Raw genomic sequence first — 142,636 nt, 5'->3', positions numbered from 1 at the left:
TGTTTAAATACCAAACATGCTCTCACTAACACAAAATATCAAAGAGTAAAAGACAGAGTCCTATTCATGAATGAATCTTTTAAGAGCTGAACTAATTCAGAAGAAAAACACAAATGAATCTCACTGTTGGTGGTTCAGGTGGTTGAGGAGGTTCACAGCCTTAAAATAAAACACAGACACAGAGTGATTCATTACAGCAGAAACCATGAGGAACATTTTCATCTCACAGTGAAAAAGACACAAAGACAGATGAAAGTGAAGAGTAAAACCTCTCGATCCGTTCTCCTGCAGATCTTTAGTTGCATGAAGCACCAGATTCGCCATCTCAACTGGCAGAGAAGACGTAGTCTGGACCAACCTCTTCAAACTGAAGAAGAAACACAGAACTGTACATTTCAATTCAATTCAATTTATAAAGCGCTTTTCACAATGTGCATTGTTCCATAGCACATTCCTCCATCAGGGAACTGAGTTTACGTACGTAACCAAGACGTTCCCTTTCTGTCTGTCTCTCGACGTTGTTTCGAACTGACAGAATGGGCTTCCTATACGAAACGCCATGGCGCTGCGCCGCGTCATGACTTCCAGCGGAGCGACACTGACTCGTCTGGGCGAGTCACAAGATAGCGTAACCGCAAATTGTAACCTTCCACTGGTGTAGTAAGGCATCAATTGTAAGAATCACGATGATAGGCTCTTAATACCGGCTGTACAGGCTGTGGCCTTTGCTACTCTAGGGGTGAGATAATCACCTTGCACCATAAGGAACACTGGGAAGCACTAGCCGCTCGCCTGAGGGGGGAACACTGCCGAGACCACATCTGCTGCAGGGAGATATTATGTGGAATACCAACACAGTCACACAAGTGGGAAGATCTCATGGGAATAGTAGTGCAGGGCTCCAATCAGGGGTGTTGAAAGAATGTAAACTTCTTATGTCCCCTTGTCTAACAATATTCTACGGTTGCAGAGTCTAGTCGACGGAACACACAGAGTTTCAGGCCTGGAGACAAAGTTTGACACAGACACAAGTGCTTGTTCAATCAGAGTCCAATGTTTATTGTTTTCGGACTAATATTTATATGTTTGAAAAGGAGGTGTCATATAAAACCACCAAAACAGTGGAAAATCACCAGACTTTCTGTTTAGTCTTTCCTCCTGAACAATCAGATATGATTACATATTCAATATTACAATAACAGAACAATTGTCCATAGGCATCATTAGGAACCTTGATATGGAGAACAACAGATACTTATATCAACATAAGACAGCATGACATGATAGAACTTTCAACGAGGTTAAACAACAAGAATGAAAGGCACATCTAATATGAATAGAAGCTAATATTAATAGGAATGAATACGAATGAATACATATGATACATGAACTTTGTATTAAACACAGATGCAATATTTGTAGAGGACAGGACGAAATCCAGATTCTCACAGGTGTACAGAAGCGGTGGAGTCCAATGAGGGGAGGTCTCAGATTAACCAACAGGGGAACCAAGAGTGAGGAAATGTCAGACGGAACTGCCCAAGGATGTGGAGTCACTACATGTGGAACACTAGCTCAGTTGTAGGGGGTCACCTCGTGAGGGAAACTCACCTTGTCTGGGCTTGGAATACAAGCAGCTCCCCCCTGCTCTTACACTCGAAAGTGCTTAGTGATGGATGTAATGCTTATACTTAATCCAGTGGAAGAAGTAGGGATTTTAGAAGCGATTGTATTGGGTGTATCCCAACCCTCAGCTCTGCAGATGTCTGCCCCCCTTAGCAAGTGCCCAGGAAAAGGCTACACCCAGGCGGAGTGAGCTCTTACTGCCTGTGGGCATGGGAGATCTTGGGATCGGTACGCCAAGGCGATGGCGTCCACAATTCCTGTGAGCAAATCTCTGTTCAGAGCCTCTGAAGTTCTGCGTGCGGGCCAAGTAGAGTCACAGGGTGCATACTGGACACAGCAAATAAGTAGTTGGGTCTTCCTCCCCAAGGGGGAGCGCCTGCAAGTTCACCACCTGGTCCCTGAAGGGTGTGGTGGAAACTTTGGGCACGTAGGCATGCCGGGGTGTCAGCACCATGTGGTCACCCGACTCTAACTCTATGCACTCGTATGACGCAGACAGTGAATGCAGATCCCCTAGCCTCTTGAGGGAAGCGAGCGCCACTAGGAGAATCGTCTTCATCGTGAGATGAGGTAGAGCGGCTTCCCCTAGGGGCTAAAAACGGGGCCCCTAGGCCTACAAGGACCAAATTCAGGTCCCAAGAGGGTACGGAGCACGGTCGGGGAGGATTCACCCTCCTTGCCCCCCTCAGGACTCTGATGACAGGTCACTCAGGATCTCCTCGTCCAGGAGCAAGAGGTGGAGTTTCCAGAGGTCTGGCTTCAGGTGCCAGACCGTGCACTTTCCCGTGGAGAATGAAGGTTCTTCGTCAGGGGAATTGCCTAGGATGGAGTTGCCGTCAGAAGCATTAGCTCTGAGAACCATGTCTGCTTAGGCCGATAGGGCGCAACCCAACAGAACTTGATGCCCCTCTTCCCTGACCTTGCACAGGACCGTACTTCCGCTTGTCCTGCGGCCAGCTGTGCGCAAAGGCATCCGTGCCAAGCGGAGTACCAAAGCGGACAATTTAAGGTGTCCAGAGGAGGCAAACAGGTCCACATTTGCCTGCCCAAACTGCTCCTAAATGAGCTGGATGGCGCTGGGATGGAGTCTCCATTCTTCATTGAGCTTGACCTGCCAAGAGAGCGCATCAGCTGTCTGTTTGAGGTTGCCTGGGATATGAGTGGCCCGCAGGGATTCCCCCAGCTGCTGACTCAAGAGGAGTTGCAACATCTGCCCTGATCAAATGCCACCCTGGTGGTTGACATACGCCAAGGCAGCTGGAGAAGGGGGTGCCGGAGTCGGGCAGTAGGTGTGGGGCTGCTACGGAGCAGACGCCGTCCGGGGCCTCACACCCTGAAGGGGGCTGGGTCACAGCAGCGAAGTTCTGATATATATAGATGGTGGTTTAGTGGGTTAAACCACTGAACTGGTAAATCAAAGGTTTCTGGATCAATCCCAGCAGCCACCAACAGTGTGTCCTTGAGCAAGACACTTTATTCCATGCTGCTCCAGGGGAATGTCCCTGTAATAAGTGGACTGTAAGTCGCATTGGATAAAAGCGTCTGCCAAATGACTAAATGTAAATGTAAATGTCTGCTTCTTCACCGACGAAAACTGAAAAAATCTCCAAAAGTGTCACCAAACAGTCCACCTTGAATTCTCGACCTGGGGTACATCGACCTATCAAAGGCAAATCTATTTACTACGAAATATGTCATGCCACTTGGCAAGGTCATTGGTCTTTTAAAAGTACGATCATAGATGATATGTTCTCAAGATCAAAGCCCATTCAGTCGGTTGGACAACATCGAGAGACCGACAGAAAGGGAACAAAGCACAGTGCATGGTGTTTCTATAACACAGAACATAATTCTAGTAAATAATATCTAAAGCAGTCTCTCTGTGAGCAAGTCAATTCAAGAATAGGGAGAGCTTATTAGTTGCGATTTAGAAAATGTAATTTGTTGAAACTGTTGAGGTCTAATTTGGTCTTATTTTGTGATGGATATCAGACAACAGAGGATTGATTTAAGCAGGGGAAATAATAATGGCATAATGTAACCGAGTGCAGATATGACTTCAAAATAACATTTCATCAGAGTCGACACAGCAGAGATGAAATAAAGAGATGTCAGAAAACACTTACATGAGTGTGTAGGAGCTGCAGGGAATAAACGTCTGTAAAAACACAAACATGTTTCAGTACCACTATCAGATATGACATTTCATTCATCAGTTTCATCCGGTTACGGCTCCACTGACAGCGGTCACAAAAACCACAAGATCTCGACTAACATTTATACAGATGTTTCCACCAGAATGTAAAGTGAAAGTTAAAAAATACATCATTTACCAATTTTATTGACAGTTTAAGGAATCGTTCTCATGTCCCTTTAGCTGACATTTTAGGTTTTGGATGTGCCACTAAGATGTTAAAGAAGTAAAAGTCTGTCATTAAGCATTCAGAATGAGTTTTACCGTCCGTAAGCGTACGAGGAGGTACTCAAGAACTTCAGGAAGACGTCGCTCCACAGGAGACTCAAGCAGATGATCAAACACTTTATTGATGATCTCATTTTTCTCTGGAAGACCAGGAAGATCATCCACCATTAAATCAACCTTCTGCACTCGAGAGAGATACACCAGCGTCTCCAACTAAACACACAAAAGACAGACACACAGAAGAAGAAGAGCGATGAAATGAGCTTCACGTTGGGCTGTTTGTGTTTGAATGAAATGATGTGAAGACATACGGGATCAAAGAGTGGATGGATGAAGAACAGATCTCTGAGAGACACCAACTCAACAAACTGGCCAAAGTTCTTCAGTATCCACTCGGTGTTGTTGCTAGAAGTGAACGTACAGCTTCCATCTGAAACACAGCGTGAGTTACATCACCTCCATCAGCTCTGAAACCATCTGTCTGAATGATGTGTGAATGACAAAGGTCTTGATCTTACTTGTGGTGTTCCTTCTGAGGAAGGGTAAGATGAAGACGTCCACCAACGTTCTTCTCTGCGTCTCATTCATCATATGAAGCTGAAGATTGAACTGCTGCACACTGGGAAAGGATTCAGAATCAGAAGATGAGTGAAGCATCTTGTCAACACTCTAGTGAACCTTGAGGAATGGTTTTCTTACAGTTGCTGGAAGGTTTGACAGCTGAGGTTTTTGCCGCTGACGCAGCTCAGTAGAGTTGAAGATGCGTACGGTAAAAAGAGCTTCAGATTCTGACCGAACTTCATGCCGATGAAATCCACATCGCTCCACTGGTCGTCACTCCACCGCTCCAGCGTCAGCTCAGCGATCACATCCAGCAGCAGTGATAGAGACTGGCTTCTGATTGGCTGAGACTGATGATGTCATGAAACAGAATTAGTATTCTCCTGAAGAGTCAAACGAAGGAGAGGTGATAAACGACTCTTTACCAGATTCTGTGCGCTGCTGGAGAACATGATGAGCGCTTGATCTAGACTCTCATTTGTTTTGGTGAAGAGAAGTTTCCAGATTTCTTTTGAGAAAGTGCTGCTGTTGCTGGAGAGATGACACGTCAGAAGATTCGCCAGTTTCTCAGAAGTGAAGCCGCTCAACTATCGACACAGTAAACATCATCAGTGTTCAGCAGATCGTTCACAAACGCACCTCAAGTGTCAACTGATGATGATGATCTTACTGGAGAACAAGCGTACTGCTCCACATTGATATCACATGAGACGCTGTCGGAGATGTTGAAGCTGGTGACTCCTTCACACACTCTAGTGGCTGTTCAATGGAACAGAATGAATGGATTACATTCCAAACTTCAACACAAACGTGAGAAATTGAAACGCAAATGAAACAATCTTATGTCTGTGACACCAATGACGACAGATCTGTGAGTGCAGCATCATCATCCTCCTGAAGTTCGAAATAACATTCATCTCTTTCTGAATCAAACAACAACACAAAGGGCCAGTTTCCCAGACAGGGCCGACGCCTAGTCGCCTATATCTTAAAGAATGTCAGCGATTGTTTTCTCTCCAGATGCACACCAGAAGCGGAGTCATTGGTGATTCTGTTTCAGAACCATTTCCCATAATGAGACAGTCAAGAAACTGAATGATTCACATCAGCAGGAGATCCACTTACCATTGACTGACGTGAATAAGCACTAAAACAAACAAACAAACAAACATGTTTAAATACCAAACATTCTCTCACTAACACAAAATATCAAAGAGTAAAAGACAGAGTCCTATTCATGAATGAATCTTTTAAGAGCTGAACTAATTCAGAAGAAAAACACAAATGAATCTCACTGTTGGTGGTTCAGGTGGTTGAGGAGGTTCACAGCCTTAAAATAAAACACAGACACCGAGTGATTCATTACAGCAGAAACCATGAGGAACATTTTCATCTCACAGTGAAAAAGACACAAAGACAGATGAAAGTGAAGAGTAAAACCTCTCGATCCGTTCTCCTGCAGATCTTTAGTTGCATGAAGCACCAGATTCGCCATCTCAACTGGCAGAGAAGACGTAGTCTGGACCAACCTCTTCAAACTGAAGAAGAAACACAGAACTGTACATTTCAATTCAATTCAATTTATAAAGCGCTTTTCACAATGTGCATTGTTCCATAGCACATTCCTCCATCAGGGAACTGAGTTTACGTACGTAACCAAGACGTTCCCTTTCTGTCTGTCTCTCGACGTTGTTTCGAACTGACAGAATGGGCTTCCTATACGAAACGCCATGGCGCTGCGCCGCGTCATGACTTCCAGCGGAGCGACACTGACTCGTCTGGGCGAGTCACAAGATAGCGTAACCGCAAATTGTAACCTTCCACTGGTGTAGTAAGGCATCAATTGTAAGAATCACGATGATAGGCTCTTAATACCGGCTGTACAGGCTGTGGCCTTTGCTACTCTAGGGGTGAGATAATCACCTTGCACCATAAGGAACACTGGGAAGCACTAGCCGCTCGCCTGAGGGGGGAACACTGCCGAGACCACATCTGCTGCAGGGAGATATTATGTGGAATACCAACACAGTCACACAAGTGGGAAGATCTCATGGGAATAGTAGTGCAGGGCTCCAATCAGGGGTGTTGAAAGAATGTAAACTTCTTATGTCCCCTTGTCTAACAATATTCTACGGTTGCAGAGTCTAGTCGACGGAACACACAGAGTTTCAGGCCTGGAGACAAAGTTTGACACAGACACAAGTGCTTGTTCAATCAGAGTCCAATGTTTATTGTTTTCGGACTAATATTTATATGTTTGAAAAGGAGGTGTTATATAAAACCACCAAAACAGTGGAAAATCACCAGACTTTCTGTTTAGTCTTTCCTCCTGAACAATCAGATATGATTACATATTCAATATTACAATAACAGAACAATCGTCCATAGGCATCATTAGGAACCTTGATATGGAGAACAACAGATACTTATATCAACATAAGACAGCATGACATGATAGAACTTTCAACGAGGTTAAACAACAAGAATGAAAGGCACATCTAATATGAATAGAAGCTAATATTAATAGGAATGAATACGAATGAATACATATGATACATGAACTTTGTATTAAACACAGATGCAATATTTGTAGAGGACAGGACGAAATCCAGATTCTCACAGGTGTACAGAAGCGGTGGAGTCCAATGAGGGGAGGTCTCAGATTAACCAACAGGGGAACCAAGAGTGAGGAAATGTCAGACGGAACTGCCCAAGGATGTGGAGTCACTACATGTGGAACACTAGCTCAGTTGTAGGGGGTCACCTCGTGAGGGAAACTCACCTTGTCTGGGCTTGGAATACAAGCAGCTCCCCCCTGCTCTTACACTCGAAAGTGCTTAGTGATGGATGTAATGCTTATACTTAATCCAGTGGAAGAAGTAGGGATTTTAGAAGCGATTGTATTGGGTGTATCCCAACCCTCAGCTCTGCAGATGTCTGCCCCCCTTAGCAAGTGCCCAGGAAAAGGCTACACCCAGGCGGAGTGAGCTCTTACTGCCTGTGGGCATGGGAGATCTTGGGATCGGTACGCCAAGGCGATGGCGTCCACAATTCCTGTGAGCAAATCTCTGTTCAGAGCCTCTGAAGTTCTGCATGCGGGCCAAGTAGAGTCACAGGGTGCATACTGGACACAGCAAATAAGTAGTTGGGTCTTCCTCCCCAAGGGGGAGCGCCTGCAAGTTCACCACCTGGTCCCTGAAGGGTGTGGTGGAAACTTTGGGCACGTAGGCATGCCGGGGTGTCAGCACCATGTGGTCACCCGACTCTAACTCTATGCACTCGTATGACGCAGACAGTGAATGCAGATCCCCTAGCCTCTTGAGGGAAGCGAGCGCCACTAGGAGAATCGTCTTCATCGTGAGATGAGGTAGAGCGGCTTCCCCTAGGGGCTAAAAACGGGGCCCCTAGGCCTACAAGGACCAAATTTAGGTCCCAAGAGGGTACGGAGCACGGTCGGGGAGGATTCACCCTCCTTGCCCCCCTCAGGACTCTGATGACAGGTCACTCAGGATCTCCTCGTCCAGGAGCAAGAGGTGGAGTTTCCAGAGGTCTGGCTTCAGGTGCCAGACCGTGCACTTTCCCGTGGAGAATGAAGGTTCTTCGTCAGGGGAATTGCCTAGGATGGAGTTGCCGTCAGAAGCATTAGCTCTGAGAACCATGTCCGCTTAGGCCGATAGGGCGCAACCCAACAGAACTTGATGCCCCTCTTCCCTGACCTTGCACAGGACCGTACTTCCGCTTGTCCTGCGGCCAGCTGTGCGCAAAGGCATCCGTGCCAAGCGGAGTACCAAAGCGGACAATTTAAGGTGTCCAGAGGAGGCAAACAGGTCCACATTTGCCTGCCCAAACTGCTCCTAAATGAGCTGGATGGCGCTGGGATGGAGTCTCCATTCTTCATTGAGCTTGACCTGCCAAGAGAGCGCATCAGCTGTCTGTTTGAGGTTGCCTGGGATATGAGTGGCCCGCAGGGATTCCCCCAGCTGCTGACTCCAGAGGAGTTGCAACATCTGCCCTGATCAAATGCCACCCTGGTGGTTGACATACGCCAAGGCAGCTGGAGAAGGGGGTGCCGGAGTCGGGCAGTAGGTGTGGGGCTGCTACGGAGCAGACGCCGTCCGGGGCCTCACACCCTGAAGGGGGCTGGGTCACAGCAGCGAAGGTCTGATATATATAGATGGTGGTCTAGTGGGTTAAACCACTGAACTGGTAAATCAAAGGTTTCTGGATCAATCCCAGCAGCCACCAACAGTGTGTCCTTGAGCAAGACACTTTACTCCATGCTGCTCCAGGGGAATGTCCCTGTAATAAGTGGACTGTAAGTCGCATTGGATAAAAGCGTCTGCCAAATGACTAAATGTAAATGTAAATGTCTGCTTCTTCACCGACGAAAACTGAAAAAATCTCCAAAAGTGTCACCAAACAGTCCACCTTGCATTCTCGACCTGGGGTACATCGACCTATCAAAGGCAAATCTATTTACTACGAAATATGTCATGCCACTTGGCAAGGTCATTGGTCTTTTAAAAGTACGATCATAGATGATATGTTCTCAAGATCAAAGCCCATTCAGTCGGTTGGACAACATCGAGAGACCGACAGAAAGGGAACAAAGCACAGTGCATGGTGTTTCTATAACACAGAACATAATTCTAGTAAATAATATCTAAAGCAGTCTCTCTGTGAGCAAGTCAATTCAAGAATAGGGAGAGCTTATTAGTTGCGATTTAGAAAATGTAATTTGTTGAAACTGTTGAGGTCTAATTTGGTCTTATTTTGTGATGGATATCAGACAACAGAGGATTGATTTAAGCAGGGGAAATAATAATGGCATAATGTAACCGAGTGCAGATATGACTTCAAAATAACATTTCATCAGAGTCGACACAGCAGAGATGAAATAAAGAGATGTCAGAAAACACTTACATGAGTGTGTAGGAGCTGCAGGGAATAAACGTCTGTAAAAACACAAACATGTTTCAGTACCACTATCAGATATGACATTTCATTCATCAGTTTCATCCGGTTACGGCTCCACTGACAGCGGTCACAAAAACCACAAGATCTCGACTAACATTTATACAGATGTTTCCACCAGAATGTAAAGTGAAAGTTAAAAAATACATCATTTACCAATTTTATTGACAGTTTAAGGAATCGTTCTCATGTCCCTTTAGCTGACATTTTAGGTTTTGGATGTGCCACTAAGATGTTAAAGAAGTAAAAGTCTGTCATTAAGCATTCAGAATGAGTTTTACCGTCCGTAAGCGTACGAGGAGGTACTCAAGAACTTCAGGAAGACGTCGCTCCACAGGAGACTCAAGCAGATGATCAAACACTTTATTGATGATCTCATTTTTCTCTGGAAGACCAGGAAGATCATCCACCATTAAATCAACCTTCTGCACTCGAGAGAGATACACCAGCGTCTCCAACTAAACACACAAAAGACAGACACACAGAAGAAGAAGAGCGATGAAATGAGCTTCACGTTGGGCTGTTTGTGTTTGAATGAAATGATGTGAAGACATACGGGATCAAAGAGTGGATGGATGAAGAACAGATCTCTGAGAGACACCAACTCAACAAACTGGCCAAAGTTCTTCAGTATCCACTCGGTGTTGTTGCTAGAAGTGAACGTACAGCTTCCATCTGAAACACAGCGTGAGTTACATCACCTCCATCAGCTCTGAAACCATCTGTCTGAATGATGTGTGAATGACAAAGGTCTTGATCTTACTTGTGGTGTTCCTTCTGAGGAAGGGTAAGATGAAGACGTCCACCAACGTTCTTCTCTGCGTCTCATTCATCATATGAAGCTGAAGATTGAACTGCTGCACACTGGGAAAGGATTCAGAATCAGAAGATGAGTGAAGAATCTTGTCAACACTCTAGTGAACCTTGAGGAATGGTTTTCTTACAGTTGCTGGAAGGTTTGACAGCTGAGGTTTTTGCCGCTGACGCAGCTCAGTAGAGTTGAAGATGCGTACGGTAAAAAGAGCTTCAGATTCTGACCGAACTTCATGCCGATGAAATCCACATCGCTCCACTGGTCGTCACTCCACCGCTCCAGCGTCAGCTCAGCGATCACATCCAGCAGCAGTGATAGAGACTGGCTTCTGATTGGCTGAGACTGATGATGTCATGAAACAGAATTAGTATTCTCCTGAAGAGTCAAACGAAGGAGAGGTGATAAACGACTCTTTACCAGATTCTGTGCGCTGCTGGAGAACATGATGAGCGCTTGATCTAGACTCTCATTTGTTTTGGTGAAGAGAAGTTTCCAGATTTCTTTTGAGAAGTGCTGCTGTTGCTGGAGAGATGACACGTCAGAAGATTCGCCAGTTTCTCAGAAGTGAAGCCGCTCAACTATCGACACAGTAAACATCATCAGTGTTCAGCAGATCGTTCACAAACGCACCTCAAGTGTCAACTGATGATGATGATCTTACTGGAGAACAAGCGTACTGCTCCACATTGATATCACACGAGATGTTCATGATGACACCAGATGACATCAGATCATCCACCTCAGATCTGTGGAAGAGAAAAGGGTTCTTTTGAACTTTCTGCAGCTGAAATGAATCAAATTTTCATTTATTGATGACCTCATAATACCTGTCGACTCCAAAACAAACTGAGGTTTCTGTAGAAGCAAAAGAAATAAAACAATACATAAGAATTTGGAATTTATTTTAATTTATGATGATTATCATCGCATATAATATCAGACTTACCATTGACTGGAGTTGAAATACACTATAAACAAAACAAGCATACATCAAAAACACATTAACGACTAATAATTATTTTGGGCTCTCCATCAAAAAGACCTTTGAGATGTTTGGTTGAATAAAATTCACAACATATCGGATTAAATGTGAAGGTTTCTTACCGTAGGAGGCGGAGCAAAACAGTCTGTGAGAAAGAAGGTCATCACAACGTCAGTATTATAGTTTGTGTGTGTTTGTGTCTAATCTAGACTTGCTTTGAAAATCACATGTATCAGAAATAAGTGTTTTAAAACTAAGCATGTTCTTTCATGTTAAATGTTTCAGTAACTTTGTTTGGTAATGTTTGTTATTAGAATAAGTCTTATTTGAAAACAACATAAGTTTGTGTGTTTGTTTACCAAAGGGTGCCATGTCTTTCATCTTCTCAATTTTTTCTTGGATCCGCTCCATCATGTGTTGAGGAAGCATAGACTCCTGCAGCCTATGAACACTGAGAGTAGAGAGATTGAGCATGATTCCCTCTGACCTCTGTGCAGATCTCAATGTGTTCTCTCAGAAACGTGTTGAGGAGCATCACTTACATTTGTTGGTATGATGAACACTCCAGACCCCTCTGACGCACACACAGAGAGAGAGAGAGAGAGAGAGAGAGAAAGAGAGAGAGAGAGAAAGAGGGAGAGAATTAAATGATCATGAATAATCCTACAGTCACACACATACTTTACTCTGTGTTTACCTGTCCAGCGAGCATGATGAGGTGTTCCAGCATCTCAAGCAGACCACGCTCTTCAGGAGAAATCAGAATATTACTGAAAACAACATTTATTATTTCGCTTTTCTCGGGGAGACCAGGCAGATCTTCTACTATCAGTTCAGCCGTCTGACGGGGGGACAAAATTGCCAGGGCATCAATCTGAAATACATAAACCCAAACCACCGGCAGATGCCATGAGTTATCGACACAAATCAGATGAATGAAAAAAGATCAGGTTAATAAAAGAAACACATTAGTAAAGACAGAACAGAACTCACAGCGTTGAAGTCTGGGTTAAGGTGGTAAATATCTATCAATGTGGCAAACTGTGAAAATTCTGCAAGGTTTTGAGTCGTCCAGATGATGCTACTTTCAGCGGGACAGCCGCCTGAAAACACACACATATTCCTCTACAGCTCTCTGTATGAACATACAGAAGACATACACAAAGACAGACACACAGACATAAGTACCAGAAGCATTCTTTTGGCTCAGGAATGAGAAGATAAAATACTGATAAACACTCTGTGGTCCTTCTGATGACATCAGGAACATGTTATTGCTAAGTTCTGACACACTGAAAACACAAAAGAGCAGAGGTCAAAGGTTAGGTAGACATCAGGTGAGTTCTGAGGACAGAAGAGGAGGGGTTAGAGGTCAGAGGTGAGAGGTGAGAGCGTGTGCAGTGGACATACAGTAGCTGGAAGGTTTGGCAGCTGAACTCTTTGTAACTGAGACACGTGAGATATTCTGGAGACAGCGTGGAGAGAAGAGGCTTCAGTTTGACCTGGAACCACAATCTGACGAAAGCCTCGTCCTGCAGACTCTGAGGCTTGAAGGCATCATCAGCTATCTGACTCAGGATGTCACTTAAGGCAGGGTTCTGGGAACTAAAATTCTGGGACAGTTGAACGAGAAAATAAATGTCTTAGATATTTCAAGAAAAATCTTGGATGTGAAACCGGATCACAGTCATGTTCTTACAGTCATGGAGAGCTGCTGCAGTAGTGCATTGAGATTCTGAGAGAGATGCAGAAGAACCTCCAGGAGCGTCTCCTCTGTGAGCGTCAGGTTTGAGCTGCCAGCACAGTGCAGAATAGTGGACACATGTTCCACCAAATCAGTCAGCTAAAACATACAATACATCATGTCAGAGAATGTCAAACATTTGAAATGACATGTCTCCAGTGTGATTTACACTTACTGCACATGTTCTGTCATCAACACTGACGCTACAGACGTGTTGACTGTCATTCTGAACTCCAGATGCCATTCCTGTCTCAATATAACTAAATAAACAGCCAGAGTCAGAGACCACACGTTTGTTGGCTGAAGGATAACAGGGACCAGTAAAATAAACTCACAACTGGTTATGGAAGACTGCCGTGAGGTTGTTAGGGATATCCATCTGATCGGCGGGAAGGAATCGTCTGAGTATGGGAGAAACCACATGAGTGAACCAGTCGTGAACATCGGTTGGGTCAAACACGTCCTGGTGCTCTCCTGTCAAATTGTGTTTAAAAGGAGCAGCGATCTCGGCAAGCGTGAGGTTTATCATGGCCTGCATTAGCGTGGCGCTCCGCATACCGCTCAGGTTTTCCTGGAAGAGGTGAACGAATACAGATATCACAAGATATCACACTTCATCACACTTAGGGAATTAAAACGTGTGTTTGTGTGTGTTGTGTTACCTGCTGAGTTAGGGACACAAAGTTATGGACAAAACTCCCGACAGGTCTAAACGCCGTCATGAATCCATTCAGTGCCTGCAGACAAAAGTTCCAGAACACATATTTTAACATAACATCTGAACCGAATTCAAAACTCTCATGAACAGTTATGGTCACTTTATGTTCAAGTAGGAGCTTGCTGCTTCTTATCTTGCCTGTTTGAGGGGGTCCTGTATTGAGGCAGATGGATTGCTGCTCATGTAAAACAATGTGCTGTTATCTGATGGCTTCTCTGAGGGCATCAGAGAGGAGAGTAAACTTTGGAAGACCAGACTAAGAGAACCGTTGCTCAAACCCACAACCTCCGGATGAAGGAGAAGCTCTGCCTTCTGCTCCGGACTCAGGAGGTGCAAAACCTCCAACTGATGAGACAGAAGAGAATCAGCAGAACATCAGGAGAGAATCAGCAGAACGTAAGAAGAGAATCAGCAGAAAGTCAGAAGTGAATCAACAGAACGTCAGGAGAGAATCAGCAGAAGGTCAGAAGAGAATCAGCAGAACATCAGGAGAGAATCAGCAGAACGTCAGAAGAGAATCAGCAGAACAGAAGGAGAGAATCAGCAGAACGTCAGAAGAGAATCAGCAGAACATCAGGAGAGAATCAGCAGAACCTCAGAAGAGAATCAGCAGAACGTCAGAAGAGAATCAGCAGAACATCAGGAGAGAATCAGCAGAACGTCAGAAGAGAATCAGCAGAACGTCAGAAGAGAATCAGCAGAACGTCAGAAGAGAATCAGCAGAACGTCAGAAGAGAATCAGCAGAACGTCAGAAGAGAATCAGCAGAACGTCAGAAGAGAATCAGCAGAACGTCAGAGAGAATCAGCAGAACGTCAGAAGAGAATCAGCAGAACGTCAGAAGAGAATCAGCAGGTGATGTTCTTACTCCACTGAACAGCATGTTGATGGAGCTGAAGTCTCTCACTTGAGCCATGACTGAGAAGGAGCCGAAGTTCTTCAAAAGCCAATCCTCACTGCTGATCTCTGAATCTACACAACCTACAAGCCCAGAACACAATCACATCAATCCACACAAATCTGAACACAACACAAGAGCGGTCACAGTTATTGTATGATCTAACCATATTAACTGCACTCTCTTACATTCAGACACTGTGCAAGTGTTGTGCGGACCTGAGAGTGTGTCGTCGTATGTACTTCATGATGCTTGTTGTGTGTGCACCTGAAAATGTACATAAGGTACCTGTGTGTTGTGTACCTGAGGTTGTGTTTCTCGAGAGAAACGGGTACATGAAGAAGGAGTAAATCCACTTCTGTCTGAATGGATCCAGACCGGAGAAATGCTGACTCAACTCTCTCACACTGCACACACACGAAACCACAAAAATGAGCACACAACACAAATAAAACACAAGGTGACATGCATGATGCGTTATCATGAGGGGTGTTGTCGTACACAGTCTGGTAGGCGCTGCAGCTGAAGTTTCTGTTGCTGAGACACGTGAGGAAGTTTCTGGAGATGGACGACAGCAGAGGGGTGAGTCTGACGTCCAGCCACGCCCTGATCACATGACCTTCATCCACACCCACACCTGCCGACACGTCCACGAGCGGGACACCCGATGCGCTGGAGCGCTACACACACACAGTGTTAGGACAGAAGAGCCACAGTGAGGCTAATGTTGTGTGTGTGTTTGTGTCGTACCATGAATGTGTAGATATCGAGAGCAGCACTGATGAGTCCTTTCAGATTCAGCACATGATCCGCTTCAAGCTGTGATGGGACGCCAGCACACGACAAAAACTTCTGGGTTGAATTTGACATCTGCACTCAGAGAAAAAAATCCACGAACCTCTGCTTACAACACAAGTGTGTTTGTGTGTGTTTATGTGTGTGTGTGTTATTCACATCTCTATAGAAATGATGTGTGTGTCAAGTTTCTTCTTGTGTTTCTTTCTGCAATTTGGGACCTTGATATCATAAGGTTCCATTAGTGTCAAAAGGAGTTATTCACATATTCAACTTAATGTGTGTACATTATGTGATGTTTAATCTTTACATTGTGTACATTTCAAGACTCTTTTTAAAAGAAAACAAAAAGGTTTTGAAACTATGAAATGCAAAAACTTGAATCTAAAACATGGCTCAGGACGCCGACAGAACCTTATAATTCCAAGGTGAGGAATGAATTCTTCAATGGTGAGATGTGTTGTGTTGTGTGTATGACTCACATCGGTGCATTGTTTAGTACAGGTTGCACTGGTTTGACTGTAAAGAATTGAATGAGAGGGGGGGTAAATGAAAGGTTACATGTGACTTCAGCATTCCTTCTGTAAAGTGTTTCTTAAGTTTATATAATGAGCTGATGTAATTCACCCACTTTTGGACTGTTGAATGCACACGCCCTGAAAACACAAAGACACACATCACTTTATTCTTTATTGTGTTACATCTCTTGACTTTATTGTGTCACTTCACTTTATTTTATTGTGTCACTTCGCTTTACTTTATCGTTCTCAAACGTCGATTGTTATGCACACAGCAGTATAGACAGTGCCACTCAAAGGTTTGGAAACATTCTTTAGAATATAAATCAGTGTTGTGACTAAACATATATCTAAAATAAATCACAAACGTGTTCTGTTTCAGCATCTTGAAAGTTGTCTGGGCTGTTCAGGGCTCTTATTGGCTGCTGCTTCTTCAGTATTTGGTGTGGTTTATTTATTTCAAGGCAAGGCAAGTTTATTTATATAGCACATTTCATACACAAGGGCTATTCGAAGTGCTTTACATAAAATCATTGACAGAGAGAAATAAGACGTATCTTTAAAATGCAAATGATTTAAGATCACAAATACAACGATTTTAAGAAACAATAAAACGGCAATAAAATGGATTAAAAATGTGAATGTATTTATAAAAAGAATAAGAATAAAATAAGAATAAATTATAAATTATAAATAGAAGTGCAGTTGATGTTAACCAGCACAGTGCTCTGGTTGTGAATGCACAGCTAAACAAGTGTGTTTTTAATCTGGATTTAAAAGAAGCTTCTGTTGGTGAACGTCTGATGTCTTCTGGAAGCAGATTCCAGCTACGGGTGGCGTAATGACTAAACGCTGACTCGCCCTGTTTTGAGTGAACCCTTGTTATCTCTAACTGACTTGATCCTGATGATCTGACAAGTCTGTTTGGTTTCAATTCAATGAGCATATCTGAGATGTATTTAGGTCCTAGACCATTAAGTGATTTATAGACAATTAATAATACTTTGAAGTTGATTCTAAAAGTAACTGGTAACCACTCTAAGGACCTGAGGATTGGAGTGATATGCTTACCCTAACCCTTGCTACCAAAAACAATGACCTCAGTTTTAACACATCCAGTTGTTAATTTCATCAATGCAATGGCAAAGAGTGAGTCAATAGGCCTATAGTCACTTCTTGGCTGTGGTAGGCAATTAGGTACTTTTTCATTATTTGGCCAAGTTGGAGCAAATAGAAATTGAAGAGAAGCGGGGCAAGAATCGAGCCCTGTGGAACTCCACAAGTCATTGGTGTCCTGTCAGATTTGTGGTTCACATAGTAGCCTCTACCTTTAAGGTATGACCCAAACCATTTAGGTACCAACCTAGAAAGCCCTACCTAGTTTTCAGCCTTTGTAGGAGTATGGTGTGATCTACCATGTCAAATGCAGCACTGAGATCTAGTAAAACCAGAACTGATCATTCGCTAGAATCAGAATTAAATTGAATATCATTTATTTTCTTTATTAGCACTGTCTCTGTGCTATGATGCTGACGGAAACCAGACTGATAATTGTCCAGTTAGATTAGATTAGATTAGATTAGATTCAACTTTATTGTCATTACACATATACAGGTACAGTGTAACGAAATGTAGTTTAGGTCTAACCAGCCGTTTGAGTTGAAGAATTTGGTCAGCTGATTGAAGACAACCTTTTCAATGATCTTGCCTATCTGTAGTTAGACAATAAGGTTTTATCTAGATTGCTCTTTTTTAGTAGAGGTTTAACAACTGCATTTTTTAGGAACTCTGGGAAAGTTCCTGAGAGCAGTGAGGTATTAACTGTTTTTAGGAGATCTGCTTCCAAACAGTTAAACACTCTTTTGAAAAAGGATGTGGGAAGTGTGTCAAGGCTGCAAGTTGACTCCTTAAGATGCTGTACTGTTTCCTCCAGGGTTTTGAGATCAATTGTCTGAAATCAGACAAAGTAACTAATTTCTGATGTACTTAGGTCAGACTGACCTGACTGCTGCATGGAGCTTTGGCGATTTCCATTCTGATATTACTGATCTTTTGAAGAAAAAAGTTGCAAACTCATTGCATTTGTCATCAGACCAAATTTCCCTGGGAACTTGACTCGGGGGATTTGTTAGTCTCTCTATATGTAGAAGTTTATAATGTTAGAGAGAAAGTTCTGTCTAGCTTTGCCTAAGTCAACATTGAAGGCATGCAGACTGTCTTTATAGATGTTATAGTGAACTTCAAGTTTGTTTTTTTGCCACATACGTTCAGATTTTCTGCATGTTCTTTTCATGCTTTGTACTTCTGGTGTGTTTCTCCAGGGTGCTTTACGCCTGCCAGTTATCGCCTTGACCTTTACTGGAGCAATGGCATTGATAGCATTTTTAACTTTTGCATTAAAGCTGTCGAGGAGAACATCCATAGAGTCTGCAGATATACTCGGTGACAAAGACATCGCATTCATAAATAGCTCACTGGTGTTCTCATTTATGAATCTCTTTTTTATAGAGACGGGTCTATTTTCAGTGGCAGGACTGATTGATATATCAAAGAAAATACAGAAATGATCAGACAGTGCCACATCTCTAATAATAGTGGATGAAATGTTTAGTCCAGAGTGTGTCCACGATTGTGTTTGGGACCGTGCACATGCTGGATCAGATCAAAAGTGTTTAAAACATTTAAAAGTTCATTTGCAGTGTTGCTTTCTGTCTTGTCTACATGAATATTAAAATCTCCAGCAATAACAAAGCAGGCAAATTCTGAGGAAATAGCCGATAGCAATTCTGAAAAATCATCAACAAGGACTGGGGAGTATTTGGGAGGTCTGTAAATAATTGTAAGCAGAATGCGTGGTGCACCTTTTAAAGCAATACTCAAGTATTCAAAGGACAGGTAGTCACCAAGTAAAACTAGTTTTGCACTAAAAGAGATCTTAAATATAGCAGCTATTCCTCCACCTTTCCTAACAGCTCTGCAAACATTTATAAAGGTAAAGTTTGGGGGGGCAGATTCATTGAGGATTGTAGCACTACAACTATCATCTAACCAAGTTTCATTTAGAAACATGAAGTCCAGTTTGTTACTGGTGATGAGGTCATTGACCAAAAAGGATTTGTTTTTTAGTGAACGGATGTTTAAAAGTGCTAATTGAATAGTGTCATTACGTCTAGGCAGTAGATTAGATAGCTTTGCCATACGACTGGAAAGGGCCTTAGTTTTTCGTCCACTTATCAGGACAGATATAGGGAAAACTAAAGGAACACTGGGTTCCTACTTGTTCTGTAAATATTTGAGATTGTTGCTGATATCATAGCAGGGAGCCAGTTCATATCAGTTACCAGTGCTCCTTGCAGTCTTTTTTAGGCCATCTCCAGCAGAGAGGTCCGCTGATGAATGATTAAACTTTTAGCTTTCCAAGCATTTCAAAGAGTTCAATAAAATCCCTTTTTAGGAGCTCTGACTGCTCTTTTCGAATATCATTTTTCCCCACATGTATGACAATCGATCTGCAGACTTATCTTGTGTCAGGAAGTTGGACAGTTCCTTGCTTACATCAGCAATCATTGCTTGAGGGAAATAGTATGTAAGTAATGACCTACGAAGGTGTATTGGTCTCGGCTGCTTTCTGAGCAGACTGCGGTTGCCTGTTTGACACAGACCGTCTGCCAGCTGCATTGTCCACTTTTGATTTTTTCCTGACCACATTTGGAGATTCTTCAACCAGATTCATTAGTGCCATTAGTATTTTCAAGATGTACAGGGGGTGGCAGAGTACCAACATTGTCTAGTCAAGTCTTAGATGAAGCTAATGCAGCAACTTCTGAAACTCTTGACAGTTTGATATAACGAGCACCTTTAGGTCTTGCGACCTGTTTCTGCCAACGGTTTGTGTCCTCAGTTACCTTTGTTTGCATCTGTACAGGTTTGTCTAAGCTCACTATAGTTTGTTGAGAAGTACTGGGTTCACAGAACTCACCGTCTGTATGCTGAGGGGGTCCACTGTGAGTCTCTGCAGGGACGGCTGTATTGCGAGTAACTTTGTTTCGAGAACTGCAATCTTTTGTAGAAGTTTTTGGCAGTTTGAGCAGCTGGTGGATGTTGACCCAAAAGAAGGCACTTTCACACCAGTTTGAGTGTGGGCAGCTGAGTTTAGAGTTTCAATTGTCGGCAGTATGAGCATTCCAAAAGTTTTGAAGTATTTCCCAGGTTTTAGTGACAATTGTTTAGTCTAAGGACTGTACTGAACTGATGGTGTTTAAAAAAGATAAAGCAGAAGCGCAAAGCACGGAGACCTAGTAAATGCATCTGAACAGTAGAAAAGGCAGAAGCAGATATTTCACAAATATGTTTCTAATAAGATCTCTGTTTTCCAACTAAAGAAATGATATTAACAATTATATTCTGTCTACAACGTCATTTCAAATATGACTAGACCTTGAGGTGGAAGATTTGAAACATTTTAGTCAAGTTTTCCCAAACTTTTGATGGGCACTGTGTATACACACAAACACGCCCACACACACAATAACACACAATATTTACAAGTCATTAAGAAACACAGTAACATGAGAAACAAAAGACTTCTGTCTTTTGAAAGTCTTTTAAATGTGTGACCCTTAATATGTTTCGATAGCATGAGCACAGCTGGGTCTTCAAAAAGTCATGAGTTTTTTGCAATACTGTTAGTTCATATTGACAATATCACAGTTAGAGAGAGAGAGAGAGAGTTAGAGAGAGAGAGAGAGAGAGAGAGACCGGGAAACAGAGACAGAGAGAGAGTTGTTAGAGAGAGAGAGATAGAGAAAGAGACCGAGAGAGAGAGAGAGAGAGAGAGAGAGAGAGAGAGAGAGAGAAAGAGACCGAGAAAGAGAGAGAGAGAGAGAGAGAGAGAGAAATAGAGAAAGAGACTGAGAGAGAGAGAGAGAGAGAGAGAGAGAGAGAGAGAGAGAGAGAGAGAGAGAGAGAGAGAGAGAGAGATAGAGAAAGAGACCGAGAAAGAGAGAGAGAGATAGAGAAAGAGACCGAGAAAGAGAGAGAGAGAGAGATAGAGAAAGAGACCGAGAAAGAGAGAGAGAGATAGAGAAAGAGACCGAGAAAGAGAGCGAGAGAGAGAGAGCGAGAGAGAGATAGATAGAGAAAGAGACCGAGAAAGAGAGAGAGAGAGAGAGAGAGATAGAGAAAGAGACCGAGAAAGAGAGAGAGAGAGAGAGAGAGAGAGAGATAGAGAAAGAGACAGAGAAAGAGAGAGATTCATGTCTTATAAGAGTCTCATGTAATGCACAGTCATGCAGAAGATGAAAGCTGACAGGTTGATGGACTGCATTCCAGGTGAATAAGTGACACAAATATATCATGAGATTGACTTCACACATCATCAGATAAAACAAACCAAACTGATAACACAGACGTGATAGACATTCACTCACCCGAGTGCATGAGTCCTGCGAAGATGAGCAGGACTAGATGAGACGATCCCATGAGGAGAATTTACAGGCAGACGATCATCAGATATATTCTGTATATTCACCTGACAGACATATGAACAACAATCATCACTCAACACCAAGGTTACACAATTTCATCCAGTGATTGACTGCATTGCATTACATTTCATTTAAAGGAAAAATAGCCTAAACGCGCTAACAAAAGAACAAAAAATGTCGTCTGATAGAGGGAAGCAGTGTGAGATCTCAGATGAAGAATAATTGAAATGTTCTGTTTCAACAAGCTGAAGGCCAACATACAGGTTTGTGTATGCCAGGAACTTTTCTTGACTCCTGCGTCATAAGAGTTTGCTGAGCTCGTGTTACGGGTGGGTCACATTTACTTCTAAAATTTCTCCTAAAATTCTGGAGTCTGGAGGTGTAAATGAATGTAATATAATGTGAGAAAACACATGAGTTAATAAAATAGAACTAGAAAACAAACAAATTCAGAAACATGAAGTGAACATTTTGTGTTCCCTATAACTGCTGAAACACATGTTCTTTAGTATGACAACTGATGATAAATAAAAAAGTAGTCTGATTATGAATAATGTATTATAATCAGAAGACGAGGTGTGAAGATAAAGATTCACAGCTTTACTTTTAATCTGAGTGTTTATTCACATGTGTTATTTATGGTGGTCATTAGGTGGTACTTGGAACAAGTCATTTTATTAAAGGTGGTCTTTGATCTGAAAAGTTTGAGATCCAGTGATCTCAAGCAATCCATTCATGTTGATAATTCTACACACTATCACTGATAAGATGAGTCTTCTCTCTTTTATTTACACAGTCTTGATCATATGATATTGTGCTGGTTGTTGTGTGTTTTCTCAGCATGTGTTTCACGTGTCTGGAGCTCAACTCTACAGAAGTGATTTCTGCTTTTGACCTTTAGGATTCGCTCAAGGCATCTTCACACAGAAAAATGATTTCTCTACAACATGTCGTGTTGCGAGAAAAATAAAACTATGTCTCTAAAATGACCCTATGGAAAAAACAAGAACATTCTTGGGTGGTGCTTTTTTAAATTGTGAAATATTCACATCAGACAGAACAGTAAATAGTCCAAATTGTGATTCTGACTCATAGTGATCCTGCCAGCCAATAAGAAAATAACTTTCTTAATAGAGAACGATGTCATGTACTATAAAGAATGTGTTATAATAATTGTATAATAATACTTTTAGCAAGTCATGCTTCAGCAGAATAAAGTAAGTAGACTAGAGTTGAAAAGCTGTGAATATGAATGTGTTTATGACACTTTGTTTAAGCTCGTAGGCGACGATGTGTCATGTGGGAATTTCAAGACAAAGACAAACACATATCTGAAATACCACAGCATAACACAACATAATACAATACCACACAATAGAGCCGCTGGAAAGTGTGTCAAACCGGTTGTGTGAGATGATTCAGTGTGTGGTTATCTGAAACTCGATCTGTCCTCAAGCAAATAATAAATCTGGTTACACTTCCCTTGAAGTATGTATGTATAATGTATTATAAAAGTACTTTTAAAGCATTATTATGTCTTATAAATAACTGTTTTTACAGGCAATGCATTATAACACCACACATTTTAAATTGGTTATAATTCTTGACAACTACGTATAATGCATTACAATACACATTATGAAGAATTATAATGCACTTGACCCTGTAATAACCCATTATACATACATGATAAATCTCTATCCAGAGAAAATCACTTAACAATAACACCAAAGAGCTGACCGCAGACCACCAGCAGACGTGTCAAATTTTCAGTATATGGGATCCGATTTTTGTGGGTGTTCACAACTCCCAAACTCATGATAAACACACAACAGCACCCGTCCACCACCAACCTGATCATCACAAACACAAACATCTTCGTCACAAAACTAACCCTTACGATGACTTTCAACTACACTAGAGAATTTGGACCGAACAACAAAGTAAATCAGTCAATGAGAGTTAAGAACAGACATTTACAATATTGCTCAAAACCATCTCACGATGAACCCGGTTTTCATTCATTTGGACGTTACTGCCACTACGTGATTTCCAAAGTTACTGAAAGTTAAAGCGACTCAACATCAAAGCAAACACAGTCCAGAATAACACAAATGTTGAGCGTTAGATAACAACATCAACACAGAAACAGAGACACTTTACCTGTCAGGTGCGTTTCTCTCAAACACAAGAATTACTGTGAATCTGTCTCACACGTCCTGACAGTCCCCCACAGGCCCCGCCCGCCCACTGTCAGTCACACACACAGGCCCCGCCCACAGCCAGCGTGAGGTAGGTCACTGGTTACAGCAGGTGTGATGGTTTATTGATTGTCATGTTATAAGTGTTTGTCTGTCTGCCTTTGTGCTAAAGTGACCCGAGATCATCTACACAATGACAAAAAGCATCATCACCACCAGCACAAAGAACACAACACGACAGGTCTTTTATCAGTCTGTAGTGAGAGTAAGACGCACAGGTTTAATCTAGCCGGGTTTAAGCCGTTAGTCCCAGACTGATTTAAAATGTTAGAGGAAAACGGCTCTCCTGTTTAAGCGAGGTGGTTGATATCCTTAGGACAACATCATGTTGACTCTGGGACAACATTTAAATCAACCAATCAGATTTCAAAAATAAGTATACAGTTTATTTACATTTACATTTAGGCATTTGGCAGACGCTTCTTTCCAAAGCGACTTACATTGCTTTTATCCTATACATTTATACATAGGTGCCATGGTTCCACTACCATGTCATGTTTTATTCCTTTCTCAAGTGGAGCCATGGCATTGCCTGATGGTTTTATGTGGGAAACACATGTTTCTTTCTCGTGTCTTGTCATTGTTCCCTACATCTCGTTCCTCGTCAGCCTCTCCTTAGTGCTAATCCCCAATGATCCTGTGTTTGTTCCCTATAAAGAGTCCTCATGTTTCATTGTCCTGTGGTCATGCATTTTATGCTATACCTATTCATGTAGCTGTACTTGTACCTGTTCAATAATAGCTCGTTGTCAGTATTTCATGCCGTCGTCTTACCTTGTTCCTGTTCCCTGTGTCTAGTAAGTGTTAGTTTAGTGTTTGTTTCCAGTGTTTGTTTTATAGTCTAGGTAGTCAGTTTTCTTGTCCTTGTTAAAGTTTATATTTTTATCCTGTCCTGTTTTCCCCCTCGTGGGTTTTTGTTTTGCCTGTTTGTATAGTCTTGTTATTTGTATAATAAACACCTTTGTTACCCCTACCATCTGTGTCTGCCTGCAATTGGGTTCCCATGCCATGTCTCCTCCCGAGAATCATGACACATAGGCATTTGCAATCCCCTGGGATCGAAACCCACAACCTTGCGTTGTTAACGCTATGCTCTTACCACTGAGCTACAGGAAAGATTTTAAGTTTAATCTTCCAACCAGGATTAGGTGCTTCTAGTTCATTGTTTTTCACTTCTCATTTTTCTCTGATTTCAGAAGTAAGTTATGGTCAGGGTTGAACTTTGGTGTGTTTAGGTTTTATTTATAAAAATGTTGTCCTTAAGTCAACAAAATATGTTGTCCTGAGGACATACACCATTAGGCAAAATCAGGACGAGCAAGGACAACAAGTTCTGCCAGAAGGACTTGGGAGTCAAGATGACGTTGAAATGACATTTATTTAGCAGCTGACCAGCTAATGAAAGCAAAAGATAAGATGATAAAGTTCTTTGGTGTAGCTCCAATCCACAGGGTCGTAGATTCTTTCTCTTCCTGTCTGAGAAAAGGGATGGAGCCTACCCCTTTTGATGTATAGACAGACTGACCTTGTGGTGGTGGGGAGGAGGAGGATGAATGTCAGTATCTGCAAAGGCACACGGTCTGTAAGTACGGATCTTCTATACTCTAAGGGGTGGTTTCCCGGACTGGGATTAGTTTAAATCAGGACTAGGTCTTTGTTAAATTAGAACATTTAAATTGTTTTTAAAATGTAGTTTACAAAAAATATTACTGATGTGCCTGATCTGATAGTTTTAAGAAATGTCAATGTAAGTTGTCATGATTCCACTATCATGTCATGTTTATTCTTGTTGTTTGAGTGGAGTCATGGCATAACCTATGGTTTTGTGTGAGATTGAGTGATCTTTCTCGTGTCTCGTCATTGTTCCCTACATCTCGTCCCTCGTCAGCTTTCCCTGAGTGCTAATCCCCAGCACCTGTTGCTCGTTTCGATCCTCTGTTGTTTCCCCTATAAAGAGTCCTCATGTTTCTTTGTCTCGTTGCTCGTGCATTACTTGCTGTACATGTTCCTGTCTCTGTACATGTGATTTGCTGTTCCTGAATGTTCTTGTTGTCGTGTCAAAAGTAAGTGTTAGTTTAGTGTTGTTACCAGTGTTTGTTTTATAGTTTAGTTAGTCAGCGTTCTTGTCCTTGTTATAGTTATATATATTCCTGTCTTGTTTTACCCCACCGTGGGTCTTTGTTTTGCATTTCTTGTTTAGTGTTTATTTGTTAAATAAATATCTGTTCCATCACTACCGTCTGTCTGCCTGCACTTGGGTTCTCACGCCATGTCTCAATCCGAGATTCATGAGTAAGTTGTTTTTGATCAAGAAACTTCTGAAAGTTTTCTAGTCTGGACCAAGACTTCAGCCCTATCTGGGAAACTGTGCCCCAGTGTAAATGTTAATACATTCAGTTGAATGACAACTTACACATATAAACATGATCATGTGCAACTGTTAAATAAACCTGACCACAAACTCTTTTGCCTACTGCACCACAAATATACAATATATGAAGAATATACTGTAGACACACACGGACGCACACGAGCATTTAGACATTGAGCAGAACCTTAATCCAAAGCGATTTACAGATGAGGGAAAAATGGAAGCAATTGAATTTTTTAGGATAGAAAGCAGGGCCGGAGTGGGACTTATTTTTAGCCATGGGGTTTCATGCCTTAGACCGGCCCACTTTAGACTGTCTATATTAAAACTTTAAAATTTCCTGTAGCTCAGTGGTAAGAGCATTGTGTTATCAACGTAAGGTTGTGGGTTTGATCTCAAGGGATTACAAATACCTATGTGTAAAATGTATAGGATAAAGCAAAGTAAGTCACTTTGGATAAAAGCGTCTGCCAAATACAAAAATGTAAATGTAAATGTAAAACAATGTCATTAAAAGTGCAGTATATAATAGTGCAGTGTTCTCTAAAGCCTGTAGTTCATCGTGTTTGTAAAAAAATAGCCTCCATTAATCCATCGGCACCAGATCTCGTACTTGAGCTGACCTCCTGTCCACACTAACCCATCGATGGAGACGGGTCTTGGTTAGAGCAGGGACCAAGAAGCTGATGATCATTCTGGTTGAGCTCCATGATCATATATGGAGATGGATGGAACTTACAGAAGGACAAACATCATCTGGGTTTATGGCCGAGTGGCCAGACTCAAGCCTTTGCTCAGTGAAGACACATTAAAACTTGAAACTTTCAATGCATCTTTCAAACTGTCAGAACAAGATTCTTGGGTCTCATGAATCTCAGTTTCATGCATCATGTCTTGAGAAAACCAAGTAAATGCCATCTCAACAGTAAAGTATTGTGGAAACCACATCATGAGGGACTGGGGCATTTGTCTGAGAAGAAATAAAGCTCAACAACACAAAATACAGAGATATGATAATAATGATGAAAACCTAGTCTAGAACATTCAGAACCTCGCACAGGACAGATGGATGTTTCTCCAACATGACAATGATCTAAGCACACAGCTAAAACAATGCAAGAGTGGCTTATGGACAACTCCGTCTATATCCTTGAGTGGTCCAGATAATGCTTTAGGTTGAACCCAAGTGAACATCAGTGTAAACACCTGAAAGAGTCTGTCTACTGATGATCTCCACCCAACCTTACAGAGTTTGAGAGGATCTGAGGAGAAGAATGGCAGATGTGTAAAGCTTGTCACATCATACCCAAAAAGATTTGAGTCTGTACATGTGCTTTTACTAACTACTGAGTAAAGGGGATGAATACTTATGCAATGTCAACATTTTTTTTACCAAGTCACAAATCTGATTTATGTTTTGCCCCACAGGGGTGAGTGCTTCCATCTCACGCTCTGCCACAGCAGACATAAGTCAGCATCACTGCAGCGATTTCCCTCTGCCCCCATTGGGGTCGGCATTTCTACACTTTACTGCTCTCTAGGCTCCATTTCAACAGGACCTTTGCCCCAGCAGGGACCCACATCTCCATCAACACAGCCTCTTCCGCTCCAGCAAGAGCACACCCCACCTCTCTCCGTTGCCGCAGCAACAACGCCACAGGGTCTTTATTCCATGGCCTGCGCCAAACTGCAAACGCAGGCCACCACCTCAGCATCTAGACTTGTTTTTGGATGGTATGCGCTGCCCGGCTGCTCTCCTGATTATACTGCATCTTTTGGGGTGTGGTCTGGGTTCGGACTGGTTACGAGCACAGTGTACCCGCCTCAACGGGGGGAGTGCTCCGGGTTTGATAGAACCAAATATGCATATGAAGATTCTTTGTTCTTATAAGATATGATATTTGTCAAATCCAGTTCATGGGTGAGCTTTGAATTGCTCTGAGTTCAGTTGGAGAGAGATGAGAGGGGGGGGGAAGAGAACAGATGTAAAGGTGTGAGTTGGTAATCATCATTCATTGTTATAAGCTGTCTGAGATGGAGATGCAAACTCTGCGGGGAGTTCATTGTATTGGATGAAGTTCTGTGTTTCCCGGGATATGGTGCCCTTTTGGTGCGGACACCTTGGCACCAGCCTTACAAAACTAATTATACTAAGGTCCTGACTCAAACTAATCCCTGTCTGGGAAACCGCCCCTAAGTGTCGGTGTCCCTGCGCGAGACTTCAACACGTGACACTGCGAAAGTAAACAAAGCAACGTTTCCTAGCAACAACACAGCGTTAAACTCAATAAGACGAGAATCAACACACTTACGCGCTTCTGTTGGGGTCTGCTGGTAGACTGCTTCTCCCACTGATGGACCGAGTGCACAGTTTAAATACTCGACCTGCCTCACAACATCCCACAATAATCAAGACATATCGAGACACCAGCACTAGACTACACAAGAACGCACGCGACTACAACACGTGACACGAAACAACGTTTCCTAGCAACGACACTGCGTTACATCAATAAGACAAGAACGACCAAGTTGTGTTGACTTCTGCTGGTAAACTGTCCAGAATCACAAAATATCTTCCCGTTTGTCTTCTGATGTCTAACTATATAAGATCCAAGTTCACAAGTGTTTGTCTGGCATTGTTCTGTCTCTGTGTTTGTGTCTCTCTGTGTTTGTGTCTCTGTGTTTGTGTCACTGTATTTGTGTCTCTCTGTCTCTGTGTTTGTGTCTCTCTGTCTCTGTGTTTGTGTCTCTGTGTTTGTGTCTCTCTGTCACTGTGTTTGTGTCTCTCTGTCTCTGTGTTTGTGTCTCTGTGTTTGTATCAATGTGTTTGTGTCTCTGTTTTTGTGTCTCTCTGTCTCTGTGTTTGTGTCACTGTGTTTGTGTCTCTCTGTCTCTGTGTTTGTGTCTCTGTGTTTGTATCAATGTTTTTGTGTCTCTGTGTTTGTGTCTCTCTGTCTTTGTGTTTGTGTCACTGTGTTTGTGTCTCTCTGTCTCTGTGTTTGTGTCACTGTGTTTGTGTCTCTCTGTCTCTGTGTATGTATCACTATTTTTTTGTCTCTGTTTTTGTGTCTCTGTTTTTGTGTCTCTGTGTTTGTGTCTCTCTGTGTTTGTGTCACTGTGTTTGTGTCTCTTTGTCTTTGTGTGTGTTTGTCTCACTGTGTTTGTTTCTCTGTGTTTGTGTCTTTTTGTTTGTGTCTCTGTGTGTGTGTGTTTGTCTCACTGTGTTTGTTTCTCTGTGTTTGTGTCTATTTGTTTGTGTCTCTGTGTGTGTGTGTTTGTGTTTGTCTCACTGTGTTTGTTTCTCTGTGTTTGTGTCTATTTGTTTGTGTCTGTGTGTGTGTGGGTGTGTGTGTGTAGCGAGAATATAAAAACTTTCTGTGATGATACGAAGTGTTTGGTAAGTTGCTCTGAAAAGTAATTAATCACTAATTACTGACGACATATTCAATAGTGTAATTATATTACTGCACAAATGATTCTCTCTGAAAAGTATTTCATTACTTATTATTTTGTATCTTACATCAGCCTTGATTAGTTCAGTGACTCAATGATAGACATGAAACGACTCTTCATTTATTCAAATAAATAATATTAAACAACATTAATTATAGGGGGGCACGGTGGCTTAGTGGTTAGCACGTTCGCCTCACACCTCCAGGGTTGGGGGTTCGATTCCCGCTTCCGACTTGTGTGTGTGGAGTTTGCATGTTCTCCCCGTGCCTCGGGGGTTTCCTCCGGGTACTCCGGTTTCCTCCTCTGGTCCAAAGACATGCATGGTAGGTTGATTGGCATCTCTGGATAAATTGTCCGAAGGGTGTGAGTGCGTGAGCGATGAGTGAATGAGTGAGTGAGTGTGTGTGCCCTGCGATGGGTTGGCACTCCATCCAGGGTGTATCCTGCCTTGATGCCCGATGACTCCTGAGATAGGCACAGGCTCCCCGTGACCCGAGGTAGTTCGGATAAACGGTAGAAAATGGACTGGAATGGAACATTAATTATTCTTATTAAATGGCTTAAGTATACAAATATGAGAATGATACATTAAAGCACACATTTTAAAGTTAGATTTATAATTTTGATGTCTTTCCACTATGGAATATGTGTGATATTACAAAGTATCTAGTATGTATTAAAAAATGAGTGATCCCTTACTTTACTTTTTCAAGGGAAAGGTAATTAAATTACAGAAACGTATTACAGTGACACCCAACACTGATGACGTACATCTGTGAGCTGGAAATGATATAGTTCAGTTATTCACATATTCTCATTCCCATTCGGTGATGTTTCTTTCATTATGTCGTATACATTTTGAACTTTTTTGAACAAAAACTTCACCACAGTCAAGGAATGACATGACTTCGAGGATTTCAAAACTGTTGTGAACTAAAGGGCCGTTCAGCCCAAAATAAAAATTCAGTCATCATTTATTCCTCCTTGTGTGTTTGTAAACCCCTTTCTTTAGTGAAATGCAAAAAAAACACAAATCTCACAATTGTTTTTACTCCTCTAGTCAGAAAAATGTTTTGGACGAGGCTCTTGTAATTTACCAATACATACAGCATATGTTCTTTAATATCATAGAAATATTAAAATGGCTTGTTTCTTTTTTATGAGACACATGTAACTTTTAAATAACATAATGCTGGTTTACCACATTAACGCTAAATAACTGGTTCGGTTGTTATTTATTGGTTAAATGTAGCCTAAATTGTATATGAATGACTTTCTGTTGTGGTATGCGATCGTTCTTTTTATAGTGAATGGGCTTTTTTGCATTTTGGATTTGTTTTGTTTAGAGATACTGATGTGTTAGGATCTAAAGGACCCCATTGAAAACGAGATGCTGCATCTCAAGGATTTTTTCCAATAAATACATTTGAACATTGCTGACAAAATACAGGCGAGAGAAAGATCGCGTGTGATGACGTCACCAGCAGAGCCACAGCGCCCTCCAAACTAATAACGTCTCTCTCTCTTCTCTCTCTCTCTCTCTCTCTCTCTCTCTCTCTCTCTCTCTTCTCTCTCTCTCTCTCTCTCTCTCTCTCCTCTCTCTCTTCAAATTCAAATGAGCTTTATTGGCATGTCTGTGAACAAACACAAATATTGCCAAAGCATTGAGTAATAATAAGACATACAGTATGAACATTAAAAAAGAAAGCAAAAAAATAAATGATAATAATACATTGCAACAATAAAAATAAATAAATACATGTACAAGGACCCAAACTAACAGTTAGTTTTTCTACAGAACAAGTATTGTGCAGACAGATCAATACATTCCACCATTTCTCCCAAAAGATATGATAGTTTTTCTATATCATTCAATCTATGGAATTCAGGATAAACATTTCCTATTAAAGTAAAGTACTTCTGTCTGATGGACTGATATTTACTACATTTAGTGAGAAAGTGAAGTTCATCCTCCACAACAGCATCAGTGCAGTTTGAACACAATCTATGATCTCTGGATGTCCAGTTCTGTCTGTGTCGACCGGTCTCTATACACAGACTGTGATCACTGAGGCGATATTTGGACACAAGCTTTCTCTGCCTGTAATCTTTCAGTTTTATTAGGTATGGTGCCAATTTGTAATCGGTTCTTATTTTCTGGAAGCAAGTTAATTTGTTTACGTCATTGATCTTATTTTGCCAGTAAAGAAGATATTCTTCTTGAGTCGTGTTTAAAATGTGTCTGAGTTTAGACTGTCTGAACTGATCTGATGAGTTCAGCTGATGTTTGTTCAGGAGGTGTAGGAAAGGATCGCTCTCTGGATGTGATGTATTATGTCTGAAAGCACTATGATGGTAGTTGTCTGGTGAACTCTCAGATAAGTGAAACCAGAACTTAGATGCCCTCTTCTGGATTTCAGACAGGAGCGGGAACATTCAAAGTTCTGCTCTACATCCCAAATTTGAGGTATTTCTGTGAGTTCCCAGGATGTTTTTGCAAAACTCATGTTGGAAAATTTCCACTGGACATTTGTCCCAGGATTCATAGTTAATTTGGAATTTGGGGCCCCAAATTTCACTACCATATAGAAGAATGGGTTTGATGACCCCCTCAAAGATTTTCAGCCACAGTCTAATGGGAAAAAGTGTTCCCTTTCTGTCGGTCTCTCGACGTTGTGTCGAGAACGACAGATGGGGTTCGCCCTTGAGAACTAATCAACTCTGACTACTATAGAAAAGGACAATGAAATTTGGCGAATGAAATTTGCATGCCGGGCTCCGCCCCCGGATATCCGGTATAAAAGGAAGCCGGCGTGCATCATTCACTTACCTTTTGTTCTTCAGAGCCTTTGCTCATGACTACGAACAGAACGAATTCAATGAATTCTTCTTCTTCTGCCGGATCTACGACGTAGAGCAGCGGATCGTCCCTACCTGCAGCGACCTTCCCCTGGGCGTCTCGGCGGTTCCGGAGGTGTTAGAGATTTTTTTCTAAAAAGGTCCTTTTCAGGACTGACTGAGCATTCTCCAGCGCGGCATGTCCCGCTGTTCTCTTGGGTGCGGCACCCTCATCGAGGAGGGGGACGGACACGATCGCTGCGTTAGGTGTCTGGGCGTCCAGCACACTGAAGCAGCGTTCGTTGACACATCTTGCCCGCACTGCAGGCAGATTGTCATTCAGGAGTTGCGGTCTCGGGTGACTGTCTTCCTACGGGAACCAGCCACCATTTCGTCTGCTACCTGGGCTGTGACATTGGTGGCTACGGCCCCAAAGTCCGCGACATCGGGGCTACGGCCTCGAAGTCCGCCTGTATTAGCAGCGTTAGTGATTTGGGGACCTCTGCGAACGTAAACCCGCCAGCCAAGTGCTCAAGGGCCGATCGCACCCCGATTCGCTCTTCTGAACGTTCCCCAACCGGCGGTGGCATACCGTCCGGATCCTCAGCCACGCACTCGGAAACGATGCGTGACGTAGATGAGATGTCGCTCGCAGCATCGGAGGGAGACTGGCATCAGACTCTGACGAATCCGAGCTCCACCCCCAGCGGTCCAGCTCAGGAGAAAGCAGAGGTGATGTCAACCGTGCTAATCCGGGGATATGTGGTTCCTGAGGTCGGAGCGTGGTGCAAACCGCGTCCACCCCGGGTCCCATATTTTTCCCGGAGCTGCATGACGAGCTGTGTTAAACTTTGAGCGCCCCGTTCACGGCCCGCTCCAGTGAAACCAGCTCCGGCTCCCTTACTTCCCTCGTTAGTGGGGCAGCCAAAGGCTACATCGACATCCCCCGGCTGGACAGTGCGCCTACGGTACACCTGTGCCGCGGGCGGCTGCCACCTGGGGGGATTGGCCACGCCTACCGTACAAAGCGTGTAGGACTTCGGCATCACTGATGTCGAAGCCTTGCACTGCCGCGGGCCAGGCTGCCCCTCTTTCTACGCCATGGCCATCCTGCAGGTCCGCCAGGCCAGGGCGTTGAGAGAGCTCAACGAGGGTAAGGCCGACCCGGGTATAATGCAGGATCTCCGTGCCGCCACTGACAGCGCTCTACGGGCGACTAAGGTGGCGGCGCGGGCCCTGGGTCGGACGATGTCCATGGTTGTGGTCCCAGCGAGACACCCCCGCTGAACCTTGCGTAGATGAATGACACAGAGAAAGTCCGCTTTCTTGATGCATCCGTCTCGCAGGGTGGGTTGTTGGTAACACCGTCGAGGACTGCGCTCAGCAGTTTTTGACGGTGAAAAAGCAGACAGTGGCGACTAGTCACATTTTACCGTGCTGCGACGCGGCCGCCAGAGGCCTCCGAGATCTCGCGTGATGTCTGCTTCCCAGCAGCCAAGGACCCCTTCGACTTCGGCTCCGGTTCCTGTGCCCCCACAGGCGGCACCCCGGAAGCGGAAGTCGGGGGGGAAACCTCCACCCCGTCAGCAACCTTCTCGCGAGAAGGGACACTGATGGGAATATCCCCAGGGAGAACAACATCGGGCCAGAAACTTCACAGCTACGGCTCTGATCGGTCGGTACGGGATGGCTCTCGCCTCGTCACCAAAGCCGGACCCTTTTCAGGGCCTGGCGCCCACTTACTCACAGAGTTTTTCGGTTCTCCCCGGGTGTAATAGCAGCCGATCACACACTCCACTGGACTGTGCCCGGCAAACCCGACCTCACGCCCTGGCGAGGCGTAGGGTCGTACACACAAGACAGCTGCTACCACTCTCAAATCGACAGTGCGTACAGCTGTCCCGACAGGCAGGTAAGTGAGCAGAGCCAACCTTCCCTCCGGGGCCCCTTCGGGGTTCCCCCGTGACATGGTTAGCTCTGCCAGCCATCGAACCACCCTCCGTGGGAATGGTGAAGCAGACCGTCCCCTTGGTCCCCCTGTCACAGTCCCTGGGAGCTCGAGAGCTGCCCACACTGTCTCGGTGGCTAATGAGGACGGTCCGTCTTGGTTACTCGATCCAGTTTGCCAGAGACTCTCCCAAGTTTTGGGGCATCATCTCTCCCTCTGTCAGAGGCAGGGACGCCTACATACTTCCGGTAGATGTCACCACCCTTCTGACAAAACAGGTATCGAGTTCGTCCCTAAAAAACCAAGATGTTCAGTGGGTTCTTACCCGCACTTCATCGTTCCCAAGATGGTGGGTTGCGCCATAGGTCTGCGTACCTTGAACAAAGCACCTTCATAAGCTGCCGTTCAAGATGCTCACGCAGAGGCGTCTCCTGACATCTATCAGGTGTCAGGATTAGTTCATGGCAATCGACCTGAAGGATCCTCCCTTTCGGTCTCTCCCTGTCTCCACGGTCTTCACAAAGATTGTGGAAGCCCCCTTTCTCCCTGAGGGGAGGAAGGTGTGCGGGTACCAAACTATCTCAACGACTGGCCTACCTTGGCACACTCGCGAGATCTGTTATGTACACAAAGGGACCTGGTGCTCTGGCACCTAGACTGATTTGGACTCCAGGTCAACTGAGAGAAGGGCAAGCTCTCCCCAGTGCAGAGCATCCTCTTTCTCGGTATGGAACTCAACTCTGTCACCATATCGGCGCAACTGTCCACAGTTCGCGGCCAGCCAGTGTTGAACTGCCTGCAACATTCCAGGCATACAGCGGTCCCCCTGAAACAATTCAGAGGCCCCTGGGCACATGGCATCCTCGCCGGGTAATACCCCTCGGGTTGATGCACATGAGACCGCTCCAAAACCGGCTTCAGAGTCAAGTTCCGAGGAGAGCGTAGCACACCGGCAGCAGGCGCATGGTGATGACGCCCTGCTTCCGACGCACCATAACCCCTGGTCTTACGTGACTTTTCGACGGACTCAGGTCCCTCTGGGCAGGTTATGAGGCAGGTCGTGGTGACGACTGACGTCTCCTTGCAGGGGTACGGTGCAGTGTGCAACGGGCACGCAGGCGGGGCGTTGGACGAACCCCCGCCTGCGCTGGCATATCAATTGCCAAGAGTTGTGGGCTGTGCTACTTGCACTGAGCAAGCTACGGCCTCTCGTTCGAGACAAGCACGTGCTGGTCCGAGGAAAGCACTATAGCTGTAGCGTACACAGATCGTCAGGGTGGCGTTCGCTCACAGCAGCTAACACAACTTGCTCGACGCCTCCTCTGGTGGAGTCAACAGGTGACCCATTCTCTGCGGGCCACACACACACCCCGGGCAAACTGAACTAGACAGCCGACGTAATTTCTCGCCAGTCTATGCCTCGTGAAGAGTGACGACTCCACCCCCGCGACAGCTGACCGCGGGACGGGCGGAAGCACACCTTCCGCCCCCCAGGAGCCTCCTTGCACAGACACTGGTCAGGGAGAAGGAGCACAAAGTGTTATTGGATACACCACACCGGTCTAACCGCACTTGGCTTCAGAGCTGATGCTCTGGACAGCGACTCCCCCTGAACCATTCCCCTGACAGAGGACCTGCTCTATCAGGGGAAGGACACGTTCTGGCATCCCAGATCAGACCTCTGGCACACCCATGTCTGGTCTCTAGATGGGACGAGAAGATCCTGAGATGGCTACTCCCCCTCTATGGCAGAGACCATCACCCAGGCTAGGGCCCCATCTACTAGGCGGTTACTCGCCTCTAGACGGCGCCTCTTCTCGTCCTGGTGTCTCTTTCAACGAGTGACCCACCGAGGTGTTTGATCAGGATTGTGTTGCCCTTCTTACGAGACTGGAGACTATCATCTCCCCTCCAGACTGAATGTGTATGTAGTCGCTATCGCAACTCATCACGACTCAGTTGATGGAAAGTTTCTAGGATGACATAACCTGGTCACCAGGTTCTTAAGCGGCACGAGAGGGCGGAATCCGCCTCATCCCTGCTCCATTCCCTCTTGGGACCCTAAAGTGGTCCTGGGGGGCCTCTGGGCCCCCAAGAGCCCCTCGGAGGTTCCGATCTTCCTCACCCGAGTAAGACGGCCCTCCTGATGGCGCTCACTTCCTTCAAGAGGGTAGAGGACCCCTGAGCATCCTCCATGTCCCCGGATTGCCTTGAATTCGGCCCTGGAAACTCTCACGTTACCTTGAGACCCAGGCCCGGATGCGTGCCCAAAAAGTTCCCACTACTCCCTTCCGGGGCGAGGTGGTGAACTTGCAGGCGCTCCCCATCGGGGAGGAAGACCCATCCCGATTCGTGTTGTATCCAGCGCATTGCGCCTCTACCCGGACCGCACGCAGAGCTCAAAAAGCTCTGATCAGCTCGGTGTCTGTATTGGAGGACACCAGAAGGGGAAGGCTGTCTCCAAGCCGAGGCTGGCGCACTGGGTCGTGGATGCCGTTACGACGGCATTCCAATCTCAGAATCTCCCATGCCCATTGGCAGTGAGGGCTCACTCCGCATGGGATATAGCCACCTCCTGGGCAGGCCAGAAGCGCCTCCCTAGCAGACATCTGTTGAGTTGTGGGTTGGGCTGCGCCCAAACACCTTCGCAAGGGTTAACAACCTGCGCGTAAACCCGGTGTCAGCCCACGTCCTACTTGGCGACATGTAGGACTGGCATCCGGGGGGGCGTATGCCTGCGAAAGCACTTTTCCACCCTCCACTAGGTTGGGTCAGTGTGCTATCTACCTCTCTTCTTACCCAAACATATGGCTAAGAATAGGTATCTCACCAACCTCCCTTCTTACCCAAATACTGGTTAAGAACAGGTATTCCATCCATCACTAAACGAGCATACCCTGGGGGCTTGCTGGGCAGAGCAGCCTTCACCCTTAGGCCGGGATACCATGTGAGCTATCACAGATAGCTCTAACCGGACCTAGTGCTACCGGACGTCTGTAACACCCCCTCCGTGGGCTGTTCCGTCTGATGTATCCTCATGAGAATGGTTGCCACTCCTGGTAACGCATGAACTTCCCCGGGTGGACCTCCACCCCGCGGTTAACTACCCAGTCTGCACGTTCCATGCGTTCCCCTCCAAGGACGAGACCATACCTATATCCACCATATTCCTCCCCACGGGTAGGAGGTGGCCTCTGCAGCGCTTCTCTGATTAAGAGTTGCGCTCACCTGGTGTAAACCCGAGCCGGACGGCCTCTCGCCTGTAGAGAGCTAAGGCCCCGTCCGTGAAAGGTTACCGGTCAGGGCTGTACCCATCTTTCTCCAAGAAAGCTTTGGAACCCCCCGAGCACCACACTGGAAGGTTACAGTTTTGCGAAAGCAACGAGCTGACACGCCCAGGCTTGTTACCGTCGCTTCGCTAGAGATTGTGACGCGATACAGCGTTGTGGCGTTTTCCATAGGCAACCCCATCTGTCATTCTCGACACAACGTCGAGAGACTGACAGAAAGGGAACGTCTTGGTTACGTATGTAACCTCAGTTCCCTGATAGAGGGAACGAAACATTGTGTCCCTTATGCCACAAACACGTATCGTATTCTGCTGCAGTCGTGAGAGGCTCCCAGGCTCTTCAGAACAAGAGGTAAGTGAATGATGCACGCCGGCTTCATTTTATACCGGATATCCGGGGGCGGAGCCCGACATGCAAATTTCATTCGCCAAATTTCATTGGCCTTTTTTTTTTAAGAGTACAGAAGAAAATAGAGTCAGAACTGATCAGTCAGATGTTGACAGAAGAGATGTGTTTTCAGGTGTTTCTTAAAGATGGACACAGAATCTGCAGATCTTGTAGCAGCGGGCAGATCATTCCACATAGGTGGAACAGATCCGGAGAAGGTGCGCGAGAGAGATTGATTACCTTTATGGGATGGCACCACAAGACGCTGTTCGTTTGCAGAGCGTAGGGATCTGGCGGGTACATATGTCTGCATTAGGGAGTGAAGATAAGATATCTGATATGAATATTGAATAAAGTCGAGCTTAGAGAACATCCTTGGCGAACTCCTTTAGTCTGTCTAAAATAGTCAGTTCTTTCGTTGTTGATTTTGATGAAACACTTGTTGTCCTTATACATGTTCTTAATTACATCATAAACTTTTCCCCCTATTCCACTCTGGATGAGTTTTAGAAAGAGCCCGTTGTGCCAAACCGAATCAAAGGCCTTTTTAAAATCTATAAAACAACCAAATATTTTTCCTTGTTTTGTTTGATGAACATGTTTCTTTATAAGTGCATGTAATGTGTATATATGATCAGTGGTCCTTTGTTTGGGCAAAAATCCAATTTGACAGTTATTTAGAATTTTGTTGTCATGGAGAAACTGCACTAATCGCTCATTAATAATGGAGCAGAATAGTTTGCCGTGGTTACTGCTTACAGTGATACCTCTGCAGTTATCAGGGTCACATTTGTCCCCTTTTTTGAAGATTGGTGTTATTTGACTTTCTTTCCATTCGTCAGGAAAGTGTCCTGATCGCAACATCAAATTAAATAATTGGAGAATGGCATCTCTTAATTTAGGGCTGCTATATTTCAACATCTCATTTTTTATTCCGTCTGGGCCACAAGATTTTTTATTTTTCAGAGATTTTATTTTTTCTGTCAATTCATTTAATGAAATAGGACTGTCTAATTGGTTCATTTGGTCTTTGATAGTGTGTTCTAGTTCATGTAGTTGGGAGGTCAGGTGTTCTTGGGAGGGGTTTGGATCATTTTGTGTGTAAAGGTTACCAAAATGTTCGGTCCAAATATGTGGATCATCGATGGGAATGTGTTTTTCTTTTTTAGACTTATTTAAATGATTCCAAAAGTCCCTAAATGAATTTTGGTTTACTGCTTCTTCAATCATGTTAAACTTAGTTGTCATATGTTCAACTTTTCTTCACTTTAACAGTGACTTGTATGTTTTAAGGGTTTGTTGATAAAGAGCACGTGTCTGATGGTCTGAAGGATCTCTGTGTTTTTTATTTGATAACATTCGTAGTTCTCTTCTAGACATTTGACATTCTTTATCAAACCTGTCATCTTTGTCTATCTCTTTCTTACCATGGTTCAATTTGATTATGTTCAAAGATTTGTTGGCCACATTCCAAAAAATATGATGTAATTGTTTTGTTGCCAGATTGACACTTTTCTCATCTTCTTTAAACATGGAGAGAAGAAATGTTTCTATCATGTTTTCAGATTGAGTGTTGCTGAGCTCTGCTTCATATTGTTCACGACTGGATCTCCTCCAGTAAAATCTTCTCGGCAGAGGAAACAGTTGGTGTTTGTGATGTGAAGCTGGTAAAGGATGGAGGGATTTTTTTAAACTAATGACTATGTGGCAGTGGTCTGATAAAGGTAACTGTGGCATGACTGTGAAATAATTGATCTTGTTTTGCTGTAAATCTGTGATGACATAGTCAACGGTGCTGCTGCCCAGACGTGAGCTGTATGTAAACTGACCCATAGAATCACCTTTTGTTCGCCCATTAACTATATATAGACCCAGACTTTTGCACATCTGTATGACTTGTTTGCCATTTTTGTTTATAGTGTCATCATAGTTCTGACGGGGTTTAGTCTTAACTTTGTTTGGCTGTACATTTGAAATCTTGATATATTTATCTCCAGTAGAACTAATGATGTCCAGTTCTTTCCCAGTTCTTGCATTGAAGTCCCCCATTAACAGAACTGATACTAAAGACTGGAACTGAATGATCTCCGACTGTAATGTTGGGAAAATGTCTTCATCATAATATGGAGACTCGTGTGGAGGGATGTATGCGGCACACATGTATGTGTCCTCATCTGAACACATGAGTTCTCTTTTCATTTTTAGCCAGATATGTGTTTTCCCTTGTTTAACAGGCTGAATGTAATGCTGTAGTTGTTCTTTAAACCACACAATTATTCCTCAAGAATCCCGTCCAACTTTCACATAAGCCCACATGGAAATAACCTATATGAGGATATGCACATATATGAAACCTATATGCAGTATATATGCACATATATACTCATATATATGCCACATATAGGCAAAATTGAGGTGCATATACAGGCTATATAGGTCTCCTGTATTGCTTCTTCATATCCACATATAAGCCCTATATGTACATACAACATATGTCTCCTATATAGCTCATGGCAGGATCTGGTGATTTTGTAGCTGTCCCACACGAAAAAAAAAAATTAAAACATATATAAACCTATATGTTTTAATATAGGTTTTGATATAAGTTTTTAATATATGTGACATAGTACATACATGCACATATATGCGTATATATGCCACATATAGGCAAAATAGAGGTGCATATATGCATACAGGCCATATAGGTCTCCTGTATTGCTTCTTTATATCCACCTAGAAGCCCTATATGTACATACAAGATACGTCTCTTAAATAGCTCATGGCAGGATCTGGTGATTTTGTAGCTCATATCTCACTTTCGCAACTGTCATGCATGATGCCTAGCTCATATTTTCAAAAATCAAGGCAATAACTAATAAAAAAAAAAAATGTGAAACACGTATGTATGTGCGAACATGTGAAATTGGTATCACATGCAATTGGCATGTTATGGAATTTAACTATGGAAAATAAGAGAGAGGAGATGGAAAGCTAGGTCTACACGTTTTCCTGAAACATTTAAGGTCAATTCTTTCATGAATAAAGATAACGGAAAGGAAGGAAATGTACAACAAAATGGTTTGCCGTTTTTTATTTTGTTAATCAAGCCTTTTTTCCAATTTCAAGTCACTTCCAGATTCACATTACAGCTCATACACATCCACACATTCACCGTTACATCCAACAAATGCGATGCAAAATGCTATGTTTTCTAGTTTGTGACGTCATCCGCATGCGGCGAAAGATACTGGCTGGGAGAAAAAATGGCGATATCAACATCCGCTATGTCTTACTTGAATGGAATGAGGGTGAGGATAGAGGGGCCTATAATATTTTGGCCCTCGACTGTGTCACAAATATTTTATTTAAAGACTTTCTTGAAAGGACTGATAAAAACCGAGAAGCTGGTGGAATGGCGAAAAGGCCGCAAACCCTGGCTGGTGCACCGAGCCAGAATTTTTGACGTGGCAAGTATGTTACACCCTAACTTTAGCTGACGTTATGTAGTTACTGTTAAACATGATTAGACAGACGTTTACAGTAACATTTGAATTTTATTGCAACAGAATTTGAAAAAACTCTCCAATTTAAACTGTGTGCAATCGAGATGGAGAAGGAGGACACACAAGGGCAAACAAAACGTCCTCACATCCCCAAATCAAAGTACAGTGAGCAGCAGGGGCAGACTGGGAAGGCTTCAAAGAAAAGGTAACTGACTGCACCAATTGGTGCTTTACTTTAAAGTGATCTCCCCCCCTCTCTTGTTACTTAATGTGTAGGCATGTGTTTAGGTTTGTTATTGTGTCATCTATGATGATTTTATGTGCTTTGTTGACAAGATGTATGTGCAAGGTGGTGTAACTTAAGTTAATAAGAGTTGGGCTAAAAGTCAGTCTGTCTCTCTCTGTCTCTCAAGATTGACAATAAAAAGGGAGGGGCTTCCAAATATAAGCACCTGGAGGGTGAGAAGCAGGAGGAGGGTCATGACAGACTTTCAAAGAACAAGGTACACTACCAGTCTGCATCCTGTGTGTGTGGTGTTACACTTCATTCATGATGAGTACGATTTTTATGAGGGATAAGGGAATCTTATTTGTATAGCTCTTTTCACAAGACACACAAGTCACACCCAAAGCGCTTCATCCTGCAGGCTGTTCTCAGTACATCTGACAGAGCTTTGGTGACGTCTGTTCTTCTTCCGGTGAGGTTGTTGGTTCCAGTGTGGAGTATGATGTGTGTTGGTGCAACCAGCACATGTTCTCTCAGTAGATTCAGTGCAGACTGGGAGGTGGGACACCAAACTTCTTCGTTCCTGGAAACAGTCGTCTCTGATGGAGGTGATGACCGTTGGAGTCACACAGGATGACGATGTTCTCTTTTCTCATCTCTTCTCTGTTGGTGCTGTTGGGTGATGTTGTTGTCAGTGGATTGCTCTGTCTGACGCTGCTCTTCTTCCTCCTGTTGTCTTGTGAATTAAATGTTTGTGTGATTGTAGCAGAAGAGATGCTCTTTCTTTGTGTGCCGATGTTCTGTCCATGCTGTGTTGTGTTTGTGCTGTTCCTCTCAGTAGATGTGCTCTGTGTTGATGGGACGATGTCTTGCAGATGTTGTGTCTCCTCAGCAGAAGAGATGCTCTGTGTTAGTGTGTTGACTTCAGGCTGATGTTGTGCTGTGTTCTCAGTGGATGAAGTGTTGTGTTTGTTGTGTTGTATGAGTGTGTGTAACTGTCTCATAATCTCGTCCGTCTGTCTCTCATGATGATAATGTAGTTTTGTTCTCTTGTGACCAGCTCCTGTCTCACTCTCCTCAGCTCCTGTCGCAGCTCCTCATTGTCCTCCTCCAGCTGTCTGACAGTGGTGTGTAGTTGTTTCATGTGTTGTGTGTTGGGATGGTTGATCAGACTCTGGAGTTGGTGAAGACTGTTGCTGGTTTCCTCTTTAAACAGACAGTAGTCCTGCCCCAGTTCTGACAGGTTGTCTCTCAGGATCTTTATTTTAGGTGAGGTTGGAGTGCTGATGTCTCTGTATGTTGGAGCAGAATATGATCTTTGATCAGTGTTGTTGTCTGCTGTGGTGCACGTCTCATCTGGTGTGATGTTCTTCACTTCATGATCTTTATTTTTTGAACCTCCATTTTCAAGTTTTTGAAGTTCCTTTGAAATTCCTCTAGACTGGACACTGGTCCCTGAACCATGACTGTCCCATTGTGATACAGATTTACAATAATCTTGAAGTCATTTTCTCCCTCCAGTGTGAGCTGTCTACCTTTACTGATTCCTCCTCTTCTGCAGCACGTCATGTTAGATGAGAGGACTGTGTGCCAGACTGAAGGGTGTTCGGTGAAGAACAGCAGGTTACAGCGAACTCTGTTCTCTTCTGCTCCAGTATAGTCTGACAACAGCATCTCTGGGTTTTCTTTTAGGATTATTTCTTTTATCTTCCACACTCTCTCTCTCGCACAAACAAAAAAAGAGTCTTCAGTTATTAATAGCTGCTTATTACTTTATTTGATGTAAATGACTAAAAACAAAAATAATAGTGAATACATAAATAATTTATTGATCTAACAAGTGTGATTTACTTAAATTTCTTCAAACAAATGTAAACAATTAGACGATTCTTATCTTTATTTCTTAAATTAATTCAGTTTAAAATAACCACCCATAAATAAGACTTCATTCTGAGCTGATGATAAAGAATATCACTGCCATCAGCTTTATTATATTTGGAATTTTGTGATTTCTAAAATGAATCGAGATTATTACTGTTCGGATGTTTGATCTGTAACATTGTCTGACATTGATATTAGTGGTGATTGATAATGACACGCTTGGTTTCAGATCTGAACTTGTGACATTGAACTGATGGATTTGTGATATTGATTATGTATCACATGAATTCAGAAACCAGACGCAGGACGCGATGAACCAAACTCCCGACGTGACCTTCAGCGCTGAGGCAGAACCTGAAAAACAGAGGGTTTGAATACTCTTCATTATATCCTTTATATTCTTCATGATGTTTGTTAGCAGGCAGTAATTGTCATCGGTTGTGGTGTTTTAGCGCATCAAAGTCAGTGGGTGTGTCTCACCGTGCGGCGTGCTTGACGATGATTGACTCGTGGACTGTGTGATGCCGTCGGGTGGGCTGTTGGTGGGTTTGAAGCTGATGGGTTTGGTTGTTGGCGAGTCGGCCAGGCCGCCCTGCAGGTTCAGATTCAGCACATCTAACTGAGACTGACGCTGTGAGGTGATCCACGCCTGAACCACGCTGTCGTTTTCAAACAGCTTCAGATCAGCTACGGCCACGCCCATCAGAGCTCTCGCATCAGCCACATTCAGACTCTACACAAACACACACAAACACACACATCATGAAGTCAAATGACAGGCACTCATTCTGAGGTACATGAAGAGGAATCTGTCTGTATGTAACCTTGACGACGGGTATGGCTAGGCTCCTGAAGGTGTTGATGTCAATGGTGATGTTTTCAGACGCCAGAGCTTTAATGTCCTGAGCTGAAGCTCCACCTACACAAACAAAAACACAGCAATAATGCACATGCGACAACAGTTGTGTGCGTGAGTATATGGAGAGGTGTGTGTAATGTTGAGGTGTGTGTGTTACCCAGGAAAGGGCTGATGAGGTGCGAGTACGCAGGCTGGTTGACCCGTTTAGTGCTGAAGGAAGATCTCGCTGTGGTGTACACAACTGATTTCTGCTCAAATGTACACGAGGAAAGATCCGGAACATTGGCGTTCCTGCACACGTAGAGAAGAGAAAGAAGCGATTGAATGAATGAGAGTTCATGAGTGAGGAGTGAAGTGATATTGTGTTGTGTGTGTGTGGTACCTCAGGCTGTCTGCAGTAATGCTCTGAAGTGTGGACACGTCCAGTGTGCAGATGTTTGACAGAACGGCGTTCAGTTCATTGGTGCCTAACGTATGACTGTCCACACTCAGATATCTCAATATCACCTCTTTACTCTACAAAACACCACAAAAAAATCAACACACAAACCAATTACATATGCAATTATAAAACAGCCAGTCCTGGCCGAAAGAATGAGAAGTGACATAAATGTTGTGATGATGAAGCTGTTTTGGTGTTTAAAGATTCTATGCAGATTGATCTCATGCATTTTAAATCATTGCAAAAAAAAACAACTCCTCAGAGTCGGTCCCATACAGAGGACATGCGGTCGATCCTCAAAAAGTGAGTGTACGAACAGAAGCCCACAAATTGTGATCACCTTAGAGCGCTAGTATGTTCAGCATCAATCAGGATTAAGCCCAGAAGCTGATATCCAGCGTGCCAATCACAGATCAATCAATCACAGAGGTAATGAATCACAGAGGTTATGAATCAATCACAGAGGTTATGAATCAATCCCAGAGGTTATGAATCAATCACAGATGTTATGAATCAATCACAGAGGTTATGAATCACACAGAGGTTACGAATCACACAGAGGTTACGAATCACACATGTTATGCATCACACAGAGGTTATGAATCAATCACAGAGGTTATGAATCAAACAGAGGTTATGAATCAATCACAGAGGTTATGAATCAATCACAGAGGTTATGAATCACACAGAGGTTATGAATCACACAAAGGGTTATGAATCACACAGAGGTTATGAATCACAGAGGTTATGAATCACACAGAGGTTATGAATCACACAGAGGTTATGAATCACACAGAGGATATTAATCACACTGTTATGAATAAGCAGAGGTTATGAATCACACAGAGGTTATGAATCACACAGAGGTTATGATCAGCACAGAGGTTATGAATCAATCACAGAGTATGATTTATGAATCAATCACAGAGGTTATGAATCACACAGAGGTTATGAATCAATCACAGAGGTTACGAATCACACATGTTATGAATCACACAGAGGTTATGCATCACACAGAGGTTATGCATCAATCACAGAGGTTATGAATCAATCACAGAGGTTATGAATCAATCACAGAGGTTATGAATCACACAGAGGTTATGAATCACACAAAGGGTTATGAATCACACAGAGGTTATGAATCACCGATACAGAGGTTATGAATCACACAAAGGGTTATGAATCACACAGAGGTTATGAATCACACAGAGGTTATGAATCACACAGAGGTTATGAATCACACAGAGGTTATGAATCACACAGAGGTTATGAATCACACAGAGGATATTAATCACACAGAGGTTATGAATCACACAGAGGTTATGAATCACACAGAGGTTATGAATCACACAGAGGTTATGGATCACAGAGGTTATGAAAGACTAGGCTCAACACTGTTCATATTGACTGTTTTGCTGATAAAAGCCTTTAAAACTTAAGATATCCTGTATACCACAGAAACACACTGGCAAAATCATCTACAATAATAGAAACAGAAAACTTTTCAAAACACTTAATGTCAATACTTTTGCCCACAACTGTACAGAGATTTTTGATTTCACCCCTGTGAATCAGGGTGAATCATATAAGGAGACAAACCAAACTTCATTTTTCAAATCGTTCGTAAAATTTAGGGCCAGATTACTAAACAGAGCAAACTAGCACAAGAGCGTAATCCCAAAAACAAGGCACACATTAAAAAGTGGTTTTACACCAAAAGAGGCTTAAAATCTGTCACATGCAAGCGCGCACACAGACACACACACACACACACACACACACACACACACACACAGACACACACACACACACACACACACACACACACACAGACACACACAGACACACACAGACACACACACACACACACACACACACAGACACACCTTCTCTCTGTCCCATTCTCCGTATCTTCGGTCCATCAGAGCGGTCAGGGTGTCGATCTTGGTGATGTTCCACGATCTGATTTCATCCACCGTGGCCTGACGGGAGACAGCCGCTAGAACCGTCAGCACGCTGTCGTCCAGACCCTCAGGGTACACCTGAAACACACACATTACAGTTACACACATACAACAGCCTTGAGTCACAACACACAGCGTCACGTACAATCACCTGCTTGAGTTTGTTCAGGATGATTCTTTGGAAGTCACTGTCATCAACTTTGTCGGTGACGGCGGCCAGGTTACTTTTGAGGATTGTGAAGTCAAGACACGCGTCAAACTGAGCGGCGGTGTAGCCGAATGGGAAGGAGGCGTCAGCAATGATGGCCTCGGTGACGTTACCCAAAGAGCAGTCTTCCATCAACACACAATAACACAAAGAATCAAACAAACAACGCACCATCACATTCTTTATTCATCTAGAACCAGCCGATCTGTTCCTACCTGCAGAACGTATCATTCGGCTCCGAGTCTCTAGCTCAGCGTTACAATTCTTGAAGAGTTTCTTCAGTTTGTGTTTCTCAGTGTTTCTGTCCTTCAGCAGTGGCATGAAGACCTTCAGATATCTCCTCTTCACAGTCTAGAACATACACACACACACAATAGACACGTCACAGAATGAAGGAAGAGAAGAGGGTCAGACATGAGAAGAGATGTTCATACCGCACTGAAACGCCTCCAGAATGAATCGCTGAAGTACAGAGGCAGAACCCCCAGATGATCCAGCGTCTGCTGATCCCATGAAGATGACTCTCTGAAATCAAAACACTCGTCACATTCATCTACTTCTCATGACACGTCAAGCACAACACGGATCACAATGAAGCTCTTTTCTCATGTGGATCTTTGCAGTGCCTTATCTAACAACAACATCATATTAACTTCAATAACTGCACTAACTCATCTACTGCACTGTAACCTTAATAACTTCATTTATACTGCACCGTACCTTTAATAACTTTATTACCCAATGTCTATTATTAATGCACACTTAAGTCACTTGCACTATTGTATAGTCTATATTGTTATCTGTTCATAACCACCTGTACATTAATGTTCACAGTATATTCCCTTCTGTATATATTGTCCATAGTACATACCGACTGTCATATTGTCATAGAACATTCCCTCTGTAAAGTATTTTATAGTACATGCCCATTGTATAGTATTTTCCTAATATTGTATTCTGTATTTATTCACACTGTATATCCTGCACTTGTTAATTGCACTTCTGGTTAGACCTAAACTACATTTCATTACACTGTACTTGTATATGTGTAATGACAATAAAGTTGAATCTAATCTTATCTAATCTAATATACTTACGTTGGGTAAATATACAAGAAGTAACATTAATATGATATAGTCTTTAATGAATGATGTTTAAATCATGATTTCAAGCAATTCTTCTGGCAGGCCGTTTATGGACGCCTATAGAGATCTACACATGTCATTTTGATTGTAGTGTTCCTCACCCGTATGTTGTGTTTCCAAAGAGCAGCAGTGTTTCCACAGCACTGATCTGAGCGTCTGACAGATCGCTGCAGGTCTTCAAACTCTCGATGATGATTGGATGAGAGTTCTGGATGTACTCGGGCTCCAGCGTGCAGGTCAGGTTACCCAGAAGCTCCACATGCTCTCCGCTCAGACTCTGACCTGATATATCCTACAACACACACACACACACACATCATCACCTGGGGCCGGATTCACAAAACTGTTCTTCCGTCTGGTTATTAAGTTCAATTATAGGAAGTTGGCTAGAATGTTCGTGAGAGCAATTTTCAAACATTTCTTAAAACCTTCTCAAATATTTTCCTAAAAACATCTTCATTTTTGTCTTAAGAATAAAATTATATGACTACACTCGCTTGCTCATGTGGTAACTCTAGATGTTTATCTATAAACTTTATGTATGTAACAACAAGCACATCACATACTTATATAGCATATATACATATACTGTATTAGCATATGTAAGCTAATATGTTAGCAAGTGTTATATACGTATTAGAATACATATTTAAAAAGTTGTGTTACCACGTCATAACACTTGTGACCCTCTCCGTTTCCAGTCACTTTATCCGAGACCTTATCATTATTACATCGAAATAAATATTCCTCAAGTAAACGTGATGATGACTTATGATTCTGGCTCAAAACAATACACGTCACATGTGATACAATCAAATACATGTGATAAACATCTTATCTTTTGAGATTTAAGACAACTGTGAGTCTTCATTTTAAGATGATATTTACCACCACTATTGTTTGTTTCGAGAATTTGGATTCTTCTTCATTTTTTCCTTAGATCAATCTTGAGTCTTAAAAAGGTTTTTTCAGGAATATGTAACATTCCTAACTTTTTTAATTTTCTTCTCAAGAATGTTCTGTGAATCCAGCCCAGGTGTCTATGAAGTGCGTGTGTGTGAATGTTACTGACCAGACAACTGCGTGCGTTGTTGAAGAGAGTTGTCTTTTTGTTGAGGATGCTGGAGGGAATAGTGAAGTCTGCCTTGCCCATAGCGCGAAAGAATGACCTGCAGTTTGTCTTCTCCACCTTCTCATAACTGACGTACAAACACAACACACAGGTGAAGAAACAAACGTGTAAGATCGTGTTAAAATGTGTGTGTGTGTGACTCACCTATAGTACAGCAGCATGTCCGGCGGCAGATCTGTGAAGGTCGGTGACACCTCCTTTTTCAGGTGATTATACATGCACGTCAACTACAGGCCATAGCAATAAAGAGTTACAGAAAACCCTGAAGATAAAAGAACGCTCTGATGTTTGAAGCGCGCGTGTACCTGACTCTCTCTCAGCTGAATCTTCTGACGTCCAGGTCGATGTCTGCACGCTTTTACCAGCTGCTTCACCTTCTGCTCGCTCAGGGTCTGCGCTGAAGTGCAGGTGAAACCCTGCAGCAGAGACTCCGACAGCCTACAGAGGGCGACACACACAAACACATCACACACTACTCCACACACAACCAAACCACAAACACAACCTCAGAATAACTTACTCCTCTGTATTCTCACTGACTTCAGCCACAGAACCAAACAGCATCACCGCCTAAGCCGCAAACAAAGAGAATTGAATCCTGACACACAAACAAACACAACTGTCTGGATGTATGATCAATTCTTTTACAATGAAATTTACTAGATGAATTTCACATTAACGTGCGCTGTCGTCATCAAAGGCATACCAAACAAAAGACAACATCGCACCTGATCGTGTGTCCAGTGCTTCTTGTTGATGAGCGTGAGATTCACCGAACTTTGAGACACTAAAAATACTCTTGGGATCGAGCTGGCCAACATATCCGGAACGTTCTGAACAACTTTCGTTTCATCGATGGACACAAGCTGGGGAGGAGAACATGCTTTATTAAAGGAGTCCAAGACAAATGAGTCCGTCCGGCGGTTTCGACGCTCCCTCGTACCTTCATGACGTAAACGTCCTGCACGATGGACGGCGCCGCGATGATGTTTGTGATGAACGTGGGATTGGTGGATACGGTCAGAAGCTCGGCTGATGAAATGCTGGAGATGACGTCCGACTGAACACCTTTGACCAGCGTCCCAAGAGACAGCAGCGAGGAACCCGAGCTGATCTGAAAAACATTCACGAAGCATTGGATGAAGTTGTCAAGAACACAAGGGTATGATGTCACTTAACCCCAAACCCTCTCAGACTTCCATTTTCTCTTTTGTCTGCATGTATTGTGTCGAACGCAGAGTGTTTGGAAGGAGACTCACTGAAAATCCAGACTCGGTAAGAGTTTGCACGATGGCATTAGCTTGACCCTGATTCCAGCCGGTGACGGTGCTTAGAGTCGGCAGCGCAGATTTGATGGCTTGAGGAGGGGCGGAGATGATCTGAGCCTCGCTCAGGCCGACGCTCTGACTGCCGAGCAACTGGATGGAGGCCGATGTGATGGACGGCAGATTGGCGGTGAGAGCCGCTGTGATCTGAAACATGATGGGCCATGAGTCAGTACTGCACTGTAACAGATGGATTCATGAATAGATTTGTTCAATACCTCCAGATTTTCACTTCCGTTGCAGACCATGTTGATGCTCTGTATGAGTGTCATAGAGTCTCTCTCTCCTAGATTCTCAAAGGCGCTTGAAGGGACATCGCACAAGAAGCGTTTGGGCAGCCTGCGCACACACATGAAACACCAACCACGTGTTAATACCTCTTGTATTATAAGGATTCTTCACTTTTTTCATTCACGTTTTTTGTCTTGATAGCCTTTTGACCAATATGCTTCTGTATTCATTTCTTACTTGATGGGATTGAAGTATGGGCTCATTGTGTACAATTGGGTGGTGTAGTACTCTATGATGTCCTGTTTGATCTCTGCCGTCCTGTTGAACAGCTGAAGGTTCTCCTGGTTTTCTAAGAACACTCCGATCTAGAGAATGAACGAAGCAGACAGAAGAGCGTTACTAATGGAGATATTCAAATGGACTCTTCTAAGGTGAACGTCTGCTACCTGGTTAGACGACACAAAGGAGTTGAGGTCAGTGAGGGTGAGATAGCTGACGAAGGTGCCGATGGAGCGGACAAACCAGTTTGTGGAGTTCAGCTGAGGATCTGAAGGGTCGAAGCACCGCGGAGAGCCGCCTGTACACAAACACACACAATGTTAGCTCAACTTTTCTGCGGTTCAAACGTCCCAGTCAGTACAGAATTATTGAGCCTGAAAACTGGCTCACCATACATGTTTCTAATGTCATTCAGTATTTTAATCTTTACCGTTTGTCAGATAGTTCTTTATTGAGCTGTAAACGTCCGCAGGGGTGAAATCTGTGCTGTTGAAATTAAAGTTGTTTCCTAGAACAGAAACACTGAGCACACACACACGTAGCATTAAGCCAGACATTCATATTATTGTGGTTTGTAAGCACACTAGGTGGAAGTATGGTCGCATGCGTACAGTTTTGTGTAGGACAGACAGCTGGCACCACTGAACTGCGTCGGGAAGATGAACTGCGCGGTGAGGAAGGGCAGGTAGCGAACAAGTCGCTGATCAAACCACTGATCCACCTCCGAACGGTTCTCCACCCTCAGAACCTGAGACCACACGCAGGACAACACCTGCCGGCCTAAAACCTCCGACCCCACTGGCTCCTGCGGGACACAAAAGATGATAAAGAAAAGGACTCTTTAATGTGACGTCCCAATCAGTGACTGAAGGTTTTTTAGTCATTTGGCAGACGCTTTTATCCAAAGCGACTCACAGTGCACTTATTACAGGGACAATCCCCCTGGAGCAACGTGGAGTAAAGTGTCTTGCTCAAGGACACACTGGTGGTGGCTGCTGGGATCGAACCAGCAACCGTTGATTTACCAGTTCAGTGTTTAACCAGCTAGACCACCATCTCCACGTAATATGGCTACTGGAGAGAATACAGGAGTGTTTTCTCTTGTGATCTTTTGTGGGTTGGACTGCTGACATATGTCATGTATTACTTACACTTACATGTCTACACACTGTTAAACTTTCAACAGATTCTTTACACAACATAACTATCTTTTTCTTGAGCGAAATTCAAATAAGCAGCAGTTGTGTGTGGTGTTTCCATTCAAAGTCTCAGAAAGAGAAGCGTAACATTGAAAGACTTGACTTGAAATGCGTATAACTTTGCTATTGTCAACAGTATGTTAGAGGCTGTGATTGTGATTTTTAAAATGCTCTCATACCGCTGTGTTTAATTAAGCAATGCCCAGCATTTGAATGAATATAACAGACATGGCAACATCTAGTGGAGAACACAAGTACTAAAACTCAGATTCATCTGATCGTGTGTTCAAAGATTGTGAAAATGATTTCCAGACTGATTCATCGCTTTAAGAACCATCAGTACATCTGTGATTCCTAAACAATAACATACGTAGGCCCTGGACGGACCACACTGAGTCTTACCGTCTCCATGTAAAGTGTGGTCTGGTTGTACTGCTGGAGCAGATCACAGAGTCCAGATCCGTTTATGAGAGTTGGGGTTGAGTTCAGAAACTCCCTCAGCTCCACCGTGGAGACAGAACTTAACACCTGCGGAAAGAGAAGCCATCAGAACGGCGCTGAGGACAGGAGGACTAGGAGGAGGAACACAACGGCTGGAAATATGGCTGCAGTACCTGATACCGTCTTCCCACGGGGATGAGGGAAAGAAAACCATTCACGTCTGGAAATCCAAAGTGAAGGAAGGTATTCTTGAGGAAGACGTAGAAACTCCTGCCGTCGTAACAGCGTAGAGGCGGTGCGTCTACAGCAATAAACATGTGTTTACAATGTTGAAATCTATTCCACAAACTTTCACTGTATTCAGGAGAAGGTGGTTGTGTTTGTATGTGTGTGTGTGTGTGTGTGTGTGTGTGTGTGTGTGTGTGTGTGTGTAATTGAGCATGTTTACCTTTAAGTGACAGTTGGATGTTGTCATATATCTGACGCTTTATGTCTTCATTCAGATTTGATCTCTGGGCGTCCAGAACGTTCACTCTGTTTACACAATGAAACACAGCGTGAGTTTGAAGAAACGCTCTCTCACACCAGTAAAAACACAGAGCTGAAAGTGAATCTCTTACGCCTCCTGAACACAGCTGCAGCTTCGACTTCTGATGATGTCAAAGTACATGTTAACGTTTGCTGAGGTCAGAACGGAGAGCAATGGTCTCAGTCGAACTGTCAGCCATATCAACACCTCTGAATCAGTGAGAGACGGGGAGGACAGGTCAGCTCTGTCTAACCCAACCTGAAGAAATGCTTGTTTCACCTCCTGTGAGTAGTTCTGCTCATTCTTCTGCACACAAGACAACACATCACTGGACCACACAAAGCAAAGCAGAAAATGATCATTTGCAAACACATGAAGAAATAATATCCAGCTACTACAGTTGCAACATACTTGGATGTTTAGAGAAAGAACATTAAAAAAGTTTGACAGCTGCTCCGGTTTAACAGCCCTCATCACAGTTTGAACGTCCTGCGCTCCGTGAAGTTGTGAGGGAGAGGAGCACAACTCAACCAGCTGGGACACAGTCAGAACCTCTGCTGCTTCAACCTGAAAAAGAAAGAGAGACACACGAGAGTGAGAGAGAGAGAGACATAAAGGTATTAAAACAGAGTGAAAGAGGAGGGAGAAGAAGAGGAAGAGAGAGAGAGAGAGACAGGTTTTGAAACAGAAGCACATATATATATTTATATTTCTCTATTCACCCCATTAAAGTCTTTATTGAAGGTGATGAAGTCAGTAAAGGTGGCGAATGTGCTGAACTGTCCGAAATTCTTTTGCACCCAGTCAGAATCATTGTTCACACTCAGCACACACGACTGTCCTGGAATATCAGAGAAACATATAAAGTGTTACACACATACACCATAACCCTAAACTTGGCTATCACATAAATCTTTCTACATTTTAACATTTTCAAATAAGCTGGTTTCCTGATGTGGACAATAAAAAAATGCCCCCACAAGGCCACAATTTCTGGAACTTTGGTGGGAACATTTATGTTTATTTCTTATACTGCACATTTCTTCTCCCACAGGGACAGCCCAAAGTGCTGTACAATTTATCCAATGACCATAAAACAAGAAATATAACAAAAAAAGAAATGAAAGCACATTACACAGTTCCGCTTAGAACCAAAGACATAATAACATAAAAAAATATTACGAGTGATATATCTCTCTTAAACATACTCAATCATTTGGGCCCCACACAGATAGAGAGACACATACCTTGGCTGGTCTGGTGGGAGAGATAGTTCTTTATGAAACTGTAGACGTCTTCTGACTGAAGCAGTGTGAGACTGCTGAAAACATTATCGCAGCCTTTCACTCTACAAAAACAGAAATAATATATGAATTTATCCTCGACACTAATGAGTGAGAGTAAAAACGTTCTGGATGTCTCACAAGAAAAGACATGATGATGTCATAATGTTTGATAAACCAGAAAAAGCCTGGATTTACTTTTAGAGTGGCACTTTTGATATATATTCAATGCATTTGATAAAGATAAACACAGAAATGCACAATATCAGATGACAGATCACAAACATTAAATTATGAATAAATTGTAACAAACCAACAGCAAGCCAACATTCTCCTAAACTCTTTACAGGTCAAACTGTGTGTCCACAGGAGATTTGCTCACATTTCTCTGTAGGAGTCACAACTGATGGTTCGGGGGATGACAGAAAGGCTTTCTGCGTTCATTCCAGGCAGGAAGAGGTGTAAGTAGGTCTGGAACCACAGAGTAAAGTTCTGCCGGCTAAAGGTTTCAAATCTGATCTCCAGAGCAGTTAAGGTCATGTTGAGAACAATGCTTCTCAAAACAGAGTTCAGGCTTGACACGTTTCTCTTAAAAATAAAATAAACACAATGATAAAATGTCACCTAACTATCACTGTGTTGTAAAATTTGAAACAAAAGAAAAACAACAGTATTTCAAAGATAAATGTCAATAACAGTGGATTTTTACGTTTTTTCACATCAGCATGGGATCGTTTAAAGTTACAATATTGTGAAAAGTTCTAAAGTAATTAAAAACTAAACACTTAAAACACAAACATACTACAACAATAAGATGGACCGAGACAGCAGAGCAGAAACTTTTAGATACTCCTCTGTAAAATACTTAATATTAAGAAATTGAAAAAGCTAAAAAAGATGGAATGTAATCATAAACATACATTACAATTACAACTACACAACACATTTAACCAGACAAAACCAGATACAAAAAAAAACACACCTCCTTGGTGACTTCCACAAACACTTCAAAGAACTTTTTGAGCTGCGTTTCGTCGGTGGATTCCAGGATGATGCCTAGCACCTCCTCCACCACGGCCTCATTTTCCAGGGCACCCGTGGACGGATCCAACAGCAGCTCCGCTTTCTGGCCAAGTGAGAGGGACTCCAGAGATGCCAGCTAAAGTGAACACAACCCCACCACCAAAGACGCAGTACATGACTTTGGGTGCTCTGCTCCCCGGCACTCGGTGAGCTCGGGTTGCAGTGCAGCCCAAGGGCAGGAGACTATAGCACAACAGCAATGTAAAAAAGGATGTGCGCATTTTACCACTGTGACGTTCAAGTCCTTAAGGTCAGAGTAACTGGCCGCCGTCGAGAAACGACCCAGGTTGATGTTCAGCCATTGGGCATCCCTTTGAGCGTTCTGTCCGCAAGCTGTTTTCAAAGAAAGGTCAGGAGGCAGGTTATGATACCGGACACACAGCTACTTGCAAATGACGCATGCTGTTCCTGCGACGGAGAAGCACGGGAACAACAGTTACCTGGCGTGTTGAATTGGGTGGCAAAATCCTTGAGGTACTCCACCAGAACCTGGGTTATTTCATGGATCCTGAGAGCCGTCATTTCTGACAACACCATGCCCAGTCCTTTGACGCTGCAACAGAAAGGCAGAGAGGGTTATGAGGGTCACGTGTTGGCAGAGTTCTGCGCCCTCCCTGAATCCAAGGCGGCAGAGGCACTCACATCACGCGGTAGTTGGTGCAGTTTATGTCAGCTGTGACTGTAACTAGCATGTCCGCGGTGAAACTGGAGAGGATTGGGGTGAGCTTCAGGGTGAACCACACGACCCAGTCTTCGGGCACAAACTCCTGGAATAGCGGTCGGACGATACCATAGGTCCGGTTCATCATCACGTCTCTCACAGCAGTGGGGATAGCGGAGGACACCTGCGGAGACACAACCCGAAGAGCTTGAAAGGCACTTCAATCACACCAGGTACGTGGGGCTGACCTGCGTGGCTTCGGCACGGCCAGGCATCTAAACAATCCATGGACTTGCCTCAGGAGCTGCAGCCAGCGTCGTCAGGAACTCGTCCACGTTCTGGAAAGCGTGACCAACCTCCAGCCGGTCGAACACGGCGTTGATCTGATCCGTGTTGTTCAGAGCGCCCGAGCTCCGTGTGAGTTCAGCTACTTGGGTGGGAGTCAGCAGATCCAAAGATCCAAACTGAAAGACAGCAATCAGCGAGGTTATCACCGATGAACATCAAACCAGCGACTGCTCGATTGACCACCCGAACGGGCAGCTGAGGCAAGTTACTCACGCTGGAGAAATTTCCATTTAGAGTCCGCAGATCCTCCAAGGTGGCATATTTGGAGAATTTGCCAAAGTTCTGCTCAAGCCAGTCGGCGCTGCTTGCGGTTTGGGAAAGACAGCCAGCATCTAGGTTGCGCACACAGCATCAAGGAAACTCATCAGAACCCAACTGAATTGTGAGCCAGCTGAAATAGCTGGGACCAGCCCAGTTGCTAAAGCATGCCTAAAGCAGATGTCCGTTCAAGACAGTGGTGCGACTTCACATACCTGCTAGGTCACCCCTGGAGAGGAAGGGAACGATGAATTTGTTGACGACCGCCTTCCTCAGCTCCACTCCCATGAGCAATGATTGCGCGCCGAGAGCATCCACCCTAAATCAAGCAAGATCAGCGAGCGTTAGGGATTGCCACACTTTACACGGCCAAACACCCTCTCCTGTTTCTCACGGCACTCGGTGCACTTACACGACTTGGTAGGTGTCACAAGTGAAGTTCTTGGAGCTAAGGCAGGAAAGAAGGTCCCCAGAGATTGCTGGCAGGAGCGGCCGGAGCTTTTCCGTGAACCAGCCGTCAACGAAGTCTGCGTCTGACAGCTGCGCGACGTCAAAGTCGTAGACCATCACCTCTCCGATGGCGTCCAGAGCGTGAGTCGCAGACTGCGTTATGGCGAAGGTCTGTTACGGGAGTGGGACATGCCATTAGAAAGTTGCAATGCAGCGCTTTATTAGCTGTTCCAGAAAATGGGCGTGTGGCCTACCTTGTTGGAGTTCGTGGACAGAGCGTCTCCAAGCACTCCTTTAGATTTCTTGAAGAAAAGTTTCCACATCTCCACCGGGTAGTGCTTGCTACCCACCAGCTCGCAGGACAACAGCGTGGCAAGGTCGGCGGAGGACAGCGTCATAGCCTTGAAAGGAGAGGACACATTTGGCCAGTTAGAGGAATAAAATGTCTGACTGGGAATCACGTGTCACGGCAAATAGAGAACTTTGGCGTGCAAATTAACACTTACCGAGGAACAGGCATACTTAGGGATAGGCAATGCACAGGGATCACCTCCAGACACAGTTGGACCGCTGCAAATTGCAAAAGCACATTCTTTCATTTCAAAAGCCAGTTCTGTAGCCAACCTCTGTTTCCGTTTAACACTAAATACAATACTCACCCTTGCAACCCTTTACACAGACTCTCTTCTGCAAAACAAGGAAAAACAATGAGACACACAACCTATAGCTAGCTGAAATGTTTTGAAAACTTCATAAGATTCCGTTCATCCATAGTTTTAGCTTCGCAAGTTCCGACTCACCGTTGGCTACCGTTTCTTTGCACTAATGAGACAGAGAGAGAGAGAGAGAGAGAGAGACAGCGAGAAAGAAGTTAAAGCAGTTATAAGAGAGACGTCAATGACAAGCAGCTCAAAATGGGCTTCCATTCAGCTCAAAATGCATTTCCAACAAACTAGCACTTACAACAGGGACTGGATCAGGTGGCGAGCAGCCTGAAGTGAAGCAGAGACAAAAGAGAAATCTGTCAGGGGAAGGCCACTCATACACTGCATAGGTTCACATGGATTTTTCTTTTATTGCTTTTGCCCTTTCGGTTAAAAAATAAAACTGACAGGGCTTTTTTAATTCCCCATCTTCGAATATCAGAGAACTTTCGCTCATGCCATACCGTCTGGTGGTGATTCCCGAAGAATGTCTATGCTGGATTTCAGCTCCTCCTGTAGTCCGGAGGGGAGTAGCGCCAAAGCAATCTCTAGGCCTTGGAGTCTGTTTAAACAAGCCAAAGAATTTCAATTGTCAAGCCCCTTTTCACAGACTGCAGGAAAGCGTAACAAGCAAACGGGAATCGAATCACTCACACTGCATCGTAAGAGTCACAGCTGATGTTGGTGGGGATCACCACAAGAAGCGAAGGCTGGAAGCTGGCCAGCAGCACCACGAGATTGACTTGGAACCACAGCTTATAGTCGCTGGTTTGGAAGGTGGAGAACTCGGAAGCCAGAGCCGTCAACGTCATATTCAGCATTGTGTCTCGGACAGCTGTGCTTTTGATGTAGGTGACGTTTTCCTGGTGGCGAGGGGAACAGAGATGCTTTAGAACCACACAAGGAAGTTCCGGCATAGCTTGCTCGTTCAAAAATATTTACTGGCACACTAAAGCGGAAGACTAAAAACAACGCACCTCCTTGGTGACTTCCACGAACGCCTCAAAGAACTGTTTGAGCTGCGTGTCGTCGGTGGTTTCAAGGATGCTGCCTAGCACCTCCTTCACCACGGCCTCATTTTCCAGGGCACCCGTGGACGGATCCAACAGCAGCTCCGCTTTCTGGCCAAGTGAGAGGGACTCCAGAGATGCCAGCTAAAGTGAACACAAACCCCACCACCAAAGACGCAGTACATGACTTTGGGTGCTCTGCTCCCCGGCACTCGGTGAGCTCGGGTTGCAGTGCAGCCCAAGGGCAGGAGACTATAGCACAACAGCAATGTAAAAAAGGATGTGCGCATTTTACCACTGTGACGTTCAAGTCCTTAAGGTCAGAGTAACTGGCCGCCGTCGAGAAACGACCCAGGTTGATGTTCAGCCATTGGGCATCCCTTTGAGCGTTCTGTCCGCAAGCTGTTTTCAAAGAAAGGTCAGGAGGCAGGTTATGATACCGGACACACAGCTACTTGCAAATGACGCATGCTGTTCCTGCGACGGAGAAGCACGGGAACAACAGTTACCTGGCGTGTTGAATTGGGTGGCAAAATCCTTGAGGTACTCCACCAGAACCTGGGTTATTTCATGGATCCTGAGAGCCGTCATTTCTGACAACACCATGCCCAGTCCTTTGACGCTGCAACAGAAAGGCAGAGAGGGTGATGAGGGTCACGTGTTGGCAGAGTTCTGCGCCCTCCCTGAATCCAAGGCGGCAGAGGCACTCACATCACGCGGTAGTTGGTGCAGTTTATGTCAGCTGTGACTGTAACTAGCATGTCCGCGGTGAAACTGGAGAGGATTGGGGTGAGCTTCAGGGTGAACCACACGACCCAGTCTTCGGTCACAAACTCCTGGAATAGCGGTCGGACGATACCATAGGTCCGGTTCATCATCACGTCTCTCACAGCAGTGGGGATAGCGGAGGACACCTGCGGAGACACAACCCGAGGAGCGTGAAAGGCACTTCAATCACACCAGGTACGTGGGGCTGACCTGCGTGGCTTCCGCACAGCCAGGCATCTAAACAATCCATGGACTTGCCTCAGGAGCTGCAGCCAGCGTCGTCAGGAACTCGTCCACGTTCTGGAAAGCGTGACCAACCTCCAGCCGGTCGAACACGGCGTTGATCTGATCCGTGTTGTTCAGAGCGCCCGAGCTCCGTGTGAGTTCAGCTACTTGGGTGGGAGTCAGCAGATCCAAAGATCCAAACTGAAAGACAGCAATCAGCGAGGTTATCACCGATGAACATCAAACCAGCGACTGCTCGATTGACCACCCGCACGGGCAGCTGAGGCAAGTTACTCACGCTGGAGAAATTTCCATTTAGAGTCCGCAGATCCTCCAAGGTGGCATATTTGGAGAATTTGCCAAAGTTCTGCTCAAGCCAGTCGGCGCTGCTTGCGGTTTGGGAAAGACAGCCAGCATCTAGGTTGCGCACACAGCATCAAGGAAACTCATCAGAACCCAACTGAATTGTGAGCCAGCTGAAATAGCTGGGACCAGCCCAGTTGCTAAAGCATGCCTAAAGCAGATGTCCGTTCAAGACAGTGGTGCGACTTCACATACCTGCTAGGTCACCCCTGGAGAGGAAGGGAACGATGAATTTGTTGACGACCGCCTTCCTCAGCTCCACTCCCATGAGCAAGGATTGCGCGCCGAGAGCATCCACCCTAAATCAAGCAAGATCAGCGAGCGTTAGGGATTGCCACACTTTACACGGCCAAACACCCTCTCCTGTTTCTCACGGCACTCGGTGCACTTACACGACTTGGTAGGTGTCACAAGTGAAGTTCTTGGAGCTAAGGCAGGAAAGAAGGTCCCCAGAGATTGCTGGCAGGAGCGGCCGGAGCTTTTCCGTGAACCAGCCGTCAACGAAGTCTGCGTCTGACAGCTGCGCGACGTCAAAGTCGTAGACCATCACCTCTCCGATGGCGTCCAGAGCGTGAGTCGCAGACTGCGTTATGGCGAAGGTCTGTTACGGGAGTGGGACATGCCATTAGAAAGTTGCAATGCAGCGCTTTATTAGCTGTTCCAGAAAATGGGCGTGTGGCCTACCTTGTTGGAGTTCGTGGACAGAGCGTCTCCAAGCACTCCTTTAGATTTCTTGAAGAAAAGTTTCCACATCTCCACCGGGTAGTGCTTGCTACCCACCAGCTCGCAGGACAACAGCGTGGCAAGGTCGGCGGAGGACAGCGTCATAGCCTTGAAAGGAGAGGACACATTTGGCCAGTTAGAGGAATAAAATGTCTGACTGGGAATCACGTGTCACGGCAAATAGAGAACTTTGGCGTGCAAATTAACACTTACCGAGGAACAGGCATACTTAGGGATAGGCAATGCACAGGGATCACCTCCAGACACAGTTGGACCGCTGCAAATTGCAAAAGCACATTCTTTCATTTCAAAAGCCAGTTCTGTAGCCAACCTCTGTTTCCGTTTAACACTAAATACAATACTCACCCTTGCAACCCTTTACACAGACTCTCTTCTGCAAAACAAGGAAAAACAATGAGACACACAACCTATAGCTAGCTGAAATGTTTTGAAAACTTCATAAGATTCCGTTCATCCATAGTTTTAGCTTCGCAAGTTCCGACTCACCGTTGGCTACCGTTTCTTTGCACTAATGAGACAGAGAGAGAGAGAGAGAGAGAGAGAGACAGCGAGAACGAAGTTAAAGCAGTTATAAGAGAGACGTCAATGACAAGCAGCTCAAAATGGGCTTCCATTCAGCTCAAAATGCATTTCCAACAAACTAGCACTTACAACAGGGACAAGATCAGGTGGCGAGCAGCCTGAAGTGAAGCAGAGACAAAAGAGAAATCTGTCAGGGGAAGGCCACTCATACACTGCATAGGTTCACATGGATTTTTCTTTTATTGCTTTTGCCCTTTCGGTTAAAAAATAAAACTGACAGGGCTTTTTTAATTCCCCATCTTCGAATATCAGAGAACTTTCGCTCATGCCATACCGTCTGGTGGTGATTCCCGAAGAATGTCTATGCTGGATTTCAGCTCCTCCTGTAGTCCGGAGGGGAGTAGCGCCAAAGCAATCTCTAGGCCTTGGAGTCTGTTTAAACAAGCCAAAGAATTTCAATTGTCAAGCCCCTTTTCACAGACTGCAGGAAAGCGTAACAAGCAAACGGGAATCGAATCACTCACACTGCATCGTAAGAGTCACAGCTGATGTTGGTGGGGATCACCACAAGAAGCGAAGGCTGGAAGCTGGCCAGCAGCACCACGAGATTGACTTGGAACCACAGCTTATAGTCGCTGGTTTGGAAGGTGGAGAACTCGGAAGCCAGAGCCGTCAACGTCATATTCAGCATTGTGTCTCGGACAGCTGTGCTTTTGATGTAGGTGACGTTTTCCTGGTGGCGAGGGGAACAGAGATGCTTTAGAACCACACAAGGAAGTTCCGGCATAGCTTGCTCGTTCAAAAATATTTACTGGCACACTAAAGCGGAAGACTAAAAACAACGCACCTCCTTGGTGACTTCCACGAACGCCTCAAAGAACTGTTTGAGCTGCGTGTCGTCGGTGGTTTCAAGGATGCTGCCTAGCACCTCCTTCACCACGGCCTCATTTTCCAGGGCACCCGTGGACGGATCCAACAGCAGCTCCGCTTTCTGGCCAAGTGAGAGGGACTCCAGAGATGCCAGCTAAAGTGAACACAAACCCCACCACCAAAGACGCAGTACATGACTTTGGGTGCTCTGCTCCCCGGCACTCGGTGAGCTCGGGTTGCAGTGCAGCCCAAGGGCAGGAGACTATAGCACAACAGCAATGTAAAAAAGGATGTGCGCATTTTACCACTGTGACGTTCAAGTCCTTAAGGTCAGAGTAACTGGCCGCCGTCGAGAAACGACCCAGGTTGATGTTCAGCCATTGGGCATCCCTTTGAGCGTTCTGTCCGCAAGCTGTTTTCAAAGAAAGGTCAGGAGGCAGGTTATGATACCGGACACACAGCTACTTGCAAATGACGCATGCTGTTCCTGCGACGGAGAAGCACGGGAACAACAGTTACCTGGCGTGTTGAATTGGGTGGCAAAATCCTTGAGGTACTCCACCAGAACCTGGGTTATTTCATGGATCCTGAGAGCCGTCATTTCTGACAACACCATGCCCAGTCCTTTGACGCTGCAACAGAAAGGCAGAGAGGGTGATGAGGGTCACGTGTTGGCAGAGTTCTGCGCCCTCCCTGAATCCAAGGCGGCAGAGGCACTCACATCACGCGGTAGTTGGTGCAGTTTATGTCAGCTGTGACTGTAACTAGCATGTCCGCGGTGAAACTGGAGAGGATTGGGGTGAGCTTCAGGGTGAACCACACGACCCAGTCTTCGGTCACAAACTCCTGGAATAGCGGTCGGACGATACCATAGGTCCGGTTCATCATCACGTCTCTCACAGCAGTGGGGATAGCGGAGGACACCTGCGGAGACACAACCCGAGGAGCGTGAAAGGCACTTCAATCACACCAGGTACGTGGGGCTGACCTGCGTGGCTTCCGCACGGCCAGGCATCTACACAATCCATGGACTTGCCTCAGTAGCTGCAGCCAGCGTCGTCAGGAACTCGTCCACGTTCTGGAAAGCGTGACCAACCTCCAGCCGGTCGAACACGGCGTTGATCTGATCCGTGTTGTTCAGAGCGCCCGAGCTCCGTGTGAGTTCAGCTACTTGGGTGGGAGTCAGCAGATCCAAAGATCCAAACTGAAAGACAGCAATCAGCGAGGTTATCACCGATGAACATCAAACCAGCGACTGCTCGATTGACCACCCGCACGGGCAGCTGAGGCAAGTTACTCACGCTGGAGAAATTTCCATTTAGAGTCCGCAGATCCTCCAAGGTGGCATATTTGGAGAATTTGCCAAAGTTCTGCTCAAGCCAGTCGGCGCTGCTTGCGGTTTGGGAAAGACAGCCAGCATCTAGGTTGCGCACACAGCATCAAGGAAACTCATCAGAACCCAACTGAATTGCGAGCCAGCTGAAATAGCTGGGACCAGCCCAGTTGCTAAAGCATGCCTAAAGCAGATGTCCGTTCAAGACAGTGGTGCGACTTCACATACCTGCTAGGTCACCCCTGGAGAGGAAGGGAACGATGAATTTGTTGACGACCGCCTTCCTCAGCTCCACTCCCATGAGCAATGATTGCGCGCCGAGAGCATCCACCCTAAATCAAGCAAGATCAGCGAGCGTTAGGGATTGCCACACTTTACACGGCCAAACACCCTCTCCTGTTTCTCACGGCACTCGGTGCACTTACACGACTTGGTAGGTGTCACAAGTGAAGTTCTTGGAGCTAAGGCAGGAAAGAAGGTCCCCAGAGATTGCTGGCAGGAGCGGCCGGAGCTTTTCCGTGAACCAGCCGTCAACGAAGTCTGCGTCTGACAGCTGCGCGACGTCAAAGTCGTAGACCATCACCTCTCCGATGGCGTCCAGAGCGTGAGTCGCAGACTGCGTTATGGCGAAGGTCTGTTACGGGAGTGGGACATGCCATTAGAAAGTTGCAATGCAGCGCTTTATTAGCTGTTCCAGAAAATGGGCGTGTGGCCTACCTTGTTGGAGTTCGTGGACAGAGCGTCTCCAAGCACTCCTTTAGATTTCTTGAAGAAAAGTTTCCACATCTCCACCGGGTAGTGCTTGCTACCCACCAGCTCGCAGGACAACAGCGTGGCAAGGTCGGCGGAGGACAGCGTCATAGCCTTGAAAGGAGAGGACACATTTGGCCAGTTAGAGGAATAAAATGTCTGACTGGGAATCACGTGTCACGGCAAATAGAGAACTTTGGCGTGCAAATTAACACTTACCGAGGAACAGGCATACTTAGGGATAGGCAATGCACAGGGATCACCTCCAGACACAGTTGGACCGCTGCAAATTGCAAAAGCACATTCTTTCATTTCAAAAGCCAGTTCTGTAGCCAACCTCTGTTTCCGTTTAACACTAAATACAATACTCACCCTTGCAACCCTTTACACAGACTCTCTTCTGCAAAACAAGGAAAAACAATGAGACACACAACCTATAGCTAGCTGAAATGTTTTGAAAACTTCATAAGATTCCGTTCATCCATAGTTTTAGCTTCGCAAGTTCCGACTCACCGTTGGCTACCGTTTCTTTGCACTAATGAGACAGAGAGAGAGAGAGAGAGAGAGACAGCGAGAAAGAAGTTAAAGCAGTTATAAGAGAGACGTCAATGACAAGCAGCTCAAAATGGGCTTCCATTCAGCTCAAAATGCATTTCCAACAAACTAGCACTTACAACAGGGACTGGATCAGGTGGCGAGCAGCCTGAAGTGAAGCAGAGACAAAAGAGAAATCTGTCAGGGGAAGGCCACTCATACACTGCATAGGTTCACATGGATTTTTCTTTTATTGCTTTTGCCCTTTCGGTTAAAAAATAAAACTGACAGGGCTTTTTTAATTCCCCATCTTCGAATATCAGAGAACTTTCGCTCATGCCATACCGTCTGGTGGTGATTCCCGAAGAATGTCTATGCTGGATTTCAGCTCCTCCTGTAGTCCGGAGGGGAGTAGCGCCAAAGCAATCTCTAGGCCTTGGAGTCTGTTTAAACAAGCCAAAGAATTTCAATTGTCAAGCCCCTTTTCACAGACTGCAGGAAAGCGTAACAAGCAAACGGGAATCGAATCACTCACACTGCATCGTAAGAGTCACAGCTGATGTTGGTGGGGATCACCACAAGAAGCGAAGGCTGGAAGCTGGCCAGCAGCACCACGAGATTGACTTGGAACCACAGCTTATAGTCGCTGGTTTGGAAGGTGGAGAACTCGGAAGCCAGAGCCGTCAACGTCATATTCAGCATTGTGTCTCGGACAGCTGTGCTTTTGATGTAGGTGACGTTTTCCTGGTGGCGAGGGGAACAGAGATGCTTTAGAACCACACAAGGAAGTTCCGGCATAGCTTGCTCGTTCAAAAATATTTACTGGCACACTAAAGCGGAAGACTAAAAACAACGCACCTCCTTGGTGACTTCCACGAACGCCTCAAAGAACTGTTTGAGCTGCGTGTCGTCGGTGGTTTCAAGGATGCTGCCTAGCACCTCCTTCACCACGGCCTCATTTTCCAGGGCACCCGTGGACGGATCCAACAGCAGCTCCGCTTTCTGGCCAAGTGAGAGGGACTCCAGAGATGCCAGCTAAAGTGAACACAAACCCCACCACCAAAGACGCAGTACATGACTTTGGGTGCTCTGCTCCCCGGCACTCGGTGAGCTCGGGTTGCAGTGCAGCCCAAGGGCAGGAGACTATAGCACAACAGCAATGTAAAAAAGGATGTGCGCATTTTACCACTGTGACGTTCAAGTCCTTAAGGTCAGAGTAACTGGCCGCCGTCGAGAAACGACCCAGGTTGATGTTCAGCCATTGGGCATCCCTTTGAGCGTTCTGTCCGCAAGCTGTTTTCAAAGAAAGGTCAGGAGGCAGGTTATGATACCGGACACACAGCTACTTGCAAATGACGCATGCTGTTCCTGCGACGGAGAAGCACGGGAACAACAGTTACCTGGCGTGTTGAATTGGGTGGCAAAATCCTTGAGGTACTCCACCAGAACCTGGGTTATTTCATGGATCCTGAGAGCCGTCATTTCTGACAACACCATGCCCAGTCCTTTGACGCTGCAACAGAAAGGCAGAGAGGGTGATGAGGGTCACGTGTTGGCAGAGTTCTGCGCCCTCCCTGAATCCAAGGCGGCAGAGGCACTCACATCACGCGGTAGTTGGTGCAGTTTATGTCAGCTGTGACTGTAACTAGCATGTCCGCGGTGAAACTGGAGAGGATTGGGGTGAGCTTCAGGGTGAACCACACGACCCAGTCTTCGGTCACAAACTCCTGGAATAGCGGTCGGACGATACCATAGGTCCGGTTCATCATCACGTCTCTCACAGCAGTGGGGATAGCGGAGGACACCTGCGGAGACACAACCCGAGGAGCGTGAAAGGCACTTCAATCACACCAGGTACGTGGGGCTGACCTGCGTGGCTTCCGCACGGCCAGGCATCTAAACAATCCATGGACTTGCCTCAGGAGCTGCAGCCAGCGTCGTCAGGAACTCGTCCACGTTCTGGAAAGCGTGACCAACCTCCAGCCGGTCGAACACGGCGTTGATCTGATCCGTGTTGTTCAGAGCGCCCGAGCTCCGTGTGAGTTCAGCTACTTGGGTGGGAGTCAGCAGATCCAAAGATCCAAACTGAAAGACAGCAATCAGCGAGGTTATCACCGATGAACATCAAACCAGCGACTGCTCGATTGACCACCCGCACGGGCAGCTGAGGCAAGTTACTCACGCTGGAGAAATTTCCATTTAGAGTCCGCAGATCCTCCAAGGTGGCATATTTGGAGAATTTGCCAAAGTTCTGCTCAAGCCAGTCGGCGCTGCTTGCGGTTTGGGAAAGACAGCCAGCATCTAGGTTGCGCACACAGCATCAAGGAAACTCATCAGAACCCAACTGAATTGCGAGCCAGCTGAAATAGCTGGGACCAGCCCAGTTGCTAAAGCATGCCTAAAGCAGATGTCCGTTCAAGACAGTGGTGCGACTTCACATACCTGCTAGGTCACCCCTGGAGAGGAAGGGAACGATGAATTTGTTGACGACCGCCTTCCTCAGCTCCACTCCCATGAGCAATGATTGCGCGCCGAGAGCATCCACCCTAAATCAAGCAAGATCAGCGAGCGTTAGGGATTGCCACACTTTACACGGCCAAACACCCTCTCCTGTTTCTCACGGCACTCGGTGCACTTACACGACTTGGTAGGTGTCACAAGTGAAGTTCTTGGAGCTAAGGCAGGAAAGAAGGTCCCCAGAGATTGCTGGCAGGAGCGGCCGGAGCTTTTCCGTGAACCAGCCGTCAACGAAGTCTGCGTCTGACAGCTGCGCGACGTCAAAGTCGTAGACCATCACCTCTCCGATGGCGTCCAGAGCGTGAGTCGCAGACTGCGTTATGGCGAAGGTCTGTTACGGGAGTGGGACATGCCATTAGAAAGTTGCAATGCAGCGCTTTATTAGCTGTTCCAGAAAATGGGCGTGTGGCCTACCTTGTTGGAGTTCGTGGACAGAGCGTCTCCAAGCACTCCTTTAGATTTCTTGAAGAAAAGTTTCCACATCTCCACCGGGTAGTGCTTGCTACCCACCAGCTCGCAGGACAACAGCGTGGCAAGGTCGGCGGAGGACAGCGTCATAGCCTTGAAAGGAGAGGACACATTTGGCCAGTTAGAGGAATAAAATGTCTGACTGGGAATCACGTGTCACGGCAAATAGAGAACTTTGGCGTGCAAATTAACACTTACCGAGGAACAGGCATACTTAGGGATAGGCAATGCACAGGGATCACCTCCAGACACAGTTGGACCGCTGCAAATTGCAAAAGCACATTCTTTCATTTCAAAAGCCAGTTCTGTAGCCAACCTCTGTTTCCGTTTAACACTAAATACAATACTCACCCTTGCAACCCTTTACACAGACTCTCTTCTGCAAAACAAGGAAAAACAATGAGACACACAACCTATAGCTAGCTGAAATGTTTTGAAAACTTCATAAGATTCCGTTCATCCATAGTTTTAGCTTCGCAAGTTCCGACTCACCGTTGGCTACCGTTTCTTTGCACTAATGAGACAGAGAGAGAGAGAGAGAGAGAGAGACAGCGAGAAAGAAGTTAAAGCAGTTATAAGAGAGACGTCAATGACAAGCAGCTCAAAATGGGCTTCCATTCAGCTCAAAATGCATTTCCAACAAACTAGCACTTACAACAGGGACTGGATCAGGTGGCGAGCAGCCTGAAGTGAAGCAGAGACAAAAGAGAAATCTGTCAGGGGAAGGCCACTCATACACTGCATAGGTTCACATGGATTTTTCTTTTATTGCTTTTGCCCTTTCGGTTAAAAAATAAAACTGACAGGGCTTTTTTAATTCCCCATCTTCGAATATCAGAGAACTTTCGCTCATGCCATACCGTCTGGTGGTGATTCCCGAAGAATGTCTATGCTGGATTTCAGCTCCTCCTGTAGTCCGGAGGGGAGTAGCGCCAAAGCAATCTCTAGGCCTTGGAGTCTGTTTAAACAAGCCAAAGAATTTCAATTGTCAAGCCCCTTTTCACAGACTGCAGGAAAGCGTAACAAGCAAACGGGAATCGAATCACTCACACTGCATCGTAAGAGTCACAGCTGATGTTGGTGGGGATCACCACAAGAAGCGAAGGCTGGAAGCTGGCCAGCAGCACCACGAGATTGACTTGGAACCACAGCTTATAGTCGCTGGTTTGGAAGGTGGAGAACTCGGAAGCCAGAGCCGTCAACGTCATATTCAGCATTGTGTCTCGGACAGCTGTGCTTTTGATGTAGGTGACGTTTTCCTGGTGGCGAGGGGAACAGAGATGCTTTAGAACCACACAAGGAAGTTCCGGCATAGCTTGCTCGTTCAAAAATATTTACTGGCACACTAAAGCGGAAGACTAAAAACAACGCACCTCCTTGGTGACTTCCACGAACGCCTCAAAGAACTGTTTGAGCTGCGTGTCGTCGGTGGTTTCAAGGATGCTGCCTAGCACCTCCTTCACCACGGCCTCATTTTCCAGGGCACCCGTGGACGGATCCAACAGCAGCTCCGCTTTCTGGCCAAGTGAGAGGGACTCCAGAGATGCCAGCTAAAGTGAACACAAACCCCACCACCAAAGACGCAGTACATGACTTTGGGTGCTCTGCTCCCCGGCACTCGGTGAGCTCGGGTTGCAGTGCAGCCCAAGGGCAGGAGACTATAGCACAACAGCAATGTAAAAAAGGATGTGCGCATTTTACCACTGTGACGTTCAAGTCCTTAAGGTCAGAGTAACTGGCCGCCGTCGAGAAACGACCCAGGTTGATGTTCAGCCATTGGGCATCCCTTTGAGCGTTCTGTCCGCAAGCTGTTTTCAAAGAAAGGTCAGGAGGCAGGTTATGATACCGGACACACAGCTACTTGCAAATGACGCATGCTGTTCCTGCGACGGAGAAGCACGGGAACAACAGTTACCTGGCGTGTTGAATTGGGTGGCAAAATCCTTGAGGTACTCCACCAGAACCTGGGTTATTTCATGGATCCTGAGAGCCGTCATTTCTGACAACACCATGCCCAGTCCTTTGACGCTGCAACAGAAAGGCAGAGAGGGTGATGAGGGTCACGTGTTGGCAGAGTTCTGCGCCCTCCCTGAATCCAAGGCGGCAGAGGCACTCACATCACGCGGTAGTTGGTGCAGTTTATGTCAGCTGTGACTGTAACTAGCATGTCCGCGGTGAAACTGGAGAGGATTGGGGTGAGCTTCAGGGTGAACCACACGACCCAGTCTTCGGTCACAAACTCCTGGAATAGCGGTCGGACGATACCATAGGTCCGGTTCATCATCACGTCTCTCACAGCAGTGGGGATAGCGGAGGACACCTGCGGAGACACAACCCGAGGAGCGTGAAAGGCACTTCAATCACACCAGGTACGTGGGGCTGACCTGCGTGGCTTCCGCACGGCCAGGCATCTAAACAATCCATGGACTTGCCTCAGGAGCTGCAGCCAGCGTCGTCAGGAACTCGTCCACGTTCTGGAAAGCGTGACCAACCTCCAGCCGGTCGAACACGGCGTTGATCTGATCCGTGTTGTTCAGAGCGCCCGAGCTCCGTGTGAGTTCAGCTACTTGGGTGGGAGTCAGCAGATCCAAAGATCCAAACTGAAAGACAGCAATCAGCGAGGTTATCACCGATGAACATCAAACCAGCGACTGCTCGATTGACCACCCGCACGGGCAGCTGAGGCAAGTTACTCACGCTGGAGAAATTTCCATTTAGAGTCCGCAGATCCTCCAAGGTGGCATATTTGGAGAATTTGCCAAAGTTCTGCTCAAGCCAGTCGGCGCTGCTTGCGGTTTGGGAAAGACAGCCAGCATCTAGGTTGCGCACACAGCATCAAGGAAACTCATCAGAACCCAACTGAATTGCGAGCCAGCTGAAATAGCTGGGACCAGCCCAGTTGCTAAAGCATGCCTAAAGCAGATGTCCGTTCAAGACAGTGGTGCGACTTCACATACCTGCTAGGTCACCCCTGGAGAGGAAGGGAACGATGAATTTGTTGACGACCGCCTTCCTCAGCTCCACTCCCATGAGCAATGATTGCGCGCCGAGAGCATCCACCCTAAATCAAGCAAGATCAGCGAGCGTTAGGGATTGCCACACTTTACACGGCCAAACACCCTCTCCTGTTTCTCACGGCACTCGGTGCACTTACACGACTTGGTAGGTGTCACAAGTGAAGTTCTTGGAGCTAAGGCAGGAAAGAAGGTCCCCAGAGATTGCTGGCAGGAGCGGCCGGAGCTTTTCCGTGAACCAGCCGTCAACGAAGTCTGCGTCTGACAGCTGCGCGACGTCAAAGTCGTAGACCATCACCTCTCCGATGGCGTCCAGAGCGTGAGTCGCAGACTGCGTTATGGCGAAGGTCTGTTACGGGAGTGGGACATGCCATTAGAAAGTTGCAATGCAGCGCTTTATTAGCTGTTCCAGAAAATGGGCGTGTGGCCTACCTTGTTGGAGTTCGTGGACAGAGCGTCTCCAAGCACTCCTTTAGATTTCTTGAAGAAAAGTTTCCACATCTCCACCGGGTAGTGCTTGCTACCCACCAGCTCGCAGGACAACAGCGTGGCAAGGTCGGCGGAGGACAGCGTCATAGCCTTGAAAGGAGAGGACACATTTGGCCAGTTAGAGGAATAAAATGTCTGACTGGGAATCACGTGTCACGGCAAATAGAGAACTTTGGCGTGCAAATTAACACTTACCGAGGAACAGGCATACTTAGGGATAGGCAATGCACAGGGATCACCTCCAGACACAGTTGGACCGCTGCAAATTGCAAAAGCACATTCTTTCATTTCAAAAGCCAGTTCTGTAGCCAACCTCTGTTTCCGTTTAACACTAAATACAATACTCACCCTTGCAACCCTTTACACAGACTCTCTTCTGCAAAACAAGGAAAAACAATGAGACACACAACCTATAGCTAGCTGAAATGTTTTGAAAACTTCATAAGATTCCGTTCATCCATAGTTTTAGCTTCGCAAGTTCCGACTCACCGTTGGCTACCGTTTCTTTGCACTAATGAGACAGAGAGAGAGAGAGAGAGAGAGACAGCGAGAAAGAAGTTAAAGCAGTTATAAGAGAGACGTCAATGACAAGCAGCTCAAAATGGGCTTCCATTCAGCTCAAAATGCATTTCCAACAAACTAGCACTTACAACAGGGACTGGATCAGGTGGCGAGCAGCCTGAAGTGAAGCAGAGACAAAAGAGAAATCTGTCAGGGGAAGGCCACTCATACACTGCATAGGTTCACATGGATTTTTCTTTTATTGCTTTTGCCCTTTCGGTTAAAAAATAAAACTGACAGGGCTTTTTTAATTCCCCATCTTCGAATATCAGAGAACTTTCGCTCATGCCATACCGTCTGGTGGTGATTCCCGAAGAATGTCTATGCTGGATTTCAGCTCCTCCTGTAGTCCGGAGGGGAGTAGCGCCAAAGCAATCTCTAGGCCTTGGAGTCTGTTTAAACAAGCCAAAGAATTTCAATTGTCAAGCCCCTTTTCACAGACTGCAGGAAAGCGTAACAAGCAAACGGGAATCGAATCACTCACACTGCATCGTAAGAGTCACAGCTGATGTTGGTGGGGATCACCACAAGAAGCGAAGGCTGGAAGCTGGCCAGCAGCACCACGAGATTGACTTGGAACCACAGCTTATAGTCGCTGGTTTGGAAGGTGGAGAACTCGGAAGCCAGAGCCGTCAACGTCATATTCAGCATTGTGTCTCGGACAGCTGTGCTTTTGATGTAGGTGACGTTTTCCTGGTGGCGAGGGGAACAGAGATGCTTTAGAACCACACAAGGAAGTTCCGGCATAGCTTGCTCGTTCAAAAATATTTACTGGCACACTAAAGCGGAAGACTAAAAACAACGCACCTCCTTGGTGACTTCCACGAACGCCTCAAAGAACTGTTTGAGCTGCGTGTCGTCGGTGGTTTCAAGGATGCTGCCTAGCACCTCCTTCACCACGGCCTCATTTTCCAGGGCACCCGTGGACGGATCCAACAGCAGCTCCGCTTTCTGGCCAAGTGAGAGGGACTCCAGAGATGCCAGCTAAAGTGAACACAAACCCCACCACCAAAGACGCAGTACATGACTTTGGGTGCTCTGCTCCCCGGCACTCGGTGAGCTCGGGTTGCAGTGCAGCCCAAGGGCAGGAGACTATAGCACAACAGCAATGTAAAAAAGGATGTGCGCATTTTACCACTGTGACGTTCAAGTCCTTAAGGTCAGAGTAACTGGCCGCCGTCGAGAAACGACCCAGGTTGATGTTCAGCCATTGGGCATCCCTTTGAGCGTTCTGTCCGCAAGCTGTTTTCAAAGAAAGGTCAGGAGGCAGGTTATGATACCGGACACACAGCTACTTGCAAATGACGCATGCTGTTCCTGCGACGGAGAAGCACGGGAACAACAGTTACCTGGCGTGTTGAATTGGGTGGCAAAATCCTTGAGGTACTCCACCAGAACCTGGGTTATTTCATGGATCCTGAGAGCCGTCATTTCTGACAACACCATGCCCAGTCCTTTGACGCTGCAACAGAAAGGCAGAGAGGGTGATGAGGGTCACGTGTTGGCAGAGTTCTGCGCCCTCCCTGAATCCAAGGCGGCAGAGGCACTCACATCACGCGGTAGTTGGTGCAGTTTATGTCAGCTGTGACTGTAACTAGCATGTCCGCGGTGAAACTGGAGAGGATTGGGGTGAGCTTCAGGGTGAACCACACGACCCAGTCTTCGGTCACAAACTCCTGGAATAGCGGTCGGACGATACCATAGGTCCGGTTCATCATCACGTCTCTCACAGCAGTGGGGATAGCGGAGGACACCTGCGGAGACACAACCCGAGGAGCGTGAAAGGCACTTCAATCACACCAGGTACGTGGGGCTGACCTGCGTGGCTTCCGCACGGCCAGGCATCTAAACAATCCATGGACTTGCCTCAGTAGCTGCAGCCAGCGTCGTCAGGAACTCGTCCACGTTCTGGAAAGCGTGACCAACCTCCAGCCGGTCGAACACGGCGTTGATCTGATCCGTGTTGTTCAGAGCGCCCGAGCTCCGTGTGAGTTCAGCTACTTGGGTGGGAGTCAGCAGATCCAAAGATCCAAACTGAAAGACAGCAATCAGCGAGGTTATCACCGATGAACATCAAACCAGCGACTGCTCGATTGACCACCCGCACGGGCAGCTGAGGCAAGTTACTCACGCTGGAGAAATTTCCATTTAGAGTCCGCAGATCCTCCAAGGTGGCATATTTGGAGAATTTGCCAAAGTTCTGCTCAAGCCAGTCGGCGCTGCTTGCGGTTTGGGAAAGACAGCCAGCATCTAGGTTGCGCACACAGCATCAAGGAAACTCATCAGAACCCAACTGAATTGCGAGCCAGCTGAAATAGCTGGGACCAGCCCAGTTGCTAAAGCATGCCTAAAGCAGATGTCCGTTCAAGACAGTGGTGCGACTTCACATACCTGCTAGGTCACCCCTGGAGAGGAAGGGAACGATGAATTTGTTGACGACCGCCTTCCTCAGCTCCACTCCCATGAGCAATGATTGCGCGCCGAGAGCATCCACCCTAAATCAAGCAAGATCAGCGAGCGTTAGGGATTGCCACACTTTACACGGCCAAACACCCTCTCCTGTTTCTCACGGCACTCGGTGCACTTACACGACTTGGTAGGTGTCACAAGTGAAGTTCTTGGAGCTAAGGCAGGAAAGAAGGTCCCCAGAGATTGCTGGCAGGAGCGGCCGGAGCTTTTCCGTGAACCAGCCGTCAACGAAGTCTGCGTCTGACAGCTGCGCGACGTCAAAGTCGTAGACCATCACCTCTCCGATGGCGTCCAGAGCGTGAGTCGCAGACTGCGTTATGGCGAAGGTCTGTTACGGGAGTGGGACATGCCATTAGAAAGTTGCAATGCAGCGCTTTATTAGCTGTTCCAGAAAATGGGCGTGTGGCCTACCTTGTTGGAGTTCGTGGACAGAGCGTCTCCAAGCACTCCTTTAGATTTCTTGAAGAAAAGTTTCCACATCTCCACCGGGTAGTGCTTGCTACCCACCAGCTCGCAGGACAACAGCGTGGCAAGGTCGGCGGAGGACAGCGTCATAGCCTTGAAAGGAGAGGACACATTTGGCCAGTTAGAGGAATAAAATGTCTGACTGGGAATCACGTGTCACGGCAAATAGAGAACTTTGGCGTGCAAATTAACACTTACCGAGGAACAGGCATACTTAGGGATAGGAAATGCACAGGGATCACCTCCAGACACAGTTGGACCGCTGCAAATTGCAAAAGCACATTCTTTCATTTCAAAAGCCAGTTCTGTAGCCAACCTCTGTTTCCGTTTAACACTAAATACAATACTCACCCTTGCAACCCTTTACACAGACTCTCTTCTGCAAAACAAGGAAAAACAATGAGACACACAACCTATAGCTAGCTGAAATGTTTTGAAAACTTCATAAGATTCCGTTCATCCATAGTTTTAGCTTCGCAAGTTCCGACTCACCGTTGGCTACCGTTTCTTTGCACTAATGAGACAGAGAGAGAGAGAGAGAGAGAGAGAGACAGCGAGAAAGAAGTTAAAGCAGTTATAAGAGAGACGTCAATGACAAGCAGCTCAAAATGGGCTTCCATTCAGCTCAAAATGCATTTCCAACAAACTAGCACTTACAACAGGGACTGGATCAGGTGGCGAGCAGCCTGAAGTGAAGCAGAGACAAAAGAGAAATCTGTCAGGGGAAGGCCACTCATACACTGCATAGGTTCACATGGATTTTTCTTTTATTGCTTTTGCCCTTTCGGTTAAAAAATAAAACTGACAGGGCTTTTTTAATTCCCCATCTTCGAATATCAGAGAACTTTCGCTCATGCCATACCGTCTGGTGGTGATTCCCGAAGAATGTCTATGCTGGATTTCAGCTCCTCCTGTAGTCCGGAGGGGAGTAGCGCCAAAGCAATCTCTAGGCCTTGGAGTCTGTTTAAACAAGCCAAAGAATTTCAATTGTCAAGCCCCTTTTCACAGACTGCAGGAAAGCGTAACAAGCAAACGGGAATCGAATCACTCACACTGCATCGTAAGAGTCACAGCTGATGTTGGTGGGGATCACCACAAGAAGCGAAGGCTGGAAGCTGGCCAGCAGCACCACGAGATTGACTTGGAACCACAGCTTATAGTCGCTGGTTTGGAAGGTGGAGAACTCGGAAGCCAGAGCCGTCAACGTCATATTCAGCATTGTGTCTCGGACAGCTGTGCTTTTGATGTAGGTGACGTTTTCCTGGTGGCGAGGGGAACAGAGATGCTTTAGAACCACACAAGGAAGTTCCGGCATAGCTTGCTCGTTCAAAAATATTTACTGGCACACTAAAGCGGAAGACTAAAAACAACGCACCTCCTTGGTGACTTCCACGAACGCCTCAAAGAACTGTTTGAGCTGCGTGTCGTCGGTGGTTTCAAGGATGCTGCCTAGCACCTCCTTCACCACGGCCTCATTTTCCAGGGCACCCGTGGACGGATCCAACAGCAGCTCCGCTTTCTGGCCAAGTGAGAGGGACTCCAGAGATGCCAGCTAAAGTGAACACAAACCCCACCACCAAAGACGCAGTACATGACTTTGGGTGCTCTGCTCCCCGGCACTCGGTGAGCTCGGGTTGCAGTGCAGCCCAAGGGCAGGAGACTATAGCACAACAGCAATGTAAAAAAGGATGTGCGCATTTTACCACTGTGACGTTCAAGTCCTTAAGGTCAGAGTAACTGGCCGCCGTCGAGAAACGACCCAGGTTGATGTTCAGCCATTGGGCATCCCTTTGAGCGTTCTGTCCGCAAGCTGTTTTCAAAGAAAGGTCAGGAGGCAGGTTATGATACCGGACACACAGCTACTTGCAAATGACGCATGCTGTTCCTGCGACGGAGAAGCACGGGAACAACAGTTACCTGGCGTGTTGAATTGGGTGGCAAAATCCTTGAGGTACTCCACCAGAACCTGGGTTATTTCATGGATCCTGAGAGCCGTCATTTCTGACAACACCATGCCCAGTCCTTTGACGCTGCAACAGAAAGGCAGAGAGGGTGATGAGGGTCACGTGTTGGCAGAGTTCTGCGCCCTCCCTGAATCCAAGGCGGCAGAGGCACTCACATCACGCGGTAGTTGGTGCAGTTTATGTCAGCTGTGACTGTAACTAGCATGTCCGCGGTGAAACTGGAGAGGATTGGGGTGAGCTTCAGGGTGAACCACACGACCCAGTCTTCGGTCACAAACTCCTGGAATAGCGGTCGGACGATACCATAGGTCCGGTTCATCATCACGTCTCTCACAGCAGTGGGGATAGCGGAGGACACCTGCGGAGACACAACCCGAGGAGCGTGAAAGGCACTTCAATCACACCAGGTACGTGGGGCTGACCTGCGTGGCTTCCGCACGGCCAGGCATCTAAACAATCCATGGACTTGCCTCAGGAGCTGCAGCCAGCGTCGTCAGGAACTCGTCCACGTTCTGGAAAGCGTGACCAACCTCCAGCCGGTCGAACACGGCGTTGATCTGATCCGTGTTGTTCAGAGCGCCCGAGCTCCGTGTGAGTTCAGCTACTTGGGTGGGAGTCAGCAGATCCAAAGATCCAAACTGAAAGACAGCAATCAGCGAGGTTATCACCGATGAACATCAAACCAGCGACTGCTCGATTGACCGCCCGCACGGGCAGCTGAGGCAAGTTACTCACGCTGGAGAAATTTCCATTTAGAGTCCGCAGATCCTCCAAGGTGGCATATTTGGAGAATTTGCCAAAGTTCTGCTCAAGCCAGTCGGCGCTGCTTGCGGTTTGGGAAAGACAGCCAGCATCTAGGTTGCGCACACAGCATCAAGGAAACTCATCAGAACCCAACTGAATTGTGAGCCAGCTGAAATAGCTGGGACCAGCCCAGTTGCTAAAGCATGCCTAAAGCAGATGTCCGTTCAAGACAGTGGTGCGACTTCACATACCTGCTAGGTCACCCCTGGAGAGGAAGGGAACGATGAATTTGTTGACGACCGCCTTCCTCAGCTCCACTCCCATGAGCAATGATTGCGCGCCGAGAGCATCCACCCTAAATCAAGCAAGATCAGCGAGCGTTAGGGATTGCCACACTTTACACGGCCAAACACCCTCTCCTGTTTCTCACGGCACTCGGTGCACTTACACGACTTGGTAGGTGTCACAAGTGAAGTTCTTGGAGCTAAGGCAGGAAAGAAGGTCCCCAGAGATTGCTGGCAGGAGCGGCCGGAGCTTTTCCGTGAACCAGCCGTCAACGAAGTCTGCGTCTGACAGCTGCGCGACGTCAAAGTCGTAGACCATCACCTCTCCGATGGCGTCCAGAGCGTGAGTCGCAGACTGCGTTATGGCGAAGGTCTGTTACGGGAGTGGGACATGCCATTAGAAAGTTGCAATGCAGCGCTTTATTAGCTGTTCCAGAAAATGGGCGTGTGGCCTACCTTGTTGGAGTTCGTGGACAGAGCGTCTCCAAGCACTCCTTTAGATTTCTTGAAGAAAAGTTTCCACATCTCCACCGGGTAGTGCTTGCTACCCACCAGCTCGCAGGACAACAGCGTGGCAAGGTCGGCGGAGGACAGCGTCATAGCCTTGAAAGGAGAGGACACATTTGGCCAGTTAGAGGAATAAAATGTCTGACTGGGAATCACGTGTCACGGCAAATAGAGAACTTTGGCGTGCAAATTAACACTTACCGAGGAACAGGCATACTTAGGGATAGGCAATGCACAGGGATCACCGCCAGACACAGTTGGACCGCTGCAAATTGCAAAAGCACATTCTTTCATTTCAAAAGCCAGTTCTGTAGCCAACCTCTGTTTCCGTTTAACACTTAATACAATACTCACCCTTGCAACCCTTTACACAGACTCTCTTCTGCAAAACAAGGAAAAACAATGAGACACACAACCTATAGCTAGCTGAAATGTTTTGAAAACTTCATAAGATTCCGTTCATCCATAGTTTTAGCTTCGCAAGTTCCGACTCACCGTTGGCTACCGTTTCTTTGCACTAATGAGACAGAGAGAGAGAGAGAGAGAGAGAGAGAGACAGCGAGAAAGAAGTTAAAGCAGTTATAAGAGAGACGTCAATGACAAGCAGCTCAAAATGGGCTTCCATTCAGCTCAAAATGCATTTCCAACAAACTAGCACTTACAACAGGGACTGGATCAGGTGGCGAGCAGCCTGAAGTGAAGCAGAGACAAAAGAGAAATCTGTCAGGGGAAGGCCACTCATACACTGCATAGGTTCACATGGATTTTTCTTTTATTGCTTTTGCCCTTTCGGTTAAAAAATAAAACTGACAGGGCTTTTTTAATTCCCCATCTTCGAATATCAGAGAACTTTCGCTCATGCCATACCGTCTGGTGGTGATTCCCGAAGAATGTCTATGCTGGATTTCAGCTCCTCCTGTAGTCCGGAGGGGAGTAGCGCCAAAGCAATCTCTAGGCCTTGGAGTCTGTTTAAACAAGCCAAAGAATTTCAATTGTCAAGCCCCTTTTCACAGACTGCAGGAAAGCGTAACAAGCAAACGGGAATCGAATCACTCACACTGCATCGTAAGAGTCACAGCTGATGTTGGTGGGGATCACCACAAGAAGCGAAGGCTGGAAGCTGGCCAGCAGCACCACGAGATTGACTTGGAACCACAGCTTATAGTCGCTGGTTTGGAAGGTGGAGAACTCGGAAGCCAGAGCCGTCAACGTCATATTCAGCATTGTGTCTCGGACAGCTGTGCTTTTGATGTAGGTGACGTTTTCCTGGTGGCGAGGGGAACAGAGATGCTTTAGAACCACACAAGGAAGTTCCGGCATGGCTTGCTCGTTCAAAAATATTTACTGGCACACTAAAGCGGAAGACTAAAAACAACGCACCTCCTTGGTGACTTCCACGAACGCCTCAAAGAACTGTTTGAGCTGCGTGTCGTCGGTGGTTTCAAGGATGCTGCCTAGCACCTCCTTCACCACGGCCTCATTTTCCAGGGCACCCGTGGACGGATCCAACAGCAGCTCCGCTTTCTGGCCAAGTGAGAGGGACTCCAGAGATGCCAGCTAAAGTGAACACAAACCCCACCACCAAAGACGCAGTACATGACTTTGGGTGCTCTGCTCCCCGGCACTCGGTGAGCTCGGGTTGCAGTGCAGCCCAAGGGCAGGAGACTATAGCACAACAGCAATGTAAAAAAGGATGTGCGCATTTTACCAATGTGACGTTCAAGTCCTTAAGGTCAGAGTAACTGGCCGCCGTCGAGAAACGACCCAGGTTGATGTTCAGCCATTGGGCATCCCTTTGAGCGTTCTGTCCGCAAGCTGTTTTCAAAGAAAGGTCAGGAGGCAGGTTATGATACCGGACACACAGCTACTTGCAAATGACGCATGCTGTTCCTGCGACGGAGAAGCACGGGAACAACAGTTACCTGGCGTGTTGAATTGGGTGGCAAAATCCTTGAGGTACTCCACCAGAACCTGGGTTATTTCATGGATCCTGAGAGCCGTCATTTCTGACAACACCATGCCCAGTCCTTTGACGCTGCAACAGAAAGGCAGAGAGGGTGATGAGGGTCACGTGTTGGCAGAGTTCTGCGCCCTCCCTGAATCCAAGGCGGCAGAGGCACTCACATCACGCGGTAGTTGGTGCAGTTTATGTCAGCTGTGACTGTAACTAGCATGTCCGCGGTGAAACTGGAGAGGATTGGGGTGAGCTTCAGGGTGAACCACACGACCCAGTCTTCGGTCACAAACTCCTGGAATAGCGGTCGGACGATACCATAGGTCCGGTTCATCATCACGTCTCTCACAGCAGTGGGGATAGCGGAGGACACCTGCGGAGACACAACCCGAGGAGCGTGAAAGGCACTTCAATCACACCAGGTACGTGGGGCTGACCTGCGTGGCTTCCGCACGGCCAGGCATCTAAACAATCCATGGACTTGCCTCAGGAGCTGCAGCCAGCGTCGTCAGGAACTCGTCCACGTTCTGGAAAGCGTGACCAACCTCCAGCCGGTCGAACACGGCGTTGATCTGATCCGTGTTGTTCAGAGCGCCCGAGCTCCGTGTGAGTTCAGCTACTTGGGTGGGAGTCAGCAGATCCAAAGATCCAAACTGAAAGACAGCAATCAGCGAGGTTATCACCGATGAACATCAAACCAGCGACTGCTCGATTGACCACCCGCACGGGCAGCTGAGGCAAGTTACTCACGCTGGAGAAATTTCCATTTAGAGTCCGCAGATCCTCCAAGGTGGCATATTTGGAGAATTTGCCAAAGTTCTGCTCAAGCCAGTCGGCGCTGCTTGCGGTTTGGGAAAGACAGCCAGCATCTAGGTTGCGCACACAGCATCAAGGAAACTCATCAGAACCCAACTGAATTGTGAGCCAGCTGAAATAGCTGGGACCAGCCCAGTTGCTAAAGCATGCCTAAAGCAGATGTCCGTTCAAGACAGTGGTGCGACTTCACATACCTGCTAGGTCACCCCTGGAGAGGAAGGGAACGATGAATTTGTTGACGACCGCCTTCCTCAGCTCCACTCCCATGAGCAATGATTGCGCGCCGAGAGCATCCACCCTAAATCAAGCAAGATCAGCGAGCGTTAGGGATTGCCACACTTTACACGGCCAAACACCCTCTCCTGTTTCTCACGGCACTCGGTGCACTTACACGACTTGGTAGGTGTCACAAGTGAAGTTCTTGGAGCTAAGGCAGGAAAGAAGGTCCCCAGAGATTGCTGGCAGGAGCGGCCGGAGCTTTTCCGTGAACCAGCCGTCAACGAAGTCTGCGTCTGACAGCTGCGCGACGTCAAAGTCGTAGACCATCACCTCTCCGATGGCGTCCAGAGCGTGAGTCGCAGACTGCGTTATGGCGAAGGTCTGTTACGGGAGTGGGACATGCCATTAGAAAGTTGCAATGCAGCGCTTTATTAGCTGTTCCAGAAAATGGGCGTGTGGCCTACCTTGTTGGAGTTCGTGGACAGAGCGTCTCCAAGCACTCCTTTAGATTTCTTGAAGAAAAGTTTCCACATCTCCACCGGGTAGTGCTTGCTACCCACCAGCTCGCAGGACAACAGCGTGGCAAGGTCGGCGGAGGACAGCGTCATAGCCTTGAAAGGAGAGGACACATTTGGCCAGTTAGAGGAATAAAATGTCTGACTGGGAATCACGTGTCACGGCAAATAGAGAACTTTGGCGTGCAAATTAACACTTACCGAGGAACAGGCATACTTAGGGATAGGCAATGCACAGGGATCACCTCCAGACACAGTTGGACCGCTGCAAATTGCAAAAGCACATTCTTTCATTTCAAAAGCCAGTTCTGTAGCCAACCTCTGTTTCCGTTTAACACTAAATACAATACTCACCCTTGCAACCCTTTACACAGACTCTCTTCTGCAAAACAAGGAAAAACAATGAGACACACAACCTATAGCTAGCTGAAATGTTTTGAAAACTTCATAAGATTCCGTTCATCCATAGTTTTAGCTTCGCAAGTTCCGACTCACCGTTGGCTACCGTTTCTTTGCACTAATGAGACAGAGAGAGAGAGAGAGAGAGAGAGAGAGACAGCGAGAAAGAAGTTAAAGCAGTTATAAGAGAGGCGTCAATGACAAGCAGCTCAAAATGGGCTTCCATTCAGCTCAAAATGCATTTCCAACAAACTAGCACTTACAACAGGGACTGGATCAGGTGGCGAGCAGCCTGAAGTGAAGCAGAGACAAAAGAGAAATCTGTCAGGGGAAGGCCACTCATACACTGCATAGGTTCACATGGATTTTTCTTTTATTGCTTTTGCCCTTTCGGTTAAAAAATAAAACTGACAGGGCTTTTTTAATTCCCCATCTTCGAATATCAGAGAACTTTCGCTCATGCCATACCGTCTGGTGGTGATTCCCGAAGAATGTCTATGCTGGATTTCAGCTCCTCCTGTAGTCCGGAGGGGAGTAGCGCCAAAGCAATCTCTAGGCCTTGGAGTCTGTTTAAACAAGCCAAAGAATTTCAATTGTCAAGCCCCTTTTCACAGACTGCAGGAAAGCGTAACAAGCAAACGGGAATCGAATCACTCACACTGCATCGTAAGAGTCACAGCTGATGTTGGTGGGGATCACCACAAGAAGCGAAGGCTGGAAGCTGGCCAGCAGCACCACGAGATTGACTTGGAACCACAGCTTATAGTCGCTGGTTTGGAAGGTGGAGAACTCGGAAGCCAGAGCCGTCAACGTCATATTCAGCATTGTGTCTCGGACAGCTGTGCTTTTGATGTAGGTGACGTTTTCCTGGTGGCGAGGGGAACAGAGATGCTTTAGAACCACACAAGGAAGTTCCGGCATAGCTTGCTCGTTCAAAAATATTTACTGGCACACTAAAGCGGAAGACTAAAAACAACGCACCTCCTTGGTGACTTCCACGAACGCCTCAAAGAACTGTTTGAGCTGCGTGTCGTCGGTGGTTTCAAGGATGCTGCCTAGCACCTCCTTCACCACGGCCTCATTTTCCAGGGCACCCGTGGACGGATCCAACAGCAGCTCCGCTTTCTGGCCAAGTGAGAGGGACTCCAGAGATGCCAGCTAAAGTGAACACAAACCCCACCACCAAAGACGCAGTACATGACTTTGGGTGCTCTGCTCCCCGGCACTCGGTGAGCTCGGGTTGCAGTGCAGCCCAAGGGCAGGAGACTATAGCACAACAGCAATGTAAAAAAGGATGTGCGCATTTTACCACTGTGACGTTCAAGTCCTTAAGGTCAGAGTAACTGGCCGCCGTCGAGAAACGACCCAGGTTGATGTTCAGCCATTGGGCATCCCTTTGAGCGTTCTGTCCGCAAGCTGTTTTCAAAGAAAGGTCAGGAGGCAGGTTATGATACCGGACACACAGCTACTTGCAAATGACGCATGCTGTTCCTGCGACGGAGAAGCACGGGAACAACAGTTACCTGGCGTGTTGAATTGGGTGGCAAAATCCTTGAGGTACTCCACCAGAACCTGGGTTATTTCATGGATCCTGAGAGCCGTCATTTCTGACAACACCATGCCCAGTCCTTTGACGCTGCAACAGAAAGGCAGAGAGGGTGATGAGGGTCACGTGTTGGCAGAGTTCTGCGCCCTCCCTGAATCCAAGGCGGCAGAGGCACTCACATCACGCGGTAGTTGGTGCAGTTTATGTCAGCTGTGACTGTAACTAGCATGTCCGCGGTGAAACTGGAGAGGATTGGGGTGAGCTTCAGGGTGAACCACACGACCCAGTCTTCGGTCACAAACTCCTGGAATAGCGGTCGGACGATACCATAGGTCCGGTTCATCATCACGTCTCTCACAGCAGTGGGGATAGCGGAGGACACCTGCGGAGACACAACCCGAGGAGCGTGAAAGGCACTTCAATCACACCAGGTACGTGGGGCTGACCTGCGTGGCTTCCGCACGGCCAGGCATCTAAACAATCCATGGACTTGCCTCAGGAGCTGCAGCCAGCGTCGTCAGGAACTCGTCCACGTTCTGGAAAGCGTGACCAACCTCCAGCCGGTCGAACACGGCGTTGATCTGATCCGTGTTGTTCAGAGCGCCCGAGCTCCGTGTGAGTTCAGCTACTTGGGTGGGAGTCAGCAGATCCAAAGATCCAAACTGAAAGACAGCAATCAGCGAGGTTATCACCGATGAACATCAAACCAGCGACTGCTCGATTGACCACCCGCACGGGCAGCTGAGGCAAGTTACTCACGCTGGAGAAATTTCCATTTAGAGTCCGCAGATCCTCCAAGGTGGCATATTTGGAGAATTTGCCAAAGTTCTGCTCAAGCCAGTCGGCGCTGCTTGCGGTTTGGGAAAGACAGCCAGCATCTAGGTTGCGCACACAGCATCAAGGAAACTCATCAGAACCCAACTGAATTGTGAGCCAGCTGAAATAGCTGGGACCAGCCCAGTTGCTAAAGCATGCCTAAAGCAGATGTCCGTTCAAGACAGTGGTGCGACTTCACATACCTGCTAGGTCACCCCTGGAGAGGAAGGGAACGATGAATTTGTTGACGACCGCCTTCCTCAGCTCCACTCCCATGAGCAATGATTGCGCGCCGAGAGCATCCACCCTAAATCAAGCAAGATCAGCGAGCGTTAGGGATTGCCACACTTTACACGGCCAAACACCCTCTCCTGTTTCTCACGGCACTCGGTGCACTTACACGACTTGGTAGGTGTCACAAGTGAAGTTCTTGGAGCTAAGGCAGGAAAGAAGGTCCCCAGAGATTGCTGGCAGGAGCGGCCGGAGCTTTTCCGTGAACCAGCCGTCAACGAAGTCTGCGTCTGACAGCTGCGCGACGTCAAAGTCGTAGACCATCACCTCTCCGATGGCATCCAGAGCGTGAGTCGCAGACTGCGTTATGGCGAAGGTCTGTTACGGGAGTGGGACATGCCATTAGAAAGTTGCAATGCAGCGCTTTATTAGCTGTTCCAGAAAATGGGCGTGTGGCCTACCTTGTTGGAGTTCGTGGACAGAGCGTCTCCAAGCACTCCTTTAGATTTCTTGAAGAAAAGTTTCCACATCTCCACCGGGTAGTGCTTGCTACCCACCAGCTCGCAGGACAACAGCGTGGCAAGGTCGGCGGAGGACAGCGTCATAGCCTTGAAAGGAGAGGACACATTTGGCCAGTTAGAGGAATAAAATGTCTGACTGGGAATCACGTGTCACGGCAAATAGAGAACTTTGGCGTGCAAATTAACACTTACCGAGGAACAGGCATACTTAGGGATAGGCAATGCACAGGGATCACCTCCAGACACAGTTGGACCGCTGCAAATTGCAAAAGCACATTCTTTCATTTCAAAAGCCAGTTCTGTAGCCAACCTCTGTTTCCGTTTAACACTAAATACAATACTCACCCTTGCAACCCTTTACACACACTCTCTTCTGCAAAACAAGGAAAAACAATGAGACACACAACCTATAGCTAGCTGAAATGTTTTGAAAACTTCATAAGATTCCGTTCATCCATAGTTTTAGCTTCGCAAGTTCCGACTCACCGTTGGCTACCGTTTCTTTGCACTAATGAGACAGAGAGAGAGAGAGAGAGAGAGAGAGAGAGAGACAGCGAGAAAGAAGTTAAAGCAGTTATAAGAGAGACGTCAATGACAAGCAGCTCAAAATGGGCTTCCATTCAGCTCAAAATGCATTTCCAACAAACTAGCACTTACAACAGGGACTGGATCAGGTGGCGAGCAGCCTGAAGTGAAGCAGAGACAAAAGAGAAATCTGTCAGGGGAAGGCCACTCATACACTGCATAGGTTCACATGGATTTTTCTTTTATTGCTTTTGCCCTTTCGGTTAAAAAATAAAACTGACAGGGCTTTTTTAATTCCCCATCTTCGAATATCAGAGAACTTTCGCTCATGCCATACCGTCTGGTGGTGATTCCCGAAGAATGTCTATGCTGGATTTCAGCTCCTCCTGTAGTCCGGAGGGGAGTAGCGCCAAAGCAATCTCTAGGCCTTGGAGTCTGTTTAAACAAGCCAAAGAATTTCAATTGTCAAGCCCCTTTTCACAGACTGCAGGAAAGCGTAACAAGCAAACGGGAATCGAATCACTCACACTGCATCGTAAGAGTCACAGCTGATGTTGGTGGGGATCACCACAAGAAGCGAAGGCTGGAAGCTGGCCAGCAGCACCACGAGATTGACTTGGAACCACAGCTTATAGTCGCTGGTTTGGAAGGTGGAGAACTCGGAAGCCAGAGCCGTCAACGTCATATTCAGCATTGTGTCTCGGACAGCTGTGCTTTTGATGTAGGTGACGTTTTCCTGGTGGCGAGGGGAACAGAGATGCTTTAGAACCACACAAGGAAGTTCCGGCATAGCTTGCTCGTTCAAAAATATTTACTGGCACACTAAAGCGGAAGACTAAAAACAACGCACCTCCTTGGTGACTTCCACGAACGCCTCAAAGAACTGTTTGAGCTGCGTGTCGTCGGTGGTTTCAAGGATGCTGCCTAGCACCTCCTTCACCACGGCCTCATTTTCCAGGGCACCCGTGGACGGATCCAACAGCAGCTCCGCTTTCTGGCCAAGTGAGAGGGACTCCAGAGATGGCAGCTAAAGTGAACACAAACCCCACCACCAAAGACGCAGTACATGACTTTGGGTGCTCTGCTCCCCGGCACTCGGTGAGCTCGGGTTGCAGTGCAGCCCAAGGGCAGGAGACTATAGCACAACAGCAATGTAAAAAAGGATGTGCGCATTTTACCACTGTGACGTTCAAGTCCTTAAGGTCAGAGTAACTGGCCGCCGTCGAGAAACGACCCAGGTTGATGTTCAGCCATTGGGCATCCCTTTGAGCGTTCTGTCCGCAAGCTGTTTTCAAAGAAAGGTCAAGAGGCAGGTTATGATACCGGACACACAGCTACTTGCAAATGACGCATGCTGTTCCTGCGACGGAGAAGCACGGGAACAACAGTTACCTGGCGTGTTGAATTGGGTGGCAAAATCCTTGAGGTACTCCACCAGAACCTGGGTTATTTCATGGATCCTGAGAGCCGTCATTTCTGACAACACCATGCCCAGTCCTTTGACGCTGCAACAGAAAGGCAGAGAGGGTGATGAGGGTCACGTGTTGGCAGAGTTCTGCGCCCTCCCTGAATCCAAGGCGGCAGAGGCACTCACATCACGCGGTAGTTGGTGCAGTTTATGTCAGCTGTGACTGTAACTAGCATGTCCGCGGTGAAACTGGAGAGGATTGGGGTGAGCTTCAGGGTGAACCACACGACCCAGTCTTCGGTCACAAACTCCTGGAATAGCGGTCGGACGATACCATAGGTCCGGTTCATCATCACGTCTCTCACAGCAGTGGGGATAGCGGAGGACACCTGCGGAGACACAACCCGAGGAGCGTGAAAGGCACTTCAATCACACCAGGTACGTGGGGCTGACCTGCGTGGCTTCCGCACGGCCAGGCATCTAAACAATCCATGGACTTGCCTCAGGAGCTGCAGCCAGCGTCGTCAGGAACTCGTCCACGTTCTGGAAAGCGTGACCAACCTCCAGCCGGTCGAACACGGCGTTGATCTGATCCGTGTTGTTCAGAGCGCCCGAGCTCCGTGTGAGTTCAGCTACTTGGGTGGGAGTCAGCAGATCCAAAGATCCAAACTGAAAGACAGCAATCAGCGAGGTTATCACCGATGAACATCAAACCAGCGACTGCTCGATTGACCGCCCGCACGGGCAGCTGAGGCAAGTTACTCACACTGGAGAAATTTCCATTTAGAGTCCGCAGATCCTCCAAGGTGGCATATTTGGAGAATTTGCCAAAGTTCTGCTCAAGCCAGTCGGCGCTGATTGCGGTTTGGGAAAGACAGCCAGCATCTAGGGGGCACACATTAAGGAAGCTCATCACAACATCACTGAATGTTGTCTAATTGAAAGGTCATCAATACATTGCAATCATGTTATATTCTTAAATGTTTTAAAAGACAGATTTCAGTTATGTAAGTTTGTACAGTACCTGAGAGCTCTCTTGAGAGAAATGACCGAATGAAGTTTGAATAAATATAGGGTTTTATTGTTTCATTAACCACATGTACTTGTTGATTAAGAGTTTGAACTCTGTAAAAGAAATCACAATAAATAGTTTTAGTGATCAGCCACAATTTCAACATGTTGGTGTAGAAGTACAGTAAACTATGTCATACATTTTCTGGTAGGTGACACATGAAAAGTTGATCTTGCTCATGTTAGATAAGAACTCTTTCGTGATGTACGGGAGGATTGGGACCAGTCTGACACACAACCATGACTGAACAAATTCTACATTCTGTGCATTGTCCACAGTCAATGTGTGCAAAGCTCCAAAGCTTTTTGCAATATTCTCTATCGAAGAAGCACCCTGAAACAGAAATCATTCATCATTCATATTGCTTTTCATTTATTTAAATTACTGATTATTTAATACTCAGATAAAAGATGTATTATTACTAATCATTCAGGCTGTAAAGTCAGTTGCACATTGCACCCAAAGTTTGCAGTGGTCACTTGTTCTGTCTCCACCAAATCAGTTGTGAAAATTTAAGTTTTCAGATATTGTAAGAATGAAAGCAAATTTCACATAAATCAAAAAATAAAATCGACTTAAATAAAACAACATTTAAATAATACAAAAAAAGTTAAATGAAATTAGAAAAGCAAAGCAGGCAGGTTGAATCAGGCAGAAGGTAAAAAAAAGGTCTTAAATGTGTTTTTCTTACAAGATGAACTAGGACATTTAGTGTTGATGTAATGATCTTTCCAAGCTCATATGGAAGCACATGAAGTTTCTCTTGAGGGAAACTAGCATTGTTGGTTGATACACATTGTAGCTGATGTGTAGCATTATCCACTGCATTTAGAATCTAGGTGTAAAAAAACACAAATGAAGCAAAACAATTGAAATGCTGAAAAAGAGGTGTGTATGAAGGCTTGATTACGGTCTCTTTCCTTAGACAAATTTTTTTCAAGGCAGATTAAGTGTGATGTAAATAAAGGAGAGATTGTAAAATATTAAGTTTAACCATTTAATTGACTCCACAAGCAGACTTCCTTGTGAGGTGGGAAGTTTGTAACACTACAAAGCATTGTTGTTATAGGTGTACATGTGCATATACATTTGCCACCAAGAAAGGTGTGGTATCTGGCAAATATTTCTGAAAACTGAAAGAAGTTGAATATGAACTATTTCTCTTATCAACCTTCAACCTCATCAAAACACCATACCCAGCATTGGCTGTTTTTTCAACAGCGACAGTTCTGTTAAACACAACGTGAACACTTTAAACGACAATTCACCAAAACATCAATAACTCCAGAGATCCAAAAAGTGATCATACAAATGCAGATTCAACAATCAATTCCTGGAAATGTAAAGATTCAATAAGCGATTCTAACAGAGGGTTTGCGCTTCGTCTTCCTCAAGTTTACATCAAACAACTGTTTTTTTCTCATTAAAGCGCCGTGCGGTCATAAAAGCCTTATTCCAAAGCACATTCTGAGAGTCCGTCAGTTTAGCCGTCTAAATCGCAACGCTGTATAAACTAATTGCGTTTTACTACACAGTAAGGAATCATGTTGGAATTGACGCTGGAAAATTTGTTGGATAAAACTTGTCAGTGGGCTGCACTAGTGGACACCTTGTAGTGATTGACGACTTCTGCAGGAGGATCAGCGCTGGGAAACACGAAGAGTCCCATATTGTGTTCGACTTCTTGATAGCAAAAACCGCGAGAGCGAACCGCCGGATATCGTCAGTCAAGTCAGGGGCTTGTTCAAGCTCAAACCGGTGCGCAACGTCTTGCTATGGCAGCTGAGAAGCCCGTTCTTTGTGTTCTATTGGAAGTATTTTCGGAGCCTGGTGAAATCAGTATAGATACGTGTTGAATACTGCAAAATACATCTCTTGTTATATCTTTAAACGTTGCGTATACCGAGCTGCAGCATACACATTGTAAACGATGTAAACGACTTTACATGGACACATTGTGTGAGCTAATACCGCGTGGGTCGATATGATCGAACTAATGTTCTTGACACACCCACCAAACAAGAGAAAAACTACCTCCTCAAACCCTGTTGCACACCGTTGCAACCGTTTCCAAGAAACATGTCGTTCAACCCGGTCGTGAGCACCGGTTTAAGCTTGAACATGCCCAAGATGTATTGCGTTCGGGACAACTTTATATTCTTTATCTAGATATTTAACTCAAAGCAGCATCGCATATGCTATATTTACTTAAAAGAAGAACAGCCTCGCCTTTAGATCAGTTTACTTTATTTAAATATAATTTGACTGCTTTTGTGATATTAAGTTTACAAATGATTTTAAACGCTTCAGCGGAATGCATCGGATTCTTCCTCGGTCAGATACTGGAGTCAAGCCATCTGCGGTTCGGATAAGTGCGGTCACGCTATCTACGCTTTAAAATAAAGTGCGCATCCAGACGGGGTTTTACGGTAAAGAATGTGTGAATATTCGCATTTTTTGTTGTTTGCCTATGCATTCAGAGCACTTAGATACGGAAACGGTTTATGGCCTTTCATATATGATGTGACGTCAGGCTTAACAAGCAGATAGGAGTGTTCAATTTTTCTTTATTTTACTATAAGATATATTTTCATATTTAGTCATTTGGCAGACGCTTGACTTACAGTGCACTTATTACAGGGACAATCCCCCTGGAGCAACATGGAGTAAAGTGTCCTGCTCAAGGACACACTGGTGGTGGCTGCTGGGATCAAACCAGCAACCTTTTGATTTACCAGTTCAGTGGTTAACCCACTAGACCACCATCTCAACATGTGTTTAAGTCTTTAAGATATTAGATAATATTAGAGAAGATAATGATTTAGTGGGAAAGTTTTCTTTTCATTTAGAATCATGTTCAGTGTCAAATTACAATAAACATTGTATTAAATACACATATTTGAAGATTTTAATATGAGGCTTTTAGGCTGTTTACCTGTTTCTTTGTTTTAATAATTGCACCCCAAAGTCACAACCAATACTAACTTACAGAGATATTTGAAAACTTCATAAAAATATAAAATCAAATTGTTTTCTGCAAACTCCACCAGATTCTTGTTCTACATTTCCCTTAGTACCACTGTGGTGATTTTTGGGTTATTTTACTGTTTCATTGTGTAAAAATCACACCCAAAAGTTACAAACCAATACTAACTTACTAACTATACTAATACTGACGATGCTGTGTCAGTTACACTTTTTGTGATTGAAAGAGTCACTCAGGGAAAGACTTAAACATATATTTACTTATTCACAATCATTTAGGGTAAAGTATTACTTGAAATGACCAAGTATTATGTCCGTGAGAGAAGACTTTGGTGTGCAATTTTTACACAATGAAACAGTAAAATAACACAAAAATCACAGCAGTGGTACTAAGGGAGATGTAGAACAAGAATCTGCTGGAGTTTGAAGAAAACAATTTGATTTTCTATTTTTATGAAGTTTTCAAATATGTCAGTATAGAGAGACCCAATTTTTTATTTGGAGTGCAATTATTGAAGAATGAAACAGGTAAACAGCATGAAAACTTCATATCAAAATCTTCAATTGTGTATAATTTTATTCAAAATCTGTTGTAATTTGACACTGAAAATGATTCTGAATTAAAAGAAAACTTTCCCACTAAATGATTATCTTATCGTAAAATAAAGAAAAATTTAACACTCCTATCTGCTTGTTAAGCCTGACGTCACGTCATATATGAAAGGCCATAAACCGTTTCCGTATCCAAGTGCTCTGAATGCATAGGCAAACAACATAAAAATGCGAAAATTCACGAATTCTTTACTGTAAAACGACGATCCTAACCGATCGTTACCGTAAAACCCCGTTTGGACGCGCGCTTTATTTTAAAGTGTAGAAAGCGTGACCGGACCTATCCGAAGCGCAAAAGGCGTGACTCCAGTGGCCAGACTAATGGTGAGAAGTACATCATTTATACAAAAATACAAACGATGTTAACTTCATTCAGTTGATTGTTACACAATCGGTTATCAGAGATATAAACATACACACACAAAAGTTAAGTAAAGAGACGACTCACCAGAGAAGTGAAGTTCTTTAGGTTGTTAGTGTCGCAGTAGCCTGTTGTTCTGAAGTAGCAAAACACCATATATAACAAATATCACTGTTTTTTATTGCTGATTATTCATTTGGAACAATTAAAGCACTCACACATTGGTCAGACTGCATGATCCTGTTTCAGGAGAAAGATTTACTCAATTATTAGTTGGTATTTATTTACCTCTTCATGTGAACAGTTCTTTCCCTAAACTGGTATTGTCTTACATCACTTACTTTGACGCATGCATATGGGAAGATCATTGATAAATAATGTTAGTTTTACTTCAAAAATCTCATTTGACTTTACCTATCCACAAGTGGGCAGAACATATAGAGAACTATCACTGAGCACACAAACCAAATGTGCTGTAAAAATGTCTAATGTACATTCACATTGTTTTTTTGTGCTTTTATCTAGAGAGACTTGTCTTGTTTATCATGAGAGAAGATTACTGAGCACATTTCACAATGATGTTCCTGACTTTGTCACATTTCAAGTTTTGATGAAGTGAAAAATCTCACCGTTTGCATGTGTTGAATTGCACTGAAAATGCAAAACAGAACAAGTTACAAATATTGTTTGTCATTTTATTCATGTTTCATATTAGAACATTGCCGGAAGTGGGATGTTCGAAGAGTTTCCAAGGAGGCAGTCTCCTTGGCTTAAGTAAAGTCAAACGTTCATATTTTAAGGCCTTTGTTATTTAAACAAGCAATTCCGATGGATCTCTTACCTCTGTGGTGCTCTGGGACAAAGATGTCGCTGTTGAGAAGAAAAGTTCATAGTGCTTATCAATATAAATGTACAGAAAGCAAATTAGGTTTGCATTAATGTTCCATAATCTGGGTTAATATGTATTTCTCAAGTGTTTTTGGTGTGTGTGTCTTTGTGTGCGCGTTTTTATTTGGTAACTGTGTAACTGTTTGTGTACGGTGTGTACTGGTATGGCTGTACTTGTACAATGGCCAAAAATCTCAGATAAACACATTTGTACATAAACGAAGAAATAGCATCTGAGGAAATTTGAAGGTGTAAAGGTCATTAAAGAGTATTTAAGGTATCTACTAATAGAGTTACATCTTCCAAGGTTAGGGTTGTGTTTCTGATTGCATTTGTACATTGTAACTTACTCATCCAGAAATAAGAGGTGGCTTTTATATTCGATGTTGCTGTTGCTGCCTCGAGTCTGGTAGAGGAAGTTGCATCCACACTAGTCGCAAATTCTTGCGTTGTATCTACAGTCATTTGTGTTAAATGAGCAGCGGTAGTCTTTGTCTCTTCTTGCGTTGTGACGACAGTTATTGGTGTTAAATGAGCAGCGGTAGTGTCCGTCTCTTCTTGTGTTGTATTGACTGTTATTGGTGTTAAATGAGCAGCGGTAGTGTCCGTCTCTTCTTGTGTTGTATCTACAGTTATTGGTGTTAAATGAGCAGAGGTAGTCTCTGTCTCTTCTTGCGTTGTGACGACAGTTATTGGTGTTAAAGGAGCAGCAGTAGTGACTGTCTCTTCCTGCGTTGTATCGACAGTTATTGGTGTTAAAGGAGCAGCGGTAGTCTCTGTCTCTTCTTGTGTTGTATTGACTGTTATTGGTGTTAAATGAGCAGAGGTAGTGTCTGTCTCTTCTTGTGTTGTGACGACAGTTATTGGTGTTAAATGAGCAGAGGTAGTGTCTGTCCCTTCTTGTGTTGTGACTACAGTTATTGGTGTTAAATGAGCAGAGGTAGTGTCTGTCTCTTCTTGTGTTGTATCGACAGTTATTGGTGTTAAATGAGCAGAGGTAGTGTCCGTCTCTTCTTGTGTTGTATCGACAGTTATTGGTGTTAAATGAGCAGAGGTAGTGTCTGTCTCTTCTTGTGTTGAATCTACAGTTATTGGTGTTAAATGAGTAGCGGTAGTGTCCGTCTCTTCTTGTGTTGTGACTACAGTTATTGGTGTTAAATGAGCAGAGGTAGTGTCTGTCTCTTCTTGCGTTGTGACGACAGTTATTGGTGTTAAATGAGCAGAGGTAGTGTCCGTCTCTTCTTGTGTTGTATCGACAGTTATTGGTGTTAAAGGAGCAGCGGTAGTGTCTGTCTCTTCTTGCGTTGTATCGACAGTTATTTGTGTTAAAGGAGCAGCGGTAGTGTCTGTCTCTTCTTGTGTTGTATCGACAGTTATTGGTGTTAAATGAGCAGCGGTAGTCTGTGTCTCTTCTTGTGTTGTATCGACAGTTATTGGTGTTAAATGAGCAGCGGTAGTCTGTGTCTCTTCTTGTGTTGTATCGACAGTTATTGGTGTTAAATGAGCAGCGGTAGTCTGTGTCTCTTCTTGTGTTGTATCGACAGTTATTGGTGTTAAATGAGCAGCGGTAGTCTGTGTCTCTTCTTGTGTTGTATCGACAGTTATTGGTGTTAAAGGAGCAGTGTTAGTCTCTGTCTCTTTTTGCGTTGTGACTACAGTTATTGGTGTTAAATGAGCAGAGGTAGTCTCTGTCTCTTCTTGTGTTGTATCGACAGTTATTGGTGTTAAATGAGCAGCGGTAGTGACTGTCTCTTCTTGTGTTGTATCGACAGTTATTGGTGTTAAATGAGCAGTGTTAGTCTCTGTCTCTTTTTGCGTTGTGACTACAGTTATTGGTGTTAAATGAGCAGCGGTAGTGACTGTCTCTTCTTGTGTTGTATCTACAGTTATTGGTGTTAAATGAGCAGTGTTAGTCTCTGTCTCTTTTTGCGTTGTGACTACAGTTATTGGTGTTAAATGAGCAGCGGTAGTGACTGTCTCTTCTTGTGTTGTATTGACTGTTATTGGTGTTAAATGAGCAGAGGTAGTGTCTGTCTCTTCTTGTGTTGTATCGACAGTTATTGGTGTTAAATGAGCAGAGGTAGTGTCTGTCTCTTCTTGTGTTGTATCTACAGTTATTGGTGTTAAATGAGCAGAGGTAGTGTCTGTCATTTCTTGTGTTGTATCGACTGTTATTGGTGTTAAATGAGCAGAGGTAGTGTCTGTCTCTTCTTGTGTTGTATCTACAGTTATTGGTGTTAAATGAGCAGTGGTAGTGACTGTCTCTTCTTGTGTTGTATCGACTGTTATTGGTGTTAAATGAGCAGAGGTAGTGTCTGTCTCTTCTTGTGTAGTATCTACAGTTATTGGTGTTAAATGAGCAGAGGTAGTGTCTGTCTCTTCTTGTGTTGTATTGACTGTTATTGGTGTTAAATGAGCAGCAGTAGTGACTTTCTCTTCTTGCGTTGTATCGACAGTTATTGGTGTTAAATGAGCAGAGGTAGTGTCTGTCTCTTCTTGTGTTGTATTGACTGTTATTGGTGTTAAATGAGCAGCAGTAGTGACTTTCTCTTCTTGCGTTGTATCGACTGTTATTGGTGTTAAATGAGCAGCAGTAGTGACTTTCTCTTCTTGTGTTGTATTGACTGTTATTGGTGTTAAATGAGCAGCGGTAGTGTCTGTCTCTTCTTGTGTTGTATCGACTGTTATTGGTGTTAAATGAGCAGAGGTAGTGTCTGTCTCTTCTTGTGTTGTATCTACAGTTATTGGTGTTAAAGGAGCAGTGTTACTCTCTGTCTCTTCTTGTGTTGTATCGACTGTTATTGGTGTTAAATGAGCAGAGGTAGTGTCCGTCTCTTCTTGTGTTGTATCGACTGTTATTGGTGTTAAATGAGCAGCAGTAGTGACTTTCTCTTCTTGCGTTGTATCGACAGTTATTGGTGTTAAATGAGCAGAGGTAGTGTCTGTCTCTTCTTGTGTTGTATCGACTGTTATTGGTGTTAAATGAGCAGAGGTAGTGTCCGTCTCTTCTTGTGTTGTATCGACAGTTATTGGTGTTAAAGGAGCAGTGTTAGTCTCTGTCTCTTCTTGTGTTGTATCGACAGTTATTGGTGTTAAAGGAGCAGTGTTAGTCTCTGTCTCTTCTTGTGTTGTATCGACTGTTATTGGTGTTAAATGAGCAGAGGTAGTGTCCGTCTCTTCTTGTGTTGTATCGACTGTTATTGGTGTTAAATGAGCAGAGGTAGTGTCTGTCTCTTCTTGTGTTGTATCGACTGTTATTGGTGTTAAATGAGCAGAGGTAGTGTCTGTCTCTTCTTGTGTTGTATCGACTGTTATTGGTGTTAAATGAGCAGAGGTAGTGTCTGTCTCTTCTTGTGTAGTATCTACAGTTATTGGAGTTAAATGAGCAGAGGTAGTGTCTGTCTCTTCTTGTGTTGTATTGACTGTTATTGGTGTTAAATGAGCAGCAGTAGTGACTTTCTCTTCTTGCGTTGTATCGACAGTTATTGGTGTTAAATGAGCAGAGGTAGTGTCTGTCTCTTCTTGTGTTGTATCGACTGTTATTGGTGTTAAATGAGCAGAGGTAGTGTCTGTCTCTTCTTGTGTTGTATCGACTGTTATTGGTGTTAAATGAGCAGAGGTAGTGTCTGTCTCTTCTTGTGTTGTATCTACAGTTATTGGTGTTAAAGGAGCAGAGGTAGTGTCCGTCTCTTCTTGTGTTGTATCTACAGTTATTGGTGTTAAATGAGCAGAGGTAGTGTCTGTCTCTTCTTGTGTTGTATCTACAGTTATTGGTGTTAAATGAGCAGAGGTAGTGTCTGTCTCTTCTTGTGTTGTATCTACAGTTATTGGTGTTAAATGAGCAGAGGTAGTGTCTGTCTCTTCTTGTGTTGTATCTACAGTTATTGGTGTTAAATGAGCAGAGGTAGTGTCTGTCTCTTCTTGTGTAGTATCTACAGTTATTGGTGTTAAAGGAGCAGCAGTAGTGATTTTCTCTTCTTGCGTTGTATCAACAGTTATTGGTGTTAAATGAGCAGAGGTAGTGTCTGTCTCTTCTTGTGTTGTATCGACTGTTATTGGTGTTAAATGAGCAGAGGTAGTGTCTGTCTTTTCTTGTGTTGTATCAACTGTTATTGGTGTTAAATGAGCAGAGGTAGTGTCTGTCTCTTCTTGTGTAGTATCTACAGTTATTGGTGTTAAAGGAGCAGCGGTAGTCTCTGTCTCTTCTTGCGTTGTATCAACAGTTATTGGTGTTAAATGAGCAGAGGTAGTGTCTGTCTCTTCTTGTGTTGTATCGACTGTTATTGGTGTTAAATGAGCAGAGGTAGTGTCTGTCTCTTCTTGTGTTGTATCGACAGTTATTGGTGTTAAATGAGCAGAGGTAGTGTCTGTCTCTTCTTGCGTTGTGACGACAGTTATTGGTGTTAAAGGAGCAGCGGTAGTCTCTGTCTCTTCTTGTGTTGTATCGACAGTTATTGTTGTTAAATGAGCAGAGGTAGTGTCTGTCTCTTCTTGTGTTGTATCGACAGTTATTGGTGTTAAATGAGCAGAGGTAGTGTCTGTCTCTTCTTGTGTTGTATCGACAGTTATTGGTGTTAAATGAGCAGCGGTAGTGTCTGTCTCTTCTTGTGTTGTATCGACAGTTATTGGTGTTAAATGAGCAGAGGTAGTGTCCGTCTCTTCTTGTGTTGTATCTACAGTTATTGGTGTTACATGATCAGAGGTAGTGTCTGTCTCTTCTTGTGTTGTATCGACAGTTATTGGTGTTAAATGAGCAGAGGTAGTGTCTGTCTCTTCTTGTGTTGTATCGACAGTTATTGGTGTTAAATGAGCAGAGGTAGTGTCCGTCTCTTCTTGTGTTGTATCGACAGTTATTGGTGTTAAATGAGCAGAGGTAGTGTCTGTCTCTTCTTGTGTTGTATCTACAGTTATTGGTGTTAAATGAGCAGAGGTAGTGTCTGTCTCTTCTTGTGTTGTATCTACAGTTATTGGTGTTACATGAGCAGAGGAAGTGTCTGTCTCTTCTTGTGTTGTATCGACAGTTATTGGTGTTAAATGAGCAGTGTTAGTCTCTGTCTCTTCTTGTGTTGTATCGACTGTTATTGGTGTTAAATGAGCAGAGGTAGTGTCTGTCTCTTCTTGTGTTGTATCGACAGTTATTGGTGTTAAATGAGCAGAGGTAGTGTCTGTCTCTTCTTGCGTTGTGACGACAGTTATTGGTGTTAAAGGAGCAGCGGTAGTCTCTGTCTCTTCTTGTGTTGTATCGACAGTTATTGGTGTTAAATGAGCAGAGGTAGTGTCTGTCTCTTCTTGTGTTGTATCGACAGTTATTGGTGTTAAATGAGCAGAGGTAGTGTCTGTCTCTTCTTGTGTTGTATCGACAGTTATTGGTGTTAAATGAGCAGCGGTAGTGTCTGTCTCTTCTTGTGTTGTATCGACAGTTATTGGTGTTAAATGAGCAGAGGTAGTGTCCGTCTCTTCTTGTGTTGTATCTACAGTTATTGGTGTTACATGATCAGAGGTAGTGTCTGTCTCTTCTTGTGTTGTATCGACAGTTATTGGTGTTAAATGAGCAGAGGTAGTGTCTGTCTCTTCTTGTGTTGTATCGACAGTTATTGGTGTTAAATGAGCAGAGGTAGTGTCCGTCTCTTCTTGTGTTGTATCGACAGTTATTGGTGTTAAATGAGCAGAGGTAGTGTCTGTCTCTTCTTGTGTTGTATCGACAGTTATTGGTGTTAAATGATCACAGGTAGTGTCCGTCTCTTCTTGTGTTGTATCGACTGTTATTGGTGTTAAATGAGCAGTGTTAGTCTCTGTCTCTTCTTGCGTTGTATCGACTGTTATTGGTGTTAAAGGAGCAGCGGTAGTCTCCGTCTCTTCTTGCGTTGTATCGACTGTTATTGGTGTTAAATGAGCAGCGGTAGTGTCTGTCTCTTCTTGTGTTGTATCTACAGTTATTTGTGTTAAAGGAGCAGCGGTAGTCTCCGTCTCTTCTTGCGTTGTATCGACAGTTATTGGTGTTAAATGAGCAGAGGTAGTGTCTGTCTCTTCTTGTGTTGTATCGACAGTTATTGGTGTTAAATGAGCAGAGGTAGTGTCTGTCTCTTCTTGTGTTGTATCTACAGTTATTGGTGTTACATGAGCAGAGGAAGTGTCTGTCTCTTCTTGTGTTGTATCGACAGTTATTGGTGTTAAATGAGCAGTGTTAGTCTCTGTCTCTTCTTGCGTTGTATCGACTGTTATTGGTGTTAAAGGAGCAGCGGTAGTCTCCGTCTCTTCTTGCGTTGTATCGACTGTTATTGGTGTTAAATGAGCAGCGGTAGTCTCCGTCTCTTCCTGTGTTGTATCTACAGTTATTTGTGTTAAAGGAGCAGCGGTAGTGTCTGTCTCTTCTTGTGTTGTATCGACAGTTATTGGTGTTAAATGAGCAGAGGTAGTGTCTGTCTCTTCTTGTGTTGTATCTACTGTTATTGGTGTTAAATGAGCAGAGGTAGTGTCCGTCTCTTCTTGTGTTGTATCTACAGTTATTGGTGTTAAATGAGCAGAGGTAGTGTCTGTCTCTTCTTGTGTTGTATCTACAGTTATTGGTGTTAAATGAGCAGAGGTAGTGTCTGTCTCTTCTTGTGTTGTATCGACAGTTATTGGTGTTAAATGAGCAGAGGTAGTGTCCGTCTCTTCTTGTGTTGTATCTACAGTTATTGGTGTTAAATGAGCAGAGGTAGTGTCTGTCTCTTCTTGTGTTGTATCTACAGTTATTGGTGTTAAATGAGCAGAGGTAGTGTCTGTCTCTTCTTGTGTTGTATCTACAGTTATTGGTGTTAAATGAGCAGAGGTAGTGTCCGTCTCTTCTTGTGTTGTATCTACAGTTATTGGTGTTAAATGAGCAGAGGTAGTGTCCGTCTCTTCTTGTGTTGTATCGACAGTTATTGGTGTTAAATGAGCAGAGGTAGTGTCTGTCTCTTCTTGTGTTGTATTGACTGTTATTGGTGTTAAATGAGCAGAGGTAGTGTCTGTCTCTTCTTGTGTTGTATCTACAGTTATTTGTGTTAAAGGAGCAGCGGTAGTCTCCGTCTCTTCTTGCGTTGTATCGACAGTTATTGGTGTTAAATGAGCAGAGGTAGTGTCTGTCTCTTCTTGTGTTGTATTGACTGTTATTGGTGTTAAATGAGCAGAGGTAGTGTCTGTCTCTTCTTGCGTTGTGACGACAGTTATTGGTGTTAAATGAGCAGAGGTAGTGTCTGTCTCTTCTTGCGTTGTATCGACTGTTATTGGTGTTAAATGAGCAGAGGTAGTGACTGTCTCTTCTTGTGTTGTATCGACAGTTATTGGTGTTAAATGAGCAGAGGTAGTGTCCGTCTCTTCTTGTGTTGTATCGACAGTTATTGGTGTTAAATGAGCAGAGGTAGTGTCTGTCTCTTCTTGCGTTGTGACGACAGTTATTGGTGTTAAATGAGCAGAGGTAGTGTCTGTCTCTTCTTGCGTTGTATCGACAGTTATTGGTGTTAAATGAGCAGAGGTAGTGTCTGTCTCTTCTTGTGTTGTATCGACAGTTATTGGTGTTAAATGAGCAGCGGTAGTGACTGTCTCTTCTTGCGTTGTGACGACAGTTATTGGTGTTAAATGAGCAGAGGTAGTGTCTGTCTCTTCTTGCGTTGTATCGACAGTTATTGGTGTTAAATGAGCAGAGGTAGTGTCTGTCTCTTCTTGTGTTGTATCGACTGTTATTGGTGTTAAATGAGCAGAGGTAGTGACTGTCTCTTCTTGTGTTGTATCGACAGTTATTGGTGTTAAATGAGCAGCGGTAGTCTCTGTCTCTTCTTGTGTTGTATCTACAGTTATTGGTGTTAAATGAGCAGAGGTAGTGTCCGTCTCTTCTTGTGTTGTATCGACTGTTATTGGTGTTAAATGAGCAGAGGTAGTGACTGTCTCTTCTTGTGTTGTATCTACAGTTATTGGTGTTAAATGAGCAGCGGTAGTGTCTGTCTCTTCTTGTGTTGTATCGACAGTTATTGGTGTTAAATGAGCAGCGGTAGTGTCTGTCTCTTCTTGTGTTGTATCGACTGTTATTGGTGTTAAATGAGCAGCGGTAGTGTCTGTCTCTTCTTGTGTTGTATCGACAGTTATTGGTGTTAAATGAGCAGTGGTAGTGTCTGTCTCTTCTTGTGTTGTATCGACAGTTATTGGTGTTAAATGAGCAGTGGTAGTGTCTGTCTCTTCTTGTGTTGTATCGACAGTTATTGGTGTTAAATGAGCAGCGGTAGTGTCTGTCTCTTCTTGTGTTGTATCGACTGTTATTGGTGTTAAATGAGCAGAGGTAGTGTCCGTCTCTTCTTGTGTTGTATCGACAGTTATTGGTGTTAAATGAGCAGCGGTAGTGTCTGTCTTTTCTTGTGTTGTATCGACTGTTATTGGTGTTAAATGAGCAGAGGTAGTGTCTGTCTCTTCTTGTGTTGTATCGACAGTTATTGGTGTTAAATGAGCAGAGGTAGTGTCTGTCTCTTCTTGTGTTGTGACTACAGTTATTGGTGTTAAATGAGCAGAGGTAGTGTCTGTCTCTTCTTGTGTTGTATCGACAGTTATTGGTGTTAAATGAGCAGAGGTAGTGTCTGTCTCTTCTTGTGTTGTGACTACAGTTATTGGTGTTAAATGAGCAGAGGTAGTGTCTGTCTCTTCTTGCGTTGTGACTACAGTTATTGGTGTTAAATGAGCAGAGGTAGTGTCCGTCTCTTCTTGTGTTGTATCGACAGTTATTGGTGTTAAATGAGCAGAGGTAGTGTCTGTCCCTTCTTGTGTTGTATCGACAGTCATTTGTGTTAAATGAGCAGAGGTAGTGTCTGTCTCTTCTTGTGTTGTGACTACAGTTATTGGTGTTAAATGAGCAGTGGTAGTGTCTGTCTCTTCTTGTGTTGTATCGACAGTTATTGGTGTTAAATGAGCAGAGGTAGTGTCTGTCTCTTCTTGTGTTGTGACTACAGTTATTGGTGTTAAATGAGCAGTGGTAGTGTCTGTCTCTTCTTGTGTTGTGACTACAGTTATTGGTGTTAAATGAGCAAAGGTAGTGTCTGTCTCTTCTTGTGTTGTGACTACAGTTATTGGTGTTAAATGAGCAGTGGTAGTGTCTGTCTCTTCTTGTGTTGTGACTACAGTTATTGGTGTTAAATGAGCAGTGGTAGTGTCTGTCTCTTCTTGTGTTGTGACTACAGTTATTGGTGTTAAATGAGCAGAGGTAGTGTCTGTCTCTTCTTGTGTTGTGACTACAGTTATTGGTGTTAAATGAGCAGTGGTAGTGTCTGTCTCTTCTTGTGTTGTATCGACAGTTATTGGTGTTAAATGAGCAGAGGTAGTGTCTGTCCCTTCTTGTGTTGTATCGACAGTCATTTGTGTTAAATGAGCAGAGGTAGTGTCTGTCTCTTCTTGTGTTGTGACTACAGTTATTGGTGTTAAATGAGCAGAGGTAGTGTCCGTCTCTTCTTGTGTTGTATCTACAGTCATTTGTGTTAAATGAGCAGAGGTAGTGTCCGTCTCTTCTTGTGTTGTATCTACAGTTATTGGTGTTAAATGAGCAGAGGTAGTGTCTGTCTCTTCTTGTGTTGTATCGACAGTTATTGGTGTTAAATGAGCAGAGGTAGTGTCTGTCTCTTCTTGCGTTGTGACGACAGTTATTGGTGTTAAATGAGCAGAGGTAGTGTCTGTCTCTTCTTGTGTTGTATCGACTGTTATTGGTGTTAAATGAGCAGAGGTAGTGTCTGTCTCTTCTTGCGTTGTGACGACAGTTATTGGTGTTAAATTAGCAGAGGTAGTGTCTGTCTCTTCTTGTGTTGTATCGACAGTTATTGGTGTTAAATGAGCAGAGGTAGTGTCTGTCTCTTCTTGCGTTGTGATGACAGTTATTGGTGTTATATGAGCAGAGGTAGTGTCTGTCTCTTCTTGCGTTGTATCGACTGTTATTGGTGTTAAATGAGCAGAGGTAGTGACTGTCTCTTCTTGCGTTGTATCGACAGTTATTGGTGTTAAATGAGCAGCGGTAGTGTCTGTCCCTTCTTGTGTTGTGACTACAGTTATTGGTGTTAAATGAGCAGTGGTAGTGTCTGTCTCTTCTTGCGTTGTATCGACTGTTATTGGTGTTAAATGAGCAGAGGTAGTGTCTGTCTCTTCTTGCGTTGTATCGACTGTTATTGGTGTTAAATGAGCAGAGGTAGTGTCTGTCTCTTCTTGTGTTGTATCGACAGTTATTGGTGTTAAATGAGCAGAGGTAGTGTCTGTCTCTTCTTGCGTTGTGACGACAGTTATTGGTGTTAAATGAGCAGAGGTAGTTTCCGTCTCTTCTTGTGTTGTATCGACAGTTATTGGTGTTAAATGAGCAGAGGTAGTGTCTGTCTCTTCTTGCGTTGTATCGACTGTTATTGGTGTTAAAGGAGCAGCGGTAGTGTCTGTCTCTTCTTGTGTTGTATTGACTGTTATTGGTGTTAAATGAGCAGAGGTAGTGACTGTCTCTTCTTGTGTTGTATCGACAGTTATTGGTGTTAAATGAGCAGAGGTAGTGTCTGTCTCTTCTTGTGTTGTATCGACAGTTATTGGTGTTAAATGAGCAGAGGTAGTGTCTGTCTCTTCTTGCGTTGTGACGACAGTTATTGGTGTTAAATGAGCAGAGGTAGTGTCTGTCTCTTCTTGCGTTGTATCGACTGTTATTGGTGTTAAATGAGCAGAGGTAGTGACTGTCTCTTCTTGTGTTGTATCGACAGTTATTGGTGTTAAATGAGCAGAGGTAGTGTCCGTCTCTTCTTGTGTTGTATCGACAGTTATTGGTGTTAAATGAGCAGAGGTAGTGTCTGTCTCTTCTTGCGTTGTGACGACAGTTATTGGTGTTAAATGAGCAGAGGTAGTGTCTGTCTCTTCTTGCGTTGTATCGACAGTTATTGGTGTTAAATGAGCAGAGGTAGTGTCTGTCTCTTCTTGTGTTGTATCGACAGTTATTGGTGTTAAATGAGCAGCGGTAGTGACTGTCTCTTCTTGCGTTGTGACGACAGTTATTGGTGTTAAATGAGCAGAGGTAGTGTCTGTCTCTTCTTGCGTTGTATCGACAGTTATTGGTGTTAAATGAGCAGAGGTAGTGTCTGTCTCTTCTTGTGTTGTATCGACTGTTATTGGTGTTAAATGAGCAGAGGTAGTGACTGTCTCTTCTTGCGTTGTGACGACAGTTATTGGTGTTAAATGAGCAGAGGTAGTGTCTGTCTCTTCTTGCGTTGTATCGACAGTTATTGGTGTTAAATGAGCAGAGGTAGTGTCTGTCTCTTCTTGTGTTGTATCGACTGTTATTGGTGTTAAATGAGCAGAGGTAGTGACTGTCTCTTCTTGTGTTGTATCGACAGTTATTGGTGTTAAATGAGCAGCGGTAGTCTCTGTCTCTTCTTGTGTTGTATCTACAGTTATTGGTGTTAAATGAGCAGAGGTAGTGTCCGTCTCTTCTTGTGTTGTATCGACTGTTATTGGTGTTAAATGAGCAGAGGTAGTGACTGTCTCTTCTTGTGTTGTATCTACAGTTATTGGTGTTAAATGAGCAGCGGTAGTGTCTGTCTCTTCTTGTGTTGTATCGACAGTTATTGGTGTTAAATGAGCAGCGGTAGTGTCTGTCTCTTCTTGTGTTGTATCGACTGTTATTGGTGTTAAATGAGCAGAGGTAGTGTCCGTCTCTTCTTGTGTTGTATCGACAGTTATTGGTGTTAAATGAGCAGCGGTAGTGTCTGTCTTTTCTTGTGTTGTATCGACTGTTATTGGTGTTAAATGAGCAGAGGTAGTGTCTGTCTCTTCTTGTGTTGTATCGACAGTTATTGGTGTTAAATGAGCAGAGGTAGTGTCTGTCTCTTCTTGTGTTGTGACTACAGTTATTGGTGTTAAATGAGCAGAGGTAGTGTCTGTCTCTTCTTGTGTTGTATCGACAGTTATTGGTGTTAAATGAGCAGAGGTAGTGTCTGTCTCTTCTTGTGTTGTGACTACAGTTATTGGTGTTAAATGAGCAGAGGTAGTGTCTGTCTCTTCTTGCGTTGTGACTACAGTTATTGGTGTTAAATGAGCAGAGGTAGTGTCCGTCTCTTCTTGTGTTGTATCGACAGTTATTGGTGTTAAATGAGCAGAGGTAGTGTCTGTCCCTTCTTGTGTTGTATCGACAGTCATTTGTGTTAAATGAGCAGAGGTAGTGTCTGTCTCTTCTTGTGTTGTGACTACAGTTATTGGTGTTAAATGAGCAGTGGTAGTGTCTGTCTCTTCTTGTGTTGTATCGACAGTTATTGGTGTTAAATGAGCAGAGGTAGTGTCTGTCTCTTCTTGTGTTGTGACTACAGTTATTGGTGTTAAATGAGCAGTGGTAGTGTCTGTCTCTTCTTGTGTTGTGACTACAGTTATTGGTGTTAAATGAGCAAAGGTAGTGTCTGTCTCTTCTTGTGTTGTGACTACAGTTATTGGTGTTAAATGAGCAGTGGTAGTGTCTGTCTCTTCTTGTGTTGTGACTACAGTTATTGGTGTTAAATGAGCAGTGGTAGTGTCTGTCTCTTCTTGTGTTGTGACTACAGTTATTGGTGTTAAATGAGCAGAGGTAGTGTCTGTCTCTTCTTGTGTTGTGACTACAGTTATTGGTGTTAAATGAGCAGTGGTAGTGTCTGTCTCTTCTTGTGTTGTATCGACAGTTATTGGTGTTAAATGAGCAGAGGTAGTGTCTGTCCCTTCTTGTGTTGTATCGACAGTCATTTGTGTTAAATGAGCAGAGGTAGTGTCTGTCTCTTCTTGTGTTGTGACTACAGTTATTGGTGTTAAATGAGCAGAGGTAGTGTCCGTCTCTTCTTGTGTTGTATCTACAGTCATTTGTGTTAAATGAGCAGAGGTAGTGTCCGTCTCTTCTTGTGTTGTATCTACAGTTATTGGTGTTAAATGAGCAGAGGTAGTGTCTGTCTCTTCTTGTGTTGTATCGACAGTTATTGGTGTTAAATGAGCAGAGGTAGTGTCTGTCTCTTCTTGCGTTGTGACGACAGTTATTGGTGTTAAATGAGCAGAGGTAGTGTCTGTCTCTTCTTGTGTTGTATCGACTGTTATTGGTGTTAAATGAGCAGAGGTAGTGTCTGTCTCTTCTTGCGTTGTGACGACAGTTATTGGTGTTAAATTAGCAGAGGTAGTGTCTGTCTCTTCTTGTGTTGTATCGACAGTTATTGGTGTTAAATGAGCAGAGGTAGTGTCTGTCTCTTCTTGCGTTGTGATGACAGTTATTGGTGTTATATGAGCAGAGGTAGTGTCTGTCTCTTCTTGCGTTGTATCGACTGTTATTGGTGTTAAATGAGCAGAGGTAGTGACTGTCTCTTCTTGCGTTGTATCGACAGTTATTGGTGTTAAATGAGCAGCGGTAGTGTCTGTCCCTTCTTGTGTTGTGACTACAGTTATTGGTGTTAAATGAGCAGTGGTAGTGTCTGTCTCTTCTTGCGTTGTATCGACTGTTATTGGTGTTAAATGAGCAGAGGTAGTGTCTGTCTCTTCTTGCGTTGTATCGACTGTTATTGGTGTTAAATGAGCAGAGGTAGTGTCTGTCTCTTCTTGTGTTGTATCGACAGTTATTGGTGTTAAATGAGCAGAGGTAGTGTCTGTCTCTTCTTGCGTTGTGACGACAGTTATTGGTGTTAAATGAGCAGAGGTAGTTTCCGTCTCTTCTTGTGTTGTATCGACAGTTATTGGTGTTAAATGAGCAGAGGTAGTGTCTGTCTCTTCTTGCGTTGTATCGACTGTTATTGGTGTTAAAGGAGCAGCGGTAGTGTCTGTCTCTTCTTGTGTTGTATTGACTGTTATTGGTGTTAAATGAGCAGAGGTAGTGACTGTCTCTTCTTGTGTTGTATCGACAGTTATTGGTGTTAAATGAGCAGAGGTAGTGTCTGTCTCTTCTTGTGTTGTATCGACAGTTATTGGTGTTAAATGAGCAGAGGTAGTGTCTGTCTCTTCTTGCGTTGTGACGACAGTTATTGGTGTTAAATGAGCAGAGGTAGTGTCTGTCTCTTCTTGCGTTGTATCGACTGTTATTGGTGTTAAATGAGCAGAGGTAGTGACTGTCTCTTCTTGTGTTGTATCGACAGTTATTGGTGTTAAATGAGCAGAGGTAGTGTCCGTCTCTTCTTGTGTTGTATCGACAGTTATTGGTGTTAAATGAGCAGAGGTAGTGTCTGTCTCTTCTTGCGTTGTGACGACAGTTATTGGTGTTAAATGAGCAGAGGTAGTGTCTGTCTCTTCTTGCGTTGTATCGACAGTTATTGGTGTTAAATGAGCAGAGGTAGTGTCTGTCTCTTCTTGTGTTGTATCGACAGTTATTGGTGTTAAATGAGCAGCGGTAGTGACTGTCTCTTCTTGCGTTGTGACGACAGTTATTGGTGTTAAATGAGCAGAGGTAGTGTCTGTCTCTTCTTGCGTTGTATCGACAGTTATTGGTGTTAAATGAGCAGAGGTAGTGTCTGTCTCTTCTTGTGTTGTATCGACTGTTATTGGTGTTAAATGAGCAGAGGTAGTGACTGTCTCTTCTTGTGTTGTATCGACAGTTATTGGTGTTAAATGAGCAGCGGTAGTCTCTGTCTCTTCTTGTGTTGTATCTACAGTTATTGGTGTTAAATGAGCAGAGGTAGTGTCCGTCTCTTCTTATGTTGTATCGACTGTTATTGGTGTTAAATGAGCAGCGGTAGTGTCTGTCTCTTCTTGTGTTGTATCTACAGTTATTGGTGTTAAATGAGCAGAGGTAGTGTCTGTCTCTTCTTGCGTTGTATCGACAGTTATTGGTGTTAAATGAGCAGAGGTAGTGTCTGTCTCTTCTTGTGTTGTATCTACAGTTATTGGTGTTAAATGAGCAGCGGTAGTGTCTGTCTCTTCTTGTGTTGTATCGACAGTTATTGGTGTTAAATGAGCAGCGGTAGTGTCTGTCTCTTCTTGTGTTGTATCGACTGTTATTGGTGTTAAATGAGCAGAGGTAGTGTCCGTCTCTTCTTGTGTTGTATCGACAGTTATTGGTGTTAAATGAGCAGCGGTAGTGTCTGTCTTTTCTTGTGTTGTATCGACTGTTATTGGTGTTAAATGAGCAGAGGTAGTGTCTGTCTCTTCTTGTGTTGTATCGACAGTTATTGGTGTTAAATGAGCAGAGGTAGTGTCTGTCCCTTCTTGTGTTGTATCGACAGTCATTTGTGTTAAATGAGCAGAGGTAGTGTCTGTCTCTTCTTGTGTTGTGACTACAGTTATTGGTGTTAAATGAGCAGAGGTAGTGTCTGTCTCTTCTTGCGTTGTGACTACAGTTATTGGTGTTAAATGAGCAGAGGTAGTGTCCGTCTCTTCTTGTGTTGTATCGACAGTTATTGGTGTTAAATGAGCAGAGGTAGTGTCTGTCTCTTCTTGTGTTGTATCGACAGTTATTGGTGTTAAATGAGCAGAGGTAGTGTCTGTCCCTTCTTGTGTTGTATCGACAGTCATTTGTGTTAAATGAGCAGAGGTAGTGTCTGTCTCTTCTTGTGTTGTGACTACAGTTATTGGTGTTAAATGAGCAGTGGTAGTGTCTGTCTCTTCTTGTGTTGTATCGACAGTTATTGGTGTTAAATGAGCAGAGGTAGTGTCTGTCTCTTCTTGTGTTGTGACTACAGTTATTGGTGTTAAATGAGCAGTGGTAGTGTCTGTCTCTTCTTGTGTTGTGACTACAGTTATTGGTGTTAAATGAGCAGAGGTAGTGTCTGTCTCTTCTTGTGTTGTGACTACAGTTATTGGTGTTAAATGAGCAGTGGTAGTGTCTGTCTCTTCTTGTGTTGTGACTACAGTTATTGGTGTTAAATGAGCAGTGGTAGTGTCTGTCTCTTCTTGTGTTGTGACTACAGTTATTGGTGTTAAATGAGCAGAGGTAGTGTCTGTCTCTTCTTGTGTTGTGACTACAGTTATTGGTGTTAAATGAGCAGTGGTAGTGTCTGTCTCTTCTTGTGTTGTATCGACAGTTATTGGTGTTAAATGAGCAGAGGTAGTGTCTGTCCCTTCTTGTGTTGTATCGACAGTCATTTGTGTTAAATGAGCAAAGGTAGTGTCTGTCTCTTCTTGTGTTGTGACTACAGTTATTGGTGTTAAATGAGCAGAGGTAGTGTCCGTCTCTTCTTGTGTTGTATCTACAGTCATTTGTGTTAAATGAGCAGAGGTAGTGTCCGTCTCTTCTTGTGTTGTATCTACAGTTATTGGTGTTAAATGAGCAGAGGTAGTGTCTGTCTCTTCTTGTGTTGTATCGACAGTTATTGGTGTTAAATGAGCAGAGGTAGTGTCTGTCTCTTCTTGCGTTGTGACGACAGTTATTGGTGTTAAATGAGCAGAGGTAGTGTCTGTCTCTTCTTGTGTTGTATCGACTGTTATTGGTGTTAAATGAGCAGAGGTAGTGTCTGTCTCTTCTTGCGTTGTGACGACAGTTATTGGTGTTAAATTAGCAGAGGTAGTGTCTGTCTCTTCTTGTGTTGTATCGACAGTTATTGGTGTTAAATGAGCAGAGGTAGTGTCTGTCTCTTCTTGCGTTGTGATGACAGTTATTGGTGTTAAATGAGCAGAGGTAGTGTCTGTCTCTTCTTGCGTTGTATCGACTGTTATTGGTGTTAAATGAGCAGAGGTAGTGACTGTCTCTTCTTGCGTTGTATCGACAGTTATTGGTGTTAAATGAGCAGCGGTAGTGTCTGTCCCTTCTTGTGTTGTGACTACAGTTATTGGTGTTAAATGAGCAGTGGTAGTGTCTGTCTCTTCTTGCGTTGTATCGACTGTTATTGGTGTTAAATGAGCAGAGGTAGTGTCTGTCTCTTCTTGCGTTGTATCGACTGTTATTGGTGTTAAATGAGCAGAGGTAGTGTCTGTCTCTTCTTGTGTTGTATCGACAGTTATTGGTGTTAAATGAGCAGAGGTAGTGTCTGTCTCTTCTTGCGTTGTGACGACAGTTATTGGTGTTAAATGAGCAGAGGTAGTTTCCGTCTCTTCTTGTGTTGTATCGACAGTTATTGGTGTTAAATGAGCAGAGGTAGTGTCTGTCTCTTCTTGCGTTGTATCGACTGTTATTGGTGTTAAAGGAGCAGCGGTAGTGTCTGTCTCTTCTTGTGTTGTATTGACTGTTATTGGTGTTAAATGAGCAGAGGTAGTGACTGTCTCTTCTTGTGTTGTATCGACAGTTATTGGTGTTAAATGAGCAGAGGTAGTGTCTGTCTCTTCTTGTGTTGTATCGACAGTTATTGGTGTTAAATGAGCAGCGGTAGTGTCTGTCTCTTCTTGTGTTGTATCGACAGTTATTGGTGTTAAATGAGCAGAGGTAGTGTCCGTCTCTTCTTGTGTTGTATCGACAGTTATTGGTGTTAAATGAGCAGCGGTAGTGTCTGTCTCTTCTTGTGTTGTATCGACAGTTATTGGTGTTAAATGAGCAGAGGTAGTGTCTGTCTCTTCTTGAGTTGTATCGACAGTTATTGGTGTTAAATGAGCAGAGGTAGTGTCTGTCTCTTCTTGCGTTGTATCGACTGTTATTGGTGTTAAATGAGCAGAGGTAGTGACTGTCTCTTCTTGTGTTGTATCTACAGTTATTGGTGTTAAATGAGCAGCGGTAGTGTCTGTCTCTTCTTGTGTTGTATTGACTGTTATTGGTGTTAAATGAGCAGAGGTAGTGTCCGTCTCTTCTTGTGTTGTATCGACAGTTATTGGTGTTAAATGAGCAGAGGTAGTGTCTGTCCCTTCTTGTGTTGTATCGACAGTCATTTGTGTTAAATGAGCAGAGGTAGTGTCTGTCTCTTCTTGTGTTGTATCGACAGTCATTTGTGTTAAATGAGCAGAGGTAGTGTCTGTCTCTTCTTGTGTTGTATCGACAGTCATTTGTGTTAAATGAGCAGAGGTAGTGTCTGTCTCTTCTTGTGTTGTATCGACAGTCATTTGTGTTAAATGAGCAGAGGTAGTGTCTGTCCCTTCTTGTGTTGTATCGACAGTCATTTGTGTTAAATGAGCAGAGGTAGTGTCTGTCTCTTCTTGTGTTGTGACTACAGTTATTGGTGTTAAATGAGCAGTGGTAGTGTCTGTCTCTTCTTGTGTTGTATCGACAGTTATTGGTGTTAAATGAGCAGAGGTAGTGTCTGTCTCTTCTTGTGTTGTATCGACAGTCATTTGTGTTAAATGAGCAGAGGTAGTGTCTGTCTCTTCTTGTGTTGTATCGACAGTTATTGGTGTTAAATGAGCAGTGGTAGTGTCTGTCTCTTCTTGCGTTGTATCGACTGTTATTGGTGTTAAATGAGCAGAGGTAGTGTCTGTCTCTTCTTGTGTTGTATCGACAGTCATTTGTGTTAAATGAGCAGAGGTAGTGTCTGTCTCTTCTTGTGTTGTATCGACAGTTATTGGTGTTAAATGAGCAGTGGTAGTGACTTTCTCTTCTTGCGTTGTATCGACAGTTATTGGTGTTAAATGAGCAGTGGTAGTGTCTGTCTCTTCTTGCGTTGTATCGACTGTTATTGGTGTTAAATGAGCAGAGGTAGTCTCTGTCTCTTCTTGTGTTGTATCTACAGTTATTGGTGTTACATGATCAGAGGTAGTGTCTTTCTCTTCTTGTGTTGTATTGACTGTTATTGGTGTTAAATGAGCAGCGGTAGTGTCTGTCTTTTCTTGTGTTGTATCGACTGTTATTGGTTTTAAATGAGCAGTGGTAGTGTCTGTCTCTTCTTGTGTTGTATCGACAGTTATTGGTGTTAAATGAGCAGCGGTAGTGTCTGTCTTTTCTTGTGTTGTATTGACTGTTATTGGTTTTAAATGAGCAGTGGTAGTGTCTGTCTCTTCTTGTGTTGTATCGACAGTTATTGGTGTTAAATGAGCAGAGGTAGTGACTGTCTCTTCTTGTGTTGTGACTACAGTTATTGGTGTTAAATGAGCAGAGGTAGTGTCTGTCTTTTCTTGTGTTGTATTGACTGTTATTGGTTTTAAATGAGCAGCGGTAGTGTCTGTCTCTTCTTGTGTTGTATCGACAGTTATTGGTGTTAAATGAGCAGTGGTAGTGTCTGTCTCTTCTTGCGTTGTATCGACTGTTATTGGTGTTAAATGAGCAGAGGTAGTGTCTGTCTCTTCTTGTGTTGTATCTACAGTTATTGGTGTTACATGATCAGAGGTAGTGTCTTTCTCTTCTTGTGTTGTATTGACTGTTATTGGTGTTAAATGAGCAGCGGTAGTGTCTGTCTTTTCTTGTGTTGTATCGACTGTTATTGGTTTTAAATGAGCAGTGGTAGTGTCTGTCTCTTCTTGTGTTGTATCGACAGTTATTGGTGTTAAATGAGCAGCGGTAGTGTCTGTCTTTTCTTGTGTTGTATTGACTGTTATTGGTTTTAAATGAGCAGTGGTAGTGTCTGTCTCTTCTTGTGTTGTATCGACAGTTATTGGTGTTAAATGAGCAGAGGTAGTGACTGTCTCTTCTTGTGTTGTGACTACAGTTATTGGTGTTAAATGAGCAGAGGTAGTGTCTGTCTCTTCTTGTGTTGTATCGACAGTTATTGGTGTTAAATGAGCAGTGGTAGTGTCTGTCTCTTCTTGCGTTGTATCGACTGTTATTGGTGTTAAATGAGCAGAGGTAGTGTCTGTCTCTTCTTGTGTTGTATCTACAGTTATTGGTGTTACATGATCAGAGGTAGTGTCTTTCTCTTCTTGTGTTGTATTGACTGTTATTGGTGTTAAATGAGCAGCGGTAGTGTCTGTCTTTTCTTGTGTTGTATCGACTGTTATTGGTTTTAAATGAGCAGTGGTAGTGTCTGTCTCTTCTTGTGTTGTATCGACAGTTATTGGTGTTAAATGAGCAGCGGTAGTGTCTGTCTTTTCTTGTGTTGTATTGACTGTTATTGGTTTTAAATGAGCAGTGGTAGTGTCTGTCTCTTCTTGTGTTGTATCGACAGTTATTGGTGTTAAATGAGCAGAGGTAGTGACTGTCTCTTCTTGTGTTGTGACTACAGTTATTGGTGTTAAATGAGCAGAGGTAGTGTCTGTCTTTTCTTGTGTTGTATTGACTGTTATTGGTTTTAAATGAGCAGCGGTAGTGTCTGTCTCTTCTTGTGTTGTATCGACAGTTATTGGTGTTAAATGAGCAGAGGTAGTGACTGTCTCTTCTTGTGTTGTATCTACAGTTATTGGTGTTAAATGAGCAGAGGTAGTGTCCGTCTCTTCTTGTGTTGTATCTACAGTTATTGGTGTTAAATGAGCAGAGGTAGTGTCTGTCTCTTCTTGTGTTGTATCGACAGTTATTGGTGTTAAATGAGCAGAGGTAGTGTCCGTCTCTTCTTGTGTTGTATCTACAGTTATTGGTGTTAAATGAGCAGAGGTAGTGTCTGTCTCTTCTTGTGTTGTATTGACTGTTATTGGTTTTAAATGAGCAGAGGTAGTGTCCGTCTCTTCTTGTGTTGTATCGACTGTTATTGGTGTTAAATGAGCAGAGGTAGTGTCCGTCTCTTCTTGTGTTGTATCGACAGTTATTGGTGTTAAATGAGCAGAGGTAGTGTCTGTCCCTTCTTGTGTTGTATCGACAGTTATTGGTGTTAAATGAGCAGAGGTAGTGTCTGTCTCTTCTTGTGTTGTATCGACAGTTATTGGTGTTAAATGAGCAGAGGTAGTGTCTGTCTCTTCTTGTGTTGTATCGACAGTTATTGGTGTTAAATGAGCAGAGGTAGTGTCTGTCTCTTCTTGTGTTGTATCGACTGTTATTGGTGTTAAATGAGCAGAGGTAGTGTCTGTCTCTTCTTGTGTTGTATCGACAGTTATTGGTGTTAAATGAGCAGAGGTAGTGTCTGTCTCTTCTTGTGTTGTATCGACTGTTATTGGTGTTAAATGAGCAGAGGTAGTGTCTGTCTCTTCTTGTGTTGTATCGACAGTTATTGGTGTTAAATGAGCAGAGGTAGTGACTGTCTCTTCTTGTGTTGTATTGACTGTTATTGGTGTTAAATGAGCAGAGGTAGTGTCTGTCCCTTCTTGTGTTGTATCGACAGTCATTTGTGTTAAATGAGCAGCGGTAGTGTCTGTCTCTTCTTGTGTTGTATCGACAGTTATTGGTGTTAAATGAGCAGAGGTAGTGTCTGTCTCTTCTTGTGTTGTATCGACAGTTATTGGTGTTAAATGAGCAGAGGTAGTGTCTGTCTCTTCTTGTGTTGTATCTACAGTTATTGGTGTTAAATGAGCAGTGGTAGTGTCTGTCTCTTCTTGTGTTGTATCGACAGTTATTGGTGTTAAATGAGCAGCGGTAGTCTCTGTCTCTTCTTGTGTAGTATCTACAGTTATTGGTGTTAAATGAGCAGCGGTAGTGTCTGTCTCTTCTTGCGTTGTATCGACTGTTATTGGTGTTAAATGAGCAGAGGTAGTGTCCGTCTCTTCTTGCGTTGTATTGACTGTTATTGGTGTTAAAGGAGCAGAGGTAGTGTCTGTCTCTTCTTGTGTTGTATCGACAGTTATTGGTGTTAAAGGAGCAGCGGTAGTCTCCGTCTCTTCTTGTGTTGTATCGACTGTTATTGGTGTTAATGGAGCAGCGGTAGTGACTGTCTCTTCTTGTGTTGTATCGACTGTTATTGGTGTTAAAGGAGCAGAGGTAGTGTCTGTCTCTTCTTGTGTTGTATCGACAGTTATTGGTTTTAAAGGAGCAGCGGTAGTCTCCGTCTCTTCTTGTGTTGTATCGACTGTTATTGGTGTTAAAGGAGCAGAGGTAGTGTCTGTCTCTTCTTGTGTTGTATCGACAGTTATTGGTGTTAAAGGAGCAGCGGTAGTCTCCGTCTCTTCTTGTGTTGTATCGACTGTTATTGGTGTTAAATGAGCAGAGGTAGTGTCTGTCTCTTCTTGTGTTGTATCGACAGTTATTGGTGTTAAATGAGCAGTGGTAGTGTCTGTCTCTTCTTGTGTTGTATTGACTGTTATTGGTGTTAAAGGAGCAGAGGTAGTGTCTGTCTCTTCTTGTGTTGTATCGACAGTTATTGGTGTTAAAGGAGCAGCGGTAGTCTCCGTCTCTTCTTGCGTTGTATCGACTGTTATTGGTGTTAAATGAGCAGCGGTAGTGACTGTCTCTTCATCATCAGTTGGTGTATATAATACTGTTGTTGGTTCTTCATTCCTACTTGTTGTAAGTATTGCATTGGTTGTTGGTGTTGGGGAGGTCATTAACTCAGCTTTCACTGGTCTGATAGTGTTTCGTCTTGAAACATTTTCTGGTGTTGGAACTTGATTTATGACACTTGACGCTCCAGATGTAGCTGTGGAGAAAGTTGAAGGAATGTGAGCATATTCTCATTGCACTGAATCTTTTAATTTTCCATGGAACTTTTTTTTTCTTTTCTTTTTTATGACTTGTACATGGATTCACAAACACGATGAGAAACGAGAGAGGAACATTTCAAACCGATGTGAAATCCTGAATGAGTCACATGCAGAGATGTTCAATTCACTTTTTTTTCCCTAGCGGTTTTTAAATTGTTCATTCTTTTACAGCAGCTGTACACAACACATTTTAGTACGAGGAGACTGTGCAAAAATATTTTTAGTTGGACAGAGTAACAAGCTACTTGTTGAATTATAATATAAATTTTTAAAAAGGTATTCAGTCCCTCAGTAAGCAAATCAGAGGTGACTGGAGTAATGGTTATGGAGAATTAAACTCTCAATGGATGTTTCAGTTCTACTCTTTCATCATCAGTGTCTGCTATTAGACACATTACAGTTACATGTATTTGAGTTATGGAAACATAATGCTTCTGCATGAAATATATATTAATCTAATTCTTCATGTGGTCCATCTCATGCTGTCGGCTGTGGTATTTCTGATATTGTGTTGTTTCTTGTTTGTGCATGGCTTCCTCCTGTGAAGGTGAAGCTGAAGGCGTAGATGTTTTTATTTGTTTTTTCTATGCAGGAGTTTTCCAGATCAAGGTCTGTTAGGCTCTGGTGTCCTCGAGACTCCACTAAAGTGGTGCTTTGTTAGAGACTCCCAAAACTATCTGATCCAGGCTATGGCTGTGGTCTGAATTTGTTTGGAATTGTTCAGATAATGATGGAGAAACATGTTTTGTAATTCCTCATCCAGAGTATCTCTGCCCACACACCGTAGATCTCCATTTGCTCTCGTATGATCAATGGCCGAAACTCTCTAAATTGCATAATCATCATCCAGGATCAGTACGGTTGAACATAATACGATTGATTCTAACCTTAATGTCGGTTTAATTAACTTGCCTTATTGCCAAAAAATTTGAGAATGCTGTAACAGTCTGAACAAATGTGTGCTCTCCTGTGCATGCCGCATTTTCTGGCTTTACAAGTGCAGTTTGTATCTAAAATGCTGAATTCCAATACATCATTGCGTTCCATAAATTGAGTTTTTATTTATATGATATTAAGCCATCTCCCATGAACTTGTAAAATTGTTTTGATCAAATGTTTATAGTAATGATAATAATAATAATTTATTTTAGAAAATCGCCTTTAAAAGTTTCTCTCTCAAATTGCTTTACAACACAAGCAAACACAACAATTTAAATTAACACACAAAATCAAGAATTACACACATAAAAAAAACGCATGACATTTTAAATTATAAATGACAATCAGTTTAAAGCAAGTCTAAAATAAAACGTTTTAAGATGATACTTTCACGAGTTCACCTACACAGATAACAGTGATGTTGATAGGGATAATGATAGAGCTTGGTTATGAAGGTAATGCGTATTTGGCGTGTTGTCCGGGAAGCGGGCTCCGAGCTCGCCAGATCTATCCGAGCCCGAAACACTCTACCTTGGTACGAGTGAGTGCGCCGAGATCGGAACTGGTCTGAGCCCAGAGCACACCCCCCGGGGTTCCTGCGGGATATTGAGCTTTGGAGAGGAGCCGGGGTGGAGGAGGGATGCTTAATCTTATGAGATCGAACAGGTAAGATGGTTTCGTTATTTATTAGCGAGCTCGCTAGGGCTGATTGTGTATACGCTGTGATTGCTGATTGTAGACCAGCCGGCTGATTATATGCTTCGGCTCCTCCCGAACTTTGTTAATTAAACATCATTTCACGAGTTCACCTACACAGATAACAGTGATGTTGATAGGGATAATGATAGAGCTTGGTTATGAAGGTAATGCGTATTTGGCGTGTTGTCCGGGAAGCGGGCTCCGAGCTCGCCAGATCTATCCGAGCCCGAAACACTCTTCCTTGGTACGAATGAGTGCGCCGAGCTCGGAACCGGTCTGAGCCCAGAACACCCCCATAAAGCGAGAAAGTGGGACAGCCGCCGGAGTACGCATACCCCCCAAAGCGATGCTGAGCGCTGCGGAGGCGTGGCCTGCGTTCGGGTAGAGACGAGAGGATGAGGGCTCCTTAGGAGATGTGGTTCGTTATGAGACAAGAAGGGGTAGGGGTTCCTCCGAGGATGGTTGAGACTGAGAAGGTGAAAGGTGTCTGCTGCAGTGATGAGAAGTTTGAATCCACGAGTGGCTGGTAGTAGTGCGTAGGGAGAGTTCCTAATATGGATTTTTCGGGAACCGTCCAAAATGAACATGGCTTCGTGTGTGTCCCTGTTGTTGAGACTTATACTGGAAAGAGGCGACTGAAGGAGGGAGCCTGCTGTAGTGGAGCGCCTGACGGAGGCTCCTGCTGGGGTGATCATGCTGTAATGCTTGCTTCCGTGGAAAGTCGTAGGTGGCAGGAAACGAGGCGCAAGCACTGGCCTCTGCGGAGGCGATCGCTGCGGCGACGCTGGCTTCTGCGCATTAGATGGAAGCACTGGCCTTTGGGAGGCGATCGCTGCTGCGACGCTGGCTTCGGCGCTTGTGGTAGGTGCATGGGCGTCTGAGGAGCCAATCCCTTCTGCAACGCTGGTTTCTGCGCCTTACATGGAACCATGGGCGTCTGTGGAGCCGATCCCTGCTGCAACGCTGGCTTTGGCGCTTGTGACAGAAGTGCTGCGGATGATTCCTAGTTGCAGCACTTGGTTCCATGCCTGAAGTGGAAATGCTGGCCTTGGCTGAGGCTGTTGTGACGCTGGCTTCTTTGCTTGGAATGGGAGTGCTGGTCTCTGCCAGGGTAGTCGCTGCTGCGATGTTGGCTCCTGATGTTAAATCTGCTGCTGCAGAGCCTGAGACTTGGGCACTGGCCCCTGAGCCGGTTGAAGCAGTGGTGAGATCTCCTGTTAGAGAGATTTAGGCTGGCATGGAGGATGTTTGAGCTCGTGCGTGTGAAGTATGGATTCTCTAGATGATTTTGGAAATGAGGGTTCGATGGGCTTCCCTGATGATAGAGCGATCTGACCTGATGTAGCTCTTGAAAGCTTCCGATGTCCAGCGCCCTAGTGCTTGGATTTGAGACTGCGAGAGGCCTTTTTGGGCTGCTGTGGTTGCTGCGCCTATGCGGAAGGAGTGACCGGAAAAGTGGTCTGCGGGAATACCGGATAGGAGCAGGACAGCTTTTAGGTGCTTTTGGAACCAGAAGCGTGTAGCTGGGCGGTTAGACTCGTCGACGAATAGAGGATCCGTTGTGGTTTTGGTCTGGGATTTCCTGAAGTGGAGGTAGGCTAGGAGGGTCTGGTAAGGTTGAATTGGTGAGTGGAGATTGAATATATAGATGAAATGTCCTCTCCTGGTTTGGTCCGTCTTGCTCTGTTTAATGGAGAATGACATTGTCTCTGAATCGACTACTGACAGGTCGGATACCGTTGGGTGAGTTAGGGGGTTGAAAATGGATGTTGTGGAAATTTCGGAACATCTTAGAAATCCGAAGAATGCTAGGATAAACATGGTGTCGAGTGCGCGTTCGACCTGTTTGGAGTGGTATCCTTTACGGAGGGTGGAAATGCATCTGGTCAATATATCCAGGGTTATAGGTTGCCTTGCATCCTGGCGAGCAGGCTGGGTACGTTGAATGCCCTTGATAAGCATAGATGTTTGGGAGCTGGCTATGGCTTCAGATGGCGAATTGAATATGAGTTTGTGGAAGAACTGAAGGCTCATGTAGCCTTTAATTGAGCTGGCCTGGAGGTTTTTTGAAGAGTTTAGGAAGGAGATGAAGGAGGTGATGGTGAGGACAGAAAAATCCGGAAAGGGAATGTTGAACGCTAGGTGAAAAGACTTGAAGCTTTTCCATGCAGTGAGGTAAGATTGGAGGGTCCTGAGGGAGACGGCTTGGATGATGGAGTTTAGAGAGGCATCGAGGAGGGTTTTTAGGGGGTGGTTAGTCGGAATATCAGCTCCGAATAGGGAGGTACCGGTGTTGGCAAAGGGTCTGCTTCGGGTGCCAGCAGCCTGAATTTCTGGAAGGCAAAGCGAGAAAGGGCATCAGCAATCTGATTTTTTGATCCGGGAATGTGTTTGGCAGTTAGAATGAACTAGTCGCAGGCTGAGATCCAGATGAGGCGTCTGAGGAACGGCATTATGGCGGGGGAGTGAGAGCGGCCTTTGTTGATACAATGGACTGTTGCCTCGTTGTCACAGTGCACGACCACTCTTTTCCCCATAGGGATGCTGCGACGACCAGTGGATATAGCTCAAAAAGAGCTGAAGATGCTAAAGCCTGAGGAATCTCTAGGACCTGGGGGGGCCAGGTGGACGCGAACCAACGGCCTTGGTAAAAGCCTCCGAAACCGACGGAAGGGGCGGCGTCTGTGAATAGGTGAATATCGACGGGGGAAGAGGCCATGTCACTGTAGAAAAATGACAAGCCGTTCCATTGTTTGAGGAATTTTATCCATAAGCTCAGCTCATCGAGGCATGGATAACGAGTCCTCTAACGCGAGTGAGAGGGGGTGTGAAACGAACGGGCGGCCTTGCGGGATTATTCTCATTGCGAAATTTAGATGGCCGAGAACAGACAGAAGCTCGCGTTTTGAGCAGCGGGGATTTGCTAATAGGGAGGACGCGATCAAGATCGTTCTATCGATTTTCTCTTTCGGCAGAGAAGCTTGGAATTTAAGCGAGTCTAATTTAATTCCGAGAAATTCGATGGACGTGCTTGGACCTGAAGTTTTGTCTGGGGCGAGGGGAACGCCGAGATGTTTGAAAACCTCCTGGACTTTTGCTAGATGTGCAGCCGTGAACGAGTCGGGAGACGAGATGATTAAAAAATCATCGAGTAGGTGGATAAGGTAGGGAATTGCATAATTGTTAGAGAGAATCCAGCAAATTGCCTCTGACAACATGTCGAAAATTTTTGGGCTGCTTCTGCAACCAAAGGTGAGATGGACAGAAAAGTAAAATTTATTGCGCCATCGAATGCCGAAAAGGTGCCAGAAGTCTGGGTGGATTGGCATAACTTTAAATGCGGATGTGATGTCTACTTTTGCTAGCCAAGCGCCACGACCGGCATGTTTTATTAAAGTGATGGCTTGATCGATGTTATGGTAGTGCAGCGAAATGCAGTAAAAGGGGGAGCGTCGAAGGGGCCAATAATGAAATTAGCGTCGATCTCTTTTTTAATGAGGAGATTGACTGACTCTGGTTCGGCGAGCGCAGACTGGAGGTTGGGGCATATTAAGCTGTGTGATGGAAGACTGATGACGCCTGGGTCGAAACCGTTCGAGAGACCGGTCAGAAGATAGTCAGTGAACTGAAAGTCGGGGTGCGAGGACAATTCGGAAGACAAACAAGAAATGTTCACGGGAGTCGAAAGGTAATTTTTTAGGTTTTTATTCTGTGTTTGAGGCAACGGGCACACGATTCGAGCGTGTGCTCCGCTACAAAATGAGCAAACGTGCAGGAAGCGACAACGTTGCCTGGCGCATCTTCCGACGTTGAAATTCCTGCAAGCCTCCAAATTGGTGGGTTGCCCCTGGGTTTGGTGAACTGGGCGAGTTGGCAGGCGCGGAACAGAGCAGGTAGATTTGGGAGGCGAAGCTGAGCGTGGGGGAAGAGAGGGGGTGACTAGGGGACAATCGATTGTGGTATGCGCTACTGAGCGACATACCGCACATGAAATATTGCGGACGCCCAGGAAAACCCTGTTATGCAGCTCAGTGTCCAATGCTCCCCAGTAGGGGCACTGGTTCCACTGAGCCACACGAATGGCACATTTGGCAGAAAAAAGTTTGTGATACGTGTAGAAATGTGCGCCCCCATAGGAGGGAACGCAGTGCAGATCACGTCAGTGTAGCGGGAAAAAGCAACGGTAAATTCGGGGAAAGAAAGCGTGCGGGTGTGGCTGGGTGACTGATTTTTTAGCGTGAGCGACAGATCGCCGTAAGTGATCTGCCGCTCGGTTGATGGAGGTGATAAAGGTGAGAGGAGTAAATAAAGATCTGTGTCCGCACCTGTCAAGATCTGGGATCTGATGTTCCCGGAAACTGGAGGCGGTTCCAACGCTGGTGCGTTAACCGGCACTGGCATTGCTGTTGCCGTAGCCAATGTGAAATTTGGTCGGCTCTGCGGGAGAGAGAAAATGGAGGGGATTGCAGCCGCCTGAGCGGCTAGCGGAGTCATGCTCGCGCTAGCGGTGGCTTCTAATGGGGTGGTGAAATGGCTGAGGACCAGTGCCTGCATCGCTAGCTGAGGCAGCCTCGCGCTAGTAGTCGATGGGGGTGCAGCGGGCCAAGAGCCAGGGGCGGGGAATGGGTGAGAACGCACCGGAGCTCCGGGTGCTGGCGAGCCAACGTTTCTTAGGCGGCCCGCGCTGTTTACTGCTGGTGGGATATTGGCTGGAGGTTGGAGCTGGCCTACAGCTAGAGGGACGAGTTGCTGGAAGCCTTCGACCGGACGGTTCATGGCGTCCTGGAAATCCGTGGCGGAACCTGCGCTCGTGGAGGGCCTGCTATGCCAGCTTGCCGGCGGACGGCCACGACGAGCCGCATTGGTGGATTGCCCGGGTCGGGAATAGGGGGAACCACGAGCCTTGCCCGGCTTGTCAGTGGTCTTTTGTGGAGCTGACTTCGGTGGGGCGGTGTCGGCCAGGGAAGAAACGTAGAGGCAGTAAAACTCCGCCTTGGTCATCCGCCTATGGAACTCGACGTCCGCATTGGATAGAGCCAGCCGTAGGCCCTGGACGGTCCATTTCTGGATGGCGGGGATCGTGTCGTGAGTAGAGGTATAAGAAGAAGCCGGTGAAGGCGGCGGACGTCTCTCTGGGGCAGGTGATGAAGTGTCACCTCTGGTTTTAGCCTTGCGAGGTGCGGAACATCGGAGCTCGCGGCCGCGTGATGAAGCCGGGGAATCTTCTACTGGATCCGATCCCGAGCTGGAAAGATGGGACGCGCTCGTCGGCGCTGAAGGGTTGCGGTTTATCGGTGCGTCGTCGATGACGGGGGTCTCGGACATAGCGTCGAACTTCAAGTTGATGCTTAATCTTATGAGATCGAACAGGTTAGATGGTTTCCTTATTTATTAGCGAGCTCGCTAGGGCTGAGTGTGTATACGCTGTGATTGCTGATTGTAGACCAGCCGGCTGATTATATGCTTCGGCTCCTCCCGAACTTTGTTAATTAAACATCATTAAAAATACCTAACGAATTTGCTATATTTATGTTAGCCTGGAGAGAATTCCATAATTAGGGGGCAAGAGATGTAAAGGCTCAATCACCCCTAGAACGTAGCTGTGTTTTAGGAATAACCAAAAGACCACTCTGAGAAGATTGCAGGATGCGACTAGCTGTATAGGGTATTAAAAGCTCTGCCAAATACTGAGGAGCCAGACAATGCAGCGCCTTATATTGATAACTCAAAAACCAATATAAGCCAATGCAACATGACAAAACAGGAGTTACATTTACATTTATGCATTTGGCAGACGCTTTTATCCAAAGCTACTTACATTGCTTCATCCTATACATTTTACATAGGTATTTGCAATCCCCTGGGATTGAACCCACAACCTTGCGTTGTTATCGCTATGCTCTTACCACTGAGCTATAGGAAAGCTAAAATAAAAATTTCTTAAAATTGGACATAAACGAGGTCTTAAAGGTTGAGTAGGCAATCCTTTCTAGAAAAGTTGTCTTTCATGCTGGTTAGAAGGCTCTTAACATCCTGATAGCAATTAATAAGTAGAGCGATTAGTTGGTATTTTTATAATTATATATTGTCAGTGAAAGGCGTAGGACCAAAAAATTTTGATCAATCATTGCCCTCGGTGTGGTCATGTGTCCATTTTCAGTCAACATATTTTGCATCCCACTGGGCTCCTGTTCAAGCAGACACCATACGTCATCAGTGTGTGCAAGTGACGAACAAAATAAAGACCATCTTAAAAACTGCCACGACTAAAAACGTCTAATCAGCAAAGAGGTGAAAGCCGGTCCCTCACAGTCGCTTCACAGGGGTTTCCGGGGTTTCCCGCTCATTATGTTCGCGATTTTGCTCCGGAGGTTTCAACAGGAAGATGGGTGTGAAAAATCCTGATCAAAGTGTTGACGAGTATAATTCTAATCATTGTTGCTTTTCCATGGTAAAACCAACTACTAAAGCCTTCCATTGTTCCTTCCTTAGTCATTCCTGGTGCTAATCCTGCTTGTAGGGAAGTATTGCTAGACTCCTTTGCTCTGGTATCTGAACAGGATTTGATTTAGACTTTTTAAAGATCTGATTGGTACTATTGGTCCTATAGTGCAGTCTATAGTGAACAGTTATCTTGTCTTTGGGTGTGTTCCTGATGAATTAAACATTACTAAAATCCATTCACTCCTGAAGAAGCCCTCATTGGATCCTGCAGTCGCTAATAATTATAGACCTACATCTAAGTTACCTTTTATTGCTAAAATATTGGAAAAGACAGTCGCTAACCAATTGTATACATGTTATTAATGATAATGATATCTTTGAGTAATTTCAGTCTGGCTTCAGAGCTGGTTATAGCATGGAAACTGCTTTCTTACGAGTGACCATTGATTTATTAATGTCAAAGGATGCTGGTAGATGCTCAATTTAAGTGTTAAACGACTTGACTTCAGCCTTTGTTACAATTGACCATTCCATCTTGGTTAATTCTGCACACATGGGTTGGGGTTTAGGGGATGGCGTTGGATTGGTTTGTGTCATATTTATCTAACAGGACATTTGTTCTGTCAGTGGGTTATGAAGTATCCCAACATGCTGAAATTGTATGTGGAGTTCCACTGGGTTCCTTGTTGGGACCGATTTTATTCTCAATTTATATGCTTCCATTAGGTGTTGTGATCAGTAAACATACGATTAAGTTTCACTGTTATGCTGTTGATATACAGCTGTATTTATCATTTAGTTCCAATGATCCTAACACTTTGGATGTTTTCCAAGAATATTTAGCTGACATGTGATAGATGAAAAATTAGATGGCTTTAGATTGTTCGCAGCTTTACACAAAAACAAAACATAAGGTAGTATTACTGGTCAGAGCTCAAATAAGTAGCAGGTTGAACGTGCTCTGAAGAGGATTTCTACAAACAATAAGCAAGTGGTAAAAAACTGGGCTGTTTATTTAGATACTGATTTTAACATTTTTAATTTAATTTAATTTTAATTTACAATGAGAAGCTGCGAGTGCTTCTGTTTCTTTGTTTTGTTGCTTTTTTCAAAGGCTGCTTTTAATCCTTGTTTGGACATTTATCTTACCAAAACATTGGGCAGAGAACACTGTCAGTTTGTGTGTGTGTGTGTGTGTACACGTCTGTTTACTGGTGTATCCTATTCCAAGATGATGTGGAGCTCTCCAGTTGTTTTAGTGTTTTTGTTAGTTTGTCCTGTTTTATGTTTTTTTATGCAAATCTGCGCTCTCTGCTAAACAAATGGACAAACTTCTTCTACTCTGCCGAAAAATAAGTTTTTTTTGTGTTTCGCAAGAACCTGGCTGCAAGACTTCATCCCGGACAGCGCGTTACATCTGCCCGGCTATCAGCTGTTCAGAGCGGACCGCAACCTAGAATTCAACAGGGAAATCTTCCATAGGTGGGGTATGTTTCTACATCAATGAAAAGTGGTGTACAGATACAACAGTGATGAAGAAGATGCGCTGTCTCGACCTAGAAGTACTCTTCATTAACTGTAAGCCCTTTTACTCACCGAGATAGTTTTCCTCGTTCATTCTCGTGTGTGTTTACATTCCTCCGCAAGCGCACGTGAGGGTGGCGTTACAACAGCTCGCCGATCACATCACTGACACATTGCAACAACATTTGGACTCTGTTATTAATCTTCTTGGCGACTTTAATATAGCAAAACTTACACTCAAGCTGCCAAAATACAGACAATACATCACATGCCCTACCAGAGACAATATTTTGGACAATTGCTACACCACAATAAAGAATGCATATCGCTCTGTCCCTAGAGCAGCTTTAGGACTGTCTGATCACTGCCTGGTTCACCTTATCCCAGCCTACAGGCAGAAACTAAAATCTGCCAAACCTGTGGTAAGAACTGTTAAAAGATGGATCAACGAAACAGAGCGGGCCTTACAAGCCTGTTTCAAGTGTACCAATGTAGTCTTTTTGAAGCTTTGACCACCGATCTGGACAAGCTCACGGAGACTGTTACATCATACATCCATTTCTTTGAGGATTTGTGCATTCCTACTAGCACTTCCTTAAAATTCAACAATGATAAACCATGGTTCTCAGCAAAACTCAGACAGATTCGCCAAGCCAAGGAGGATGCCTACAGAAAAGGGGACAAAGTCTTGTACAGGCAGGCAAGGAACACAATGACAAAGGAGAGGCTAAGAGAAACTACTCTAAAAAGTTGGAAACCCAGTTTTGACCCTGCATCTGTGTGGAAAGGCCTGAAGGATATCACTAACTACAAGCCATCATCCCCCAATTTTGCAGGCAATCAAACAAGGATCTAAAGGACTTTTACTGCAGATATGAAAATGCTAATTTAACACCTCACACCAACTCTGACATTATCTCTACACAACTCCTATCACCTTCAGTCACACCACCTCCTGCACTTCACATCAGAGAAGAGAATGTGTGGAGAGTCTTTAGGTGAAAATAGACAAGAAAAGCGCCAGGCCCAGATGGTATCTCCCCAGCCTGTCTTAAAAGCTGTGCTATTCAACTGGTCTTCAAATTCTCACATATCTTCAACAAATCACTGGATCTGTGCACAGTTCCTTCCTGTTTCAAGTGCTCCGTCATAATCCCCATGCCAAAGAAACCCCAAATCACAGGACTGAATGACTGCAGACCCGTCGCTCTCACGTCTGTGGTCATTAAGTCATTTGAGAGACTGGTATACGCTTATCTGAAGGACATCACAGAACCCTTACTGGACCCCCTGCAGTTTGCTTACAGCGCAAACAGGTCTGTTGAGGATGCCGTTAACATGGGGCTGCATTTTGTCCTGGAATATCTCTCTAGACCAAACACTGCCCTGCTGTGGCGAGGAACCCAAACTCCAATGATTGAGAGAAACCAGGCTCAGCCGGGAGGGCCAGATCCCCTCTAATGTGTCATAGCTGCACTCAGTGCAACACCATCATCCCATCACTGCTCCAGACAATGTTAACCCAGCTATCTGTTTCTGGCTCTATCTGTCGGTGGATCACTTTCTGCAGCAGTTAGTGAGAATGGCAGCAGTTAGTGAGAATGAGTAATCCGCACATTCAGCGCTGGCGCCCCCCAGGGGTGCGTTCTCTCCCACTGCTCTTCTCCCTGTACACAAATGACTGCACTTCCCAGGACCCTTCTGTCAGACAACACCACAATCATTGGCCTAATCCAGGATGGTGATGAGTTTGCGTACAGACAGGAGGTTGAGCAGCTGTCCGTCTGGTACAGTCATAACAACTTGGAGCTGAACACGCTTAAAACAGTGGAGATGATTGTGGACTTCAGGAGAGACCCCCCTGCTCTCCCCCCTCTCACCATCATGAACAGCATTGTGGCAGCAGTGGAGTCATTCAGGTTCCTGGGCACCACCATCTCTCAGGACCTGGAGTGGGACAATAACATTGGGTCTATTGCTAAAAAAGCCCAGCAGAGGTTGTACTTCTTACATCAGCTGAAGAAGTTCAACCTACCGCAAACTCTATTAAAACAGTTTTACCTAGCGGTCATAGAGTCTGTTCTCTGAACATCCATCACTGTCTGGTTTGACTCAGCCACAAAGTCAGACATCATAAGAATACAGAGGACGGTTCGGACTGCTGAGAAGATCATTGGTGCTCTTCTGCCCACCCTCCAAGAACTGTATACATCCAGAGTGAGGAAAAAGGCTCAGAACATCACCCTGGACCTCTGGACCTCTCACATCTAAGCCATCATCTCTTCACAATGCTGCCGTCTGGTCGGAGCTACAGAGGACTGAGCTCCAAAACAAAACAACTTATTCTTTGCTCAGGCCATCTACCTCTTGAACAGTTAAACGTTTTTTACATGCAATTAAAAATTTACCTACGTACATTTTGCTTGACGTGCAATTAATAACTCTGTACAATAATAATAAAGTGCAATATTAAATATATCCTGCAGACAATACACTATCTATTTTTATACAACGTGGTCAATTATATTTCATCATCTCCACGTTGATCAAACTGAACAATGTTTTTTGAAAGTGTAAAAATGCTGAAAGGTTTGTGTCACTGCTTGGTTTAGGGGGCTACAGTTTACATTTTGTAAAGTTATGTCTATAGTACGTACTCATAATGTAGTTCTGCAAAGTAATCGGTAAAATTGACGATTTTAAAGTACTAATCATGATTAATTATGATTATTGAATTTATTCAGTTTGACAGCCAACGACTGTGTTATAATCTGCTGCTCCTGAATGTCTGTTTTGAAGCGTCCTATCATCTCAACACTGCACCCTAAAATTGAGTAGTATTTGATAGGGATGTAACATTTCACCTTGAGCCGGTTGAAAATCGATTATAATATGTGACAATTCAAGTGGCTTGAAATGTTAAACAAATTGCGATACATGTTTTGAACAGAAGGGGTCACAGTTTTTAAAGCAAACATGCCTTACAGATCTGTTAAAGCCATCAAATGTGGATATGCTGATAAAAGCGTACAAAATCCAAGCTAGGAAAAGTACAAAGACTGTGCTTCCCTAGCACAAATTAAAGTCGTCTCTTTAATATAAACACAGTCTTTGTTTATAGTAAAGAGAATATACTTATTTTAATTTGTTATGCATTATTCTTTTCTTATTAAATTCTGGAATTTAACATTTGGATGTTTTAATTTAGAAATAAATGTGCAGGATTATTTTTGAGAAATAATAAAAGGGCACTGGGCACTTGTTCATTTCTAATATCTCAACTCATTTTTGATGAAAAAGGAATCGTGATTCGTGACGAATTGCATCGTGAGTTGAGTGAATCGTTTCATCCCTAGTATTTGACCTTAACATGATGATGTTTTACACTTGCTTTTAGCACATTAAAAAGTTGCTTCCTTTATCCTGGGAAGCAGATATCTGTTTTAGAATTGAAAAAAGTTGTAAAACAGAGGTCAAGTTATTCATCATTTATGCCGATTCATCGGCACCGATATGATCATTTGAACTATCGGCTATCGACTGTAATCTCCACCAATAGTTTTTCCTGTTTGTGTTTGACCCAGACACATCAGGGAAAGCCCAACTGTGATAAGCAGGAAGAGAGTTCAGAGTATGGATTAAAACAGCGACCTCTAGAGACGTAAATAAAACTAATACTGACAGTCTTCATTAACAGAGAACAGCAGTGTGCATGGCTGAGAGCGCGCTGACATTAGTAGCCTATTCGCTCAAGTTATAACAGGGTGACAAAAATACACACAGAAAGGGTCACATTTTACTATTGAAAGCATGGATAGCCATATGACAGTATAGGTGCTTGCGTGTGCGCATGTAATTGTGTGTTCGCGTGTAATTGTGTATTTGTGTGTGTGCCTCTAAAATGGAAAAACATGTATTTGAAAGTAAACAAACAGGCATGTGAACACGACACTATATAACAATGGATCCGTCTTTATTAAGTGCTAATTTATGGCCAAGTTATTTTTTAATTATTATAAATGTAGAAATGACCTACTTATAACTTTGTTTAAATCATATACTGGAGTTTAATATTTATTAATATAGTTCAACACATTTGAATGGTTCACTTTAAGCGTTTGTGTGTGTTTTTGTGTTTTTCTTACCTATACATAGGACAGACAGCAGAATCAATCTGCTGGTGTTGATGTTTCGTCTCATCTTGTTCTTAATTCTCTTGACACCTCATCATTCAGTTAAGCTGCAAGAGATAACACACACTTTTATACAATATTATAAAAATAACTTGCTCTTCTACCTGTGTTTATTTGGCAACAGTATCTCATTTGTGTGTTTTGTTTTAGAATCATTTCGTTCAATTGTGTAAACGGAGAAACAGAATATTTCTCGGTCAAGAAAATAATAATATATATTTTCATATGAAGCTGTCAAGTAAGTTTCCTTCATTTGGAGAGTAACGTGAAAATGCTGTATTTATCAGGGGTCATTTCAATAAAATCATTCAAACGAAATGAAATTAATTTCACCACATCAAGAACGGTATGATTTTTTATTTCTTGTTGTCCTTTGAGCTCTTTTTCTTTATCGTTTACTACTGCAAAAATGTCGTTATTAGTGTTTGATGTGGATAATAAAAGTACATGAAGGACTTTGAAGGTTGAGTGGTATTGGTTGTCTTTGAACCGTTTAAACTGTCCTGTGATACAACACGCCTAACTCTGTCTCAAATGAGGTTTTGTAATAATTGTGACAGCACCTGAGATCACAGACATTGAGAGCAACAACATGAAACAGTTGCACCGTCATTGGATTATTGGAATAAACTTCATATCAAGTTTTCATTGTATATTTATTTGTTGATTTATTAATGGTCCAGTATTTGTTTATCTATTTTTTTTCATGGGCCAAAGATTGTTTTCACCCAAATATTAAATATTGAGATAAATCAAGTCTCTATAGTACTGGTGTTTATTCTACACACATTCTGTCAAACAATCCCAAAACTAAAATCTCAATTATAAGGAAACACAAAACAACTCATTTCATACAATCAAGAGGGCACTTTGAACAGAACTTCTGAACACACCTGACTGAGTTTCCCAAAAGCATCGCAACCTTAAGTTGATCTAAGAACCCTTGTCTCCAAAGGAGCTACGCTTGCAATGCTTTGGGGAAACGCAGCCCTGGACTGATGTCATAATCTGTGCTGAACATACAGTGAAATCCACGGGTACATATGCCAGTAAATCATTTCACGCAAAAGGTAATATTTGTTTTAAAGGGACAGTGCACCCAAAAATGAAAATTCTGTCATCATTTACGCTCCCTGAAGTTGTTCCAAATCTGTTTCAATTTCTTTGCTCAGTTGATCACAGAGAAAGATATTTGGAAGAATGCTTGTCATTGACTACCATTGAAGGAAAAATGTTTCAACAACAAACAGTTCTTACTATAGTACTTAATCATGTCGTAGAACTAAAAATAGTTAACATTCTTCCAAATATCTCCGTCTGTGTTCAGCAGAGCAAAGAAATGTATACAGGTCAGGAACAACTCAGGGGTGAGTAAATGATGACGGAATTTTCATTTTTGGGTAAAGTGTTCTTTTAATGATGTTCTGTGCAATGTCAGTCCTGTGGGGGTCAGTGTTGTGCAGAGTTTCTCTCCAGCTTGTTTCCAAACACCTGTCTGGAAGATCTGCTTTAAGGTTGAGTTCACCTCTGCACAACACTGACACAGGAACAGGACTGATACACACCAGCAACGTAAAGGTTGTGGGTTTGATCCCAAGCGACGCACACTCATTAAAGTAATGACCGCTGTACGCTGCGTTGAAGTGCGTCTGCCAAATGAATAAATGTAATCAAGGCAACATTGACTGTGATGATGTGGTTTAGCTCCATCTGAGAATCACTTTTGATTTCAATGTTTCATAAAAAATACACCCTGTAACTTTATTCTTGTTTTAACTCCTCATAGTAAGTTATGAATAAGCAATTTTAATGTTGACAAATTAGAACATGAAACCGCTGTTTAAAATGTAAGACAGTAATTGGAAGCGACTGGTTGGATTGATCAAAGAAAAGACCCCGCTATATAAAACACGGTGCCGCAGCACATGCATCTGAGCATCTATTCAGTAAAATCTATGCACAAAACCCACAGAGATAAAAGTGCGTTTGAGATGATGGCGGAGAGGTTTGCTTACCTGTGTGACAGCTCAGGTGAGTGACAGTGAACTGAAACAGAGAGAGAGAGTGTGTGTGTGTGTGTGTGTGTGTGTTGGGTGGGGCTGTTAACACCCTTACACAACTGTCACACCCCCCCCCCCCATACACTCTCGCACATAAATACACTGACATGTAACTTTCTTCAGATACACTCACCTAAAGGATTATTAGGAACACCTGTTCAATTTCTCATTAATATAATTATAGTGGTGTTGTAATGGTGTGGGGGATGTTTTCTTGGCACACTTTAGGCCCCTTAGTGCCAATTGGGCATCGTTTAAATGCCACGGCCTACCTGAGCATTGTTTGTGACCATGTCCATCCCTTTATGACCACCATGTACACATCCTCTGATGGCTACTTCCAGCAGGATAATGCACCATGTCACAAAGCTCCAATCATTTCAAATTGGTTTCTTGAACATGACAATGAGTTCACTGTACTAAAATGGCCCCCACAGTCAACAGATCTCAACCCAATAGAGCATCTTTGGGATGTGATGGAACAGGAGCTTTGTGCATCCCACAGATCTCCATCAACTGCAAGATCCTATCCTATCAATATGGGCCAACATTTCTAAAGAATGCTTTCAGCACCTTGTTGAATCGATGCCACGTAGAATTAAGGCAGTTCTGAAGGAGAAAGGGGTCAAACACAGTATTAGTATAGTGTTCCTAATAATCCTTCAGGTGAGTGAATATGATTGAACTATTCGTTCTGAAGACAGAAATTCTTTGTTTAATGTGAGATTATTGTGATGAATCTCTTAAACCATGTGTTTCACACACCGTCACATTCAAGCAAAATCTTCACACGGAGAGAATAATGTAATATAATGATGTGAGACAATACTGTAAAAGCTAACACTGTATGTGTGTGTGTGTGTGTGTTTCTGGTTCAGCTGCATTATTGGGAGGATATCTGCATCACAATGTTGGAAAACCTGACCCTAAATCGTTCTCAGTCGTGCAAACAGCTGAACCTGATGATGTCCGTCTCTAACCTGACTGTCATAAAGCATTGTGTGAGAGTTTGACTTCATTCATTAACATAACCCTTTACATCATTTATTCACCTTTGATCATTTGTCATTTTGTTTTAACTGCAAGGTAAAAGCCTGGATTTCATCCACAAACCCTCTTGATTATCTCTGAGATTGCCAAACCTGATGATCCGGCATGAATTATAAATTCATCTGTAAATTCAGAACTTCAAAGATGTCAAATGTCTCAATGTTATTGTACAATTAATTTTTGAATCACATTGAAATGAACAACTTGAAAAGAAATCCTTTTTTGTAGTTATACAAGTGTAACAATAACAATAGTAAATGTGGCTGATGTGTGTTTGATTGACGTGTGTGAATGAGTCATAAAGTTGGGACGTCTTCTGTCATTCTGCCGTAAATCACATCTAGTCTCTCTCTCTATGTCTCTCTCTACCTTCTGGGTAAAGACTAAAGGAACCAACGCCTCAACTGAACATCATTCACAATTTACATTTTATCCTCAGATTTTCATCATGTTCATCATGTCATCAGAAAGTCTTGACATCACCACTGTGTGTGTGTGTTTATCTCATTTATTCAGCAGTTTGTTCAAAGCTGTTTCATTCTTCACGTGTGTCATGTTAAACCTGCATGACTTGATTCTTTGATCCTCTACACCCAATAATCAATCATTTACTGGTCACAAATCAGTTCAGACTTTTCTCTTCACAGAAGAACGATTTGTTCTTAATCAGTGGATCTAGGGGTGGGGCCCCAGGTGAAATCTTATTGGCCCCTGAAGTGCCCTGTCCTCTCTTAGATCAAAACATACAAAGCATATTGTTTTCTCACCATTCCAGACTTCTAACACACACACACTTACAGTGTTTGCACTGTTGACGAGTATCCTTGAAAACAGTCAGTCATGTCATTTTTAGATGTAAGACGGTGAAGAACATGCATTCTGTCATCTGAAAATTGTATTTTGATTATTTCATTTGATTAAATCTGTATCTGAACACCATTAAGCCTAAAAACCTAAGGCCATGTTTCATTTGTTCTGTTTATTTATATGGGTTATATGGTTTAGTTAAAACAGCGATAACAACAACCATTTTCTTTTGGCAGGGCCAGTGAAATGTTGGCAGGACAAGTAAGAATTTGAATCACTGTCTGGGCCAGAGGAAAAATCCCTTAAATACTCTTGTTTATTAGCTCGTTTATGTACCCCATTTGTTTAGCAGCTGGATTTAATATAGGATTCACATATCGGTTAGCAGTTGCATAGTTTAGGGAAGGGAAATTTTTCAGGTGTGTCAGACACTTAGAACCTTGTAGTATTTGGTCATACCCAAAGTATGTTTATAAGTAGACTGACCAAACGCTTTTCATGAGCTGAACTCAAAGATCTTAGATTTTTTCTATGTACACAAATGGCCTATTTCTCTCAAATATTGTTCACAAATCGATCTACATCTGTTATAGTGAGCACTCGTCCTTTTCCGAGATACCATCCACCTCACTGGTGTGACATATCAAGATGCTGATTAGACAGCGTGATTATTGCACAGTTGTGCCTCAGGCTGGCCACAATAAAAGGTGTAGTTTTATCACACAGAACAATACAACAGATTTCACAAGTTTTGAGGGAGCGTGCAATTGGGATGCTGACTGCAGGAATGTCCACCAGAGCTGCTGAATGTTCATTTCTCTACCATAATGCTTTATCCTATTCATTTATACATAGGTATGTGAAAATCCCTTGAGATCAAACCCATAACCTTCTGTTGTTAACGTAATGCTCTTATCACTGAGCTACAGGAAAAGTACATCCAACCGGCCTCACAACCACAGACCGCGTGTAACCACACCAGCCAGCGTCGTGTGGGCGAGCAGTTTGCTGATGTCAACATTGTGGATCGAGTGGCCCATGGTGACGGTGGGGTTATGGTATGGGCAGGGGTATGTTATGGATAACAAACACATTCTGTTACCGTGACGAGATGCTGAGGCCATTCATCTACGATTGTCACCTCATGTTGCAGCATGATAATGCATGGCCCCATGTTGCAAAGATCTGTAAACAATTCCTGGAAGCTGAAAACATCCCAGTTCTTCATGGCCATTATACTCACCAGACATGTCAACCACTGTGCATGTGTGGGATGCTCTGTATCGGCGAATACGACAGTGTGTTCCAGTTCCTGCTAATATCCAGCAACTTCAAACAGCCATTGAAGAGGAGTGGATCAACATTCCACAGACGTCAATCAACAACCTGATCAACTCTATCCCAAGGAGATGGGTTGCACTGCATGAGGCAAAGGCACCCCTGTGCAATAATCACGCTGTCTAATCAGCATCTTTATATGCCAAACCTGTGAGGTGGATGGAGTATCTCGGCAAACTAACATAGATTTAGACGGATTGATATTTGAACAATATTTGAGAGAAATAGGCCTTTTGTGTACAAAGAAATCTGGGTTTTCCATTTCAGAATGTGAGGTATGTCAGACCTGAGAAAGCGATGTAACTCCAGCCCATTGCAAAAGGAGAGGTCACTTATAGTCAGTAACCATGGTAACTCACTATGTCAACCTTACCTGTTCGGGAGCAGGTTTTCATTTGTAATCCCAGAGTTTCTTTCCATCTCCTCCCCCTTTTAAAGCTCAAGTGGAGTACCATATTCATTAATACCATCATTCACAGGCACGTGCACACATCATAGGGGGCTTGAGCCCCCCTGCCCTTTTCTTCCTTGAGAAATGGTGCGCTTTTTTCTGGGGATTTATTAATGAATATATCAAACATATGTAAGTGTGCGTGTTTCTGTTTGTGCACAGCTCTAAATAAATCTGAATATCAGGTCGGGTCGGGAAATGTTAAAAGACTATCAAGTTCTGATGGCTTTCTCCCCTCACGTCTCTCACATGTGTTTTACATCTGTCGTAACTTGGCAGAAAAGTGAATCTCGGGAGCCAGATTTAAATAACACTGAGCTGAATGCAATATAATGGGCATACAGGCTAGCTTAATCTAAAAACCACAGCAGAATACAGTCAAATGAATAATGTCATCAAAATTGACACATGCGTATCATGAAAATCAGGTGTTAAGTCATTAAAATGATAACATTTTAAGTCATTGCATATCTCAACATTTTGTGGTGATATGCTTTAGTTATAAAAAAACTAAAGCATATCACCACAGAACTTCTCCAGTTATTAGTTCATGACTTATATCAAGAGTATTTTCTCTTTTAATGTTGTTTAAATATGCAGAAATGGAAAGTAAATCAATGTATACCAAAATCTCAAAACTTTTTGCCTTAAAGGAGTCACATGATTAAAACATGATGAACTTGTGTTTATGATGAAATAAAATGTGCTTAACGGTCTTTTATATCTTTGATATACTGTACTGTACATTATTGCATCTCCTCTATGCCCCGCCTTTCTAAAACACTTGGATTTTGACAAAACTCATCGCTTTGAAAAGCGAGTGTGCTCTGATTAGCCAGTTGTCCAGTGTGTTGTGATTGGCTGAATATCTCAAGCGTGTGGTGGAAATGTTATGACCCCGGACGAGACCGATTGTCAGTGCATCTCTAACTCTGAGACATTGAACTGATTATTTTGTAGACATGTGTCGAAAAATTCAACAACATGAAACAATTGGGGGAGTGTGAGGGAATTTAAATAAATTGTTAAGTTAGAGTTAATATATATAACATTTTGTTTAGAAAAATAAATAAATATGAGAAGTGCCCTCTATTCCACTTTAGCCCCTGCCCCTTAAAATGTTTGTGCACATCCCTGGTCATTCATGGCACACATGTTGATCACACAGAGACCATCTCACTGACTCATGTCATGAACATTTTTTGTGATCGCCAAAAATACATGGTATGGGAAAAATTACAGATTTTTCTTTAATGCAAAAATGAATTAGGATGTTATGTAAAGATTATGTTCCATGAAGATAGGAAATGTATAAAAAAAATTGTGAGTGGATGTCCTGCAACAGTTCCTCAGATTTATAACTTCAAAGGGCATTTTCTCAATGTTTTGCTTTTTTTGCACCCTCAGATTCCAGCTTATTAAACAGTTGTTGTTCCGACCGGTAGTATCATCATATCCTAACAAACCATACATTCATAGAACGCGTATCTCTCCAGTTTTCAGATGATGTCAAAATCTCAATTTCGATAAATTGACCCTTAAGATGTGTCGTCCAGCGTCACATGTGTGCTTTTATACAGGATCCTGTATGTGAAGAGACTGCACTCATTCATTCATAGGGATGTTCTTTGATTACAGGAGAGATTTTTGGACCAGAGTGGATTTTTGTCATTTCCCTGTCCATTTATATTCAAACTGTTGCATTTTTCTGTACAGAGAAGAGATATATTAAACATCTCGTCCATCCTTACATCAATAACATCAGCCATCATGTGTGTATTACATCAGAGCAGGATCTTTCCCTTACATGTTCTCACGAATGGTAGTTTTCTATGGAAGATAAGAAATGACTTCATAAAGTGTGTAAATAAAGTGCATGAATAAAGAAATTAATAAATAAAAATCTATATGCAGAAATTAAGCGATAATGGTAAAAAACGATTCATTTAGTCGTACAGCCATAGCTTCCCAAATCTGCTCCGACCAGGGTTTGAACAGGTCTGACACCATGTGTCCCACACACCTCACTAGACCACTGATGGGGAGTGTGAACATGAGAATAGGTTATTAATTCTGTTGTCTCATTCAGTTACTGATTCATTTGTATGTTTATTGGATGGTTTCTCTATTAAATAATTAAAACTTAAGTTATGTTCAGCACATGAGTAAATCCACTGTATGCAGAGCGGTGAGAAGTGTGCCTCGCTCTCAAGGGTTTTCTGCCGCCATGTTGCTTTTTTTGGTGCCGTTGCCATGTTGAATCATAATATTGGAGCTCCATTGACCATGGCTTGTCATGGTTGTGCTGCAGGTGCTGAACTCAAGGTAAATCTACCCAGAGGAGACAGAACTGATTCAAATCAACTGTTCTGAAACCAAAAACTCAAGTTTCACGTATCGGTGTAAATCAACTCAGAGTTCACATTTGTACTTGCTGGTGGTTGAACCTCCTCATTGAAACGAGCCCCAGTACTCATCTCGGATAATCATGAATAATTATGAGTAAACTTCTCTTACTCAAGTCTAATGTTTTGTTCAGAAGTCTGGTAGTGCCAGCAGCCATTGAAGACATGAAAAGGGATTGCACATTATACTTGGCCCCCCTCTGTAAATTGTGGCCCCAAAATGGCCCCTGCTTTTCAAAAGTCCTTGATCCGCCACTTGTTCCACTGGATCAGAATGATGTGAATACTAATGGCCACTTCAGGGTTCTCTGTCTCATTATTTGAAGGTTCTGTTTGCTGAAACTCACACTCCATGATCATTTTCTTGTTATATACATCAGTCTGGTCCAGCGGTGGATCTAGGAGCTTTTTCATATAATTGCAGTGTCCATTGAGCAGACCTGACCTGACTCGCATTTCACTGCTGAGTATATTCTGTATAATTGTGTATGTGACAAATAAAACCTTGAATCCTTGAATTAAGTTTTTCTTTTGTGTTTCTTGAGGCCAATGAAACAAATTCAAAACAACCTGTTGTCATGCCAACTAAGTATGATGATCTCTATTTTAAAATCAAGAGAAAGCTCTTCTTGGAAATAAAAAAAAATCCATTGTTGGTCTTTTCAGATGTGTATCACCAGCATAAAATGCAGATCTGAAAGTGTATGTGTGTTGGATTCTTGTCGGGTTTCTGCAGGAATGTAAACTTTCAGGTCTTTGTGATGATTGTCCAGATGTTTGTGAGCTGATACACAGAAATTACGGGACCATATTTCTAAACAAATAAGAAGCAAACAGAATCACGCCCAAGAATTTTGGACAGGTTCCAGTCTTCTTATGTAGTCTTTACCAGAAGCTTATCACACCCCCCCCCCCGCAAGTTCTGTGGCACTTCTTTTATATTGATTTATACCACAAGTTATTTTGCCCACAATCATCTCACATGATGACTTATTGACTTTGGAACTTAGTCATTAAATAGATAAATGAATTATGAATAATAACCCTAACCCCTCAACAAATAAAAGTTAAAAAAGGAAGTATTAATGTCTTCTCTAGAAAAAACAATCAAATCCTTGCTAAATGAAATGCGGCACAATAATTGCTTCCCTCGATTGTTCTGCTTTCGTCATTGTTGGAAGCTCAAAGTGAATCTGTATAGATAAGTGTCTGCAGGATTTGAATCCCATTGTTATATGTATTGCTCTTAAAATAATTTGTGTCAAATTGATGTTTTTTGGGCTTTGATGAGTTTAATGATGAAGGAGAATAAAGAGGGTGGAGGTTTGGGCCGGCAAAGGACCTCAGGGAACCTGAATCAATGCTGTGGCCATGAGCACACATGTAGTATGTGTCAGCACAGGAACCACAAGGCTGTCAAATCTGCTGTAGGTTCAAAAACTCTATCAACATAAATCCGGAAGTACATATTCTGTGTGACTGATGGACTCGCCTCTTTATATTTCTTCATCAAACAATTATACTGCATTATTAAGAAAGGCCTGTCCTGTTTCTGCATATGATTTTCTGATACTTTTGTTTTTGAACAAGCTGCTTGGAAACAGTCAAGTGATGTGTGGAGAATAAAACTCCCATGACACAGAGTCTGTGAAGCATTTCAGTTTGGGTGCAGATGTATTGTGGTTTAAACTCAGTATTTAGTTTGTTCATTATGTGAACAAATCTGCTTTGGTATTCTCTTGCAGGAACACAATCCCTTTGTTGTTATGTGATGTGTGAAGGCATCGCCCTGCTTAAGCAATCTGGACAATTTTTGATGATCACTGAGTTGTTTTAAGCCTCCAGAAATGTGCCTGAGGAGGCAGCAGTATAAGATTAGAAGCGCTTGTTTGTGTGCCGTGAGTCTCGCTCTCCTGCAGGGCTTCCACAGAACCCGTTCTGCCGGCTGACTGACTCACATTCTGAATTAACCACATGTCTTTCACTGCGTTTATTTCCTTGAGATTTCAGAAAGCTATGAAGCTCACATTTGTGTAGCACTTCTCTCAATTTTCATTGTTGCAAAGCAGTTTTATAAAAATCAATAGACCAAATCAAGATAACGTTTCATCAATGCTTTAATGGAATAAATGTTTCGTTTGAAGGAATTTTGTTGAACTCTTCCTGTTGTGGTTTGTTCTACTGGCTGATAAGAAGATTCTCAGCACAGAAAACATTCTTCTCACTGTCCATCATAATTTTATACAATCTGGCCCTTGTTAGTGGGATTTGTTTTTGAAGATACCACGATTAGTCTGGAATGTTATAACCTATAAACCGCAAAGTGATGATGATGATGATGAAGGTGATTTTATTACACACTGCTACACTGTTCACGGTTTATTAAGCGTTTGTTTAAGGATTGATTGGGATGAAACTTTCAGATTTTCTTGCTCTGGTACACTGTAAGCCCGAACAGTACTACTAGCTTATAAAGACTGAGGACTGAGTTAACTGAGTTAATCCACCTTAAAACTATTAATGTATATGAACAAATGTGTATTTTTATGTTTGTGTGCCTCAGCATTTCTGAGGGAACACCGCTGGTTCACTCACTATTTTTAAGTTTACCGTTGATCACGTCATATGACATCATGACGTGCGGCCCTTACTGACGTTACCAGAAAAATCTATCCAAGATGGCTACCCTCTCGAGCGACCCGGTATCAAGCATGAAGCAACTTGTAAGTAAACCAAAACACTTCAAAACTACTTTGCTTCTTGTAACATTGTAAGAATATCATATTACACGTGATATTTGACTGCTAGACGAGGCTATTTTTAATATATAAGTTTCACGCGCATTACCATCTGCTAGTGACAGATAATATGCCGTGTACTGTTAAGGTCGTGGCAAGACAATATTGTGAACGTTAGTTAATAACTCTTTTCAGCAAGCGATAGTCCTTCTGTTATTTGAGTGTGTTGCTGCTGTTTGTGTAAAGCGCCCTGCTCTGGTAAGTTCAATGTGATGTTATTCCTAACGTTAAATGCACCTAAATGAGCTAACTAATGGCTAACGTTAGCTGTAACTTTTATTTAAACAAAGTTAAGGTCATGTACATAATAGTTACAAAATGAACTCTGCAAGTTTTTATTAAACCTTTACAAACGTCTTTTCATTGTAGGTTGAAGTGGAAGAAGTACAGTGAGCATCCCCCAAAACCAAGGTGACTCAAATGTTAATTTAGGCTGTAACCAATATTTCACCATTTATTTTATTTTTTAATTCCATTTCTAATTCATTACCATATAAATCTAGCCTTACACTATCTCTTGAGTTTATATTTTTGAATAACAAGTTAACGTTAGCCACCCTCTAAAGTGGAACAACATGGTTTCTGTGTTGTCAGAAAATTCATTTAAATCTTTATAAAGAGCGGAAGCAGACACATTCTGTGTGATTTCATAATATCAAAGCATAAAGCAGATAACACCCCACCTGTATTTTGAAATCTGATAATATTGTTATTTGCACTCTTGTTCTAGATCAGTTATTTTAGGCAGTCAGCAGTGAATGCATGGACACTGAAGACTTTGATCGTTTTTTTGCAAAGTGAGTTGTAATGGTATCTATAAAACCCAGTCTTTGCCAATTATTTTTGCTTTTGATCATTAATTGAGTAAATCAATTAAACGTCTCTTAAAAATGTAATATCTTGCTGTCTGTTTTGTGTGCATGTGCAGCAGACCTACATTGTCACCAGAGACCAACTTTATCGGTAAGTTACATTAACACTTGGAATTTTGTATCATCAATTTGTAAAGAGGTTGATTGCATAATGTGACTGGTTTCATATTGATTGTTTTATCTGTGCCCACAGGACCAACTTACTCCAAATATTGAACAAGTCTGACCTTTCTAAGATGAGTGATATCCCTAACTTGGCTGATGCATTTACATTGTTGCTTGGGTTGATGTATGCATTGCATTTGGACTATCCCAAGAATCTCATTCACACTTTTACATTCATCCAGAAAATCCTAATGGGTCTTGATGATGGTATACCACTTAAACCCTGCCTACTGAGTCTCAAAAATGACCTGTTAATGAAATAGTAGGATAACTTATGAGTTGTGTTTACAAGAAAATACACACTTGTCTGCATGTTGATGTGTTTTTGGGGTTCCCAGTATCGTAACTTTATAGTATGTTGTTGAACAACATGGTAGTCAAAGCATTTGAAACTGTTTACATTTGGCAGATTGTGTCTTGCCCACCAAATCTAACGTAGTTGCTGTTGTTTATACTTATTGGTTGTACACCAACTTGGTGCTCTGAATCTTAAAATGATGTTATAAAGGACCACCCAAAGGCCCAACAACGGAATCCAATGGTATGGTTGAAGGGATCTCGTGTTCTGCTTCTCCTCGGCGATTTCTACATGAAGTTATTCAAGAACTGTTACAATTTAGTTCCGATTTAAATGACTCTGTGGTAAAGACCGATCTGACTCCAATTTCAATATAATATAAAATAACTTATATGTCATTTCAAATGTATCTGTTGATAAGCGTTAATTTGTCTATAAATCTTCATATTTTAATATTTAATATTAGAGTTATTCTTTCGATTGGGACCTGCAGTCTCTCAGAGTCTCACGCCGGCCGGGCTCATGGATCTCACGGACACAAAACGGTCAGTTCCGATCTCTAGTCAGAGGTTGCCGGGTAAACTAATATCAT

The 142,636-nt window shown here is 44.1% G+C and overlaps 2 protein-coding genes across 3 annotated transcripts in view; both read right to left on the bottom strand.

Moving 5' to 3' along the window:
• mslnb (mesothelin b) overlaps positions 1-10,969 on the bottom strand; it is a 45,067-nt gene extending 34,098 nt beyond the window's left edge. For both annotated transcript variants that reach the window (XM_056771086.1, XM_056771095.1), the window contains exons 1-18: positions 10,815-10,969; positions 10,528-10,739; positions 10,347-10,447; positions 10,140-10,258; positions 9,865-10,041; positions 9,533-9,564; positions 6,050-6,147; positions 5,905-5,939; positions 5,735-5,756; positions 5,280-5,368; positions 5,035-5,196; positions 4,748-4,959; positions 4,567-4,667; positions 4,360-4,478; positions 4,085-4,261; positions 3,753-3,784; positions 270-367; positions 125-159 (exon numbers count right to left, since the gene is read on the bottom strand). In XM_056771086.1, the coding sequence (XP_056627064.1) occupies positions 125-159; positions 270-367; positions 3,753-3,784; positions 4,085-4,261; positions 4,360-4,478; positions 4,567-4,667; positions 4,748-4,959; positions 5,035-5,196; positions 5,280-5,368; positions 5,735-5,756; positions 5,905-5,939; positions 6,050-6,147; positions 9,533-9,564; positions 9,865-10,041; positions 10,140-10,258; positions 10,347-10,447; positions 10,528-10,739; positions 10,815-10,841 (1,848 nt within the window). In that variant the 5' untranslated portion in view covers positions 10,842-10,969. The remainder of the gene's footprint in view (positions 1-124; positions 160-269; positions 368-3,752; positions 3,785-4,084; positions 4,262-4,359; positions 4,479-4,566; positions 4,668-4,747; positions 4,960-5,034; positions 5,197-5,279; positions 5,369-5,734; positions 5,757-5,904; positions 5,940-6,049; positions 6,148-9,532; positions 9,565-9,864; positions 10,042-10,139; positions 10,259-10,346; positions 10,448-10,527; positions 10,740-10,814) is intronic.
• Positions 10,970-43,568: 32,599 nt separating this feature from the next.
• Positions 43,569-129,847, bottom strand: LOC130435436 (uncharacterized). Its single transcript, XM_056766086.1, has 179 exons — positions 129,753-129,847; positions 93,662-93,690; positions 93,450-93,471; positions 93,039-93,060; positions 92,908-92,956; positions 89,554-89,697; positions 89,002-89,195; positions 88,815-88,915; positions 88,557-88,675; positions 88,292-88,459; positions 87,977-88,179; positions 87,775-87,887; positions 87,561-87,667; positions 87,233-87,409; positions 86,910-87,118; positions 86,720-86,817; positions 86,515-86,543; positions 86,344-86,365; positions 86,203-86,230; positions 86,050-86,113; positions 85,798-85,944; positions 85,506-85,714; positions 85,309-85,412; positions 85,049-85,167; positions 84,784-84,951; positions 84,469-84,671; positions 84,267-84,379; positions 84,053-84,159; positions 83,725-83,901; positions 83,402-83,610; positions 83,212-83,309; positions 83,007-83,035; positions 82,840-82,861; positions 82,699-82,726; positions 82,546-82,609; positions 82,294-82,440; positions 82,002-82,210; positions 81,805-81,908; positions 81,545-81,663; positions 81,280-81,447; positions 80,965-81,167; positions 80,763-80,875; positions 80,549-80,655; positions 80,221-80,397; positions 79,898-80,106; positions 79,708-79,805; positions 79,503-79,531; positions 79,336-79,357; positions 79,195-79,222; positions 79,042-79,105; positions 78,790-78,936; positions 78,498-78,706; positions 78,301-78,404; positions 78,041-78,159; positions 77,776-77,943; positions 77,461-77,663; positions 77,259-77,371; positions 77,045-77,151; positions 76,717-76,893; positions 76,394-76,602; positions 76,204-76,301; positions 75,999-76,027; positions 75,834-75,855; positions 75,693-75,720; positions 75,540-75,603; positions 75,288-75,434; positions 74,996-75,204; positions 74,799-74,902; positions 74,539-74,657; positions 74,274-74,441; positions 73,959-74,161; positions 73,757-73,869; positions 73,543-73,649; positions 73,215-73,391; positions 72,892-73,100; positions 72,702-72,799; positions 72,497-72,525; positions 72,336-72,357; positions 72,195-72,222; positions 72,042-72,105; positions 71,790-71,936; positions 71,498-71,706; positions 71,301-71,404; positions 71,041-71,159; positions 70,776-70,943; positions 70,461-70,663; positions 70,259-70,371; positions 70,045-70,151; positions 69,717-69,893; positions 69,394-69,602; positions 69,204-69,301; positions 68,999-69,027; positions 68,836-68,857; positions 68,695-68,722; positions 68,542-68,605; positions 68,290-68,436; positions 67,998-68,206; positions 67,801-67,904; positions 67,541-67,659; positions 67,276-67,443; positions 66,961-67,163; positions 66,759-66,871; positions 66,545-66,651; positions 66,217-66,393; positions 65,894-66,102; positions 65,704-65,801; positions 65,499-65,527; positions 65,338-65,359; positions 65,197-65,224; positions 65,044-65,107; positions 64,792-64,938; positions 64,500-64,708; positions 64,303-64,406; positions 64,043-64,161; positions 63,778-63,945; positions 63,463-63,665; positions 63,261-63,373; positions 63,047-63,153; positions 62,719-62,895; positions 62,396-62,604; positions 62,206-62,303; positions 62,001-62,029; positions 61,836-61,857; positions 61,695-61,722; positions 61,542-61,605; positions 61,290-61,436; positions 60,998-61,206; positions 60,801-60,904; positions 60,541-60,659; positions 60,276-60,443; positions 59,961-60,163; positions 59,759-59,871; positions 59,545-59,651; positions 59,217-59,393; positions 58,894-59,102; positions 58,704-58,801; positions 58,499-58,527; positions 58,336-58,357; positions 58,195-58,222; positions 58,042-58,105; positions 57,790-57,936; positions 57,498-57,706; positions 57,301-57,404; positions 57,041-57,159; positions 56,776-56,943; positions 56,461-56,663; positions 56,259-56,371; positions 56,045-56,151; positions 55,718-55,894; positions 55,118-55,323; positions 54,700-54,800; positions 54,175-54,293; positions 53,864-54,019; positions 53,544-53,758; positions 53,372-53,457; positions 53,097-53,224; positions 52,885-53,010; positions 51,895-52,088; positions 51,714-51,805; positions 51,451-51,581; positions 51,242-51,369; positions 50,992-51,112; positions 50,708-50,920; positions 50,392-50,562; positions 50,177-50,314; positions 49,969-50,018; positions 49,754-49,886; positions 49,593-49,675; positions 49,389-49,515; positions 48,418-48,608; positions 47,606-47,696; positions 47,387-47,522; positions 47,115-47,296; positions 46,886-47,041; positions 44,940-45,073; positions 44,715-44,848; positions 44,523-44,617; positions 44,179-44,431; positions 43,569-44,052 (listed from the first exon to the last, which is right to left on the bottom strand). The coding sequence occupies exons 1-179, from the start codon at positions 129,805-129,807 to the stop codon at positions 43,970-43,972; spliced, it is 21,849 nt and encodes a 7,282-aa protein (XP_056622064.1). The 5' UTR covers positions 129,808-129,847; the 3' UTR covers positions 43,569-43,969.
• Positions 129,848-142,636: the final 12,789 nt, after the last annotated feature.

This window comes from Triplophysa dalaica, chromosome 2 (genome assembly GCF_015846415.1).
Source record: "Triplophysa dalaica isolate WHDGS20190420 chromosome 2, ASM1584641v1, whole genome shotgun sequence".
In the NCBI taxonomy this organism is placed as follows: Eukaryota; Metazoa; Chordata; class Actinopteri; order Cypriniformes; family Nemacheilidae; genus Triplophysa; species Triplophysa dalaica.
The sequence above is the reverse complement of the archived record's forward strand: the minus strand, read 5'-3'. Positions and strand labels throughout refer to the sequence as shown.

Bases quoted from the DNA above. Each gene is read 5' to 3' on its own strand.
- LOC130435436 (XM_056766086.1), bottom strand. From the start codon at position 129,807: ATGAGACGAAACATCAACACCAGCAGATTGATTCTGCTGTCTGTCCTA. The intron at 50,921-50,991 runs GTATTGAACAAA...ATCATGTTTCAG, and splicing joins ACGGAAGTGAAAATCTGGAG to ATCACAGCGGCTCTCACCGC. The intron at 45,074-46,885 runs GTGTGTCTGTGT...GGTGTTTTGTAG, and splicing joins GAGAATGGGACAGAGAGAAG to AGTAAAGAGGTGATATTGAG.